General features: G+C 42.6%; 1 protein-coding gene across 1 annotated transcript; it reads right to left on the bottom strand.

Annotated features, from left to right (window-relative positions):
• Positions 1 to 51,457: 51,457 nt before the first annotated feature.
• fam20ca (FAM20C golgi associated secretory pathway kinase a) lies at positions 51,458 to 113,779 on the bottom strand. Its single transcript, XM_085351569.1, has 10 exons — positions 112,356 to 113,779; positions 111,727 to 111,911; positions 108,106 to 108,184; positions 65,862 to 65,954; positions 57,129 to 57,244; positions 55,562 to 55,742; positions 55,319 to 55,428; positions 55,155 to 55,236; positions 54,276 to 54,335; positions 51,458 to 53,686 (listed from the first exon to the last, which is right to left on the bottom strand). Exons 1-10 carry the CDS (start codon positions 112,904 to 112,906, stop codon positions 53,428 to 53,430), a joined length of 1,716 nt encoding a protein of 571 aa, XP_085207695.1. The 5' UTR covers positions 112,907 to 113,779; the 3' UTR covers positions 51,458 to 53,427.
• Between the last annotated feature and the right edge of the window lie 16,386 nt (positions 113,780 to 130,165).

Here is a 130,165-nt window from a genome sequence, read left to right as displayed (position 1 = left end):
ACTTTCACCTGGAGTCAAAGGAAAGTTCTCCCTTTCTATGAGAAACTAATGATGACAGTTTTTGTACTCCGGCTCACAAACATTCAGACACACAGACACAGGTACATGCACTGTTCACTCCTTAAATATATTCACTTCATCATCATAACATGATTACCAGTGTTGGGCAAGTTACTTTGAAAAAGTAAATAATTATAGTTACTAGTTACTTCTTCAAAAAAGTAACTGAGTTAGTAACTGAGTTACCAGATTCCAAAAGTAATTAATTCGTTGAAAAGTAACTATTGCGTTACTTGCCTCTGGGGTCCAGGGTATAATTGGCCATTTTAACCACTTTTGATTTTACCTCGACATTTAACCTTTAACAACTATTTACTTTGCCTTGTTTGGTATCATTCTTTTTAGCACAACCTCACGTGTCTGAATTTACAGTTATGTTTTCATTTTGATATACTGTATTAACACAACTGATCTAAAATCAGACAAAAACATCAAATCCGATAAAAAAAGTGATATTTTCACTGAAACAACCACAAACATGTTCATTGAATCATATTTCATAACCTTAAATGCAAATATAAATTGTGAATTTTAAAATCATATGCACAAGTTTTGCACACAGCAAGTTATTTGCAGCCATTTACCTTTCACTCTTTTTTTATAACCATTTCAAACTATTTACAGAACAATCAGCTGTTCTGCATTTTATAAGATGCCAAATTATTTGTGCCACTCCAAAAAAAAAATAAAATTCTGTCCACTATAAAGGAGAACATCACAGCCTGATACCTGCAGGTCTGACAGCAGCAGGTGCATCACTCCTGTTTTCTACCTGGAGACAACAGTCACCTCATTGTTCTGACACACAACACAAAACTATCCACAACACTACACACTAACTACACAAGACAACACATGAACTACACACTCCAAACATGCTAAACGTCACAAATCTCTCACATCTCAAAACTTGCTCTCTCTCTTTTTCTGTTCTTTCTCGCTCTCTCTCTCTCTCTCTCTCTCTCTCTCTCTCTCTCTCACCGTCACTCCTAAAACTTCCCCCTCTTCCCTAAACAACCAAATGTCATGTCGCCATATCATTTTTTGATTGGTCGACATGGTGCATTTTTCCACCAACACGAACGTGTTAGGGTCCCTGGGTCGTTGACCCAGTGTTTTGTGTTTTTGGTTCTTTGATTTTGTTATTTCATTATATTCTAGCTTTGCTTTACGGGTTTTAGGATTATTCTTAGTTAAGGTTCTCTGGGTGGGGTTTGGTTAGAGTTTTAGTGTTCTGGTTTTCTGTCTGTGTAATCCTTAGTTGCTGTCTCCCCTGTCTGCCCTGGTCCCACGTCTCTGTTCCCTCTGTTGTAGTGACTGCATGTGAGTCTGTGTCTTTTTTTCAGTCTCTGTTTTACTTTGAAAGTCCATGTCTCATGTTAATGTGTCTGGTTTTGCTTCCTTTGTCTCGTTAGGCCTGATTTGCCCCAGCTGTGTTTCCCTCCTGTTACTCATTCCCTGATTGCTCCCTCTGTGTATTTAAGCCCTGTGTTTCTCTATGTCCGTGTCGCGATCTACTGTTTATGTTGCTGTGTGTTTTGTCAGGCCACCGGTGTTAGTTTATTTAGATTTTTTCCAGTTATGTTATATTTGAGTTCAGCATTAAAGCTGTTTCGGTTTAAGTTTGTCTCTGGAGTCTGCACCTTGGGTCCTATTCCTGTCTGCACACAGCCGTCACTTAACAGAACGGGCGTTTTTTTGTTTTGTTTTGTTTTGTTTTGTTTTATTTTTTGGTCATAAGCAGAGAGTGCTTGCTAGCGCTGTCCTTAGACAGCAAACATGATGACAATATTGAGGAAAAAACGCGCGTATATTGTTTATCATGACTCTGGTTTTACGTGGCCTATCAACACAATTTAAAAACTGATATATATCACCTTGTTGCTTTGTCATCTTGAAGTGGTCATGTTATTGGCTTACCACGACTACTATATTCGTCCTCAGTCAAACAGCAGCACTCATGCGATTGTTTCCCCCCTAGCCAAAAGTGGGGCCAAAAGTGATTTGTCTACCAGAAAGTGATTGGTCCGCGGGAGCGCGCGCAGCTGCTTAAAGCTGTACAGCTACTTCCGTGCATATATATATATATATATATATAAGGTGCGGTAAGCTGAACACAGCTTCAGCTGTCTGTTTGTTGAAAAATAGTAACGGACCGCATTTTCTTGTTAGTAACGGTAACGGCGTTGTAACGATAGGAATAGTAATTAGTTAAATTACTCATTACTGAAAAAAGAAACACCGTTAGTAACGCCGTTATTTGTAATGCCGTTATTCCCATCACTGATGATTACACAACAATAACTGTGTTGTAGATTTCTTAGAATACTACCAGCTGCTAACTGTTGTTCATACGTGAAGAAATGTGCATATATCTGTGTGTCTCCTGGATCTTTTTTTCAGTCTTTTCACGATGAAAGGTGTCGCACTGAACTTTTGAAATCAGCTATTTATTTATCATATAAATAAATAATGTTTGTACAGGTGTGGGTGAAGATGCAGGCGTGCATAAGCGAAGCCAGGCACATGTTCACAGACTGCAGGTAGGTGGGATAATAACAATGATGTGTGTTTAACGTTTTTAGGAGATTATTTGTAACCGTTTCAGGTCTCAAAACACGATCCACAAACTTCTTGTTCTCCTTATTTTCCTCAAGCTCTTCCAGAAACTACAGTTTCTTACATAAACAAGCATTGTGAAGCAATATTTTCTGGCTTGTTTTTGATGCAGCATTTCATGAAAGGTACATCCAAGCCCTCTTTTTCTCCCCGCCTCTCCTCTCCCTGCTTTCTCTTGCACAGATGCAAACTCCAGTTTTCTCCAAGGGGAAGCAGGAAGTGCTACACTCTGTGTTGGTGTGCATGCTCTCAGTACACCAGAAGGGGTTTTATAGTGTTTATGTATGGTATATCTGAGCGAATGAGGGGATGTTTGCCTGTAATGTGTGTATGTGTGCATGTGATGGAGAGGTGCAGGAGGGTGATTGTTTTGTGGTTTTGTTTTTTTTTGAGGAGGGGAGGTGCTTTCCTACATTCATATAAAAGAGGAAGGAGGGGTGGAAAGTGTTCTTGCTCTTGATCTAAAAAAGGAAAAGCGTCACCTGGAGACAGAACACTGAGCCTCTGTGAATGTGTGTGTATGTGTTTGAGTGTATATGTGTGTTTGTTGGGGAGCTTCAGCACAATATCCCTGCATTCTACCCACCCCGGGGACAGTGGTGCATCCCACCAGATGCACAGTAGCATTATTCATCACAGAAACACGGAGTGTGTGCGTGTGTGATAGGAGAAAGCTGTGTGCGAATGTTGCGTACATTCTTGCACGTTTGTGAGTGATTTTATTGGCGTAGGTTTGTGCTGTACAGTGTAGGTGTACAGATGTTGGTACTGCTTAATTATACACAAACACAAATGCACACAGATACAGATTCCCGTTGAGGTGGTGTGTATGTGTGTTTGTGTGTGAGTAGGACACTTGTTTACACAATGACCTATATAACATGCTTGTAGAGGACAAGGACCAAGCCTACCAAGCACAGTGAATAAGATGGCCTCAAACACACTGCATTTGAGTCTGTCTGTCTCTATTCGTCTCCTCAACAGTCCACTCTCAATAAGGATTAATTGGACTTTTAACCAAATGTGTGTATGTGTATGTCTCTCTCTCACACTAAGAAGCAAATAAACCAAAGGAATGCCTTCCCCAATCAATTTACTTCACCTCCATCAGTCTTTTCTCTTGTACCCAAATGCACTCGTGCATATGCCAGTGTCTACATTCCAGGCACGTCTCTCCTCCACCTCTGTGCTGCGCCTCCTCCTTTCATAGCCATCTTCCACAGAGAACCCTGGCACTGTGGAGTTGGCCGACTGCTGCATTTATGGTTGCGCTATGCCACAGCCTCGGTAGGGGTCAGAGAGGAGAGCGAATGAAGGATGCATGCTGAGATCACCAAATCTTCCTGGTTTAGCTGTCTATCAGTCCACCTGCGTCTGTTTAGTGAGGTAGTGCTAACATTGATTTTGCTGGTGCTTGAGCGCAGAGAAAGGAGGATGAAGGTGAAGCAAACACACGTACTGCCCGCTGTCCTTCCTTCTTATTAAATAGACTGTCTTCTTGCGTTTCTCAACACAATGTTATCTGTGCTGGGAAGGTGCTCATCTCCTCCATTATTCCATCATCTCTCCCTTCTTTCTTCTCCTTTTCTCTCTTTCTCTCTCTTTGTTTTTCTCTCACGCGCATTGAATAGAGAGGAGAATGGCAGCAAGAGGGGAAAGACAACGAGACCGAGCAAAATCGGGGTGTGGGAGGGGGAATTGAGTGTGGGGGATGCAAAAGCAGGAAAAGAGTGATAGAATGATAAGTTTGAGGATGAGGAAGATGAGGATGCAGAGGACAGAGGAGGAGCGATGATTGACTGAGTGGGCTTTACAACCTGGGCTCCTGGGAAATATGAGCTCCAGCAAACATCACACCACACACACACACACACACACACACACACACACACACACACACACACACACACACACACACACACACACACACACACACACATAGATGCACATACACACCGGGGTCCAATGCATGCAAAATTGTAGATGTGTGGAAACTTACTATGCAGGTCCATAATTAGCCAAATGCTTCAGCTTCACACACAAACATGAGCTGCTACAAGTGATTGATTACCGCGGAGCACTTCTCCACTTCTTATCGAGAAAGCTTCCCTCAAGGCCTTCTCTTTTTTTTTGGTGTGTTACTGTAGATTTGTAAACCATGAAGTCACCTTGTGTATGACTTTCCATATGCATTAAAAGGACGTACACAGCAGGAGTGTCCCATCTCGAGTATTAGAATGCGTCGGTCTCCAAATAAAACACATTCAGGATGGAAAGACAGAAGGGAAAGAGCGAGAGGGAGGGAGAGATGGCTGAATCGGATTTTTCCGCTGGATGGTTCATAATGTGCAGAGCTGTGACTGGTTACAGCCTTCATTCGTTTTTTATCCTCTCTCTCCCTCGCTTTCATCGCATCATCTTCAGAGGCAGCTTGAGATGGGATTTATCTCCTTTCTCTATTGCACGCACGCACACACATACACACTTACACACACACACAAACACACAAAGGGAGATACAGACAGCTCTCTCTCTCTCGTTCCATCAACTGTGACTCTGAAGCACTTCTGCTTCAAATCTTTTCCTTGCACTCTGTCTGTCTGACACAAACAAACACACACAGGCACACACACACACGCATACAAAAAAAATGGCGGCATAAAGAGTGGAGGGATGGGACGTCTCCCTGTGTGTTTACCTCCCCAGTCATCTCAGTTAATTATGCATGCAGAGGCAGTTTGCTCGGGAGGTGGAGCGGCCTGGGAGGAAATGCACACACACACACACACACACACACACACACACACACACACACACACACACACACACACACACACACACACACACACACACACACGCAGACAAACATATACACGCATCTCATCACAGATATTCACAAAAAATCACACTTCACCACCACCACCGGAATCATCACAACGCAACCTAGCACCACACACGCCAAAGCTCGGCTCACATGCTCCTCGACAACCTGACAACGCATTTGAAAATAACCCAAACATGCCATGCTCCCTGCACCCCCTTCCTCTCTTCACTGCACTATACACACACACACACACACACACACACACACACACACACACACACACACACACTCATGTCTAACACATCTGCCTTTAACACCCTGCTTAACACAGCACGCTCCAAAATAACACAGCAACCCACTCGGCTGCTGCTCCCAATCAGTACGCCAGAGCGTTCGGATGCCTCAAACTATCACTTGGCCTCTTCAGATTTCCTGTGCGTGCCCTCCCCCTCTCTCTGTGGATGCTCTGCCCTTTAACTCGATCACCTCAGGTTCAACACACTGGACAGGTGGTCAGTCTGAGTGACAGCTTCTCTGCCTCTCTCCTCCTCTCCTGCGCAGTGTCTGCCCAGACAGTGTGGGTGGGTTCCTTCCCAAAGGAGACGCTTAGAAGATGGAAGAAGCCAATATCTGCTCTGACATTTGTCTGTGGCCCACTGTCATGACACACAGCTGGAGGTCACAGGGGTTCACCCGCAGCCAGTCACATAGATTATTGGAGGAGACATAGAAGGGGGCGGAGACCTGCAACTGACACTTATAGACAGACGGGCAGACTGATGGATAGATAGTGGTTGAGGCCTGTTTGAGACTAACTTGAAGGGCCGATTAAGAGGAAATAAGGCAAAAGCTCCTAATTGACAGTGTAGAGTTTATGTTCACGTCAAACCCAAATTTAAGTTTCAGCCAGGAGGGGGAGCCAGAGATAACACAGCCAACAGAGGCAGATTTGTGGTTTTTTTTTTACAGATGTGGTTCTTTCATGTGTTATGGCATTTTTTTTTGGTCTTTATTGAAACTGGAGTATTCACTGTAGAAAAATCTAGTATTACATGTGCTGTAGGACGAATTGTGGCACAGTGGCACCTACTGAGAAGTCGTTGCACATGTTGGAGTCATCATTTCCCGCAAGTGTAACGCCACCCTATTGAAATTCATGTTTTACAAATGTATGAATGCAGCGTTCACCGTGTGCTACATGTAAGTGTTCGAAAGCAGCCAAATGTAGACATACGAGGTTACGCTTGCCTCTGCTACTATTGAAGAAGTTCAATGAAGTTCAATGATAATTAGAAGAAAATGAATGAATAGTTAATTTTTCTTGTGTATTTTTACAAAAACAACCTAAAATTGAATCACTTAAAAATTACAGTAAAATTTGCATGGAAATTTTACCAGGGATCTGGTTTGACCAAAACTTACGTGATTAAATTTGACGGTTGGTTCAGATCCAGATGTAGATCCAGAAATTTTGTGGCATTTTATGTCAAAAAAATGGAAATACAGATCATTTAAATAAAGAAAAACTGTTAGATGTCATCTAAGTGTTCTTGTGAAAACGTATCAGACTGATCAGGAACTGCTCTTCCCATCTTGGACTGCTCTGCCTAACTAGTCTGTCACCAAATTCCCTGTTTAACCAATTTCATATCCAGCAACATTTTAAGGCTGAAATGCCTCCATATCATCTAAATGTGAGTCTTGTTTAGGTTGATCTTGGAGATGACTTTGATTCCACGTAGGAATCCAGCTAATCTGAGGTCTACATTTGATGTAATTGGAGTTCATGCGTGTGCGAGATGTCGTCTTGTCTCTGGGGTTTGGGGATGACTCATCGGCATTCGCAGACATGACTCTAGACACAAATGTCTGCATGCACACGTGAACTCGTGAACAGCAAGCGCACGCACTCTTCACAGAAGTTACTTAAATGCCTGGAACTGGAAGAATCGAAGCAGAAACTCTTGACTGCAGAAACGCAGACACACACACACGCACACCGCTTCAGGTTCAGCGGGAAAGAATAAATAAAGGTCAGAGAGACAAAGCGAGGCAGATGTGTCTGTCTGCAAGCGAGAGAGAAATGCATCAGCCACCACAGCAATCTACTGGGAGGTTTAGGCTCAGAATCCCTATCTGGCTCTTAAGGCAGAGTGCAGAGGTTATCCCACCAGCCTATAAAATATCATTCTTTCTCTCTTCCTCTGTCTCTCTGTCTGTGGCATGAAAACAAAGACGTTCTACTCATTAGCAGTTGGACGGTGCCCAAATGTGCATCTGTGTCAATCTATTTCCCTTATTTGGCCGAAAAGCTGGTGATTGCCAATGACCTTTTCGACAGGAACAACTAAACAGTGGGACGTGTTAGGCCATAAACAACAACAATAGGGATTGCAGTCACCATAGTAACCACAGAGCCAATCAGAGAAGTGAAAACCTTGAGTGGCATGAGGCAATCACACAGGTAATCCTTGTGAGTGCGTACACAGCAGTGAAAATCAGGACACTCAGACACAGATTAGTCACATGTTAGTTTTGTGCATTTTTTTCAATAAAAACAATACAATATTATGTGATCAGATATTAAAGACTATGACGCCGACATTTCTCCTTATTCACGCGCCATAGGCACATGTGCACTGATATCTTTACAGGGTTTTCATTTATTTTCTATTTGCAGCCATAACCTGACGGCCTTTCGCTTTTAATCGCATCCTGGAAAAGTAGAGGGCTCCCAGTTTGTACGTGATACTTTGACAAGTTGTGCAGAGATTTCCTTGTTCTGCACTGAATCTTTGATAACTACATATTGATTGTTTTATCCCTCACAGAGAGGAAAAACAATTCGACACGATTCAGACTCAAATCAGCAGCATTTAGTCAGCTCTGTGAGCTCTTTCGCAAATCAACTCCGATTTGACTTTGCTACTTCTTCTTATATCACTTTGTTCATTATTAATAAACTGCTTCACTTCCCTGCTGAACAATAGGCTGAAAATGAGCATGCAGGCTGTGAAAGGATAAGTCCTGGACACCTATTTCTTTTAATATCTTCTTCTTTTTTTTATAGCCTTGACCCAAAAATCATCGAACCCTCCCTTTTCCTGCTCCTCTGCACAACTCTCCTTTATCTCTTTTTCCTATCATCTATCTTTTCTTTCGCTCTGTCTTTCAGCGCGGTCACCTCCGTTGGGCAGCTGCCGTGCGTTGCCCTTTGAAGGACTAAACCTGGCTTTGTTGACATGGTAACGGAGTGATGAGACGAGTCCGAGTGGAGAAGGAGAGAGGGATGAGCGAAAGAGGGCGACATTCACACACATGCCATCAAGCACGCATTTGTAGGCTGTGCGTTTTTGGTGCAAAGGTTGTCTTGGATACGAGGCCCTGTGACAAGAATCAGGACAAATAAACCTGATTGCTCGTTACCCGTGTCCTGGTGTTTTTATGCTCTTGTGTGAGCGAGTCATTGTCAGTGTGTAGGTGGGCGACAACAAACGAAAGTCAATGTTGGCTTGCGGAACTCTTTACTAATATGTGCAAGCGCTTAGCATGAATATATTCGTGTGTAAAAGAGGGATAGAGCTTAATGATCAGGCTTGATTGACTGCAATATTCCTGCAGTGTGTGTGTGTGTGTGTGTGTGTGTATGTGCACATATGCGTCTGTGTCTGGTGGACTCTAAATGACCTTGCTGGGTGCAGATTGAGTGAGAGATATAGCCACAGAATAAAAGGAATAAAGAGAAAGAAGCACTATGTGGATTCATGCTCCCACAGTGCAGGTAACCTCACCCATGCCCACACACTTCTCTGCTTTTCTGTCTCCAGGTTTCTCTTTCTCCATCTCCCTTTCCCTCTCACGCACTCACAACACACACAAGGGAGTTAGGGTCCTGTAAAGTGGGCCGCAGAGCTACTTGGTATTCCATCAGAATCCTCCAGCAAGGGAGGATTGTGGAGCAGGGGAAAGAAACGATGCAGGAGAAAGATGATACACGGGAGAAGAGGACAAAAGCAAAGCAATCAAGAACGAGCGCGTCGGGTAAGTTCTCATATGCGAGAGCTGAAATCCACTTCGGCTCGCCCAAAAAGCAGGCGCAGGGAGGTAACGTACCTTCGCTTCAAGTGAATGTGCTGCTTTCTGAGGTTGAAAAACAGATGTGAAATGGCTCATATTTTGCAGTGACCCATTTTGGTTTGGCCCATCAAAGCACATCTTTCTGCCACAGACACACATACACTTACACACACACGTACGCACACACACACATCCGTCCTTTCCAGGTAATGGGGTGGAGTGCTCCACTGAAGCAGAGGGAACTGAGTTGGAGCAGGTCTGGTGTGACATCCCGGTTGGGGCTCGTGATGCGTTCCACTCCCATGTCTTTGGTCCCTCCGCTCATTTACACATGCGCTCACTCACACATGTGTAAATGTACGCAAATTCACTTGGTCTCACACATGCAGACACACACACTGATTTGCACCTGCTCCCTCTTTGTGCCACTTCGGTTCATCTAATTGATGATGCTGTGTCACTCCTGCTGTCTCTCTAGCACACACACACATGCAAACACACACACACGCACACGCTTCCTCTCTGTTCTCCTTGTCTCTGTAACCTCCAAGTTGTACCCTGTCCTCCATTGTCCTCTATCTGTCCCTGCTCTCGCCCTTTAGCTACAGTGCAGCTGCTGGTGGTGCTTTTCGTGTCTGTGCGCATTTGCCTGCCTGTGTTGTGTGTGTGTGTGTGTGAGTGTGTGTGCGTGACCTTGTCTGAGGTTAGACTTGGGCAGACTGCTCTTTGGGTTACTGAGTGCAGAGGAGTGAGTGTCTTTTTGTGTGCAGTCGCCTCGATTGTATACAAAGTATTAAGCAGTAACTCGTTTTTATTTTTGAGTGATGTGGGGATGATATTTGAGAGCTTTCAGTGGTGAGCCAATTCTTTGACTTGTTCCTGCATTCATAATTTCAGAAGAAATGCCATACAAGCAGGCTTAAAATCAGGATTTAATCCTCATAATGACTTGGGGGATGTGAACCACCAATATTATGCTGTGCAAGCCAGTCTACCTTCCTGTTTAGCTTCAGGTTATGCATCTGTTTGTATCTCATTTTGGCAAATTGTGCTTAAAATGAGCCTAATTAGGTACGTGCAATTTTCATTTGTAATATCTGTTTCTGTGCTTGTACTGACAAATACTACCAGATTAGTTTGTTACTGAAGAAAGGTTGAAAAAGAAGAGGTTCTCATTTTGCTCCAATTAAAAAATGTCAGTGAATTTATGTGACACTGAGGGCTTTGAACTGCCTTAATATGATCAATAAGCTGCGTTATTGCTTTGCAAGCTTAATTTATCGGTGAGGTTTGTCACATCTACTGCTCCATCTTCACCTAATACAGTGCTGGTGACAGGGGACAAACCACCTCATATGAACCAGGTTTTGTTGCTTTCAGAGAGTATCTTTGTCTCACATCTCTCCCTCTGCCTGCTCAATAGGAAATTAAAGGCTGACACAGGCTTTCTAGGGGTTCTAGATGTGCGTGCATGCATGTGACTGTGTGTTTGTCTATATCTATCTATATCTACTCTCATCTTCAAGTTTCCCGGCTCTCCTTTTCCTTCTGCTTTCCCCTTCTCTCAGCTGTTACCTGAGAGCCAGACTGGGGAATACTTCCCTCCATCTGCAGACACAGACAGCCCGACACTAAAAGCAGGATAGCCACCGATAAAGCGATTGCAGATACGTGAAATGAGAGGAGGATACAAAGCAGAGAGCAAGGAGAAGAGTTTGATCCAATAGGGCAGAGAAAAGAAGAAGCATTGAGGTAGAGGAGAAGGGATCGTTAGAGAGAGAGAGAGAGAGAGTGAGATGAGGGAAGCACTGCAGCCCAAATATATGGGAGAGCAAAGCACAAATGAGGAGATATTGGAAGAAATGGAAGAGCAGCAGGGGGAAAGGTGAGGAAAATGAGAGCAAGGCAGTGAAAGAAGGGGGAATATGATACGAGAGTATAAGAGGGGGAAGTAAAAAGACAGCTGTGTGGCGTGAAGGGGGTAAAGTGGGGTGATGTGAATGGAGGCGCAGAGTTGAGGAGAAGCGACACAGTGTGAAAGTGGGAGAGAGGAAAAGGTGCGCATGGCGAAGAATCAGAAGGAGCGATGTAAAGAAGGAAGTGGAGTGGTGAGGGAAGAGGATGTGAGACTGAGGGCATAGAGACAAGGGAGAGGAAGAGTGGGAGGGAGAGATAGATTGAAGCTGCAAGATCAAGACAGATGTGAGGGAGGATGTGAGGGAGGAGGGCACGGGTGGAGTGACGAGGGGGATGGAGAGACGCAGGGAGGAGAGATTGTTATCGCGGGGCCGTGCTGCCTATTGATTTGCGTTAGGATAGTGGAATAACAGCGGTACAAGGAGGCAGACTCCTGCGTCATTAGCAAAGAGAGCTCTTAAGACACCCGAGTGTGCGGCGCGCACGTGCATCCATGTTAGTCTGTGACCATATGGCATCTTCGCTGCCCATATGATTAGGGCCAGGAATAGTAAAGAGCAAAACAGAGAGACAGATGACAAAGTTTAAGCACTTTGTGGGGGAGAGAGACAGACAAAAACAGATTGCAGGATGGGAAAACATATTGAGGGAGAGACCAGCAGCAGACTATGGCAGACTGAATGATGGGAAAAGAGAGAGAGGCTGGAAAAGAAAAGAAAAGAAGTGATCTGGCCACGACGTCTCAGGTGATACGCCTCTCACTCCAGGTGACAGATCTATCGGTCATTTCTCGGAGATAGATGGAGAGAGACAAAGTTGGGCCCTCGTCTTTCTCGTTCCCTTCCTTGGCGCAGTGTGATGGTGGCAGTAGAGGTGATGTGTGTGCGAGAGTGTCTCGCCAGGGACCAGGGAAGTGTGAATATGGCTGTGGAACTCTGCCAACTGAGCATGGGAGTGGGGAGGGAGGAAAAGAGAGAGAGAAAGAGAGAGAAAGGAAGACGAGGAGGAGGAAGAGGAGATGAAGAGAAGAGGGGAAGACTCCTTCCTTTGTTCTTCGTTGATGAAAGGAGGAATTGGATCCTCTACTCCCACTCACGCTTTCTCTCTTGGTGATGAGCCTTGAAGTGTTAGGGTGAGCGAATGAGGAGGGACACACAGACACACACACACATGCGCGCGCACACACTGCTGTCTTATTCCACTCAAGTTAGACCCAAATGACTCCTCGCTCACTAATTAAACTTTAATCTCCAATAGCGCACAAATTACCTGCCACGCAACTGAGCGCTGAATTACGGGGCTACGTGGAGAGAGGGAGGGATGGACAGATGAAGGCAAGGAGAGTTGGAGTGAAGGTCACACTACCTGTAGGAGAAAAAAACTCTTACACTCCCCCTGATTCTGTCTCCTGTATCGCCTCTGTCATCAGATTTTGTGTATTTATATGAGCACACATCTATGCCTGTGCTGTTTATGTGTGTATGTGTGTGTGTGTGCGTGACACCAGGGCTGTAAATGGAGCAGTCAGCTGGGACCTCTCTCTCTGAGCTAGTTAATGTTCCCTCTCACACCTGAATGTTATCTCACACACACACACACTCACACAGCCACACAAAGTTGTTGCGAGCCAAGTCTTCGCATTCTCCTCTGCCTGGCCTCATTCCCATCTCTCTCTTACAGACGCAGCCTCTGCTAGGACACACACACACACCGCCATTTTGTGCCACACAGCAGAGGGCAGCACAGCAGTGCGTGCGTGTGTATGTGTGTGTCACTTGGTTAATCACAAAGAACTAACGATAATTACCACCATTTTCCTACCTGCCTCTTTTCCAAGCCTGACTCTCAGCTTGTGTTTGTATGCATGCACAAGAGTCTGTGTGTGCATATATATGTGCGCGCCCGTCTTTCTGTGGATGGCATCACTGATCCGCTGGCAAGCAAAAAATACTGACATGAAATCCTAAAACAGCTCCAACGTGCCACATTTACAGTTCACATACGCTTATCAGCAGCAGCAGCTATACAGCCTGCCTGGACAGCGGCAGCAACAGTTGAGGTCACAGAGGACAGAGAAATGAAGACATGACTCACTAATGACTGGCGAGGTTGACGTCTCGCGTGCTTTCTAATTTGCTCTGTAGATGCATTTCCAAGAATGCCTCATAAGCTAAGAACCATGACGGTCAGGTAGAACATGTGCTAAAAAATATGCAACGCTAACCAATTTAGAATGCTAAAGCGATAAGACTAGGGTTGCCAACTCCCTGAAAAATAAATAAGGGACACCTCGTGGCCAGGGCCGGGCAACCCAGTTGTCTTCACCCTTCCCAGCAAGGCTGGACTGGGACAAAAAATCGGCCCGGGCATTTTGACTAGAGACCGGCCAACCAGGATAAAGATTGAAATGTGACGTCATTCAGGGATAAAACCGCAAAGGATTCTGGGAACTTGTGGCAAGAGGTACTAGCGCACGCAGGCTTTCAATTGAACTCAGTTACACAGCGATAAAAAGAAACCCAAAAAATGGCAAGAAGCTGTTGTATTATTAACTGCAATAGCCGGTCGCATGACAGCCACGGGAAGCCGATGGGTAAAGAGATCGTTTTTTTTTTTTATCGGATTACGTCGTTGAAGTGAAAATTTTTAAGCCATGTTTCCGAAGTAAGAGCCGACGGATGGTCTGGATATACCAAATATAACATCTCAGAACACTCCAGCTCACATGTTAGTCTGCTCCAAGCATTCCCACAAAGGTCAGAGTTTTGTAGTAGTTAATGCGTCATTTTTCTTAACATAATTGGTGATATAGGTTACAAGCAAGTCTGGCGCTGAACAGAAATTGTCGCGCTATGCTCCTTTGTTTATTGTGCATAAATAGTGAATTGTCCTGACACAATATTGCGTTTCGCTTCTGTTATAACCATGGTACACTGACAAAACCATATACTTTTATTCACAAGATAAAACAGTTGTTTTGTATCACTAATTGTCCATTGCGATTACAACATACAATATTATTGTCACTGCTACATTTCTGTAATGCTACTGTAACCGGTTTCTGCTTCATCCCGCTGCAACAGTTCGGCCCAAACAGACTCCTCGACTCTGCGTTGTGTAGTGTTTTTAAAAAGACAAGGAGTCTCTGATCGATCGTTGCCACGGTGTATTATCAGTGCACAGGCTCGCCACACACCACTCCGCACAGCACACTACGGCAGAACATCTCATTAGCATTCCGCTTTAGCATGCAGTTTCACACATTAATAAACAAATGAAAAGTACATAAAACTGGTGTTGGACATGTGTCCACTAAGCACTTATTACACTCGGTGCTCGTCAGCTAATCAAACATGTTTTATGTGTCTGTACTACTTAGCTATATTGTGTGCGGAACAATACAACTCACCTCTCGTATGGCTATGGCAGACTGGCAGCGATTACTGCAGCCAGCCACACCGAGAGGGGGGGCGCTGTTTCCCCATTACACTGATATTTGTGGCAAGTGGAATAATACCACATAAACACTGTTACACTACCAGAAATTATTTCCACTACTAATTAATTACCGTTGAGCTCAAAGGTCCTATTAATAAACTGTTAATGAATGTGTATTTATGAAGACGATTTGTGAGACTGGTAAACTTATGATATGTACAATAGTCTTTCGTTCTACACGGTGCGTTTCAAGGTCCTGTCCGTCGGTAAACTGTACCTGGGCTTGTTGCAGTGACCTGAAGTTACTAAACTTCATGAGTGTATGCACTCACTCCAAGAAGCGTATAATTATAAATCTGAGCGTGGTGAAAGTTGGGCAGCACGCTGACGTCTTTTGTCCACTCTTTCACTCCTTTGATTTTTTCCTCGTATCTTTTCTTTGTCTTTTCGTCGAGTCTGTCTTTGTACGGACCGGCATTGTTCTCCTTTTGTTTTGTACATTCCTTTTTTGTGCGGCAAAGAAAAAAAAGAAGGTATTGGAACCGGAGAATGAACGTTTTGCGGTGCTGCAAATGTTTGCATTTGATGCGGTACTTGGATTGTTTTGCCACGAGTTCCCGGCATGCAATGCGCGAAAATCACGTGATTGCTAAACAAGGGGGAGGGTGCATCCAGCCTCCTCGGCTGTAATTGGTCCAGCCCAGAGTCGATCATGACCAATTGGCCAATCCAACACCTTTCATTATATATACCCTTCCTAAAAAAAAAAAAAAAAAAAAAAAAAAAATCCATCGGCCCATAAAAACAAAAAATCGCCAGCGGCCCACCGGGCAAATGCCCGGTATGCCCGATGGCCAGTCCAGCTATGCTTCCCAGTGTGGTAGCTCTTTTTTGTGTGTGAAATTATTTTTTTAACCATTTGACTTGAAGTTGATTTAAGCAGATGCATATTCTTTGTGATATGAACACATGGGAAACAAATGATCATTTAGCCATTTATTTTTAGCTCAAAATGACAACATTAACACAGTAAAACAGGTCTCCTTCTTAAACAGAAGCCTGTCATGCTTAACTTTTGAGAATATAAGTAAATCTTTCTTTAAAAGAACTCTGTCCTGCTTAACTTAAAATTATATAAATTAATAGAAAACAATAGAAAGAAAAATATTCTTGTAACTGTGCACATATAGTGCATTTAGTACAATTGGCTTCAGTTGAGGTATTATTTCAGCTTTTCTAATGCTAATCAGCTGCTCCTGTTTGTAAACCCGCTTGTTCCCATGATTACGCATCATAACTCATCATCATTATTCATCTATGTATTACTTTTATGTATTAGTCATCTATTTGTTGTAATCATCTATCCTTACAGATGTTTATTACACAAAATAAGTTATATTATCACACTTCTGGCCACATAGCGCTGATATTCACTGCACATGCCCATATTAACTTTTTCCAGCCAGGTGTTTTCCTTTTCCCATTCCTCCCTGTGCTTTTGCAGCCTATTTTTCTTTCTCTGAGCGAACAAACATTGCTGCTCTAATGCTGGGCTCACACTGTGCGATTTTTGGCCCATTTTGAGACGATTTCTGAGTCGTGCGACGGATTTGGTGATCAGACCGATTTTGGCCTTCATCGTGCGTCGTGTAGTATACGTGGGGTAACGAGAAGCGATTAACACCTCACGACCAGCTCCCGATCATCAATCGCTCGTGAGGGTGTCACCGCAGCCGCTCACACTGCGCACGCGCAAACACGTAAACGTCGGTGAAAAAGACGGAGCAGCACAGCTGTGCAGCGTGTGATCTGGACACAAGCGATGGAGGCACAACTTGTAGAACTTTAGAAAGCTCATCCGAGCCTTTTCGATGTGGCATCACAAAATTATCACGACCACAACAACCGTGAAAACAGTTGGATTTACACTGCTGCTTAATCACAGCTGCCTGATCATGTTTTTCATTAGCAATTTAGCAAAGTTGATGGTGGTGGTGTGTGTGTCTGTGTGAGTGAAAGACAGAGAGAGCGAGCGACAGATTGTCTGTTATAACCTTCATTTTATGGAGGCACAGTGTGAGCTCTCAGGTCGCATCAGAGCATCGGGCGGTATAGTGTGAGACCTGCATCGTGACCTACCAACTTCTAACCCCTGCGAGTCAATCGTGCAGTTTGAAAATCGCACAGTGTTTGCCCAGCTTTAGGTGTACTGTCATCAGGTGTACTGTCATCCGAGACTTGCACCGCAGTGTCGGCGTTTGTTTCCCTGTTGGCCATGCTTGTTGTTGTGGTCATCTGTTGTCTTCCGGTATTTTCTCTGTAAGCGACCTTTCCTCGACCAATGAGATAATCTGAATTGTCATACTCGAATTGTCATAAGTGTGCTGTCAGCTCATTGGTCACAAAGCAGGAGAGGGGCTGGGAATTATGTTTTCAAACAAAGCGTTAATGCCATAAACATTTATAGACTACTTTTGATTCTCACTATATTACGGGACAAAGTGCGTCCCTTATTAGCTCAATACGGGACGTGTACTTTTGTTTCGAAATACGGGACGATTCCGTATTTTAAGGGACGGTTGGCAACCCTAGATAAGACAGAACATGCAGAAAGAGCTTCATTTTCATTGAAAACAGTAAAGAGCGCGGCCATGCATGAAACATCAAACTGTGACAGCGCCATTGATCATTCTTAGTGCTGTTACGGTGTTTTAAGGCCGATCTTTTCCTTTAATCCACACGCAGGTGGTGAGTGGGGCTGACTTCAACCAAATTAGCCATCATAGAGGCCCCATTTTGTAGATTAACTGCTGCTACTGCTGCTGCAATATCCCAGGATGAAATTATTAAGTAAATACTGCAGCGCTAATGCAGGACCAGGGAACTGAGCATACGCTACGCGGTGAACGCTTTTATCTTAACTACCTAACGATGCCAGAGAGTGCATATATTCCTCAGCCTAGCTCTCGCCAGCGGGAATTAAAACCCTTAAACTCGGAGCTTGTTGGTGTCATCTGTGCAGTTAAGTCCGGCCTGGAACAAAAGCGAGAGTAACTACACGTGTCACAGTTTATGTCAGGTCTCGGAGCACTACGCTGAAGGGTGTCTTCACTGTGCGTATTACCCACAGCTGGTGGCGAGGTTCGCAGTGGGGAACATCGGGGGACAATCAAGGATATGCCCGTCATGCAAGGATGGTGGTGTGTGTGTTTTTTGTGCGCAAGCAGGTGTGTCTGTCCTCTCTGCAAGTGTGTGTGTGCAGTGCCCACCATGCGTGACTAGACAGAGTCAGGTGTTCTGGGAGGGGCATTGGCACAACAATGTGCCCATATGCTTTTTGACTGAGTGGCAGGCATGGGGAGGGCACAGCGAGCGAGGAGGGATCTGCACTATGCCTGCGGTGCATGACTTCATCCCTCCTGCAGAAAGAAGGGGGATTTGGGACTAAGTGTAGCTGACTGACTTAGAGGGTGTGAAGGGATGCTGCTCTGTGGAAAGGAGGAAGAGCGTGGAAAAAAAGAGAGCCGCAGACACAGAATGAATGAAGCCTGAGGTGGAAAACATTGAAAGCAAGTGAATGACAGAAATTAATCTCTGCAGACTTCAGTGTTGCTCATCTTAGTTTCCTCGACCTGCATGTATCCACACTCTATGCTCATTTTGCCTGCTTGCTTTGCACTACATCCTTTCCCAGAGCCTCTGTTTGACTCATGGACTCCAAATATGAACTTTAGTAATGATCCATCAAAATGCATATGTTAAGTAGCTTAAATCTTTTTGCATTAAGCTCACAAGACAGTAGTATGAGTGTGTTAGTGGTATGTGTGTGTGTTTGGGAGCTGAGCTGACACTCTGCCACAAAGCAGTTTGGTGAGTGGATACAGCGGCAGCTATGCGCACTGCTTTGGAAACACTTGAACACACACACGCTGAGCATCAGCCTCTCGCTCTCTGTCAGTTATAAACACGCACATTTTGAAACCTTTAGGAACCTGCATTTGGCTCGTGAGGATTCACAGACAGCGAATGCGCAAACTTGCAAATTCGAGTGAACCTACGCAGACTCACCACGCCAGTAAAGCGTGAAAAGCAAATGAGGCCATTGCATCTTCCCAAGTCCCTCAGCAGAAGGCCCCCCCATGCACATCTGCACAGAGGGTGGTGTCTGGTTGCTTTATCACCTCTGAATGTAGGCAATTTGATAGGTGGTGGTTTGACATTGAGACAAAGTGAATCTGTTTACGTGGATTTGGTCAAAGTTTCCATTTGCATCTCCTGTGTTTTCTTGTCTGTGCCTCTTTGTTTGTGTTTACGATTGTTGTTTTAGCAATTTCCTATTTTATTTTTGTTAATTCCACCCTGCCACTTCCTGTCTTTGTCTTTTTCCCCTCCTTTGGGATTGTCTTCCCCGCTCACATTGGTTTCACCTGGGCCCTATTCCAGGAAGCAGGTTGAGCTAACAACTATGAGTTTGTTGAACACGCTTCTTGGAATAGGGCCCTGCTCCTTGTTTACCTTTTAGGTCCTCACGAGTATTTAGCCACCCATTTGTCTATTTGTCTTGTGTCTCCACCTGTTCGCTTCTCCAGCCATGTCCTCACTCATTGCCCAGTTGATTTCATTCGCTCACTGTTATTTCCTTGACTTTCAGTTTTCCTTTTTGTTGGACTTTTATTGGGCTTTCCAGACATTTCCCTTCAACACCTTCTGTTCACACCTTTATGCACATTCAAAGCTTTCTCCTCAACCTACCGGCTCCAGATTCTGGTCCAAATGTCAACATCAATAAATCCATATCATCTGCTCCACCCAGCAACTAATCTACAGCCAGTAAGTGCCAAGTTTTCCTTCCTTGCAACACAGATCTGGTTGCCTTAACGTAGACCCATGAAAACACCCAAGACAAAACTGCTTCTGCCATCTAGTATCAGTGTGTTTTGACAGTCAGGCGTCTCACTCTGTGCAGCATTTCAACATCAATAAACCGTTAACAAATGTTAATTCTGGGACATTAGTGTACCGCTGATAAACAAACTGCTGAGAAGATTGGCTGCATTTTCCAATGTGTGCAACGGGGTTGAATTTCACAGAAAATGTGCTGGCCCACTTTACTCCAAGAAAGAGTTGCTCCTCTTCCAGCAAAAAAAAAAAAAAGAAGCGGAGAACTGAAGCATTCTGAGTTTCTCGCAATGGCAGATGGTGGAAAGAGAGACGAGCTGATGGAAAAATCCCTTCCAAGATGTTTATTCTTTTCAGTAAAACGAAAGAGAAAACAAATGCATATGGAGGGAGGAGGAGGAGGTGGAAAGGAGGAGGAGGTATAAGCAGCCACATCTTATTTGTCAGCAGAATAAGCGGGGCTTGTGGAAAACGTGGGGACATATCTTTTTTAAAAGCAGTGCATCTAACAACAAGGCTGCTTGAGGTTTTGTGATGTTTTAAAGACTTGATCATAAATGCATCAATTACATTTTAAGCCTCAAAGTTATGCTGTAAACAATGTAAGAACTTTAAGCTGTTAGAGATCCTCTGCATTCAATCTACGAACCTGTAAAGTGCGGAAATGTTTGTCCTCGTGTGTTAAAGCCAGATTTATCAGTGCCTGATTGGAGCATGCCAGCAGCGATCGCTTCCTCTTTTCGCCCCTTCTCTGTCCTTCACTGCTTCCTCTTTTCATCCCCTGCCCATTTCTTTCCCCTCTTTGCTGCCCATCCCTACCTGTCTCATTTGCATAGGATGCCTTATTTGCATACATATGAGCTAAAGAGAAAGGGGATTTGTGCGCGAGAGAAAAAAGAGGAGGAGAGGTGAGATATGCAGGCAGGCCGCCGCTGATTAAAAGAAATGAAAAAGAGCCCTTTCAGTGGGAAACTGCAAGCGCAACCTCTCCCTCTCTCTCTCTCTCTCTCGTTACCTCATTTTTTTTTACCCTCTTTCTTTCAATTCTGTTCTCGCCCTTTAGGTCACACCTTAGAGAGCTCCCGCAAAGACCCCATTAACGTGAAATATCAGGCCGAGAGAGAAAGACTCAAGATGGTAAAACAGAGCAGATAACTGGTAAAAGATTGGATGAAACGTGGGCTAAGCAAGACGAAAAAGAAGGAGAAAAAAAACAAAGCAACCAAGCGATAACTGATAGATAAATATAGCAGAGGAGCTTGTACACATCGCCCATCCATCCCCTGCAGCAGCCTGGCTTGGTGTTGTTGTTGCTGTGGTGGCAATGGCTGGTTCCCTCAGCAGAGATAAACTGATTGGCTGTGAAGTAAAGCCCCCCTTTTTGTACGCCCTGCGGGGCCAGCTCTTTCCCTCTAGGAAGGACATACCATGACAGGCCACTCCCCTTCAAATGTGCACACACATACACGTTAAATATGTACAGGGACACTAAAAATACAGCAGGACGTCCTCGTGTCTTTAATAAAGATAAACTGAGAGATAAACTGAGAGAAAAGTGTACAGAATTCTTTATAATCAGACGTTAAAAACAGATAAACAAGTACGACTCGGGACGACAGAAAACTGTTCAAACAGGCGCAAAACGTGCACACACACAGACACCCAGCAGCCACTATCATATTAACAACCTCCATCCCTCCCCCTCCTTGTCTCCACATCAGGCCAACCCAGATGCATCCCATACAATCTGTCCCTGATTGCACACAAACACTCCAGCTGCCCTCTAAACGTGCGCACACACACACACACACACACTTCCGAACACACCCACACACACAAACAGGCGTATTTATCCTGATCGAGCTCGCTAATTGCATGCGTCTAATAACCTGGTGGAGATAGAAAGCAGAACAGTGCTCTCTCTTGTCTCTCGTCTCTCTGTAGACAGAGTCCAGACGTGAGGCAACTGCAGAAGCCGGGGATATGAAAAGGCAGCAGGAGATAGGAGGGGTACAGGCGTAGATGTGTATGTATGTTTGTGTGTATTTGTGTGTATCTATGTTAGTGTGCGTTCGTCCTCTGCTCTTTGTTTGATCTTTCCACCCAGGCCTGAAATGCTGCAGCACACCAGGAATAATAACTTTCCTACGACACAAGTGCACATTATCAGACCGAATACATGCGCACATACAAAATACAGCACCCATCCCGCTGCATACACAAACCTTGCCTTGCTGATAACGGTCTTTAAATGTTTGTGTTTGTGCGGTGCACGCACCCCAATGCGATCATTCATGCGTGAGCCATCTCCTGTGTATTATCAGGACCGGGTGGTTAGGACAGAGGTGGGGAGGGGGCGAGAGAAAGTGATGAAAGGTGGCAGGGGGTAAAGAGTGGAGATGAAAGCAGGGTGTGTGTGTGTGAGGAGGGGGTGGGCTTGAGGCAAAAGGGCAAAGAAGGCATATGAGATAGAGGATGAGGGAGAAACAAAGGGGAGAGGATGTGCCGAATTGGGTTGAGGAAAAGCGGGAAGGACAGATGTGCTGACTGCTGATTGGATGGAGAACAGGAGGAAAGCGAGAGAGAGAGAGGGTGAGAGAGAGACCGGAGGAAAAGTGAGGCAGAAGGCGAGAGAGAGCCTGTCACCTTTAGTCAGTGGCTATTAGCGGCAGCAGCAGCTCTGAGACACCATCCCTCATTCTGCTCTGCAAGCGGTGGCACAATTAGACACACACACACATACACACACCTTCATGCACACGCTCATCCATCCATCTTTTTCCTCCGTGTGTAAATGTGTGTGTGTGTAAATGTGTGTGTGTGTGTGTGTGTGTGTGTGTGTGTGTGTGTGTGTGTGTGTGTGTGGCTGAGACTAATTGAGTGCATGTGTGCATCAGGCTGTGTCTGAGCTCAGTGTTTTTCTCTGTGTCTCTGTCTGCTGTGAGCGCGCGTGTGTGTGTGTATAATGAAGAGACTCAGGAAAACGCGAACGTCCTTGTGTTTGATCTGCTTGTGCGTGTACATCTATGCGTGCGTGTCTGTGTGTGTTTGTGTGTGTTTGTGTGTGTGTGTTTGTGCCACTGAGGGCCCCGTGCCCAGGCCTGAGACTGAGTGATAGAGTCCATGCCAACTTGAGCTGCATGCCACAGTCTCCACGCCTGCACCCGTGTCCTCCTACTGCCAGCGTCTCCGTCCCTCCTCTCTCTGTATCAGTCTCTTGGCCTCCCCTTCCTCCTCCTCCTCCTCCTCTTTCATCCTTTCTCAGTTTTTTATCTCTCCGCTCACGCTCTTTCCCCCATCTCTCGTTTTCTCTGTTTTGGATAAATTGCTTCGTCTTTAGCTCTGTCTCCCCAGCGTGCAGCCCTTTTTTTTTCTTTTTCCCTCTCATTTAATGCCTGTGACCACTCTGCCCAGCCCTCTCATCCTCACATCTTTTTAATAGCTGAGCCTCTACCTGCCTTCCTCCTCTAATTTCTCATATCCCTTTTGTCTCATGTGGTCCATTTGTCTTATTGAGACCACATTTTATCACAGTCTGTCTCTTTTATTATTTTACCTACCTGCTCCTTTTTTCCCTTCCACCTCAGACCAAACCGCTTTTCTGTCTGTTGTTCACTTTCATATCCTCCTTTCATCTCCTCCCTCCTTTTTACTCCCCCCCTCCTACATCAATTATATACTTCCACAATCCACCACTAGTGGCAGCTGTTTCACATTTTCCTGTCCATTCATAACCCCTGCATCCTTTCGCTCCCTCTCTCGCGCTCCCATTTTTAAAAAAAACTTCTCTCCATCACTGAGACATCTCTATTCAGGGCTCTCCTTCCCTCTCATCAGAGTCCTCATTATCCGACCCCCTTGCACCACTCTCCTCTTCTTCCTTCCTTTCACTCCCTCATCCCTGTCCTCCCCCTCCCTCCTCCGTCACCTGCTTCGCAGCAGTGTATCTCCTAATTTCCATACAGCCCTGCAGCCTGCAGACTGCCTCATATCTGCATCTACACACACAAACACAGGTTAGGAAGCATACACACCTTCAAACACAGGCATTCACATACATTCCCCAATCTAGTAACATACAGGTCAAGGAAGACAGGCGCATGAAGAATTTATACGCTTGCTTTCTCGCATACTCACGCTGCAACAGACACACATTCATCTGGGGTATAATGAGATTTTGCCCCTGCTGTATTTTTTCCCCCGCCATCTTCTGTGGAATATCTCCACAAATGTGTTTATAATCATTATTTAAATGCAATAAAAACACATTTTAGTGGCAAATTAGACACTGCTAAGTCCTTAAAACCATTTGCCGCTTTTTTTATCTACTCTTTCCAGTTTTGGCACTGCATGCATTTCAGCTTCATTTCATACACACAGAGCGCTATTAATTGAGTGAACGAGGCCTATTCTGTCCCAGCCTATCCCGCACAGCTAGTGAGACAGAGCCGAGGGCTCAGCCACTCAAGTGCAGAGTCTGATAAAAAATTAGAGCAAGCTGGATAGATTTGGGCAGCTGACCGCTGCTTCTTCTTGGCCAGTTAGCCGGGGGAGAGCTCATTAAGCGTAGCTGGAGGTGAAGGTGGTCTGCCTTGTTAGGATATGTGTGTGTGTGTGTGTGTATCTCTTATCTTAAAAACAGTGCACCTTCTGCATTAGGGGTGCAACGATACACAAAATTCATGGTTCGGTTCGATACTTTGGTGTCACGGTTCGATATTTTTTCGATAAAAAAATGTTCATGCCTTTTTAATTTGTCATTTATTAAAATTATAAATATATATTTTAACCCAAAAATACAGTTTTTAAATTTAATGTTGCTGAAACAACAAAGGGATAAAATAATAAATCTATCTGATGGAGGAATCCCTCATCTTTGGAAAAGAGAGTTTATTACAGAGAAATGGCTCTTTCCAAAATAAAAGCTATACTATACGCTTCTTCTGGGCTATATTCTCAGCAGCATATTAAACATATCAGGTCCCCATAAGGAGAATCATGTGCTAACGGCTGTCTAAATGACTCGGGTAAAGTTTGTAGCATGCATGCTTGTTGTTTTTGTCTGCTTCCACTTGTCTTTGCACTAGGATGATGTCGGAGTAAATGTGCAGTCATATTCGTTGTGTTCCCACTAGTGCTGTCAGCGTTAGTCTGAAATGACGTTAATGCCACAACACGGCAAATCTCCGTTAACGAGCTACCGCGGATCGCCCCGTGCGTGGGGCTGGACGGTGTCAACACGTTAACGAGCTAACTGCGCTAACACACTAGCTCCCACCCATGTAATTGAGCATTGCGTGGCACATCCAACATACTGTTTTACTTTAGTCCATGACGCGCTTACCTTCAGGGTCATACGTCACATGAAGACCAAAATAGTTCCAAAGGCCAGATCTGAATGAGGGTGTGGGAGGTTCAATTTGCCGTGTTGCAACGAGCTTAGCTTCTGCGCTCGACAGTGCAGCCTAGGCGGAGTAGTCGAGCGCAGATCCACTGAGCGCTCAACACAGACAGCATCGTCAGAAGGAAAGTTGATAAAATAAATAAAAAATTTTGTATTGTTTGATACATATGCGTACCGAACCGAAAGCACTGTATCGAACGGTTCAATATCGATACGAGTATCGTTGCACCCCTATTCTGCATGTTTGATAATTTCAGCCAGAGTTGTGGGTTACACCGGCCGTACTTTTATGTGTTTGTTCCACTCACAACGTTGCACAAGGCGAGAGAAAGACAGAAAAGTCACCAAGAGAAACTCAGCTTATGAGGCCATCACTGACTATGTGTGGGTGATTCATGGACAGTGAGACAAAGGGAGAAGGGGGAGAGAGGCAGGAAGAGAAAGCCGGAGATGGCTTGAGCAGTGAACTAGGGCGGCTCGGGATCAGGCAGCTTGCATGGATGGCTGTCTGCTGTCCTAAGGGAAAGGGGTAGCTTGTTATTTTAAGGAGGGTGACTCTGGCACTCACCTCACAAAGAATAAATAGGGACACAGTCACACCTACACAAGTATTTTTTATACCTCTGTGCAAATTAAGCTGCCAGCACATGGCATACCAGCTAACACAGTGCCTTATAAGTCTATCTGTCGCAGGTAATGGGGGCAAGCTCAACACACTGTGCGTGTTCACGACATCACATCAACCTCCAGATGACACAAATAGTGTCACAGAGCCCATGAGAACATTATGTGCAAATGCATGTGACCCTGTGTGCAGCTATGCCTATTCACAGTCTGCAGCTTTTACCTCTGTGTGATGACCTTAGATTTCACAAATATTTAAGCAGTCTCCATATCTCTGTGGGGGAATCTGCATACGACGATGTTTGTGCATTTGTGTGTGTGTGTGTATGCGTGTAAAACCAGTGGTCATGCAGCCTTGCAGCTTAATGTCTGGTCTGTGACATTTGACGTACTATGACGCCTGCAGTGTCTGCCCCATGGGACTGGGGCTGCTCTCTGCTAGCATGGAAGCATGCCCCCGCTTGCACACGTCGCATTGAATCTCATCACATCATAAGACGTCTCATCACGTCACATTTACTCTCTCTCATTCTCATAATCACTTCTCATTTGTCTTCCCTCATTATCTTCATTGTTTCCATTTATCTGAAAACTCCCAAACCTCTTTTTTATACTCCTTCAGTTTTGCTCTGTGTCTTACGCATCTGCTGTTTTCCTCTTCTTTTTTTGCCCACTCCATTACATCCTCTCATCCTTTTTTTTTGTTTTGTCTCTCATTTTCTTTCCTTCTCTGTCTATCACCCTGTGTATTATACCCTCAGTCTGTTTCTGTCCCTCCTCTTATCTGCAGTCTCGACTCACACCAGGCCAATTAGCTTCTATCAGCCCACTCCTGTTGGCTCAATAATACCGAGCTGGTAAGGTGGGCTTCTATTAAGTGAGGCTGTGTTTGTGTGTTTGTCCGTGCAGGTTTGTTTACAAAGAAAGCTGTGGAAGGGTCAGTTTATGGGTCTTGGAGTCTGTCTGCACGTGAGCGTCCTCACCCACATGCTGATAAACACATGCACACACAAACGCGCGCGCACACACATCTGCTCGGTTAGAGGGCCCGCCGTGCACGCTCGCCCGGCCCACAGATAAACAAGCGTGCTCACATCTTTCAGCAAGTCACCATGGCAACCGTGTCCCCCCCCTGCTCTCCCAACTCTCCCTCATTCTCACTGTGATCACTCTCTTTCTCTTACTGAGTTGCCTGGTTGTCTGTCCTGGAGGCAAGACCATAGCAGGTTTCAAGGCCAATGTCACACCCCCCACCTCCTCACCTTGCCAAAAAACGGCAAACCTAAAAAAACCTCCTGTATTGCTATATGTGATGTCACAGGTGGGGGTGGCAGCCATGCTGAGTGGCACTGTGGAAAGACTGGAGATGTGAAAAACAGCAAAGTATTCAGAAAGCTTTTTTTTGCCCCCCCCCCCCCCCCTTTCATCTCCCTCCTCAATCCCCACACACGCCTCCCTCGCCTTCTCTTTTTGTATAATGTGGCCAATTGCCTTCTTCCCTTTGTAGGGCGCGAGAGGAAAAGGGGATTTCATGCAGGCTAACTAAGCCCCTAATCCTCTGTTTCATGCCTCTCCTCTGTCTCTCTTTTTTGGTTTATTTATATATTTCTCTCTCTCTCTTGCGCACGCTCTCTTTCTCTCTCTCTTGCTCACTCTACCTTTCTTTTGCTGAAACTTGCTTTCACAGTGAGGCTGCGATGGCTCAGAAGAGTATTCAGAGGCTACATTTTTACATAAGTGAAAATATCAGTTACTCTTATCATTTATTCATTTGTAATTTTATGAACTGGGTGTACTTAAATGATCCAAAGCAAAAGTTTACCATTACATGTCTTTTTTTTCTTTAAAATGTAGCAAATTATAAGGACAAAGAAAAGAAACACAATTTCGAGACAGGAAACTGATCTTAATGCCGTCACACATCAGCTGATGGCACAGCAGACACCCTTCTCCACATGTAACGTTTACGTTACGTTGCTTTAGCCAGCCTAGAGTTGGTCTGTAGGCTGGCTGACTAAGTCATACTGTGTCTGACTTAATCAGTGCCATGTCTGTGGTCATTGATGCCCGCTGTGTTTGGGGATTCTTGCTATGGCTCTTCCCACTTCTGGCCAAACAGAACCGTTCCTAATAAATTTTTGGCAGCTAGAACGATGGAAGTGACATAAACAGTAAAGTCAAGGCTCTAAAACTACGGTGATAAGCTTTCAAACATAAAGCTGAAGGTGAACTTGTGGGTTGACAACCGTTTTCTTTCACAAGGAAGTAGTCATGTCGTCACTGGCTGGTATTTAATGTTCATTATGATAGCTTTAAATACAATGACCTATATGAGGAAAAGTACTCCAGCAGCGGGGAGGTGGAGTAGCGACTGAGATGCAAATACTCCCTCAGTATCTGTCTGTCTCATGTCTTTCTTGCCAGCTCTGAAAGACTGCAAAAACCTCAGACAATAATTCTGTCCTGAATGTGTGCGAGAAGCCAAGAGAGAATGGGAGGGAGGGAGAGAGCTGTCAGCCACTCTGGCTAACCATCTAATAGGTTGCCATACTGAACTGACATTTGAAGGCTAGGGGAGCATTAGTCCTGAAATGAAAAAGAGAGATGAGAGAGAGAGAGACAGGGCGAGAGAGCTTGGATATGCAGCAAGTGCGCTGTGGAGTCGGCAGCCCTTATCAATGCATCTGTCTATCCATCCGCTCCACACGGCCTCATCGCCTCTATGATCTCCACCCACCCCAGTCCTCCGCCTCCATGCTCCATCCCTTACTTGCTCTCTGTTTCGCTCTCTCTCTCTCTATCTTGCCCAGAGAGAAGAGCAGGGAAGGACAGAGATGAAAGGAAGGAGAAGAAATACAGTCGGGGGCGAGCCAGGGAGGGCCGATTGAGCGCACAAGACAGGGGAGGAGGGTGAGAGGAACAGAGCAAAGGGATAACAGCCAAGGACAGAGAGAGAGAAAATCTTAGATGTTTAATTTACAGTCTTTCCTGCTGCAGACAGATTTGTGAGTTTGGAGAAAGACAAGTATACGGAGAGAAGCACACAGAAGGACGGACGTAGAGACAAACATGCACATGGACAGCCGAACACACAGACAGACAAACTGAAAATAGAAAGGCTGTCTAACATCTCTTTCTCTTTGACAGCAGCTATTGAGCCACTTTTTTTTTTTTTACCAAGTGGAGTGAGACCAAAGACTTGAACCTCTCAGAGTCCCTTACCCTCAATTTATCTTTTGTCATTTGTGAGTACTTTTTTCCCCTTAACCCTCTTTCACACTTCCCATTTCAATCTTTTGTGAACTATCAAAGGTAATTCATTGTAAATTGCTGCACCTCTGTGAACTGAAGCAAAATGGCATTGGTTTGTACAAGTTACCATTACTGAATAGCTTTTGGAGCTGAATGAAAAACAACCCCCAGTCAACAGATATAGTTGCACATAATCCGCCAAAGCACTAAAATCACTCAGGTGACAGAGAAGGAGGACACTGTGTAATGTTTAATGCTACTAGCTTTGCAAGTCCTCGCGTTATCTTGGCAATGCTACATGAATTATAGCGCATACCCAGTTTAGAGCGGCACGACATTTAATCTGAGAGATAATAACTTCAGCTGCTAGTGCACTCTCAGCAGTAGTTTTTGCATTGCACCAGAAATGACTTCAAACGCACCATAATGCATCACCTAAAGCCACGCAGCGGTGTTCACTCTTAGGGACTGGGGGGGAGGGAAGAGGAATAAACACACAAATAAGGTCTAACATATGGAGGAAGCAGCGTACTTCATTGCTTGTCCAGGTCAGACCTCAATTCATTCTCCAGCTTGCTGCTGGCAGCTGTTAATTTTGCTAATCTATTTCTCGGTGTGCAAAATACGCTTGACTAGAAGAGCTCCAAGCATGCAGATTACATCATAAAATGAACCGGTGCAGATTTCATATGTAACAAGATCAAGACCCTCATCTTATTGCTGTGTTCAACCATCCATTTTCTTCCACTTACTCAATTCATTGAGATCCCACAACAGTTAGGAGCCTATCCTAACTGTCATAGGGTGAGAGGAAGGCTATAGCCTGGACAGGCCACCAATCTATCAGAGGTCTAGCACACAGTGACGGACAACTGTTCAAACCTATGACCATTTTAAAACCACATATTAACCGACATGCATGTTTCTGGACTGTAGGAGGAAGCCATATTAGCAGGAGGGAACAAACTCTGCACAGAGAGCCTGGATTTGAACCCAGCACCTTCTTGCTGTGAGACAAAAGTGCTAACCAAGCTGGATTATGCTGTGTTCAGATCTAAAAATTAATCAAACCAACAAGACTCTGACTCAGATCGAATGATACTGTTTAGCAAAGGGCCTTTCTAAATGTGTAAACGAGTCTTTATGTCTACAGCTGCTCTTGAAGTTCATTCAAGAGCAGAAAGAGTGAGGCTTATTGAACAAACTATATAGAAACGTGAAATGCAAAGCACACACTGACTCATATGATGCTCGGGATTTAAGCTTGGGCACAACATGATGATCAAAATGACCAAAACCAAGCAGTTTACTACTGAACTGCAACCGTTGACTAGAGAGGGACTAAAACAGTCAAAACACAATCTGTTTCTATGACAAAAAATATTTGAAAGGTAATTATCAGATAATGCTATCAACAGACATGCAAAGAAATCTAAAAAGCCATTCCTTTGAAAAAGAAAAAAAAAAGAAAAAATCTATTGTAAAATGCCAACCGCCACGTGTGCAGTAATAAATTGTCAATTATTGTCTTAGGAAGTGCATGCAGACCTTCACACAAACTCTAATTTCCCCTTTCCCACCTGCCCTGGGCTATAATTATTGCTCTCTCTTGCACAGAATCCTGCAGATGTGTGTGTGTGTGTGTGTGTGTGTGTGTGTGTGTGTGTGTGTGTGATGTGTTGCTAGCACTGGGTGGTCAGACACACAGACGGTATGGTGCAGCACTCTCGCAAGAGATTTCGATAATTAACTTTGTAATAAAGTAGAAGAGACAGAGTGCATGTAAGTACATACATGTGTGTATCACCCAGGTGAGCACTTGTCCATGTCTCTGGTTTCATGCGTCTGTCCATGTATCTGTATGTGCGCGTGTGTCTATAGAGACGGCTGTAAAAGGTAGCTGTACGCACATCTCTGTGTGTATGCGCACGCGTCCGAATCCGTGCACGAGCGTGTGCGCATGTGCGCGTCAGTGTGCGGGGAGGTGATAAGCACCTGAGCCCTAAGGCAGCCTTCAGATTTCCCCTCACGTCCTCAGTGAAATCAGCCCAATCACTGCACTGTCATCTGCCTGCCACCAGAGAGAGGCCTGCGCCGCATACTGACAAGCTCATTTGCCTAGCAGTGTGCACACACATGCATACGCACACATGTACATGCCTGAGAACACACGAGCAAGTCCTCACTCATTTATGCCCACTAGGTCTTCCACTTTCCACCAAAATTGAGTTCAAACAAAACCACTGTGGGAGACATTTGTTGGATTTGTATTTTTTTTTTCGGGAGTAAGAAAATGCTTCCCTCTTGATTCATTGCCAAATTGAAGTGTCATTGTTCATGACAAGGATGCGGCTCAACTGCCAGCTGAACACTTTAACCCCGACCACATCATCAAATGCCTTATTATTGCTCGGATAAATGCCCTTGCTTGGGTGACTTGCATTAATAATTTATCTGTAGGAAGCGTTGCAGTGATGAATTGAACAGCTGCCTTCATTCTGTTATACTAATTTGGAAGGAAGAAAAAAACACACTTCAAACCTACAGAAAAAAACAACCAAAAAAACAAAACACAAGTTTTGTTTTTCCTTTTTTTGCCAGCTTAAAGTGGGCTTAACTAATCTAGAAAAAGGTGATGTCACATACTTTAGTGCAGCAGCCACAGAAGTGTTTGAAGTGTATTGTTTGCTCAGCTTTGGCTGCACTGCTGGTTAAATCTGAATGTTTCATTCTGTGTCAAACAAAAACTTGTGGGTGTTTTTCAGGGGCTTTAAAATTAATTCCTCCCATGTCTTGCATGCACAAAATCACAGACATATGCCTCAAACACAGAATAACCAATGCAAAGATATATTGCAATGATCACAGACTGCCCCTGAATCTCCCTGACCCCCCTCACACACAGACACATAAAAAAAAAACCCCACTGAGAGATTGGCGTGGCATCCCCGTGACCCAAAAACGTCCCAAAAGCTACCACACGGGAGCAGGAAGCAGCACAGAGGGAGAGGAGCACGTTAATGACACACGAGACTAAACGAGAGGCTGTGAGTGATGCGCACCGCGGCTGTTCGTGTCTGGAAGTTTTCGGTGGCGTGCATGAGCTAGAAAGAGAAAACACGGAGGATGTATTAATTCTGCATGTGTTTATGCTCCCTGTGTGTGTTTCAGTGCATGCATGGTGGCAGAAGCCACACAGAGCGCTGTTCTCCTGTCAGTGCGATTAGAGGGCTGCACTAACATGGTGGGAGGGGGGGGGGGAGCGAGCAAGAGAGAGGGAGATAGGGCAGGGAATTTAAAGGGAGGTGAAGGAGATGATGGTGGGTGTGTGTATGTGTGTGTGTGTGTGTGGGGGGGTGGTCTTAAAAAGCGCAAGGCTACAGATACATCCATGATTCCTACCAACACACACACACACACACACACACACACACACACACACACACACACACACACACACACACACACAAGCAAGGGTGCGGTGAGGTCATTTCAGCCTCTGTCAAAGTTTCGGTTTCACAGGAGCACAGCGCGCGCACACGCTCATTTCACCTTGTCTCTCCTTCCTAACCCCCGAAGGAAGCCGTTGTGCGTGCGGGAGTGCGCACGTGTCTTTCATGCGCGTTTGATGAGAGGTTTCCATGACAACAACAGCACCAGCAACCCCCATGGGCTCATTTACATATTCAAGTGCAACAGTGTAGTTGAATTACGGCCGGAAATTGAATGGCTCGATCAATAGAGTAGGAGTGGTGGTGGTGGGGGGTGCGCATAATGGATGGGAGGAAGGACAGACTGAGGAGAAGGAGCAGGACGTGGAGGAGGAGGAGGGAGTGTTAGCCGACAGGAAGACGAGATGCAGATGATGCAACGGGCCATCATCTTGTGTATATGTGTGAGTGTGTGCATGTCCCCCTCTTTTAGGACGACCCATTTTTATTGTCCTCTAGTGGTTAAAGGGAACCGAAAATGGATTCCGTGTGTGTGTGTGTGTGTGTGAATGCTCGAAAATGGATTCCGTGTGTGTGTGTGTATGTGAGACACACACACGGAATCCATGTGTGTGTATGTGAGACACACACACACACGGAATCCATTTTCGAGCATTCACACACACACACACACACACACACACACACACACACACACACACACACACACACACACACACACACACAGTGGCATAGCAGAAACATGGTAGTACAAATTCATTTATAATGATCATAGGCCAAAAAAGAAGTGCCTTGATTGTCTTCAGTCAGAAAAGGACGATCCAATCTGGTTTGAGATTATTCTTTTTTTTACTGATGCATGATATTTTTGATGTGATGCTGTAAATCTTTTTATATGTGTGCTCTACCTGGCTATATTTACTTGGTTGGAACTTTCATATTGCATTGACTATTATTAGCAACCTGAGCAAATAGATCTAGCTTTATCTGTAACTGACTTCAAGTTAGAAAGATAGGAAGTAGTGATATAAGCCTCATGAGTCAGCTGCATTATGTGTTATAGTGTCATGTAATGTCTATTCTAGACAAACGCACTTCTTCTTTAACCCCAGCCCTACTTTGGTGATCCAGGAATCGAAGCTACTGGGATTCTGCACTAATTTCTAGCCACTTGGAAAAGAAGATGAAATAGTAATCATCATCCGCATCACGAGTGACTTGGGCCAGCCCTCTTCTGCTGACCGCACAGATCCACCGGGGACGCGATATCCGTGGCCCACTTTCTCAAAGACAACCTGCTCTCTCTCGCTCCCTCTGTTCCGCTGTGCGTTCGAAGGCCAGACTCTCTAAGCATCAGCAAGCCACCAGGAAAGTAGATTAATCACGTTTTTATTATGATGAGTGAGTTAGGGTGGGTGTAGAAAAGTAAATGGCACTATGCAGTGTAATAACTTTTCATAACGGGAAACAACCGCAAGAGGCTAGCAGCACAACAAGATGTTTACATAAAGGGGAAGGTGCTGACTGGGTAGATTTGTTGTTGTATGCGGGTGTGTGAATGTTGCAACAGCCATGCATGTATAAAAATAATGCGTGCGTTTGCTGGTGCAGACGTTTATTGTATGTTTTTCCTGTTACAAGCACACATTCATATGTATCTTGTGGATGTTTACAGATGAGGATGAGTGCAGACATCTGATATTTTGGTGCAGTGGCATAACAGAACGCTGGGCCAAACACGAGGCTGTTATCAGCAGTTGCTTTGACAATGGAGCCCCAGTGGTCATGGGGACAGAGGAGTGCGAAAGGAAGAGGAGGAGGAGGAGAAAGGAAGAGAGAGAGTGAGATGGAGGGGGGGCAGGAGGAGGGTGAGGTCTGCTGGAGGAATCGGTGATGGGGAAAATGGATGGAGGGGGGGGGGGGGCACTAATGGCCTGAAAACACAGCTGGCTGCAGACACCCAAGGACAGAGAGGCTGAAAGAGTGAGAGTCAGACAGCAAAAGAGCGAGCGCGAGAGACGGAGAGACCGTGCAAAGATGATAAAAATAGAGGGGCGTGGGGTGTGGGGTGGCGTGGTGAGAGCGCAATAGAGGCGTCTCGTCAATACGAGAGACGAAGGAGGGAAGGTTATTTTCTTGTCATGCCTTTTGCATCTGGTCGCCCGCCCGGTGAATGTACACACACACGCACACACAAACAAACACGGGGACGCTGCCGCCATGCATGTCAATGAATTATCCATGGAACAATGGCAGTCCTTCATATTAATGAACATAAATGAGGGGATGGAGGATGGAGGCTGAGGCTAAAACAGCATGAAATTCTCTGATTGCCTTCAGTTCCAAACATTTATGACAATAATTACCATTTGATTAGAGGATCTTCAATTATCCTTCAATGCATTCCTTGATGATGTATATGAAAGGTCGTTGGATTACATAATTTCTACCCTAAAATACTTAGATGTTGCTGATTATTGAGCTGTGAAACTCATTAATCAGTAAGAGTACCCCATAACAACAATGTGGCTCTTACATTGCCAGTAACCCTTGGCTCCTCTTACCACTGCACCTCAGCTGTTAACCTTGACGATGACATTATACACACTGAATATATTAACGAGGATGAAGGTGCGTGCATCTATGTGTGAGCATGTGGCTGCTTGAATGAGGCAGGAATATGCAATCACACGTCATAACCCGAAAGTGAGATAGAGGGGTGGAGAAGGGAAGAGTGTAATGGGTGTGAGGATAGCATGCTGAAAAGGGAGACGATTGGTGTTAGACTAGCAGATGTGTGCTGAAGATGGAAAAAGGCGGAAGGAGGAAAGAGAAAGAGGCAGGAGTGAGAGGGGAGGAGGTGTGGTGTATAGGATGTTGATGGCGCGGGGGGGTTGGAGGGGTGGTGATGGAAAGACTGAAACAGGGAGCTGACACACACGCTGCGAGAGAAAGAGAGTGAAAAGAGGTGGAGAGGAGTAAGAGGAGAGCATAAAAGGTTAAAGAAAGGGGAGCCGGGGAGAGAAAGATGGCTAGCGGAAGAGGCAGGGGGAAACAGTGAAAGATGGAGGCTCTGAGAGAAGATAAAGAGAGTGAGATGGGGATAACTCAAAGGAGGGAGGAAGCTGCAAAGCAGAATGCTTTATTGAAAGATGGAGCAGTTACGGAGAAGAGATGGAGGTACAAAGAGGGATGGAGAGAAATTTCAAAGGAGGAAGAGAGAGAGGAAAAACATGGAAAAAGAGAGAATAACTTACTGCCACTTCTGAATTACTAACTTGTCCTAAAGGATAAGAAAGGGCAGCACTTTTTTTTCAGCTAATGTAAATTTTTGAAGCTGCTCACAATTATAATGTTTTATTCTTTAAGAAAAGCAAAGATAATTTCCTGAAACTGCCGGGCAGTGTAGCTTTTCGACAATATCTCCCAGTTGGAAGTAAAGATTGCATTCATGACGGGTCTATTTTCCGCTGCGGATTAATACGCATTAATATTCATTGCAGCAGGACAGTATATGAAAGACTCGCTCAAAATAAACTAGCCTGGAGTTTGTCATAATGAAGTAAAGTGTCACCCGATGCAACACAGTGGCTCATTTATGCGCTTTTAATAGTTTCTTACCACCGTAGCTCTCTGGTGTTGGGTGCACAGAAAACGCTCGCCTTTTGGACCAAGTTATGCTCTGTGTCGGCCTTTTATGCAGGATTTGTTGACAGTGAGAAAAATGTCTAATACTGCCGTCTTTCTCCTACATAAATCTGATGCATTTGCTTATTTTTGCTCTAGTTTGTACCCAAGCTCAGCATGTGCCTTCATTTTGTGTGCGTTTTTATGTGTGCGTGCGTGCATGTGCATGTTCATGGGTGTCACACCGCATGAATAAATATGGCCACGGAGATAGCCCAGGGTTTGTTGACTGCTCTGATGTTTAAATTTGTGCTGTGGCTTCTCCCAGCAAAGCTTATGACTCACACTCTGATACAAGCTAACGCGCTAAAAGCAACAGTGGGTCAACGCTAAGCTATTCTAATTTAATGCTGAGGGGAAAACTGCTTAGGTAGCTGTGAATTGTTGCCAGCCTTAGCTGAATCCACCGCCCGGATGCCTGTGCTCGTTGTTTTTTTTGTTTTTTTTTAGAAAAAAGAAGAAGATCAATGCTTTTGAGAGTGATTCCGTGGATGTTACTTCATTCTAATGCCATTGACACAGATTTTGCTATTAGCCAGCTAGGCTAATGCTTTCTAATGCATTCCCGCTTTGGCTTTGTTGGTTATCCAGTCAGAATAAGAGTTTAGCATCCTGTCTGACTCACCGAGATCTCATTACAGATCTCCCCGGCTCTACAAACCCCCGTCACCAGCCTCCCCTCTTTTACCCATCCATCCTTCAGCCTCCCCACCCCTACTTGTCTCATCCATCTCTCTATTTGCACTTTGCCCCTCTTCTATCCTGGTCTTTTTAGTATGCATTGCTATGTAGCCTATGGCTGCAGGTGAAAGTCAGTGCTTCCGCATGAGTCTCTGTGTGAAGGTGTGTGTGTGTGGGGTGTCTGCATATATTAGTGAGCATGCATGTTAATCCCGGCTTGTGCAAGTCTGTTTCTCCATCGTAAAGACAGACATGGTTGAGCGAATAGGAAGCTGATCTAGATTTTTCCCGCATGCACACGTATACATGCACACAGAGACACAGACAGTACGTACACACTGAGTGTTACATTGTGGTAATACAGATGGCTTTTTTGCAGCCCAGCTGTGCTCTGTACATGTTTGCCTCTGCATGTGCATGTGCGTGATTGATTACTATTCTTATCCTGTACCAGGTGCGTCGGCTTTTCAGCAGCCTTCACTCTCACACTCTCCTTCCCTTCTTCTCTCTCTTTATATCCTTTTTTGGGCTCAATAAACAGGTTTTTTTTAATCTCCAGAATGGTAGGAATAATAAAAAGCAATATCAATGTGCAGTACAGCGAAGTCGCTCCATTCTCAGCACTCATTATGTTTAGCTCGACGTAGCAGTAAGACATCCTAACAAGTCAGATAATTGATGATATCAAATTATAATTTAATTTCAAAAATTTGGCTTACACTTATCCCTCATCTGAGCCTCAGGTAATTTTGCGTTTTGTGTGTGTATATGTGTATGTGTTCTGGCTGGCTACCATGGCTACGCCTGGGCCAGTCGATACACATCTGAGTGAGAGGTCATTAGCATCTCCCTCATGTTTTCTCTGCATGAGAACATCAGCAATTAGCCAGGTCCCAACTATGCCCCTGCTCACCCTCATCCTGTCCTGGTGGTTGAACAGCGCACCTTGGGACGTGGTTACCATTTAGATCAGAAGCGAGCATAAAGCGTATGTGTGACGTGTGTGCCATGATTGTTTTGTTTATACTTAGATCTTTGTCTAGAACAGTTTGGTCAATTTAGCACAGCTTGCCATGTGAGTTGTGTACTGTTGGGCTCGCTTCTGAGCTTGACTGTCAGTTATTAGCATCTGACGTATGTTTGACGTCTAAGATGTGTGTGTGTGTGTGTGTGTGTGTGTGTTCACGTGTCTGTATTTGTGGGCGCATATATGTGTGTGTGTGTATCCAAGGTGATGGGACGGCTCTGACAATAACATACTGATAAAAAAACAAAACCAAACAAAAAACTCTCCTGTGCCCCCGCTCAACACCCACCTCCGCAATGCCGCAACCTCTTTCTCATAGAGACACAGACAGAAGAGAAAGAAGAGAGGAGGAAAGCAAACAGGGAGAGATCAGGGGATGAAAGGTAGGTAGATGCTGAGCAACAAACAAAAAATAGCGGTGGACAAAAAGAGAAACAGCAGGTAAACAAACAAAGTGGCTGAAAGTTGCTGTTGACATTGTTTGTCATCCACATACCAATGCTCATTGTTACCCGACCAGCCCTTCCCATCACCACAGCAACGGCCCATTGTCTCTGCACATCAGCATACCGACGTGCCCGCTTTACCCAGATCTGGCAACAGGCCTGTACCCATTTTCTGATCGCAGAATGGCGTTCATTCACTGCACCGCCTGGCTGGCTGGATGGCTGGCTGACTGTGTGGCACTGGTTGCTATGGAGGCTAATTCACAGGCAGAGAACTCACTTTGTGTTCATAGTACAGAGGCAGTCAAGCAAAACATACAGGCACATGCAGCCACGCACACTTGCGTGTAAGCAAACAAGCATGCAACCTGGCAACAGCACTGAATGCGGGGCATGGCTGATGTACTCAACGGGCGCTGGAGAGGAGCCGCAGCATTATTTTTTACCTGCGTTTGCAATTTGCTGTGCTGTAATCCGTCAGACAGGCCCAACATCGCTGAAACATACGTATATGTACTATATGTGTGGGAAGCATGCTTTTGCACCTAAGTGATGTAGCCCGCTGAACCTAACCCTGTTGAGTAGATGAATGCAGGCACTTCAGCTTGCATTCCTCAGCCACACATGGTTATTTGTTTGATGGCATGTGGTGAACTGAAGAGGTTTAGCAATAAAATACAAGTGTGAATCGCTATGACTATGAGTACTCTACAAAAGTAGCTCGGCAGGATTCACAACTCAAAATAATTCTTATTCACCTTTTAATGGGCGAATCGGTGCAATTTAAGCCATTTTCACTCATCTCTCTTTAGGACCAACCCATATTTAAGCTAGCTTTCCTCTGATTGGCTGCCTCACATAAACAAAAGGATTGGAGCAGCAGGTGGGTTGGGCCACTGTGCACACACAGGTGAGATGACCATATAATGCATTATCATTATCATCATATAGAGGCAGGAATTGCAAGAAAAAATTATCTGTTTGGTTTATTTTCACTTTGAGACACTTTAAATGTGCTGCTTTTATTTCTGTTCTTTAAGATAACGAAGAATTTTACTCATGTTACCCATCTCACAGCTATCCAGGAATATGTCTCCAAAGTAATGTTTTAGGTTCTGTGTCTGCATGTGTTCATATTCCTGCTGTCTGTAATACTGAATGTTGGGAAATGAAGTTCCGTCAGACTGATGCACTGTATCTTAAGTTCTCACCCCAGAGAATCTTCTATGTTCTAACCCACATTTACCAACAACAACAGGCATCACTGATACATTCAACTTAACCTAAATACACTCTGTTCATATAGTCAAGTTGCAGCATGCTCACAGACACATCCACCTCTCTCCTATACCTTTTCTTTCTCTATCCTTGTCTTTCTTAATTGTCATTGTCACAAATTTAGCAAAGATACTTCAGAAACATCACTGTCAAAACAGTAAAGGGAAAAGAATTGTGTTCATGTGACAAATAAATCCTAATTCAGGCTATGTGTGAGTTTTGCGTTGTAAGTCATTTCTTCCCTTTTCTCTCTCTCACGCTTCTCGTTCTTTCTCACCTCACTGTTATGTAACTCCAGCAGCTGTTTGAAGACGCAGGAAGGGGGTAGGTGGGTAGAAAACTTTTCAAAGTGTGTCTCTTGCTCCTTGATCAGAACACAGGACAGTTTCTGGTTCCGCTACAATGCTTGACAATCGCCGGGTCCCATCTCATGCGCTTTCTTCCTCCTTCTCGCATAACACACGCGACCGATCTCCCCGCCTGACTTGTAGCCGTTTCTCCATTTTGCTCAAGTGTTCCATATTGCGTTCTGGTTATCATTTCATTTTACCGTTCCCTAATCTGTCTTTCTCTGTTCCTACGTCTCCCTGATCTCTGCTTTAGCATCACTCTTCAATTGTTTCCCTCTTTTCTTGTTTTCTCAATCTGCCTCTTTCACTTTTTTTTAAACTCTTTCCAGTATTATTGTCATCTTTTATTTGCCTGATTTGGTTCCTCTATTTTTCATTTCGCGTCCTAACTGAACAGCAGCAGCACTCGTTTACCTGCACGCACACACAGACACACACAATATGCATTCCAGCCAAAACGGAGGCCTTGCGTGCTGGACACACAGGGCTGAACAGCTGTGCAGGCAAAGAAAACTTAGTCCCACAATTGCAAACTCACCCAAAAACTTTAATAATAACAAGCATATATATTATTCTCCATATGCTTGCAGAAAGGAAGGCGTGAGTGAAGTCATTGTATTCGCGAGCAGAATCACCCCTACCCTCACTGATGCTGAGAGAAAGCCCTGATTATGCATTTCTTTACCATTAGTGGGGCACATACAGAAGGCGGCGCCGGTCTGTGGTGTTCACCAACGCACAAGAGTGTTTTATTTCTCACTGCAGCAGACGGCTGATTCTATCTTGAATGTGAATTTGAATGTTTAGCAGTCGCCCCACGGGTGTATTGTGCTAACAAGCTGTCGGTCTCACCTTTGTTACGAAACGCTTTTTCCTACATTTATATATGTTTCTCACGCTATATGTGTAAATATCTTCATTTCTGATGCTCCACCGACACTTTTATTCATCTCTAATGAGGCACAAACATCCATCAGTGATGAAAGACACCCCCCCCCCCACCAGGCTATCAGCACCATTGCAAAGCAGCGTTTTGTTGCAGTAATCCTGGAAGAGAAGGATGAAGTGCAGAGAAGGGAGAGGAAGAAAGCTAAAGGGGCAAGAGAAGAGCAGGAAAGAAATGGATAGAGAAGGAAGGAGAGGAAAGGAGAGAAAGGGGAGGAGGAGGATGAGAGACATGAAGGACAGTTGATAAACTGCGCGGAGCTGGACAGCAGCCAGATCCTTTTAATGAGCAAAGTGCTGCACCCAACACCTCACACGTAATTACACGCTCTCTCTCTCTCGCTCTCTCTCTCTCGCTCTCTCTCTTCCTCTCTCTCTCTCTCAATTGCTCTCTCATGCACACACACACACACACACGCATTTGCAGGAACCTTATTTTTGCCTTCCCTACTCTGCAGCATCCCACCATCCAGCACTAAGTACTCCCTCCAGATCAAACAAGCAGCTCACAGTAAGCAGCATACAGATGAGCCTTTCCTTTCCCCCTCCTCCTTGCCATCTCTCTCCCTCTCTCTCATCACAACCCCTGTCTTCTCTTCCTGCAGTAACCTCTTGCTACCCCCCCCCCCCCACACACACGCACACACACCTCCACCACCACCCCCACCCCCAACTTCCTCCCTCTCCATCTCCATCTCTTGATGCTCCTCACTCTCGTGGAGAGAAATACATCAGCCATCGCTCGCTCGACAAACACACTACACCGACACTGTCCTAGCTGCTGCTCCAATAAAAACATATTACCTGCAAACTCCATTAGGCCCAAGTGTAAGTAACACATACATACATACAGACACACACACACACACATTTGTGAATATAGCGAGCTTCTGTGTGTAATCAGATCTAGGTTAGCAGCCGTCGTATAATGTTCACTGGAACAGCATGTACCCACCCCATCACACTGAGCTCCTGGAAATACACAGTGTGTGTTTGTGTGTTTGTGTAAGGTCTAATGATGTCCACGCAGGCAGAGTTTTTCAGGCTAGTGTGTAAGTGCAGAAGCAGACGTGATGAGAGGAAGCGTACGCCTGGGTTTGAACTTGTATTAGGATTTCAGAGCGGCGTCGTGTTGCACGCTGTGTGTCTACACTTTCATGAGCACATGTGTGTTTCTGCGTGTGTGCTTCACGTGTTAGAGAGCCCGTACAAATCAGGTGTACAAAAGGACAAGCATGATTTCCTGCTATGAAGTTTCAGATTAAAAAATAGCAAACAACTCGCCACCAGGTAGTGTATTAATTTTCATAAACATGCGATTTGTGGTGCGGTTATTTAATGTGCGACTACATTATAAGTAAACCTGGTCTGAAACCTGAATGTTGAACAGTGAACCCTGCGGTTCTTGCAGTGTGGTGAATAGCTTGTGACACAGTGGCAAAGTAGGGGAACATGCATATGAGAGATAGAGTGGGTAGGGACCTGCAGCTCATTTTTTGTGCCCTTTAGTAATTTCATCCCTGCGCATAACATCTGTGTGCAGTGTGCTCACGCCAAGCTGCCAAGGTGCTGCACACAGTTACTGCAGACCTTGACAGAGGACATCGTGTTTGAGAAATCATTGACGATAATTGACAGAAATCATGACAGCAATGGGAAGGTTAAGGGAAGATTTACGGCTGTTTCAGACAAGAAAACAGAAATTGTCACTCAGTATGAATACAAATGACATGCTATGAATCATAGGTGGAGTGTCCACATTCGTTAGCTGATGATGGTGCTGTGGTCTGGCTGCTTGCTACAGCCCTGCTTGTGTTTGTGCCTCTTCTCTTTAATGAGGGACAAACACTCTCTCTCTCCCCGACTCTCTCTTTCTCTGTGTCTGCCTAATAACCCCTCACAGTAAATAACCATGAGCCTCCGGGGCAATTAGACGGGCACTTGGGGCTTATAGTGTGTTGCTTGGAAACTCACAGAGACACACGTGCACACCGAAACAGCCTAGTTAAAAATGGTGTTATGGAGTAATTGAGACATCCGATGTAAACAAAGCGGCGGATCAATGCCGAGATAGAAAGATTAAAAGTTAAGGAGAAGAAACTTTGAGAAGAGAAAGACAACCGCTGGGTATTTTAAGTCTTTAACAAGGATGGTGTCTTGTCGTCCTTGGTATGTACCTTTAATCTGTGCTTCTGTTACCCATTCTGTCTCCTCTCCTCTCTTTGACCTCACATATTTGTGTTGGTCTGAGACTGAGAGACAGGCAGGGGGGTGGAGGGCTGAGGAGGAGAAAGCAAGAGGGACACAGAACAGAGGGAAGCTTTCACCTTTCATTTCACCACAACAATGAGTTGCCAATTTCAGTATGCCCTTTACAGGCCATCATGCACACACCTACGCACACGCGCAAACACACAAACACACACAGAAACCTGCTCTCCACATGACTCCCAATCTCCATGATAATCAGCTTCCTTTCATTGTGTTGCATCATGCAGGAAAGCCAGTGTATAGTCTGTGTGTGAAGGAGAAAGAGTCACAGGAGAAGGAGAGCAGACGATTTGTGTGCTTTCGCGTGTGTTTCTGCATATTGCGTGCAACAGCCTGCCGTCTCTTTAGCAGCGATTGTGTGTTTGAGGGAAAGTGCCTTGCCATGTTTTGGCAAAGCAGTGGGGCAGTTCTTGACTCAAGTTTTTCTTTACACATTCAGAATCCTATGGACGTATTGCTGGAAAACAGATTTGTAACTGTAGATATGTGGTGCATTCATTGCTGTTGTACTCTTTTTACATGGAAAAAATTCATTTCTGCACACGCACACTGTTTACGCGCTTGACGACAATCAAGCCGCTGCATCGCTATAGGGGATCGGCCTCATCTTCCATTCATATATTTTACTTCTTCTCTTATCACTTCCCCTCTCCCGCTCTATCATTCTCTTATTCTTCCTCTTGTGTGCATATTGTCACTATATTTCCTGACACACACAAACACACACGCCACTGCTGTTTTCCATCTCACCTCTGTTTTCTCTCCCTGACACCTCTCTACACCCTCTCTGCGTTATCGCGTCGTTACCCCTCCTCCCCCGCTGTGCGCACTCTCTCCCTCCCTCTCGTCCTATCCCAGCACATAAACACAAACGGACCTACACACACACACACACACACACACACACACACACACACACACACACACACACACACACACACACATTGCCGTATCTTTCTCCACCTCCCCCCTCGCTTTATTTACTCTCCCTCTCTCTCTCTCTCTCTGTCACACCTTCTCCCTCAGCCCTCTTCCCTCCCTCCCTCCCTCGCACACTCTCTGTCCACCTCATCCCATCTCTCCCTCTCCTCGGGGTGAACGAAGCTGTCGGTAGCATCACTTTCAGTCGGCAGTGACACTGCAGTCTCGGTGCATCTTTTAATGACACGCTGTAGTAAAGGCACCTCAGAAATGAGCTATGCAGCATGTTGGACGTGCGGCACTCACATATAGATCAGTGTGCATATGTACCGTACAGCATGCATCCAGAGCCAGGAAATAGGCAATGCCATACTAAAAATAGCATATGAGCTTTAACACGCTGTGCCTAAACTCCATGCAGACACACAAACAAAATACAAAGATCTAGAAAAATTTATCTGTATCCCAAACTAAACACATTTTACAATCTGACCTCATCACTGGTTTCATAAGATTAATATTGATGTGTGTATTTCAGATTTGTCCTTATGCAATAGGCAGAGTAAACAGCGTGCTATGACACATCGCTGCTCTGACATAGCGTCCTGTTAGAAGACTACGTAACACATCCTAAGGCGCAGGATGCTGAGCGGAGCTTGGAAGGGAGGAAAAAAAACAAACAAACCCCAGACAAACAGAAAGAGAGGTTGCAGCTCATGCCTCCGCTGCTTGTTATCCATGTGTTTTGCAGGCAGATATGGCTTTAATTTTAATCTTTTTTTTGGTGCCTGTTGTTTGGACAGATGCTGATGGAAAACAGGGTTGAAGCAGGTGTTGGGAGTGTGTGTTTATGTGGGAGGCAAATGTTCTTCCTCTCTGAACCCCCCCCCCCCAAAAAAAAAACACCCAGCAAATGAAAATAGAACGCAGTCCCACGAGAGACCCTGCTGTCCTCTATTCAGCATGCACAGGCACACACACGCACACACAGATGTACACATCGACAAAACAGACGCAAAGAGACACAAACACACCCCCTTGGCCAATACACCTTGCTCACACTTCCATCTGCACTGTTCTGCGCTCCAACTTGTGTCCTGCCTTAGAAGAGATGCAAATGTCAGGGAGAAGCGTGGTACCTGTGTTAGGGGTCAGCCGTTCTTTCCTTCTTTTGTTGGCCCTTCCAGTCCCCCTCTTGTTCAGCTGGTCTGAGCTGAGGTGAGCTGAGCTGAGCCGAGCCAAGCGTACAGCGGCGAGGCTCAATCCTTTTAGCCTGCGATGCTGAAAATGGCACCAGTATTCCCTGATAGCAGCAGCCTGCCTGCCTCTCTCTCTCTCTCTCTCTCTCCTGCTCTCCCTCTCTCCTGCTCTCTAGCTCGCCTCCCTCCTCTGCTTGTCTGCTGCCATGTCGAGTGCACGTAGGGCGAGGGGCGGGCCGAGAAGAGGGGGGGGGGTGGTGGTGGTGGAGGATAGAGTGAAGGGGACTCAGGGGGATAAGAAAGCAATTAGAAGACGGCCCTCTTCCTACCAGTCGGGAATGTATAATGGAATTAGCTTTTTTTTTGGGGGGGGGGGGTCAATGGTGAGCATTGGAGGGAGGTTGGAGGGACACTGGGGTGCGTGGTCCTGCAGCCTCTGCTGGGGAGTCCAGGAGCTTGTCTGACAGTCACCACTCAGAAATGTGTGTGCAAGGGAGAGCAGATGGGTGTGTGTGTGTGTGCGTGTGTGTGTGTGTGTGTGTGTGTGTGTGTGAGTGTGAGTGTGGGGTGATTGCTATCGCCCTGTGTGTGTGTTTGTGTGTTAGGACTAGCGAAAGAGAGAGGGAGAGAGAGATTGCTGATGTGCTGATGGGAGGAAGGAGAGGAGTGGTTGAGCTGTGGGACCACCTGCTTCTCTCTCTCTCTTGCACTCTGAGGTACTCGGCAGGAGAGAGAAAGGGTGAGCGGCAGCTTCAAAGCCTTCTCTCTCAGGTTCGCTCACCCTCCTCCTCTCCTCTCCTCCCTCCCTCCCTTCGCTCCCACCCTTCCTCACTTTTCTCTCTCTCTGAGTGGGTGGCGAGGAAGCTGCATGTGTGTCTGGAAAGACAACCGTGCGTGTATGGGTGTATGTGTGCGTGTGTGTGTGCAGAAGGGAAGGAGAGAATTTAATATGCAATTTTCAGTGTGCAGTTGCCCGTGTCTGTGTTTGTTTTGTTGTGTCCTTCTTTTTTTGTTTATCCTGTTTGGGTTGGATGTGTTTGTTGTCGTTTGTTATTATCTGGAATATGTGTGTGTGTGTGTGTGTGCGTGTGTGTGTAAGAGAGAGCGAGAGAGAATGGGGGACAGAGACATACTCTCTGTGTTTACTCACGTATGAAAAGAGATGACCAAAATCCCAGTGTGAAAGACTGTGATAGGAAGAGATGAGGGAGGGGGGGGGGGGGCTGCAGTGTGTTTTGGTGTTTATGAGAAAATTAGATAACAAATGAAAAAAAAAAGGGGAGGGGTGTTTTCTCCTATGCTAAGGTGTGTGCGGTGTGCGTGTGTGTGCTTGTGTGTAAAGGGGAGAGACAGAGCGGTCTTTTGACGGAGAGAGAGCGAGCCAGGCACTGCATGGGGGAGATATGTGTAGGCATGTGTCACTGATTGTGCCATGAATGAAAATAAGGAGGAAGGGAGGGGAGGGGGAGGAGGGACTGTGACTCTCCTCCCATTCAGCCATCTCCTCCTCTCTTTCCTTTCCTCTCCCTCTTGAGTGACAGACGAGGCGCTGCCGGCAGCGTGCCCGGGCGCGCGTCAGTAATCAGCGTCTTCTCCTCTTCTTTCCGCTTTGCTCGAGCTTCGCCTATTTCGGTCATTCTTGAATTTCTCCCGTGCAGCCAAGGGCGCTTCATCGGGTTCAGAATGCCCCCTCCTCCTGCTCCTCCCACCCTTCTCTTCCGTATATCGCTCGCTGTGCAATTACGGCAATGGCCCGTGATCTGCTCCTGGCACGCACGCGCCAGGATGGACAGATGAGCAGAAGAGCAGAGAAGAGCCACGCTCGGCTGCTTTTTCTTTCTTTTTTTCACACGTTCACAAAACAAACGAGACTCAGTGGCACGCGGGCGTATCCGCGTGCTCGCCTTCGGCTCAAGGGCGATTGATTTGGAGTTTAATTTCTCCCCACCGGGTTCTTGACGCAAAAGGATGCGCCTCCGTCTGACCTTGACGGCAGACGGGGTGCGGGGGTGGGGGAAGTTTCGGGACACGCGCTTACATTACCTCCCCAACGCAGACCCCCTCTACTCTCTCTCTCTCTCTTTCTCTCTCTCTCTCTCTCTCACTCACTCACTCACTCACACACACACACACACACACACACACACACACACACACACACACACACACACACACACACACACACACGGGGCATGGTCACCTGAAAACGTCTAAACCGTCCTATGCGCTTTTATAAATGAACGCTTTCCATCTGCTTTCTAATTATAGCTAAGGCAGGGCTAACTCCCAATTTTAGCTGCAGCCGCGAAATAGCCGTCTTTTAATCATTCATGAGCTCAGACACAGAGCGTCCTCCTGCTGCTGGCACAAGCGCGTAAGCTACCGCCAGGCTGTTGTTCAGCCGAGTGAAAAACAACGTGGACAGGCCCCGCTGCTCACAGAGCAACAATGCCCCCTTCCTTCCCTCCCATAAGGTGAAATGGGACACAAAGATGTCAATCTGACAGGCAGGTGACATTTCGGCCTCGTCCACCTTTAAGGCGATGCCACTGAACGCGCAGAGCCAAACCAAACCACGCAGGGCCCTGAATCATTTCGGTGCAGCTTATCCTCCTGGGGACGCATTTGTTTTCTTTTCTTTTTTCTTTCTTTTTTTGATCAGTGCGGATCTGAGTGGAGCGTGATTTTGCCTACAGCGCTGACATCAGTGGAGATGGACCGGGGTTAGAAACGAGTGCCTCTGAAGCCGCGTTTGAAAGCGCCTCTCATCTCAGCTCGCCATACGCTCTGACGCACACTTGCGAGCTGGGTTGTGTGAACAGTTTGAAGGGAGAGCGGTGTGTTTGTTTACCAGTCAAATATATCTGGGAAAAAGCAGCTCTCTTTGCTTATAATAATAAGTCAGTCTGCGGCACTGAGCCGTGGATCTCAGGGGTGGATATCGGCGTTTTTAAATGGTGTTTATCATCGTTTTGTTTAGTTTTGTGATTGTTTTTTGCCTCCTTTCAGAAGTTCAAAAGTTTGGATTTCAAGAAATGCCAACTCGGCCATACTTCAAGTTCACTGATGGGGGAAAAGCACGGGTGATGCAAGGGTCACGGTCATTCAGGACTCAACCACACACACATAGACACACACGCACACACCTTGGCTCAACTTGGAACAATGGGAAGGAGGACAGGAAAGGGGTGGCTCTCTGTTGCCATAGAGACGGGAGGACAGTGGTGTTGGATACTGTTACTAGGCAGGAGAGGCCGCCATTCTGAAAGCGGGGTGACCTGCTGTGGAGGGGGAAACAACATCAGGGCCGAGAGTGAGGGAACATTAAATATTTCTGTTTAGGTCATTTCCCTCTGGTCAAGTAAACTGCAAATGGTAATCTGGTGAAGTGTGTGTGTGTGCCATGTTTCATTAAATAAATACGTACATCCATGAATAAATAAACAAATCCCAGAATTTGACCTTTTCAAACACAGACTCGATATTCTTTCTTTTTTAATTTTTTTTTACAGACAGCTATTTACAGTTACACGAGTCAGTCTAAAGTCTAATCCCAGCCTAGTGGCAGTGCTATTAATTGCAACAACATGGCTAAAATAGCTTTTTCACCCCCCCCCCCCCCCCCCCCAACACACACACACACATCATCATCATCATCACCCAAATTGCATCTGTCTTCTTTTGATGTTTATTTTATTATTTAATTATTTATATAGTTCACTCGTGCAGTGCTTTTTTTTTTTTAAAGCATGTGCTTCCGACCCTCCTCAAATGTAATTTTGACACTTGTAGCATCACGTGATTTTGTTCAAGAAAGGGCAGAGAAACTGGGCTGCTGCCATCAATCCAGTCTAGATGGTTAAACAGGACTACAGGACAGAGTGAGGGAAAACGGATATATTTAATTTTGGGGGGAGCTGTTCCTTTAACCCTTTTCACAAACAAACGAGTGGCGTCATGCCGACACCGTGTGTGTGTGTGTGGGTGTCATTATACCTTCAAACCGACTGACGCTGTCCCATGCTGGTAGCCTCTGTGTCTTTGAGGGACAGCGAAGGTCACGAAAGCTATAATCAAACCAAGCTCATCAAGCGCAGCGAGCACGCATGCACGCGTGTACGCATCACCGTCTGCGTGCACAACCCAGGACAACAAATAACGTCACCTCCACGACACAGATGTAAACAACTCAAACGTGAACGCGAGGTTCGAGCGCCACCTATTGAAATGTGTCCGGGAAGAGCTGATTAGATAAACTACCCACTGGCGCCATCTGCTGGGGAGTAATCGGTGTACTTTTATTTAATGAGAAGCAGGAAAGCGGCGCACAAAAGTAGCCATCGAAAAAAACGGGCACGGAAGCCATCATCTGCCTTTGACTGCGACTTTTAAAAACACCAACAGCTAAAAGAAAAGTCCAGAGATAAAGCTCACAGCCACTAGAAGGCTCCAGTCGTCACACCTCCTAAAAGTGTGGCTGCACATCCGCTGCCCCACAAACACCAGGCGCTGTCCGCGGTGCTGTTCGCCGCACTGCTGAGATTACACCGGCAGTAATTTTAGCACCACGGACAGCGCCTCGGTCGCCATTATTAAGCACACCATTAATTTAGTACCTTTTAACACCATCAGCGCTCTGGGATATGTGCATGTATGTGTGTGTATGCTCGGACGACTAATGCAAAGCTCGATATTCTCGCCTTTAAGGACTAAAAGCGTTCTCTAACTGAAGGTTTAAGTGAAAGGCCGAGAATCAGGCTCTATGGAATGAAAGACTGAGCCGAGATTTACACGTGACATCAAATTATGTGATGTTCAGGGTTTGTCTGACTTAAATAAACGGAAGTTGTTGTTTTTTTATTACATCAGAGTTATATACAGCTATATACATTTTGGTTAACAAGTTAGGATGCTGTGAAAAACAATGATTTGCAGATTAATTGAAGCTTACATAAAAAAAGAGAGGCAAAGCATAATTTGAATTTAGCGCCAGATAGACTTTTTTAATGCTGCTGGAGGAACAACACTATTAATCTGGTTAACTGGCATAACATATACCAACATGATCTGTGCCAAGTCTCGTTTAAGACTTACTGAGATAAAATGGAAATCTGGACAGTTTATAAGTCAGCATTTGTAAACCTAGTGCCCGTAACATGTGAAGTCCCCATTATTGGTGAACATTATTTTCAGGTTTGGGACATATATTGTATTATTTCAGCACCAAACCTTTACACATACTCTGGCCGCATGAACCTGTAAGTAAGAGAGGGGTTATCTAGATTCGAGTTCAGTCCTGTGACCCATTAAAAACATTTGGTGCGTTATTCAATGTAAAAAGAAATACAACAAACATGCCCCGAACAACAGATCCCGAACACTTGGGCACTTATTTTTTGGATTGTGTTGCCACTTGTATCAGAAAAGATAACAGGAAATTGTAGGTGAAATGCTGCCGTCAAAAATGCAAATTGAATTGTTTGTAGTTGTGTGTATAGCCTGGACTCTGCTCACCCTTAAAGCTGCCAGCCTATATTATGGAAATGACCAAGTGGGGTCATTTATGATTCCACTTTATGAGCTATTAATATTTTTTAATGGTTCTATTTGTGTTTGTCAATCTGTTTTCTTCATGTGACAGATATTCTATAATGTGCTAATGGTTCTAATTATAGTTTTCAATCATTTTTATGATTAGTTAGAGCTTGCCTCAAGCCTTCTGCAGCAGTAAATATTGGTATTTGAGGTCTGTTAGCTGTGGTTCACTGCGAACATTAAAATGTCATTATTAGAAATGATGAATTACATTTAAATCAAAGAATATAATGACAAAGAAAACAAACAAACAAAGACTCATAGATGAGCCAGCACAGCTTTTTGTTATCTATGCCACACCAATTTCTGTAAAAGTAAAAATGACAATTTGTAGACGTACATAAAAATGTAAGTTGTTGTTTTTTTTTAATATTTAAATATCACAATAGCCAGTTATTTATATGGCAATATCCTTATAGCTCGAGTCCTAAATGACACCACTTGGTAACTTGAAGGCTAAGTGATCAAACAGCCATGATGAATGTGCAGTTTTTTCATTTAATATTCAGAGGTTGAAGAGTGTTTTGACTGGAAACTCTTGAGTAATCCCAGCCTCGTTTCTATGAGGATGTTAGTCCTCACGGGCAAACACATTTACATCCACCCATGCGTAAAATAAAGAACAGTATAAATCACACATCTGCAGAAACATGCAAACACATGCGCACGCTTTCATGATCCTGGTATCCGGTTGGTTTGGATCTTTCAGTCTTTTGGTTACTTTCTGTTTTGTTATTTGCATGTGCCTCTTTTGTGATTGGTCCGTCCTCACTGTTTATACCTGTTTTAAGTGTCCCCACCTGTGTCTGTGTATAGTCTGGTCTTTTCCTCTGTTAGGATTTCTGCTTAGGCTACCTGAGTTAGTTAGCGGCTCACTCCATGTTGCTGTTTTACTTCTGCATGTTTCCTTGTGAGTTTAGTTTAGTTTTACTAATAGTTGTTGCTGTTGGCCAATAAGGGCTCATTCCACTTTGTCCTCCTGCACTTCATGGTGCACTCTTCACCATTGCTACTCTTGACACACAGGGATTTGTCCTCACTTTTTGCTTTTATTGCACACTTAAATCATTTAGTAAACAGGTCTTCACAGTAACAATGCAAGAGCAGAAAACAGAAGCAAACCACTGTGCAGTGCAGCTTGATAGATCTTCAAAGTATTTATCGGTATTTACAATGAAAATACAAAAAAAGGACTTCGATGTCCCCGTGTCTATCCCTGGCATTTTAACGTCGCTATCCCTGCCAAGTGTTTTCCAAACTTGACATCAGCCACTCAGACTTTTGTTGCTCTGTGAATCCGGTCTGTACTGCCAACCCCAAAACATTCAAGTACTGTATTTCTGTCATTGCACAGGTACTGGGTTAGCCAATACAGAGGACTCTTAGAAGGAAAGAGAAAATTCTACTGGTCCCATGTCAGCAACTTGATTGGTTTTTCCTATCATTTCAAACATAAAAAATATACACAATGGCAACTTAAATAGGATCCAAATTCAAAAGTATCCTCCTGTCCAACTGAATGCAACAGGAAGCAAAACCAGGATGGAAAAAACAGGCTTTTGTGATGCTCTGGGAGCTATTTGGACACAAAATCTGTAACAAGTCTGCATCACAGAAACTGTGATGTTACATCAGGTTGCCCTAATGAATGGCTCATTTGATGTACGTGACCATCATGTCAGTGTGGTGCCGAGTCTTAACATTTGAAGTTTTTTGGTAAATATCGTGGTGTTGTAGTGATGTGCTGTACGTAGTGCAAGCTTAACTTTCGTGGGAGGAAGGGGGTGACAAAAAATACACAAAGCTGAAATAAGGCAATGTGAAGGTACTGTTTGAACTACAGTGTGAAATACTTGCACTTATGTTGTCGAGCTTGTGCCAAGACAAAAACCTTATAAATATAGATTATTGGAAAACTTGATATTCTCCTGGTCGTCGTTTGAGCCAGGAATGACTTAAAACTTGAAAACATTCAATGCAAAACACTGAATTCTGACACATTTTGCAAAAATGAAACGTTTTCATACATCGTCATAACTCATAAAGCTTATTGTCTGACCATATATTCCCTAGTCAGTGTAGGTTCTCATTTGGTTATGTTCTAATATAATAAAACACACAAAGCAAACCGATGCCCTCCATACTCAGGCCAAACAGGACAAAGTCAGAACACAGCAGTGGTTCCTTGATGTCTCATACAACATCTGGTAGAACAAAAATACATGTGTATCTAACAAATACAAAGTGCTGCGTGTGGACAGTCTTTTGTGGTATTTGTAGACAGTTTCTTCCATATAAACACACTTAAAAGCAGTTTCCATATAGGCAAAGATGGCAAGTCTTGGAATTCACTGAATTCAGCTTGATATCAGAAGTAGAATTTATTTATTTATTTTTGTGTGTGTGTCTAATCCCATTAGTTGAACAGCCACGGTCCATTGGTGTCAGCTCTTCACACTCACTACCTGTGGCCAGGGCCCCTGTGGGTGGCTGTGTCCCCAACTAAATCTTCCTCCACAACATTAACATATCCTTCTTTCTCTATGCAGCCAGCCACGACCTGCAGCACCAGCCGGAGCCTGCGGTCCATGGCCTGAAGGTGAGGCTGAATTAGAATAGGGGATAGGCGGTCACGCAGCAGCGACTCCTCCATCATGGAGCTCAGCTGGTACTCCTCTTTGGCCAGCAGCTGGAGACGCAGGTAAGTTGACTTCCTCATCCTTGAAATGGTGGAAAATAAAAAGGGTTATTGTCCATCTCTTAAGAAAATAGAAACTTTTTGTGTTTAACACGATGATCATAAAACACATGAATCTAGTAAACCCACCAACTAGTACTTTTTTTTCAATTTAATTAAAATGAATTTTATTTATATAGCACAAAATCACAACAGCACTCTCCTCATGGTGCTTAATACTCTAAGGTAAAGACCCTACAGTAATACAGAGAAACCCCAACAATGAGCTGACCCCCTGTGAGCAACAACTTTGGCGACAGTGGGAAGGAAAAACTCCCTTTTAACAGGAAGAAGCCCAAAAACATGCTGTGGAAAAATAAAAGTGAAAAGTTTATTTCATACTAACAAACCTATTTGTTTCAGCGTACCACTAGACCAAATCATATGGTGTGTCCAAAACTGAACTTTTATTCCACGGGGACTGTTGATCTCTGGATTTGACCTTAATACTTGTTTGTTTTTATCCACAATATGACTGTTTGATGGGGCGATCAGCCTCCTTTAGTCCTAAAGCTAAGAGGAGAAGGAACCTATCAAAATAACTGTCATTCACTAACTAACTAAAATCTTACCTGCAGCACTGACTCAGAGGTACCAGGATGGAGAGCTCATCGTGAGAATGCTTTCCAAACCTGCAAGTGTGGGGATAAAGAAAAAAGAATGAATTATCACAAGGATTAAGTTTGTTAGACAAATTTCGAGTTTATTTCCTTATTAATTGTGAAAATGTCCTCTTGAAATGGTTTTTAAAATACTCTATAATGAGAAGAACGATTATGAGGTAAGGTCACAAAGTTCTGCAGCTAGTAGCATAACAATAAAAACAAAACATACTTGATTTAAATCTTATAGGCTTTTCTACTCTACTGGAGCACTCAAAGCAATTTATACAACATGCCTCATTCACACAAGCACTATTTTCTATTCCCAAGTTCTTTCTATCTAACAGTCACACTCTGATGAATCCGCCGGAGAGCAACGAGGGTTCAGTATCTTGCTCAACAATAGTTTGGTATGCAGACCGGTGCCTTCCAATTACTGGATGACCTGCTCTACCTCTGCAGACACCCTAGGTAGTCACAGAGGGTGGAGCTGTATTGCTTCCACTGCTTCCAGTTTTTAGATGACTCCCTTGTGCACTTGTGCTGTATCTCCTTCAGCGTGTCTTCTATTCACTGCTCATGATCCAGTGAATCCAGAAAAAATTATTGGAATCCTCCTCTTTAGGCTCCTGACCTGATACACAACTGTCGGGTTTGGAAGCTGTAAACTCGTGTGTTTGGTCACACTTTTTGGGCAAAGTTACATATACCGCAAATGTATCTTAATTACTGATTATAATCTGCTACTAACAGCAAAACAATGACGTTTTCATCCATTTGGTGCCGAAGTAGATCAAACCTAAACTGGTTACCAAGACAGACCCTTTTAAATTAGTTGAATATCTTTACCCTCTTCCATTGTCAAGGTGAATGATGAAGGTGTCGTTTCCAAACTTCTCAAAAGTTTCATAATGATGGCGATCCATGTTACCTGTACAGGGGGAAATGGCACATTAGAAGACTCACAAACACACCTTTTTATCATTTTAATGTTTACTTGGTTTTCCTCTTACCCATTAAGAAGTCAAAGATGGTCATGTCCATGATGTCCAGCAGTCGAGTGCCTCGGTCATACGGGGGTGTTTGCTTCACCTCGTCACAGTAATCTGGATCCACCTCCCACCTGTGAATATGCAGAAAATCACTTAATACTTAATGAGTAATTGTTTTTAATGACTCATATGTTTGGACTGGCTAAAGGCATGACTGTGATCACAAACATATATGAATGTTGTGTCTCAGTATCGTTTTCTTACTCTGCTTTCTTGCGTTTGTGGTAGGAGCGCCTCCAGGGGTTTCTCCAGGTCTTGCGTTTGGCTAGGTTCAGATCTGGGAGGAAGGCTGCGAGTGAGCCTTCAATTTGGTCCGGTTTGCCACACAGAGCGTGCTCGGTGGAACAGTAGTAAGAGCATTCACCATAGAAGCAGACATTATTGGCTGACAAAAGAAAAGGTGAAGGCACGGATTTAGAAATGCTGATTTAGTTCACACGGAGACACAGAGGAGAAAATGATTAATGGCGGCGATGAGGAACCGCTGACCCCGGTACAATCAAAGACAACATGCGAAAACTTTATTCACGCCCTCATGCTGAGAGGATGTAAACAAGCATAAGCATTAGACCACAGGCTGCCACATTGCTTTCACTGTATCCGTGTGTGCTGTTCAGTGAACACAACGGGAGAAATAAATCATTCTACATTTCAAAAGAAAGCCTTTTTGCAGTTTAACAGAAAATGACTTCTTACACTACATCAGATTAATCCATCTTAAACACGTTACACACAATGCATCACAACTTCTGATTTCAGCCACTTAAGTGTGATGTTTTTGGTTTTTTTTTTTACCTTACATGCAGTTTTCTGAAAAGAAGTTACTAAAGAAAGGTTTCTAATCTAAACCATTTACTTTTAAAGTACTTAACATTAACTATAACCAAAATACAGGGGACTGACAAATTAAAGGAAAAAACAGAACCGAAAAACACTTACTTTTGCTGGGTGACCAAACATCTGAAGTACACATGTGTTGGTTCTTTAATTTGCCTCATAAGACCTGAACAAGCTCCAAAAACTTATAATAGGTATTTAAAACCTAGACCGTATGAAGTACATGTAGTTTCCTCTTATTTCTTATTTCTGTTTTACACAAAGGTCTCTATGTTTACACTGTAAGTTTCATTATGATAGCTCCTTTCTGGAAGGCATCTGTGAATTGGTGGCTCTTGATCCACTGACAGCATCTCAGTCTTCCTTGTGAAATTTCTTGAATTGACTTTAAAGGCTGCATTCGTTTCTGTTGCTTGTGCACGTTTACAACCACGTACTCCAAACCTAGCTTACTATCTCAGAAAAGTGGTGTAATACTTGTCTTACATGTGATGAACACAGAAAATGTGAAAGTTTATCTTTTTAAATGAAGTCAGAAAAACTGACTTTTTCAAGATCTTATTATTATTAGAACCTGGAGTGTTTCTATAAAAAACAAACAAATCCCAAAACATCCTAATTCCTGCACTGATGAGGTTTGTGTGTTGTCTTGCAGTGCCACCATGTGGAGAGTTCTGGCTATAGCTTTATATGACAATTTTTTTCCACACTTGGCATTTTTATTACTTTAAAGAGGAGACCAGGACACAGTGACTGACACTACCCTAAGCTACAAGTCCATACTCCACTTTGCAAATTACAGTTTACAGTTTAACTGAAGTCTTACTAGATAAGTCAGTGAGTTGGGGTTGCTCTGTGCTGTTTCCAAGTTGGATTTATGATGCAGTCAAGTAGCTGCATCTCTCTGCTAAGCTGCAGAGACCTAAGTCTCTACCTGGTGAGATGAAGAAGGTCCTCCACAGCTTCTTATCACGTGTCAGGTCTCTGATTTCTCTCGTCATGTTCACCAGTCGTCCTGCTACTGGGGGAACTCTCCGGAAGTCAAGAATCCTATAAAGCAAAAGAAAGAAGTGCAGAAAAAGCGAATCATTCAGTATTTAAACACAAGTGATGATGCACAGAAGCAGATTTTGCTATAGTGGCAAATTGGAAGACTAGGTCCACATTTTACTGCCTTTAAACCATCGGACAAAATTTACTTTGTACTGAACAGATGATGCTACATAGCAACTTCAGCCTGCAGCTCATTCTCCTGTGGTGCTCCAGGCAGGGCTGAGTATTTCCAGCAAAGCAAGAGAGCTCTGAACGTTGAGCACCTGCTTTGTTTTAACAAACAGCTTTGAACTTCCTCTTTTATCCTGCTTGCACTTTATCTTTGATACACGCACGCCAACAGAGGCTTAAAAGGAAATATTTTCATGTAAGAAGGCGTCATTCTGCAGATTAATACTATGTGCTCGATCAAGTAAAAAGGTGGAAACATTTATAAACTGCTGCCATAAAACACATAAAAAAACTATAATTTAATAAAACTCATCCAGTCTGGATCAACTTGTGTGCATAAACGTGTGACTCTTTCTCTTTCTCCATGGCAAATTGCTGAAGGCTCACTCACACGTATTGTTTGCTTACGTAGGTATGTCTCGTAGAAGCAGACTCATATATATTAATATATAATAATAAGAAACACTTCATGACAGTTGTTTTTAAACACAATTGAGATGGGTGGTTAAAATGTGTTATACATGCTGTAAAAACCATTGTAAAAAAAGTTCAGCTAGAAAGTTGTTACTAGATGTAACTCTGGTTCTAAGAATATACACAAGGTCCCTAATGGGCCTGTGGTTGTGTGGGGCTGACCAGAGGGTTGTGAGAGACACTCCATGGCTCTGCCCCTTCACACAAGTCCATCTGTGAATGAATACAGACTGGCAAAGTGAGACATGAGGAGTTTTTCTGTATTTTGATATTATATTTAGTGACTTCTAGTTAAATTTTACACTACATGACATCATTTTTATGACTTCAGCATTCAAGATGTAGCAATAAATTAATCATCTTTACTGGACAATCTGTTTCCCTCTGTGAATGGCACCAAAACAAAATCAATTTATTTGAACCTGTTGACACCTTTTTTGTCTTTATTTAACTTCCAATACAAGATATACACAGACCATTCACATGATCACGTTCGTTTCTCACCACCAGTATTCAGATCAGGGTAGTTCTATGTTCCTTGGCCCAATTCTTCCTTTCTGTCTCCGCCTTTCAATCTCTTCTTTTCTTATATTATGTCACATAAGGCACCTATTCAACCCCTGTTTAGCCTCTCCCATTATATGTTTGCCGTCTAATAGATCTTGATCTATTTGAAACTAAAGCTAAGCCTCCTGGGAGCAGACAGACACACACAGACAGGCTCAGTGGAACAGAGTTGGCGAAACTTAAGCCCACAGAGGAGAGCATTCAGGAGCGACAAAATGCACCGTCATTTTGGGCCGTGACGACAAAAGAGCACCTGTTCTTCTACATGCATGTGTGTGCCAGTGTGTAGTCTCTGTGAGAGCACACTCAGGCTTTTATTCGTGTGCACTGTGATGTAGCATAACTTAAGCAGCAAGGAAGGTGATAAGTAAATAGCATTAGCAGACAATTGAAGTTCTTTTTAAGCATACTTTATTGCTAGCATCTCCCTTTTACCATAAAACAATCAATCAGGCATGCAAAAATCCCACTGGCTTTATACAAGACTTTGCCCACACCTGACCTCGTTAGTCCCTACCATTGAACAAAATAGGTCAAACCAAATAATACAATTCTAAACAAAGAACAGGAATAAAGTCATGCATGAAACTGACAAACTCATTTACTCAACTAAATGGTTTGTAAAGTAAAACACTGCATACAATATAACTCAAAAGGCTACTTTAAAGAAAACAAACAATACTATACAAAATGAAAAACCCTCCATTTGGTTACACCCAGTGATCCAATCATTGACCTCATGACCCTATATAAACAGGAAGTAGTGGGCGGCCCTTCCCATACACCCGTCTCACATACAGGACCTGAATGCACAACATGGACACCATGGTAAGTATAACCAAAGCAACATAAAGAAACATAATTTACTAGACATGTGCCTGTAAACAGAAGAAAATTCAGATGATCTGATGGTTAGTAGTGTTTGCTTTAAAACACATGCATGGATGTAAAGAATGTAACTACTGCTACCACAAACAAAACCCGGGATATTGTGTGTTAAGAGAAGTTACACCAGCACTGTCTAAATTAAAGCATTATGGCTGACTGTAAAATAACAGAAGACAGAATAACAATATACGCAAGTGACAAATGGCAAATGAATTCTGTCCTAGCCACTTTGTCACATTCCCCCCCCCTTAAGTCCGTTACTCTTCATAGGAACGGGAAAGAAAGTCTGCCACAACATTCTTTTTCCCTGCCTTATATCGAATCTTAAAACAATATGGCTGCAATGAAAGATACCACCTCGTGATCCTTGCGTTGGTGTCTCTCATTCTGCTCATCCACTGTAAAGCTCGATGATCGGTTTCAAGCACAAATTCACCTCCCAGTAGATAGTATCTCAGAGTGTCCAAAGCCCATTTTATTGCCAAAGCTTCTTTTTCAATTGTGGAATACTTCATTTCTCTGGGGAAGAGCTTACGGCTTATGTACTGCATAGGTCTTTGGTCCTCTCCATCACCTTGCAGCAACACAGCTCCCAGCCCAACTCCTGAAGCATCAGTCTGTACAATAAACGGGCACGTAAAGTCTGGACACTGCAACACAGGCTCATTACACAAACAGTTTTTCAAATCCATGAATGCAGCCTCACACTCTGGAGTCCATTTAATTTTGTTGGGGCATGATTTACGAGTTAAATCACTAAGAATAGCTGATCTGGTAGAGAAATTAGGGATGAAACGACGATACCAGCCAGCTAAACCCAGGAAGGATCTCAACTTTTTCTTTGTAGTCGGAGGAGGACAAGAGGCAAGGTTCTCGACCTTACTCACCTGAGGGCGGATGACCCCACCCCCAATGACGTATCCCAGGTACTCCACCTCGGTCTGTGCAATGTGGCATTTCCCAGGGTTGATGACTAGTCCAGCTGTTCTGATGCGTTGCAGGACATCAGCCAGATGTTTCACATGGTCCTCCCATGTCTCGCTGAACACCACAATGTCGTCAATATACGCTGCTGCATAGCCATCAGCTCCTTTCAGAACCAAGTCCACCAGCCTCTGGAACGTGGCTGGAGCTCCATGTAGTCCGAAAGGCATAGTTCTGAAACGATAAAGTCCGCTGGGAACCCTGAATGTAGTTAAATCCCTTGAGGACTCTGTTAGGGGGACTTGCCAATAACCTTTACAAAGGTCGAGTGTTGTGAGGTACTTGGCATTACCCAAGCGCTCAATCAATTCATCCACTCTTGGCATAGGATATGCATCAAAAGCAGAGACAGCATTAAGTTTTGAGAAGTCAACACAAAATCTCTGTCTTGCATCATTTTTCTTGGGGACGAGTACCACAGGGCTACACCACTCACCTCTAGATGGCTCTATAATCCCTGTTGCAAGCATTTCTTCCACCTCCTGTTTCAATGCTGGCATTAGCTTTGCTGGAACTCTGGAGGTGGTATCCCTGATGGGTGGTTGATTCGAACAACGCAGGTGTATGTCATGCTGAATAAGATGGGTGTAGCCTGGCTTTGTGCTGAAAAGCTCCTGTGGCATTATGGCCGCGAGCTCCTCCTGCTGTTCTGGTGATAGATGGCTCAAATCCGGAAATAGCTTTTCTTCAGTACTGGTGGGAAAGAATTGCTCTTGAGGCTCTTCTTCCTGCAGTACAACACGAGCCCACAACTGAAGTGATTGCTCTGGCTTCTCAATCCACTCCCTCAACATGTTGACATGAAACACCTGTTGCTTTTTCCGACGATTCGGCATGTTGAGCTCATAAGTGACAGGACCTGCTTTCCTGTTTATCACAAATGGCCCCTGCCATTTGGCTAAGAGACTGCTTTCAGTGGTTGGCAAAAGGAGCAACACTTTTTGTCCTTCTTTAAAGGTCCTCCTGCGAGCTGTCTTATCATAGTTCTGTTTTTGACGTCGCTGGGCACTTACTAGGTGACAATGAGCCAGTTCCTGAAACTGTTCAAGCTTGTCCCTCATTTTCAACACATAAGAGAGGGAAGAGCACTGTTTTTCAGGGCTAGCTTCCTCCCAAGCTTCCCGAAGTACATCCAGTGGACCTCTGACATTATGGCCGTACAAGAGCTGAAACGGAGAAAATCCAGTTGATGCTTGTGGTACCTCTCTATAGGCGAAAAGCAAAAATGGAAGCCATTGGTCCCAGTCTTTTCCCGATTCTCTTACGAACCTCCTCAGCATTGATTTCAGGGTTTTATTAAACCTCTCAACAAGTCCATCAGTTTGTGGATGATAAGGGCTCGTTTTGATTCCGGTAATTCCCAGAAGTTTGTAGACTTCTTTCAACAGGTTGGAAGTGAAGTTTGAGCCTTGGTCTGTCAAGATTTCTTTGGGAATACCCACCCTTGAAAACATCTGTATCAGACAATTAGCTATTTGGCGGGCTTTGACCCTTCTCAATGGGAAAGCTTCAGGATACCTTGTTGCATAGTCACAAATCACTAGAATGTACCTATGCCCTGAACCACTTCTCTCCAATGGGCCGACAATATCCATGGCAACACGAGAAAAGGGGACGTCTATTACAGGCATAGGAATGAGTGGGGCTCTGTCTCCTTTCCTACTTGGGGCTGTCAACTGACACTGTGGACATGATTTGCAAAACTGGGCAGTGTCTGAAAATTGCTGTGGCCAAAAAAAGCGAGTTACCATTCTGGAAAAGGTTTTAAGATGTCCTAAGTGGCCTGCCCAAGGAACTGAATGAGCCAACTGCAAGACTACAGGCCTTAAGCTTTTGGGAACAACCAACTGGTCACCAACTTTGCTACGACGATATAGTCGTTCATTCTTAACAATGAATACTTCCCGTACTCTGTCTGTAATCTGTGCTGATTCTTGGGTGCTCTTAGCAAACAGAGGTGCTAAAGAGGGGTCCTCCCTTTGGAGTTGGACAATATTGCTTGGGACAACCAGGAGCTCATCGATCTCTGGTTCAGGAAGTGACTCAGCAATTTCTGTCCCCCTCACTTTTTCCTGTCTTCTCTGCATTTTACTTTTCTTTATATGCGGCCTACTTGGTCTGTCAATATCTGGAATTTCACTGTCTGCATAGGGCAACTCACTCAAACCTGGCTCTGACTGAGAAGCTTTATTACCAGACCTAGTGACTACTAGCAGACCTTCACATGCAACATGCAGATTCTTCTCTTCTCTGTCCTTCTCCCCAAGAATTGGCATGTCCCGGCCCAACACAATCTGGTAGGGAAGTTTATCCATTACTCCAACTGTAAGTACGTACTCCTTTTCATTAACTTGAAGGCAAACATTGGCAATAGGATAATCAACATTATCACCATGAACACACCAGACTTTAACTTTACCACAAAATGTGGTGTCGCTAGGGAGGCAATCTTGCCTGACAAGTGTGCGGCTACTGCCTGAATCCAAGAGGGCAACACACTGTTTTCCCTCAATGAAAACACAGATGGTGTGCTCCTGATCACTGGAGGGTACTAGAGACTCTGTTTCTTCCTCTAGCAAGTCAAAACACTGTGGTGAAAGACACATGTAAGTCTTACTGACTTGCTGACCTGGGCAATCTGCCTTAAAGTGACCTGCTTGACCACAGGCATGACACACCAACGGGCCTCTCTGCTTTACTTCTCTAGCGCGGCTACTGCTAGTGATTGGGGAACTTTGTTTAGGGCTTTTAGCTTTGTACCCATTCCCACCCCCTGACCTACCCACAAAAACATTGGCTGAACTGGGTTTTCCTACCATGTACCCTTTTTGTGGGCGTCGGGCTGCAAGAAAAGCCTCTGCCATCTCTGCAGCTTCTTTTGAAGTGGTGGGGTTGCACTCTTTCACCCAGGTCCTCAGCTCTGGGTTAAGAACTCTGAGAAACTGTTCCATCACTATGACATCTCCTATTTGGTCCTTTGTCTTCTCCTTTGGAAGCATCCACTTTTCATATAGGTCTTTAAGGCGGGTTCGCAGCTCTTTGGGTGTCTCATCGTCCTTCACCGTCATGTTGCGAAATCTGGTTCGGTAAGTCTCAGCACTTATTTCAAATTTTTCAAGAACGGCGGTTTTTACCTTATCATAGTCCATTGTTTCTTCAGTGTCCCTAGCAACATATGCCGCACGTGCTTTACCACTAAGAAGTGGAGCCAGATGCAGTGCCCATTCTTCTTGTGGCCACTGACATCCTGTTGCAATCCTCTCAAAAGTGGTTAAATAATGTTCAATATCTTCATCCTCACCATAGGGCTGCATCTTCGGGCCTTTCCAACCGCTTACTCTGCCCAGATTGGATGAATGTGGTGCTGCGGAAGATTCAGGGGGGTTTCCTCGCTGTTGAACAGGTTGCTGCACCTTTTGCCGCACTGAGGAACTCAGAGGCACTCCGGAATCAGCTACTGCACCTTCCCACAGCATCTGATGCTCCCGGCGCTCTGACTGGACCTCCTGCTGCAGTTGGCTGAACTGGTGTTGCATTCTATGCCACCGTTCATCCTGGCGTTGTCTGTCCTGCTCCCATTTTGCCTCACGGTCAGCCTGCTGTTGCATCAGGCCTTTTAATAAAGTTGAGAGCTCTGAGAGACTTTGTGCTTCCGTGCTGTGCTCACCCGTAGCTTCTGGCAGGTTGCCATCATCTTGGGCCTCCTCTGGGGGAAAATCTGTTGGCCCTTGAGGTTTCCTTGACTTGGCTGATTTCTGCATTGCTATAACCCATTGGCCTGGAGCCACTGCTGCCACCATTTGTGATGTAGCATAACTTAAGCAGCAAGGAAGGTGATAAGTAAATAGCATTAGCAGACAATTGAAGTTCTTTTTAAGCATACTTTATTGCTAGCATCTCCCTTTTACCATAAAACAATCAATCAGGCATGCAAAAATCCCACTGGCTTTATACAAGACTTTGCCCACACCTGACCTCGTTAGTCCCTACCATTGAACAAAATAGGTCAAACCAAATAATACAATTCTAAACAAAGAACAGGAATAAAGTCATGCATGAAACTGACAAACTCATTTACTCAACTAAATGGTTTGTAAAGTAAAACACTGCATACAATATAACTCAAAAGGCTACTTTAAAGAAAACAAACAATACTATACAAAATGAAAAACCCTCCATTTGGTTACACCCAGTGATCCAATCATTGACCTCATGACCCTATATAAACAGGAAGTAGTGGGCGGCCCTTCCCATACACCCATCTCACATACAGGACCTGAATGCACAACATGGACACCATGGTAAGTATAACCAAAGCAACATAAAGAAACATAATTTACTAGACATGTGCCTGTAAACAGAAGAAAATTCAGATGATCTGATGGTTAGTAGTGTTTGCTTTAAAACACATGCATGGATGTAAAGAATGTAACTACTGCTACCACAAACAAAACCCGGGATATTGTGTGTTAAGAGAAGTTACACCAGCACTGTCTAAATTAAAGCATTATGGCTGACTGTAAAATAACAGAAGACAGAATAACAATATACGCAAGTGACAAATGGCAAATGAATTCTGTCCTAGCCACTTTGTCACATGCACTCCACCTTTTACACGCCCTTGAGTCATGCATTGTTCAAAACAGATGGCACGACAGTAGGCAAAGAACAAGCGGGTTTGAAAGTAATCACTGGAAAGCGGTTACTTTTCCTAGTATCATCAAGACAGGGTGGTACAATTTGTAAGAAGTGTCTAGTTTTAGCAGGGCCAAACAACCTCCTACTCTGCATCAATATGAAGTAATATAACAGTAGTAGCTCAGTCTGGTATCCAGAGGCTGCAGTGGTCGGGCAGCTGCACTATAACTCACAGGCACCCCCACATGGTGAATGTGACCTAAAAACAAACAGCTCTTTAGGGGTAACACAGGCACCACCTCCCTGCAGCAAATAACCATGTTCTGGGTGTAATGGCATGTTTGAGATTTTCCTATTTGGCTCTATCTGCCTACCCACATGAACATGTGTTGGCGATCTCATCTAAAAGAGAGCGAGATTGCGTGTTTGTGAGCATGTGTCAGATAATTACCGCACCCTCAAGAAATCCTAAGATGCCCAGTAGTCCATTTATCATCCTGTCTCAGAATCCCAAATGATCAAATCTGAGTGCTCTTCTGTTGATATATTTTTCTACCTTGTCAGCTTAAGTCCTCAGAGCCAAGGGATCATGCTGAAATCAATATACTCAGCACCAACTAGAGGAGATGATCCCTGCTTTTGGCGTGTTATCTAATCCCTCGTGTACTTAATCCCTTTCAGATTTTCACAGTTTAAGTCCATTATGGCACACCTCCGGTTTATAATGGGGTAAAAGTCGCGGTCGGTGTGACCTGTCATTCTTTCTGGAACAGACTGTGAGGGATGATTAGAAAATGGGCGAAGTAGGGAAGCACATGGGTCACATTCTGGCACCACATGTATGTTTCCTTTTCTTTTTTTATAGTTGAGTGGTAAAAGATGGAAAACTCACCGATCCAAATGAAAAGCAGCGATCTCAGCATTGTGCCTCTCGAAGTCGGAGAAATAGAAGAAATCTGGAGGCGTTTCCTGCTCCCGCGTCTGCCTGAAAGATAAAACACAGCATAAAGCACCGCATCATCAGGAGAAATCAAAGCAGTTGCTTTTTTAATGTGATTTCCTTGCATATACATATATGTCTACACACACACATATACTTTATATATATAATTACTTTTTGCTTAGGAACATGACGATGTGCATTAAAAATTCTGAACGACAAAAAATCAACCCCTGCTTTCATTTCTTTTCAAGATAATTCATCAGGAGGGTGATCTTATAAACAAGTCATTTTATGAATCAGATGTGTTTTAATTTGAATTATGCAGCCTTTTGATTCGTGACATTCTCTTCCCGTCTATGCAAATCTTTTCAACTTTCATCAGATTTTTGCTTCCTGCAGGGCCAAACTCATCTAAGCCTCTGCATCCTTTTCTAGGCCAGAATCTGACTCATACGACTGTAAAGCCTGTGTGGACAAGGCTGCTGAAGGGAAGCTGCACGAGATTCTCCCTCGCATCCTTCAGTTCCTCTCAGCAAACACAAGAAACTCGGAATCTCTGCCAAGTAAGGAAATGCTAGAAGCCTCTTTGTGCCGGTCTTTGTCTTTGGCTCTCACTGTCTGCTCACCCGTCTGGGAGAAGAATATTATCTCTCCACTTTCACTCACTTTCTTTGTTTTTCTCCCAAACCGCACATATATTGACGCACCTGACAACAGCCTGTGCTATAACTCCTCTGCTTGCACAATCCACACATGCACATACTTGTGAATGCTAACACTTTCTGCTCTGCCCTGCCTTGTTGTTTTTTTCCCCCGTCTCGTCTCCTCAGACTTAAGGGCAGAGTGTCACATTATCCCCACTCCACCCTTTCTATTTTCTTGAAAATCTAAAGCGGTGACAACAGAAAATGACCTGTCCTCCTTCTCTTTTACATTTCAGGGAAGCAGCCATTTACCCATAAATCAATTGCTGCCATTGTAATCCTTTCTTTCCAACCCAGAGGAGGGAGGGGAGTAATGGTGTTTTCATTTTCAGGGTGCAGGGTGGGGGATAAAAGATACCGTGTAAGTGGAGAGGGAGCTGAATAAACAGCAGCAAGAGTCTTGGATTTTAAAGGTGACCCCGTGAGTCATCGCACTGCAAGCCGCTGTGATTTCAATGTGACATCAATTAAATAGTTTGCAATTGAGGCGGACTTAAATGACTTGAATGCACTTATAATTACCAAAGGGAATAATATTATTACCTTTTTTTCTGGCATTAGACAATTGCTTTTCCAAAAGTATTCATTTTTAATTATACTTAAGTGTATATTCTGGTTGTTTCTGTGTTCGGATGGGTATCCATACACTTACACTACTGTAAAAGAGATTTTTAATCTCAACAGTTTTACTTTTTTCCTGGCTAAATATGGATTAAATAAAATCATAGATAATCAGGTTTGTGGACACAGCTTGGGAATCCAGAAAACTGCGCTTCCGAGATGTAAATGATAAGTTTTACTACAGTAAGTTGCTCTGCTCTATCGGCAGTCAGCGAGGGAGCCTTTTGTCTTCTGTCAGTAGCCGTGCAGATATATTTTGCTCCAAGCTTTTTAAGCATGCATAATATTTCTGCTTCTGGTTTCATTTTCCGCCATGTGTAAAAAAAACGATTGTGATATAAACCCGACTGTTGGGTATTACTTCATCGCCGAGTTGCAAAACCATTTCTGATAAAAGGCTATGGTAGGTGTGTGATGGAAAACCTATAACACAGGGCACAAATACACCGATACAGATCTGCATACGCAAACAGTATTCAAAATCTCAAACAAATTTCCTCTCACACTTGTGTAGACCCTTTATCAGTGAGTGTCCTTGATAATAAAAAAGGCTTTTTATCTGAAGCCTTGTGTGATTAGGCTACAGCAGACCTACTGTATGCAGTTCAGCAGAATGTGTGAGCATGATGAAGCTGAACTGCTTGCCTATGTGGACTCAGTTTGTGCTGACTCAACCGTTTTAATGCTCTTTCATGAGCTTAGGCCTGCACAGTGGAGGGTTATATTAGAGGAAGATGGGAGAGGGAGGGGTGAGAAGAACAGCTGTGTCCCAGACTCTTTTTACACACACACACACACACACACACACACACACACACACACACACACACACACACACACACACACACACAGCCAGGCTGATGATGCATGTTTGTGACAGACAGAGGGCAGTAGAGACAAACCCACAGACAGAAACTCAATCACCTGGAGCTCCATTAAACTGATGAGGGAATAAACAGCTCTGTTCATATTCTCCTGCGAAATAAAGATTAAAGAGTTTTTAGCTTGTTTTTACAAGCCAGGTGTAGGCAAAGTGAAAAGGATGTTTAGGGATGATTCATCTTCATCACCTACCTACAGATAGAAATAGAAAAAACCCCACATGCAGCCACAATCAAAATTATTCAAACTTGCATGTGTAAGGCTTTACAGATAGAGTGTTTTCTAAGAACATTAATAAATGGGCATAAACCTAAGTTTGCAAAATGGCTATGTCATGATTTAAATCATATTTATTACAGCTGGGGTTTTTTTGATAACTTATGGTTATGTGAAGCTACCGCAATGTTCTAAAATCAAGTTAATCTTTCACGATCTGAATTGTTTGAAAGGTATCTTGAAGCTGAAATAAGAACGCAAGATGATTCACATTTATATATAAAAGATGATATGCAAGTGTAGGACTCTTGGCATGAAAGAATGAGAAATTTATCAAAGGGGAATCAGATGTTTGAAAAGAACAAGTGAGAAAAAATAGAAGGTTTCATTGAAGGCATGAACAAAAAGTACAGAATCATTAAGAGACTTCAGATTGCAGAAAGAGTGCGTAAAAGTTGATGAAAACATAAAAAACTGGGATAGATTTAAGATCTTTTTGAGTGATGAATGTTTCTGTGAAACTATTTATATCCTCCTGAGGTCTGCACTCTTCACTGTGATGCATTTTTAATTTCTCCTAGCTATTTGGGATTAACTGGACCTGATAAAATTTAAAACCTAGGCATGACCTTTTTCTAGAAAGTAGAGCACAACATAATAATGCCAGCACCATATAAAGGATAAAACACTTTTCTGAGCCCAAATCTCAGTTCAGAAACTGTTACCTGAACAGCTGAATCACACTTTCTTTAAAGCAGTGAAATTCAAAGAAAGTAGCACATAAATCACAGAATATTTAATAAGCTCAAATATTTTGCACATAAGCTGTAAAATGGCAAAGTGTGTGAGAGGCTGTGAGACACCTGTGAGAAAATCACTTAATCTAGGTATTAAGGATATGTATGCTTTCATTACACAAACATGAGTTAACTTCACAATAATAACTTGCCTGTATTTACAACTGCAACTGTTACATATACCCCCACTAATCTGGTTTTGTAATGTTAGCTGGATTCTGATTGAAAATAGAGAATAGGAGAAGGAGCAGGAGAGACAGAGAGATCTGTCATCTATTCGTAACCCACAGCAGATTTCAGCCCTCCTCTGACAGGCTTGTTTGTCTGTCTGTCTGGCCCTTTGTCCTGTGGGTAGGTGGCTAATAAGACATGGACGGGGCTTTGCCATTGAGACACAATGTATAATATGACGCTGGGATTAATGCTACAGTGCACACATATTACACTGAATGTAATGTATGTATGTATGTATGAGTCAGATGCAAGCATTTGACAGCATCAGACTACAAACATTCATAGTAGTTGGATTATATTTGAATCAAAGGTTTCACTGGGTGTTAAAGTTACCATTTTACATCATATCTGATCCCAGTGAAACGTGATCATGGCATTAAAACATACAAGTACACAAAATAGAGATGCAATGTTAAAAAATGTCATAATACTCCAATATTAATGTTTAATAAAACAGAAATTTATGTGGCTGTCAATTATATTACACACTGGATGTCTTGCAGAGCCCAAAGTAAACATTATACTGAGGCAGAATAAACCTCTTCACCTGTGCAACGGGCCGACCAGTAGTCCACCTGGAAGGCCGAAGAAAGAAGAGCAGCCTAGGAGGAGATCGCCGCGCCTACAGAAAGGAGTGGTAACAAATTGAGAGTTTGAAAAGGGGTGGTTTAAATAAAAAGAGTAAAAAAGGGAAAGTGGAAGGGGCTTGCTCTGTCAATTATGTTGTCTCTATCTGTATTGGTGGGTATTTTGGTGACCTGTGGTTGTTGTCTCATTCCTTGTGCCCGAAGGTTGGTAGAGAAGGTGATTGTAAAGGCAGTGGACCCTGGGGCGGTGGCCCCTATGTCCATGATGCCGATGATGGTTCTGGAGGTAGTCGAGTGGACTGAGGAGGATTGGGGGGATGAACAAAAAAGTATTTGACCAGCATAATATAATCTGCAGTATGATCATTGCTTTAACCATGTAACAGATAGCTTTAAGATGGCCTTAAGATGTTATGCATACAGTTATTATGTTGACCTTGTATTTCAGGTGCAGTTATGACTATTTTATACACAATGCATATCTGTGCTTATTAAAGAGTTGGAGCTCGGTCAATTAATTGGGGGTTGGAAGCTTTGTTCGGCGCGATGTTCGGACAATCTATTGTGCAAGTGACTTGGAGCCATAGAAGGAATTGCAATACATGCTTACAAAACACTTATATATCAGATCATTTTATATTAAGGTTTTAGTAGAGGTTCTTGGTTAAAACATTTATTTAGTAGAAGACATACACATAGTCTCAGTGAGCTTCTGGTCTAGTGAAAGGTCAGAAGTGCAACAGGTGAATTGAGAAAGAGCATTTGAGGACGAGACACAGACAGTAGGTGAAGAGGTGACACAAAGAGCATGTGAGGTCAACATACACACACACATTAGTTAGATTTATTTAGAGGAGAGATTAGTTATGTCTCGACAAGAAAGAGGAACAATTCACTTTAAGATAAGAACGGAAAGTACCAGCCATGAAAATAGAAGATGATCTTCTGGGTGAAAAGTCATTGTGGTGTTGATCTGATCTATGTATAAAATGTACCGGTGACGCATGAAGGGGCGTCAGTAAACAAACCCTGATGTTATAAAATAATTGTTTGTGCTTTAGTAAGTCGGAGATCACTTGCTGTCGGCGTACAGAGTGTTCTTCCCACACGTGTGTATTCATTAAAATCATTGTTTGACCAAGAGCTTCTGGACCAAGGGTGGTTTGTACTCTCCCTCCTCAATTGTGAACCTTAACAGAGACATAAGCACACTCTTAGGGGGTGTAAGCTTCTGTTCTCCTACTGCTCTTTCAAGCCGGGTTAAATACGTCAGGAATGACATCCAGCGTTTCATCTCTGCCAAACCAAATATGCGGACCTCTTGGGAAATAGGGGAGCAGCCAAAACTACATTTCTAATTTTGTGGTTATGGTAAGTAGTGGTGGTGGTGATACTGATTATTATTAGATTTAATTTATACTTCTTTTAAGGGTTTTAAGACCTGTATTTTCACATTTTTGCTGGTCTGTTATTGGTTTTGATTATTAACTCATTAGATTCCTATTTGTTCCATGGATTTAACTTATTGCTGCTTTTTGCTTGTTTTGTGTGCTTTTGTACTTACTATGAAATCCTCCAAGTCAGATGTGAATGTGCAGTAGTTTAGTGGATATACTAAGAAGACTAAAAAAACCCGAACAATCACTTCACCTAAGAATGATCTCAAGTGCTTCAAAGAAGAAAAGTAGAAAGAAGACCCTGCTAAGTGTTTTCTAACCTGCTTTCATTTACCAATTGTTTGGTTACCATGCAGCCAAATCCAATTCGCTCTCGCTATCCTGACCCTACTTAACTCCAATTATCAAGGATCCTGCAGCTTTTCTCCTTTTTCCTAACATGTTTTTTCCACATACACTTCTATGGTTTCATCTCATCTCTGCTATTTGTCTTATTTTCTCCTCCTATTTTGATGTTTCACAAACAAATTTGAACAAATCACATTTATTTTTCATCCCTCTTTGGATTATGTTTTCAAAAAGTGCTGCATTACAAAATGCCTAATTCACTATGAATGTTCTTCCCACACGTGTGTATTCATTAAAATCATTGTTTGACCAAGAGCTTCTGGACCAAGGGTGGTTTGTACTCTCCCTCCTCAATTGTGAACCTTAACATTTGGGGGCTTCGTCCGGTGGTTGAGGAGGGGTAGATGGAGAAATTTGGTCTTAGGTGGTCTGACGGGCAGACATGAATTCCAGTGGTCGAAGTGAGTGGGCATAAGCCGGCTTATCCAAAAGGTAAGGCACTACCTGTTGAATTATTTCCAAAGTGTGCCAAATTGGATATGATAAAATTTAAGTCTACTCACTGAAGTTACTGGTGGATGTCTGTTTTGATTTTGATGAAAATTTTATGAGTTGAAGCAGTTAAGAGTTTGATAAGAAAAGTTTAAATACTGGGTTGAAGTCCCAAAGAAATTGAGTTAGAGTCTCAAGTAGTTTGGTAGGGAATTGGTTATTGTGTTGGTTAGAGTCCAAATTTGGTCATAAGAGTGGACCTGAGCGGTCATTTTGTGAGTTGGAGTCTCCATTGACCACTAGGTTGCACCTGCCTCAGTTATACACTTGTTTCGGGTGTTGATTGTTGTTTCAAAGTATTATAAATTATTTTAGAACGGAACCGTGGGGGTTCTAGGAAGCGCAGTTCTCGGAGGTAACGCTCCCTCCCGGCCAAGGACGCTTGGCCCTGACCTATCGGCGAATAGGGTTAGTACGGTTGGCAACCGGGGAGAACTTGGGAACCTCCAAAATAGCTAGGAGTTAGAGTCTCCTTACCGTTTGGAACGGTATCTGCGCTTTTTTGGCCAGCAGAAGTGGACTTCGGGCGTGTAACTTTAACTTAAAACTTTGGGGTAAGCCTTGGCTGTGAAACGCCAAAAATAGAGCTTCAGGCAAAGTTTGGGTTGGTTGACGCTTTTAAATTGAGTTAGGGATTTTAGAGATGAGGCCAGAAACAGTAGAGTCTGATACTGGTTAATTGGTCGCAAAAACTCAGGGAGTTTATCCGCTGGGCGGTTATTTTAAATTTGTCGAAATTGTGTAGGCGCTAAAGCTGACAGATCTGACAGTGGTTGTAAATATAAGACGTCGTTGTAATATAGAATAAGAAAATTTGGTGTGAGAGGAGGCTGTGTGTCGAGTCAGCAATGCACTGACTGCCTGCTGCCATTTTTAGATGGAGAGTGTGTGTGCATGCAAATGAGGCAGCTGATGCAGAGCGCATGAGAGGACTATGCTTTCGGTTTTGTGTGTTATTCAGCTCTATAACTACTGTTTGCAAATGTGGATAAATGTCTGTGATTAAAATGCTGGCTTAGTATATAATAACATTGTAAATATATGAATGGTGACAGCGTTTCAAAGTAGAATATAAGAATTGTTTGTGTTTAAAACCAATGTTTAGGTAAGAAGATTTAAGGTGGATTTGAAGGTATAAACAAGAAATAAAAGGGTAATGTTAATAAAAAGGGTTACAGTCTGCAAGTGTTGTTAATTCATGAGCTGACTGGATGCAGAGTAAGTGGAGTGGTCATCCTGAGAGGATTGAATGATGCTCTAACTCTGTGGTCAAGTCAGACATAGGCTTTAAGCAACCATGAGCCACTAATAAGCGTGACAGATTAATGAGTATGTGTAAATTGAACTTGTTAAATAGCCTTAATAGAAGTAACTCAATGAACACGCAATAAAGTGGACTTTTTAGGGGTAGTTTACCACTGATACCATAAAAAGCAACTTAATTAGTAGTTCAATAACAAATTTTAAAGATAACCTTTGTTATTTGATAAGAGAGAGAAAAATTCAGGTTACATAGTAAATAAATAAGGGAATGTTAATCTCTGCGTCATTCCACACTGAAATTTCAATTGTAGGGGATCATTTGGAGGTGAATTGTGTAGGACACGGGGAGACAGAAGAATCTCCCCATGAGTTTTCGGTGTGCATAGAAATTGAGGAGGCTGAACTGGAAGCCTGCCTGGGTCGTTGTTTTTGTTTATTTGAGGGTCTGCTGGAAATTTGTGAGAACGACCACCTTGATATGTGGGAGCCCTCTCGGGCAGCGATTTTTTTTGTTAAACATGTGGCAGGCTGTGCAAAATGGAGAACGCTTTGACATAATGACATGAAGGTGATTTCTTGGTTTTAGATTTATTAGTACGGGACAAGTTGAGGGACGCTTGAGGGTGTGTTGCTGTAAAGTATATAAGGGACGCGCAGCGCCGTTAATGGGTTTAAAATAAATGAAAAAACGAAAAAACACTAATCCGAGGAACTGTTGGAGAGGGGAAGAGGAGCCAGTGGTTGCGAGAACAGCGAGACGAAGACTGAAACCGAAAGTTAAGCGTGTCTGGGTGACCTAGACCTAGAAGGTGGAGTCGACCAACGCCATTGGAAGAGGTAAGTCTGTGTTTCAGAGAATGGCTGACAGCTCGGGTGCGACACCTAGTGGGAAAAGGGGATGCAAACCTCTGAAGGATCAGCTTGAACAGCTTAAGAAGGCTATTCGTTTGGCTTCCCCTGGAGTATTAAAACCAGCAGAGAAGGAGTGCCAAGCGATGGAGGTTGAGGTAAGCAAACTTATTACATCCCAACAGAAAGGGCTGGGTGATAAAATAGCTCTGAGCTTGGTGTTAAAAACTGAAGGAGAAGTGTATGGACAAATGCATGAGGCCCTACGTGCGTCAATAGAGGCATTAACGGCATTGGAGGTTATAAAGCAGAGAGTAATGCAGGGAGGGCCAGAAGAGGAGAATGAAGACCGTGCGACGTCATCAGAAGAAGAGGACGATGAGGAGGACGAAGATGGAGGAGCTGAACCCCAACCAAGTACAAGCCTAATTTTGAGGAAAAGAAGTGTGAAGAGAGACCAAGCACAGAGACGGCCCATATTTAAGAGCTCAAAGGGAAAAGGAAAGTTGAGGAAGAGTAGAAGAGTGAGTTTTGAACAAGGAGCTCCTGACCCTGGTTTAAATCTGCCTCTAATAGCAGGTCCAAAGAACGAACCAGTTTATCGCGCCTATAAGGTGAGAGATTTGGAAGCATTGGTTAAACAACTTCCACCAATAACCAAGGGAGAACATTGGGAAGGAGAAGAATTAGCGCTGGGCGATTTTCGCGCTTTGGCCGGACGTTGTATGCTGGGTGGTGGGTTAGCAGATGTAGAGCAGATAGCTCAAACAACCAGATATGCAAATGACCTGCAATACCATGAGGTGCAGAGTGACTTAGCAGATGCAGTTCGGGAGAAGTACCCAACTCCTAACTCTGGAGCCATTCCAAAAATTATTTGGGATCCCAAAAACACACCCAGAGAGTGTTTAGCTAAAGCAAAGGAACAATGGTTGTTAGAAACAGGAATACATCCGGGGAAGGAGGGTGAAAGTAGAGCGTGGTTTCGTTCGGCAGTGCTGGCAGGGCTGCCCAACCAGGTTGCAGTTGACTTGGAAAAGAACCCAGATTTTGCCGTTGCAGACTCGGTGCAGTGGGATAGACATGTGACCCACAGACTTCAGCAGGAACAGGATTTGGCAAACAAACAAAAGAAAGAGTTGGAGGAAGCCCAGGCGTGGCTGGTTAAGTTGCAGCTGGCAGAAGCAAAAAACAAAGCAGGAGACAGAAAGAAAGAGGATAAAGAGAGCGCAAGGAAAATAATGGTGGCAAGGTCTCAGCCCGATCCTGTGCCTGACTTGCCAGATCAGGATCCGGGTCTCTACCCTGATGACCGTTGGCCCGCCAATGCACCAAGGCAGCGTCAACCAGTAGGGAATTGGGGGACCGGTGGACCGCAGAGAGGGCGTGGTGGATCCGTGAGGGGGAGGACAAAGGGCTCGGAATCCAGGGAATCCTAACAATGTGTCTTGGACTGGCTGTTACAGCTGTGGAGCAGAAGGACACTGGTCCCGAGAATGCCCTGAATCGCTGCGAAATTATCAGAGGCGAGGCTATCAACCCCAGGCACGAGGAGGCCCAAGACAAAGAGCTGCTTACAGGGGAGCACATCAAGCTCCAAACCCGAATGCAGCACCAGTCGCCCAGTACCCAGTAGCTGACTGGGGCTGGGAGGGGGAGCAATACTGACGGAGCCCGGAGAAACTGAACAGCGTGGGGACGGTAGAACCCATGCTGTCAATGACCGTGGAAGGCACTGAATTGCCCTTCCTGGTGGATACTGGAGCAACATACTCAACGCTGAAAGACACACCAGACAGTGCGACACTCTCCTGTCACACAGTTAATGTGGTAGGCCTTTCCGGGATTCCAATGACACTGCCATTGACAGATCCAGCATTGACAAAGCTGGGAAAATAGACTTTGAAACACCAATATGTGGTGTCCTCACAGGTGCCTGCAAATCTCATGGGCAGGGACCTGCTTGTGAAACTGGGAGCCACAATCATGTGCTCACCAGATGGACTGATGGTTACTCTGCCTGGAGGAAAAGAATTCCCGTGCCTGGGATCACCTTCAAAGACTCAATATCTAGTCCAGAACTCTGAACAATCCACTGCCGAAATCTACTGGGGGAGGCTGGTGGAAGAAGGCATTTTGAGACATTATCAGCTGTGGAAACCCTGGATAATGAGTCTGGCCGTCTATTCCCCCGCGAGATCCTTTCCACGTTACACTCTTTTATGATAGGGAAGATAACGATATCTATCGGGAACAGTTCCAGTCTGATCTTGAGGGACAGACGTGGAATGTGCGAACACATAACATTTATGTTGGACCAGAAGGTGTGGCCGCGGCTGTGAAATTTACTGATGAACAACTGCCTTGGTACAGTGTGGGAGAGGATTCAGCCCCTCACATTACATTGGCGGTCCACGAGGGTCATGGGCCAAGAGATCTGGGACCGATGGTCAAGCGGGCGCTGGACAATGCCAGCTGGCAAAGCACCCAAATTCCAAATGTCTGGTATGCACCAAAATGTAAAATATATCGCATAACTTGTTTGTCCAACGATGCAGTGATCTTAGAACATAAAGAAATCTCCAGAATACATGGCAGGGAAAGAATGGATCATCCTGATGCAGTAGCTGAGCTCTCAAAATTGCCTGATACTTTGTGGTCCGCAGGGCCCACAGATGTAGGTTTAGCTAACTGTTCGCCTGTCCTGTTCCAGCTGAAGTCTGACACACCAATTAACAGACCACAATATAAGCATAAAACTGAAGCAGAAGAAGGTATAGCTGAAACCATTGAAGGACTGTGGAAGGCAGGAGTGCTTGAGCCCTCATGGTCATTTTGGAACACACCTATTTTGCCAGTGGAAAAACATGGGACAGGGAAGTACCGTATGGCACATGATTTGAGAGCAATAAATGCCATACTGAGGACTGACACTGTGCCTGTACCAAATCCCTACACAGCTCTGACCGAAATTACTGGGGACCAAAAGTGGTTCACATGTATTGACCTAGCGAATGCATTCTTTTGTCTCCCACTGCACGAGTCACTCAGAGACATTTTCTCTTTCACATACAGAGGCCGGAAATTTAGGTACACACGCCTACCACAAGGCTTTGCACTCTCACCAGGAATTTTCAATCAGGTATTGAAAGAGGCATTGTCCCCATGTCAACTGCCAGAGGGCTGTACATTAATACAGTATGTTGATGATCTTCTTATTGCAGCCCCGTCAGCAGCGGCCTGTACGGCAGCATCGCTCGTGGTGTTGAACAGATTGGCGGAGTGTGGCTTCAAAGTGAGTAAAGAAAAACTGCAGTTGGTCCGGCCAGAGGTAACATTCCTGGGCCGGGTGATCGCACACAGATCAGTGGGGTTAATGAACACACACAGAGACCAAATTCTGACACATCCAAAACCAAGAACTGTGAAGGAGTTGCTTTCCTTTCTTGGCTTGACAGGTTACAGCAGGCAGTTCATTCCGAACTATGCGGGTAAAACTGCCCCTTTAAGGGACCTGATCAAGAAAGTTGGTGTTCGAAATCTGAAGGCTGAATTGCCTTGGACGCCGGACACAGAGACAGCGTTCATTTCGCTAAAACAGGATTTGTCAAGAGCCACAGATCTGGCCACACCTAACTATGATGAGGCATTTTATCTTGATGTTTCAGAAACAAAGGGAGTTGTGAATGGTGTGTTGTTTCAGAAAAAAGGGGGAGGTAGGGATGTACTTATGTATGTCAGCATAAGATTAAATTCAACAGAAGCAAGGCATCCCACATGCACACAACACGCAGCAGGAGTAGCAAAGATAATTCAGAAAACAGCACACATAGTGAGGGAACACCCACTGAAAGTGCTTACCACACACAGTGTAGTGGCCTATGTGAACTCACAGGTATTCACAATGACTCCACTGACGCAACAAAGGTTGAGCAAAATTTTAGAGGCGCCAAATTTGATATTCACACATGAAGGAATAAATATGGCAGACCTAATGGGGTCAGGAGAACCACATGACTGTATTAAGAAAGCCCAAGTTGAAGGAAAAATCAGGGAAGACCTGAAGGCAGAACCCATATATGGAGCTGAGGATTGGTTCACAGATGGATGCTGCCACAGAGATGAAGAAGGATTGAAAGCGGGCTATGCAGTAGTCTGTAGAGTAGGAACTGAGTTTCAGGTGAAAGAAGCAGGAAAAATTGAGGGACAACAGTCGGCCCAGAGAGCTGAAGTGATAGCCCTAACTCGAGCCCTGAGGTTGGCTAAAAACATGAGAGTGAACATCTACACTGACTCAGCATATGCGTTTGGAGCAGCTCATGTGGAACTGGCTCAGTGGAAGAGAGCCGGGTTCAGAACGGCCACTAATGCACCCATCTGTCACAAAAAGGAAATGGAGGAACTGGAAAAGGCCCTGGAGGACCCAGACGAGGTAAGTATTATAAAATGCAAAGGCCACTCACTTGCAGACAGTATGGTGGCAAAAGGAAATCAGAAAGCTGATGAAGCCGCAAAGGAAGCAGCGGGCTACAAAGGACAGAGACAAATGGTGCAGGTAACCCCAGAAGAGGAGGTTAGCACTAACAGCATGGAAGAAGTTAGACAGGCTCAGGAGGAGACATCCCCAGAGGAAAAGGGGGTGTGGGAAAACAAAGGAGCCTGGCAAGATGGCGGTTTGTGGAGGGGGCCAGATGGGCGTCCCGCTTTAACGGCCAAAATGGCGGAACAAAAGGTGAATGAGGCTCACGGGCTTGGTCACGTGGGAGTGAAACAGATGGAGAGAAATTTGTGCCGATGGTGGCATCCTGATTTGAGAAGGATGATACTAGAAAAGGCCAGAACGTGCCTAATTTGTGGGGCACACAACCCAAAGCCAGCAGTAAAACCTGAAGCTGGTAAGTTTCTCATGCCAGAAAGGCCAGGAGAAGAGGTCGTGATTGATTATACCGACATGATTGATACAGGCCCAGGTGGGGTGAGGTATTTGTTGGTGTGTGTGGATGTTCTGACTGGATGGCCCGTAGCATGGGCGACCAAACGTGAAGACGCGAAAAGCGTGATTAAGTGCTTAATCAATCATTACATTCCAAGGCATGGGTTTCCCAAGAGAATTAGATCAGACAATGGCACTCACTTCAAGAACAAAGATTTGCAAGAGGTAGAGAGGATGTTGGGAGTGCAACATAAGTTCGGGACGGTCTATCATCCTCAATCTCAAGGAAAGGTAGAGAGGATGAACCTAAATTTGAAAAACAAGTTGGCTAAAATCTGTGCGCAGACAGGGCTAAATTGGGTCGCAGCCCTGCCCATTGCTTTGATGACCATAAGATGTTCTGTTAACCAATCCACAGGTTTCACCCCTTATGAGCTGCTGACTGGGAGACAGTTTCCAGCACCCTGGACAGTGGTCCCGGTGGAGCAGCCCAGGACAAGCAACAGGTCTAATGCAGAATATTTTAATGAGTTGAAAGCTCTTGTGTCCAGCTTTACAAAACAGGTCACTTGTGAGAGACCCACGGGGAACGGAGAGGTACCGAACGCAAAGGCAGTATGGCTAAAGGTCATTAAGCGAAAGTGGAAGGAGCCCCGCTGGACTGGTCCGTATGAGGTGACCGTCCGGACGGCTACAGCAGTCCAGCTGAAAGGGAAAGGCGACACCTGGTACCACTGGTCGCAGTGTGCACCCGCACACGAGAGCTTGGTGGAGGAAAATTCGTCTTCAAAGAACGCAGGTGTCAAGGAACAGAGGCAGAATAAACCTCTTCACCTGTGCAACGGGCCGACCAGTAGTCCACCTGGAAGGCCGAAGAAAGAAGAGCAGCCTAGGAGGAGATCGCCGCGCCTACAGAAAGGAGTGGTAACAAATTGAGAGTTTGAAAAGGGGTGGTTTAAATAAAAAGAGTAAAAAAGGGAAAGTGGAAGGGGCTTGCTCTGTCAATTATGTTGTCTCTATCTGTATTGGTGGGTATTTTGGTGACCTGTGGTTGTTGTCTCATTCCTTGTGCCCGAAGGTTGGTAGAGAAGGTGATTGTAAAGGCAGTGGACCCTGGGGCGGTGGCCCCTATGTCCATGATGCCGATGATGGTTCTGGAGGTAGTCGAGTGGACTGAGGAGGATTGGGGGGATGAACAAAAAAGTATTTGACCAGCATAATATAATCTGCAGTATGATCATTGCTTTAACCATGTAACAGATAGCTTTAAGATGGCCTTAAGATGTTATGCATACAGTTATTATGTTGACCTTGTATTTCAGGTGCAGTTATGACTATTTTATACACAATGCATATCTGTGCTTATTAAAGAGTTGGAGCTCGGTCAATTAATTGGGGGTTGGAAGCTTTGTTCGGCGCGATGTTCGGACAATCTATTGTGCAAGTGACTTGGAGCCATAGAAGGAATTGCAATACATGCTTACAAAACACTTATATATCAGATCATTTTATATTAAGGTTTTAGTAGAGGTTCTTGGTTAAAACATTTATTTAGTAGAAGACATACACATAGTCTCAGTGAGCTTCTGGTCTAGTGAAAGGTCAGAAGTGCAACAGGTGAATTGAGAAAGAGCATTTGAGGACGAGACACAGACAGTAGGTGAAGAGGTGACACAAAGAGCATGTGAGGTCAACATACACACACACATTAGTTAGATTTATTTAGAGGAGAGATTAGTTATGTCTCGACAAGAAAGAGGAACAATTCACTTTAAGATAAGAACGGAAAGTACCAGCCATGAAAATAGAAGATGATCTTCTGGGTGAAAAGTCATTGTGGTGTTGATCTGATCTATGTATAAAATGTACCGGTGACGCATGAAGGGGCGTCAGTAAACAAACCCTGATGTTATAAAATAATTGTTTGTGCTTTAGTAAGTCGGAGATCACTTGCTGTCGGCGTACAGAGTGTTCTTCCCACACGTGTGTATTCATTAAAATCATTGTTTGACCAAGAGCTTCTGGACCAAGGGTGGTTTGTACTCTCCCTCCTCAATTGTGAACCTTAACAGAGACATAAGCACACTCTTAGGGGGTGTAAGCTTCTGTTCTCCTACTGCTCTTTCAAGCCGGGTTAAATACGTCAGGAATGACATCCAGCGTTTCATCTCTGCCAAACCAAATATGCGGACCTCTTGGGAAATAGGGGAGCAGCCAAAACTACATTTCTAATTTTGTGGTTATGGTAAGTAGTGGTGGTGGTGATACTGATTATTATTAGATTTAATTTATACTTCTTTTAAGGGTTTTAAGACCTGTATTTTCACATTTTTGCTGGTCTGTTATTGGTTTTGATTATTAACTCATTAGATTCCTATTTGTTCCATGGATTTAACTTATTGCTGCTTTTTGCTTGTTTTGTGTGCTTTTGTACTTACTATGAAATCCTCCAAGTCAGATGTGAATGTGCAGTAGTTTAGTGGATATACTAAGAAGACTAAAAAAACCCGAACAATCACTTCACCTAAGAATGATCTCAAGTGCTTCAAAGAAGAAAAGTAGAAAGAAGACCCTGCTAAGTGTTTTCTAACCTGCTTTCATTTACCAATTGTTTGGTTACCATGCAGCCAAATCCAATTCGCTCTCGCTATCCTGACCCTACTTAACTCCAATTATCAAGGATCCTGCAGCTTTTCTCCTTTTTCCTAACATGTTTTTTCCACATACACTTCTATGGTTTCATCTCATCTCTGCTATTTGTCTTATTTTCTCCTCCTATTTTGATGTTTCACAAACAAATTTGAACAAATCACATTTATTTTTCATCCCTCTTTGGATTATGTTTTCAAAAAGTGCTGCATTACAAAATGCCTAATTCACTATGAAAATAGTCCACATAGAGTATTTTTAGTATGCGAGGCTTTTCGAGGTATACAAGTGATTAGCGTGACGTATTCAGGACACACCTGGGTAAATGGCACCTTGAAGAGTACTCACAACACATCTCAAGGTGACAGACAGGTGGAAGAATGTAGGACCAGAATGAAAGATTGGGAGATAAAACCTCTTCAGCCTGGTGATTTGTGTCAGAGTGTGCTCGTCTGTCAGCAGCACTGCACACAGAAGACAGAACACTGTCGAGGCTCTGTTTGTGTGTGTGTTCTTTACATCTGCAAACAGCAGCTTACTCTATGGATATATATACATTTTCTGAGCATTCCTGACTCAGTGTCTGCATTTTTCTCTTTATTTTCCTCCACCACTGCTATCGGCGAGAGATCTAAAGAATCGGCCCAGGGCGCCAAGGTAGCTGTCTAGATTGAATTTCAAATCAATGTTACACAAGTTGTGTTCCAGCCTCAGCTATTTTCAACACACAGGGTGAGACACTGCCAGGAGGGAAAGGCAAGTCATCTGCATGTGTGGGAAGTGGTATGTGCGGTATTATCATAAGAATGCTGGGGAAAAGACTTGACTTGAAGAAGATGGATGTTAGCCTGAAAGCAGTGCTTCATTTTCAAAGTTATTAGATACTCGCAAGGTGGGACTGTCACGGTCCTGGGTCTTATGACCCAGTGTTTTGAGTTTTAGTTCATTTTGATGTTTATAGTTTATGTTAAGCCCTTCAGGTTTTCTAAGTTCATTTGTTACCATGCCTAGGTGATTTTAGTTCTTATTAATTCCCCCTTGTGTTTCCAACCCATGTTAAGTCTCCCCTGCTCTTCATGTGTTTCATGTCTGTGTCTTACGTTGTCAAGTTCTGGTTGTCATGTCTGCGTTTCATTATGTTTCCTGTTTTATTTTGGAAGGAGTCGTGTGTTCTTGGTTCTTTGTATTTAGCTTCACTGCTCCTGTCATTAGGTTCATGTTAGTCAGCTGTTTCCTCATGTGTCTCCACTTCCCCTGATCACCTCATGTGTGTATTTAAGTCCTCTGTTTTTGCATGTCATTTGTCAGGTCGTCTGCTCATCCATGCCCTCACGTCAGCATTCTATGTCAGTTCACCACGTTTAAGGTTTTTCATGTTTAGCTTTAGTTCACCCAGTTTAGGCTATGGTTTAGTGTTCACCTGTGTCCTGCTGTTTGTACTCCCCTTTTGCTGGCCTCAATAAACGGCTTATTTTCTGTTAAATCTACGCCACGTTCAGTTTATGGAGTTGCGTTTGGGTCCTTTTGCCAACACCTACAGTCTGCCCTCGCCAGACTGTGACAGGGACAGCGTGGAATTAACACAAAGACTGAAATTCTCAGTGATCAGGTTTCTGGAGCCCAAAGTTTTGATGCAGGGTTAGAGGTTATTCAAATAGTGCACATTTTATTAAACATCCACTGAACTACCAAAAGGAAAGATGCATATTATTTGTCAAGTTGTCCAAACTGGCATATGCCGTTCACCGGGAGGAAACCTAAAGATTAACAGTTACATGTTTGCTTCTTAAAAAGTTCTTTAAATATATTACAGGCATGTTAAATTGACTTGTTTGCATGCACAGCATACTTTCGCCGCCTTTATGCTACCTTTAACGGTCTTTTATTGAACTCAAATATGCATCACCATCTACTGCAGTCTGTAAAATGTTTACCATGGGACATGTATTGCTATGTGGGCTGAGAGAACAGTGTTAAAAACTGGTCAAAAGCTCCTCAGCCTGTGGTTTACTAGACAGAGTTTAAACCTATCAGCTGTAAAAAAAAAAAAAAAAAAAGGTCATTTATTAAGATTTGTTTTTTTATTTATACATTTATCAAAAATTCTTGCAAGGAAGTCATATGAATACTACCCTATTACCCTAGCTCTGTATCAGCAGTGATGATTGATAAAACTCAATATTTTTGCTTCCAAGTCATTGTGATTTCAAGCTGTGTATGTGTTTGTCTTTTTTTTCCTTCTGTTTTTAAATGTAGGGAGTGTAAAGTTGATCAAGCAGCAGGCCCGAGGGCAGAAAAATGAAGCCAGTGCATAGGTGCCAAAAAGTGCAGTTCCTCTAATGGCCACTTAAAGCTGGCTCTATTCCCTGTAGACTCAAGTGTTAACATGCTCAAATGCACAGCATTTACAGGTGGTTTACAGCTGGTGGAAAAAAATGGTTTGGCCTCTATGCATAGCTTCCCTCTTTATAACCACTGTTTGTGGGGTGAACTCACCTGTTTGGATACTTGTGAGGGTTGAAAACAGTCGTGTGACAGGTGGACAGAGAGCTGTACCCTTACTTCTGCTAACTGGATTATGCAACAAATAATACTGCTTGGTTATGGCGTTATTTTTGTGCTTTCAGTGATTGCTATTATCCACACACACACACAATAGCAGCCCCTCTTGCTCAGTTTTTGCATTTGCACTCGCTGGCAATGTGTTGCTCGCGCTCCCACCATTTCTGCCCATGCACGCTCAACTCTTTCTCTACACTGTTATAGTTGTGCCACAAAACCAGCCAATCACAGACTTGGATGCAAAGAAATCTGATTGGCTGTTCTGGTCTCCAATCAGCTCGAAATGACGAAATGCAATATCCCAAAATCCATTTCGTCCAAAACTCAATCGAGGCAGTGGCGGAGGAACACAGAGTGGCAGAGTTTGAAATATTACTCTTTCTGGGTCACAAAATAAACTTTTAAGATATTTTCATGCGAGAATGGTGCTGTGTAAACTTCAAATATATTTGCATAAGTGCTCTAACGTTTTCGGAGATGCCTGTTACCCACCAGCTGACCGGGTGGTCACTCGGGTTAAACATAATATATAAAGCTGAACTGACAAAAAAAATCACCAACTACACCACCAGGTATTATAGGAAAAATCATAAAGCCTTTGAACTAAAACAAACGCTGCTGTGACAGTGACGTACACTGTCTTGTTGGTATATATGTATGATTTGTATCATCTTCATTTCCAAACCGATATCATGAGCAGCGGCTTTTACAGCTGTGGCTCCAGCAAACATCAGCTGATACTAGAAATTAATTTTAAATAAATTATAACAACAGCTTATCAAGTTTGAACGTGCTGCTGTTGTTGTTTAGCGCAACATCCGCTGGTTTCCTGTTTCTGGCGCAAAGTGGGAGATAAACAAACAAGAGAGACGATCAGCTGATCATTGATCAGTTTCATGATTGAAATAGCAACAGGAGAGGGAGGGGGGGGGGAGAAGAGGCAGCTGTGCAACGTAAAGACAGAATAACTCCAGCTTTGTCTTTTTTTCATTCTAGCTAAAGTGCAGGACTAATCGCGTTCCTTTGTATTGTAATTGGTCCAGTCCAGAGTTGATCATGACGAATTGGCTAATCCACCACCTTTCATTGTTTATACCGTTACAAAAACAAACATAAAAATGAAAAATTATCATCGGCCCACCAGGCAAATGTCCGGTATGCCCAATGGCCAGTCCAGCTGTGTGGTCAGCTGGTGGGTAACAGGCATCTTCGAAAACATCAGAACACTTATGCAAATATGTGATGTCTTGATGAATCGAGCAGATATTTGAAGTTTACACAGCACCATTCTCGCATGAAAATATCTTAAAAGTTTATTTTGTGACCCAGAAAGAGTAATATTTCAAACTCTGCCACTCTGTGTTCCTCCGCCACTGCCTCGTTTAAGTTTTGGACGAAATGGATTTTGGGATATTGCATTTCGTCATTTCGAGCTGATTGGAGACCAGAACAGCCAATCAGATTTCTTTGCATCCAAGTCTGTGATTGGCTGGTTTTGTGGCACAACTATAACGGTGTAGAGAAATAGTTGAGCGCGCACGGGTTAAAATGTTGAGAGCGCGAGCAACAAATTGTTACTTAGCAGGCATACATGTCTGCCGTAGTTCAGAATACTTATAAGTGCTCAAACGACATGCTTAAAACATTTCTTAAAAAACACTGAGGTGACTGAGGTGATTTGAAAAGTAAACAATTTCTTATCTAAAAGTATGTTGTTAAAGTATGTTACTGAGCGTCTAATTAAGTATTAAGTTTTAAAATGTTAGCATGACATCTTAATGCAACCTTTTAAAGTTATAGAGTGTGTATTATTCTGTGTCTTCACTTTATCTCGTGTCTCCTTCCTCATTCTTTCATCGATGTCTGACCTTCTGTCTACATTAAAAGCTGCAAGCATGAAGTCAGCCCTTGAAATTAGACTCTAAATGTGGGGCTTTGAGGGAAGCTGCATAGCTCTGGGCTAGGTCACTATCTGTGACCACCAGAGCTCACTGGCAACCCTTGAGATAGATGACAGAACCCCTCAGAACCAGTGTAAATCGTGTCTGTGAGTTAGAGGGAGCGCGTGTGTCTGCACGAGTGTGCGGTTGAGTCACGACCAAGAGTCAGGGAGTGAATGCGTCTGTCCGACTATCTCATCTGACCAGATGACTGCAAATCTCTGTCTGTGCAGCCCTTTGCAGACAGAGGATGTGTAACATCGCTGGCTTCATCACTTTATTAAAGTGACAGCATTCGATCAGTCGGACGTAGGTCACTGTCACGTTAATGTTCTTGACATTTTCATTCAGACATTTCCGCAAGATTGAAAGAGAGAGCCACTGTACGCAACGCAATATGTGACAAATGTGCTACAGACAAGTACACCACATTTAGTAATCTGCACATTGCCACTAAGAACTGGGTCATTCTGTATGTTCCACACAACGGCTAATGTCTATTGCAAAATAAAAAGAGATTAGTTTTAAGGGCATTCTGCAAACAATCATGTTGTGGATGCAGTTCAGACATCAGTGTTGATCACTGTAGAAGAAAACACCCATGTGTAAATCTTTATTCCCGTGTAGGATAATTTACTGACCTAACAAGCTATCTCAGATATCATGCTGATTAAAAAGTTTGACCATATTGTTCAAACCTAATTGCTGATTACTGTGACCTTTATGGAAAAGGCTGCTCATTTAGACATTAAGCAGACACATTCAGTTGCTGCCAGATTAATAGAAAGGAGTGCATCTCTGATAGGGGCTTATGTGTCAGGGATCGCACCATGGCTTATAGGTCTGCTAAGTCCTGCTGCTTTCTAACTACTTTCTGGCTATTCATTTCAACAAGACAGGCCAAACATAGTACAGATGCGTGTAAATAAAGCACACAAACTATTGTGTGAAAGACTCAGAATCAGGGTTAACCACAGGAGTACAACTTTAATATCTATCAAAAGCTCTTAACAAAATTTGACAGTCAATGATTGAAAAGCTTTTAATGCCCCGAGGAGGATTAGTACACATACAATAAGGGCACATTAAGCACATTAACAGCAACGTACTTCATCAATTTAAAATGAGTTTTATCATAATCCCTTCCTACAGTTTCTCTTCTCAAAGACTTTTTTTTTTTACAGTGAAAGAGAGAAATGGTGTACATTTCTCTCTTTCACTGTAATATGTCAAATGGAAACTTCTTTGCATTGAGGTTTTAGAAAGGAAAATGTTCCGGAAACATCAGGGCATCAGCTTAAAGTAACTTAACAAACAAGCTAAGCAATTGTCCTGCTATGGGTCACATACCTATATTACTTTTGCATCTGATATGTATTTCCCCCCCAAATTTCTACTCCATCATCATCTTTGACCAGGTCAGGTCTATGGCTAAGTATTCTTCATTTCAAATGTACAACTGTTATTCCACTGTGAAGGCCAATGCATCATGCTTCACAGTCACGTCAGTAGTGATGTGTCGGTCGCGAACGAAACGGCTCTTAGAGCCGGGTCTTTGAAGTGAACGACGCGAGCCGGCTCCTTATTGGGAGCCATGTTTTTTTTTCTTTCTCTCACCCTCTCTCTCTCGCACTTTTTTTCCGCTTCACTCCGCAGGCGAGCCTTGTGCTTTGTGCTGGGAAGAGGGGGGAGGGGCGGTAGTTACACTCGCAGTAGCACGGGAACAGAGCAGGATGGAGAGACAGAGAAAAAGAGCCAGGAACAACAAAGTCACATTAGAAAGGTATAGTAATGATCCACAACTATTTTCAGTTGCGGATGATAAAGGATTCAGAAAGTGTATTCCTGCAGGCCTATATGACTAGTGATGGTAAATTTGATTCTTTTTACTGAATCAAGTTTTAATGAGTCACTCACCAAAGTGAATCGGATTTTCGAGTCATTTGATTCACTGAGTCAGTTGACCAGAGAGTGCAAAAAATTTACATTTTCACTCAAACTTAATTTGTTTCTCTTTTCATGTAAATCCTACTGCTAAGATGAATGATTCTAAAAAAAAACCCAACTATTTTATAGAGCAAAAATGAGCAAAAACATTTCTAAAATTAAGCAATTTCCTATCAAAATTGCTTAATAAACATTTATTTTGTTTCTTTTTATTTTATTAGTATTTTCCTTAAATGTGTTAAATATACATTTTCTCATCTAAATGTCCACTGAGCTGTGAGCCAGGGGGCGGTGATGCGCCTTAACATTGGTTGCCAACCAAGAAGAAGAAGAAGCTGTGAGCCAGGAGGGAGAGGGTGAGTGAGTGAGTGATTCGTTCATCTATGATTCAGCACAGGAGGGAGGGGGTGAGCGAGTCCTGAGTGATTCGCTTACGCTTATGATTCAGCACAAGAGGGAGGGGGTTAGTGTGTCCTGAGTGATTCGTTCGCTCTATGATTCAGCACAGCAGGGAGGGGGTGAGTAGCTCAAATGTGCTGTTAGCATGTTAGCAGAGCGATGCTACTGTGAACCGAGGAGCTATATTCTTGATGTGAGCTTCTACTCAGGGTTTTTTCTTCTAGTTCAGAGCAGAAATTATTTTGGTAAGATACTGGATGTTGTGTTTTTCTCCACAATTTTAATTATAAGCTAGATACATTACTGCTAACAGCAACAGGGATGAGTCAGTGAGTCAGTTGGGCTTGTGAATCATGATTCATGAGTCAGTAAAGTGATTCTCGAGTATTGAACGATTCGTTCATGATTCGCGCATCACTATATATGACAGAGAATGTGCATCTTCTTTTTGTTTTCACATTTTAATTTATATTTAATTGTGTTGTGGTTTGCAGTGTTTTGTGTTGTTTCACCTTAAATTTGTTTAAAAGGACAAAGCTGAAAATGTAAATGGTTAAAAGTTGAAATGTGAATAGTTGGTTTTTGTATTATATGACTTATTTATTACATTTTATGTAGAGTGAATAAATAAAAGTATATTTACGGTGGCCCCTAGAGACAAAGCCGTACGAACTCCAAAACACGTACAAACTCCAAAACACGTAAAAACTCTGAAGCATGTACAAACTCCACAACACGTAAAAACTCCAAAACAGATAAAAACCCTGAAGCATGTACAAACTCCAAATCACGTACAAAAGACAACAGAAATGCTCCAGAATGCTAGGCGCAGTGTTGAGCTTTTGTTACCTAGTGGCTACACAAGCCAGGACCGGATTTGGTGCGTGGTAGTAACAGGTAAATGAACATTTTTTTTTGATTATTTGAATATATATGAGTGCTTGTGTATAAATACACAAACAATACACATATGCTTTCAACTGTGTAATTTAAGTGATCTAGGTAGCTCTGTTTTGGAAGTTCAGTTAACACTAGAAATGTGTTTTGGAGTTTGTACGTGCTATTTGGAGTTTGTACGTGCTTTGTCTATGGGGGCCACCGCATATATTTATATATAAACATATATAAATAAAACCACTTTTTTTAACATTAGTAATTCCTTTTGTGCATAATTTTATATTATGGTTAATAATAAATTAATTAAAGCAACAAAACAACCTGAAGAGCTGGTTCGGAGCCAAAAGAGCCGGCTCTTTTTAGTGAGTCGAGCCGAAAGAGCTGGTTCTCTAAAAAGAGCCAGAAATCCCATCACTACACAATGGCTGCCCCTCCCTGCTGGAGGTTTTTTCTTGTTAAAGGGAGTTTTTCCTTCTCACTCTCGCCAAGTGTTTTCTTGAAGGCGGTTATCTGATTATTGGTGTTTTCTGTATTATTGCAGGGTCTTTACGTTACAATATGAAGTGCATCAAGGGGACTTTTCTTGTGATTTAGTGCTATTTAAAAAAATGAATTAAAGTGAACTTCGAGTGTTCATATTCGTAGGGAGCTAAATTCGACTCCAATAATAATTGTACAAAATCACTGTTATGTTTTAATGGACCAGATAGATGGAATGAAATCTTCATCTTAATCGATGTAAGTGGCATAGATTGCACAGAGAAAACATGTCTGATCTGCAATGCTGTTACATTTGAAAAAGTCAGCTTTCCAACTTCCTTATTTTTTTTCCCTTTCTCTACCAGCGTTTGGTCTGTGCATTTCCTGTAAAAACACACATTGCTTTCTAACCGGTTGATTTGTAGTAAATTTGTGAGTATTGGAAGCAATGTGAAGTCAGTTTGGTTGATATTCTTCAGCTGGTCTTGCACTCTAATCCCAATTGGGATATAGCATCACATCAAAAACTGAACTGCAAATGGGCAGATGTTGACACTGTTTCCACATATAAGTCAGGCACAACAACAAATACCAATCAGGTTATTACTATGAACAAGTTAAAGGCATGTCTGTTTTTTGTGATACAATCATATTTGCTTGACAGCGAATCTGGCTGCTAAATGGTTGGAAAAAGATAGCCACACATTGTTTTCTCCACATACTAGTATTACCAGAGCCTATTTTTCTTAAATACAAGCAACATTTCTTAGCCATTTATGCTTATTTATGTAAGTGTTTTAATATATAATATGTGAAACTGTCAAAAAACTGCACCTTGCTTGCTTCTTTTTCTATCAAGTACAGTATTTTATTTTATTTTTTCTTCAAATCAATAAAAGGACAATATGAAACAAGTCTTGAACACAAAGTTTTTTCCCCAAAAGTCAACAAGGACACCAATAACGATGTTCAAAAAGGTTGCTGTAGTAGTCTTTGTTTTGTTAGTCTATAGTAGATTTTCTGTGTTGATGGTGTTTGAGAGACCAGCCTGCTGCTCTTTGCCACAAAGATGGCCTTTCTCAAAGTTTAACCAATCAGTAATCTTACATGCCTTTAACATTTTCAAGGGTTTATTTCCCTCTAGGGCTGCTTTCTCTAGAGTATCGCAACCTTGGGCTGGTTAGAGGGCACGTATGCCTTGATGAACCTGAGCGCTATACTGGTGGGAGCCTAGTGCTCCTGGTAGGGTCACCCATGTTGGACAGGTCCGGGGGGAGAGGCCACAGATAACAACCGTGTGTGGTTAAAAAACACCTTGGTAACAGAAACGGGATCAGAAAAAAACTTGTTGCTGTACTAAGGTCCAGTGGGTACGATAGGGGTACCAAAACTACTTCTGAAGTTTGTAGTGTTGAAAAAGGTCCTGAAAAAATTCATACCAAGACAGAGGTTTGGATTATTGTGAAACAGCCAAATAGTGTCTGGTGTGGAAAATGGCCTATAGAGGATAACAAGGCTTTCCTCATGTTCTTAGTCTCTGAGTCTCAGTGTCTACTCTGCTCCACATTACTTTTAGAGCTATTTTTGAATTGGGCATGAGTTATTTTTTTTAACTGCCAACCTTAATTGACTGGCACGACACATTCAGCCTTGTTCCCCTGAGCTTACTGCTTCATAGTGCTTCAAGTGTGTAAAGAGCTGAAATCACTGAAGAACCGACGCAAAGCTGCCGAATTAAATCTGAGCATTTTGGGATCTCTTCCCTACTATCATCTTAACGGGCTCCCCTGAGTTGTAAGCAGACTTGGAACATATATGGAAAAAAAAAGTAAATCTTATTAGTATCACTTTGTTATTTTGGTTTTCATAAATCCGTTTTAAGGGAACGCTTCTCTGTGTCAAAATGAAACTGTTGTACTTGTTAATGGATAAGTATATTCACTGGTGCTTTTCAATAAGAAACACCACCAAATAGCAGCTTCGTGATATCAGTGGAATAAATGTTTGATGACTCAAATGCTTCAGTTGCATTTCATTTGCTCAGAATAATTTACGTACAGTTTTTTTTTCATATTAACACAGCTCAACATCAAGAAGATTTTGTTTTTGTTTTTTCAGTGACAGATATCGGAGATAAAAGAATATTTTTGTCACTCTCATAAAGCAATAATTGGCACCGTTTTCTTTCGTTATATCACTTTACATGATGAATATTAAACACCAGTTAGGAATTTTTGCTTAACAGATTTTTACAGCTTTTCAGAGATTTCTTAGAATCTAGTCAAAGACATGTATTTGAACACATGCCATTTTCCCTTTGTATCTTTGGTAGTATCTGAAGGATTCCTTCTTTTCTTCTACGCTTGAAAAAACTGATTGAAATATGTATGAATGTGTTTCTCTGCTTACATGTCAGAAGTGCTTCATGAGTATTAGTTAGATGTAGCAAAACAGCTCATTAGTGCCCCTTAAAAACCTTAAAGTTGAACTTATAACCAAATATACCAGTTTCTACAGGAACATGAATCATATCAGACTTACAAAAAGACTATTGAAGTCATACTTTAACCCCCACAGAAGTTTTTGCACATTAACAGATTTATCCCAAAAAATTAACCAGAGTAAATTCAAATATATCATTCATGGAAATTTGACCTTTTCAAAACTGTTAATATTTTTACTTTTCATTGTGGAGATAGTGAATTTCGAACTTTTGCTTTGAAAAAAGAAAAAGAAAAAAAGGGCAGGTGGCATCATCAGATTTACGTAAAATTTGCATGTTGTGTTGTAGGCATGATGCACGGCATCATGACCTATAATTAGGAGGTGAACACAGTGAGAGATATGTGGTGTCTTTTTAAAACATAAATCTATGAAATACTATGGCCTGTTTGTTCTCCTGTTTGAGATGAGAACAAGAGATGTCACAGTGCTAGAAATTGAGTAGTCATTACGATTACCAGCAAAATTACAGTACAAAACAAAAATAGTACAAAAATGTTAATGTTATATTTTGTTGACAGGAAACAGATCTAAACCTTAGAGTGGTTACTGAGTAGCCGACTAATGTTACTTCAAGGTATAATGATATTTGCATTACATCAGTATTAATATTTATATGAAAGTACTTCCGCCCTTGCTCTGAAAAGCATGAAAGCATTGTTTGCATATTGCCTTTTTTAATCCTGCCTCAAACACAAAGTACTTTCCTGCCTGACTTTCTGTTGTTATCAATGAGTCTTGGATGAGCTGTTGCAGTAGCAGAATTAGTCCCCATTTTCCACAAGTAGCTTTTCCTGCTCTTGTGGACATCTTTCTTTTTTTTTTTCTTCAGTATGCAAGCATAGACTAGAGATATATGTGTTTGTTTGACTACATTTTTAAACGCTGCTCCTTTGCTAGCTAGCACCAGAAATACCCAGTTAAACAATGCTATATTAGTAATATACGATGGCAGTTACCAGTTTAAAGGTGTTACACCAACCCTCTCTTACGCACTGTCTGTGAATGGAAGTTATAACTAAGTCAGGAAAAAAGCAAACAGATGACAGCTGTGTTAACCAGCGCTGTTCTACAATTCTTTAAAGAATTACCACCTGTATGTCTGCTTTGTTAGAATAAATTGGAATGTAACCAAGCAGATGCGTGACCATGTTCTGTACAGGCCTGTGGACTTCAACGTGAAAGAAACCAAAGCTACTGCTGCTAGCAGTTAGCTAGCGTTTTGCAATTCTGCATAATTCTAAAAAGTTTAAATTTGTTCAGAAGCTTATTGAACAACAGAAATGAGGCTTTCTTTTCGGAAGTAAGTATAAGAAAAAAAACAGTGGCCGACAGCGCTGTAAACAACGATAGACTTGAGCGTAACAAGCAACTGAATAAGGTAGAAAACAGATTTTTAGACGGGAAACTGTTCTTGAAGTACAGAGAGAGAGAGAGAGAGAGCTGTGCATGAAGTGTGATTTTTATCAAAACAGCAAAAGTCAGAAGGAATTCATGACGATGTTTATGTGAAGCGTAGTTTGGATCTTCTTTTGCTGCTGGTTCAGTCAAATAGTTTGGAGAGAGATAAAACCTGCAGCTTTAGAATCGGCGCAAAAAGGGCGTACCTGCTGAAACATCAGAATTAGCAAGCTGTCGGCTTTCAGCCCCGACCGTGTCCGTGCCGTCGGGTGAGAAAGGCGACATCTCACTGATTCTGATCTGTCAGCGGGTCGCGCTTTGTGTTTATGTCTTTGTGCAGAATCCGTGTACCTGCTCTCATTTTCTGTTTTAGCTGTTTGGTGGTTGTTGAAATTTTGTGAGGTTTAACCTGAGATGCTGGTGTTTGGGCAAAATAAATTTATATTAAAAAAATCGATACAGGATTTTAATGAATCGATATCACGTTATCCAAGCTAGAATCGATTTTAATCAATAAATTGATAATCAAAACCCACCCCTACTTTACACTGTGTATACTTTAGTAACATTTAAAACATGATTGAATTTACTAGAAACCTAATCAGTTTCATATAGCTCCAATTTCTTTAGCTAACATTGTTTTTTTTTTTATCCATTTAAAGTAAGTGTGTGTGCTTTATATGTGTTCTGAGAGTTGATTAGTCAAATCATTTTTTTCTCTAGTTTGCATGACTGTCAAATTAGTCACCAGAAGAAGAATGGCAGCCTCTGTATATATGCTGCTGACCTATTAAAAACAAGGACTGTTGCATTTTCAGAATTTTGGTGTCAAAAAAGAAAGTTCTAGTGATAGTCAGTGGTATCTGAAAGAAAATCAAAGAGAAGCTGTAACCTAAAAGACAGATAAAGATCATTTCTTCAAACCTTTTGCTGTCAGGAATGAGCATTAAGCTTGCAATAGTACAAGCAGTGCACAACACACAACTGGTCGATGATGACTGACAGTAAACAACCCACAAATCCCACAAGAAAGGCAGTTTTATCAATACAAATATAACTTGTAACAGACAACTTGCATTGTTTACATGAGGTGTAGTTTGGACTGAAAAGGCCAAAAACTGAGGGAAACGACTTTAAAATTTAGGTGAGACACTCAATAAAGGGCAACACAGACTTTATGGCCCACAGAGGAAATTTGAGTATAAAACGTGCTTCTGATCAGTTGTCACATTCAAATTATATTCAGAATTTGCTCAACAGTTGTAATGTTTGCATCCTGTAACCATGTCCAAGTTTTGTTATGGTTGAGACACCCTTCCCCTCGTTTCTTGGAAGTTTATTTCCATAGTTGTTTTAATGGAATAACTGACTAAAAGGACCAAAAACTACCTAAATACAACTATCACCTGTGCATATGTCTTTAAAAACAATATAAAGATTATAAAGAGAAAATCTAATGGCGTAACATGACATTTACTCTGCTCTTACTGTAGATTCATATACTGGAGTAAGACTGTTTTTGTTCATGTACACTATGTATGTTGGCTGCGTATTAGCTATGTGGATTATTTACTCAAAGGACAGGTCTTTATGCTTATAGTTACATTTCGTTTTGTCCCTCTCTTCCTCTCTCTCCCACACCATCACCCACAACAATTCTCAACAATCAGCAGTGTTCCCACAGCACAGGGCCACACTTCGCTATATTTACATATCCATCTACAGTGGATTAGCTCTTTTCAATAGCACAAGTCTGAGGCAATCCTTCACGGGGTGTGCGATTTATGACAGGCTTTGCACAGAATATGAAGTATGAATTATGCAGAACATACACAAACACCAAGGGTATTCTTGGGTCAACAGTGATTAGATGTCAAAAGCATGAGCGTGGGAAGGTTTAGAACAATAAGCTTCATAATATGCCAGAGTATTTTGATATTGCATACTGACAGTCTGCTTTTCACCTTCCTCTGTATGTTTTTTACATAAATAGGCTTGCTGAATATTGAACGGCAGCTCCAAAACCACCTGTTTCAAAAACATTTTCAAGACACTGACAGTTATACCTAACTGCATGTGTATCCACCATGACATGATTTATGTAAAGACTGACTAGGAACAGTAAGAACAGTCCCTTCACACCACTGCAAATATCACGCACACCCACACTCTAAAAAGTCACAAAGAGCATTCTTACAGACCCTTCACAGTCTTTCAGCAGAAAATTCCCGCTCAAGCCTCTACCAGTTGTCTCTATCCCTCAGAGCTTCAGAAATTGTGAAGAAAGAGGAGATGAGAATAGGGAGGGACTGAAGCTTCAAAGAACTCTGTGATGTGGTAAAGTCTTGACACTCTGGTCTTACTAAGGAAAAAAAAGGTCAGCTAACAGCAAAGCCCAACATTACTTCTATAATCAAAACAAACTGGATAGCCTGGTGGGATCGATGAGGATTTTATGAGCTTTGCTTGTATGCATGTGTGCGCAAGATTTTGTTTATGCTGGCAACTAAAAAAGAAAAAAAAAATCAATGGGTATTACCAAGTCTTCATCTCACAGGGAGTGAGTAACAAGCCTCAGTATTCAGCATGACATACGAGCTGAAGCTCTGAAGTCTGAGAGTGACAGTAAGGTGCAGAAACTGCAGAGTTAGCAAAAAGAAAGAGTGAGAAAGATACAGGGAGCAGTAACAATTCACCATGTGAATTATCTCCTATTTACTTTGCCTGATGCTGCGTCTTACTGGAAAGGTCTTGATGACTGCATGTCAGCATTCATAAAAACAAATTGAGGTTATTTAAGGGGAAAGAAAACGTCTCTGACAGAATAGAAACAGACAAAATTCAAGGCAGACTCCCTGACTGCAAATTGGCTTGTGACGGAGTCAGAAAAAGTGCAGTGAAAGGAATACATTCCAAAACCATATAAATCATCCACTTAGAGGCAAGCTGGTCCATCCTCCTGAGTAGCCTGCGGTACAAACCATTAAGAACTTATTTGATTATTGCTAAGTAGTTGCTCAACAGCAAATGGCAATTAGAGAAAATTATGTTAAATCTTGGGAAGCATTAATTTTGAAGCCACACAACCCCATCACATTTGTACAACCCCCCCCAACAACACACACACAAACACACATCCACGCACGCACTCGCTCATCTAGGACATGCCTGTGTGGCTTGGCCAAGAGAAGTTAATTGGATTGTCTAAGCATTTTGGATGTCCACTATCTTATCATCTGTAGGGGTGAATATCTAGAGATGTCCCATCCAAAGCAATCGCATTATCTTGACCCAAAGATAAGAATACACACTCATACTCACTCTTTGTATAAAATTATATTTGATATCACCTGCTACAGTTGCAGATCTTCCTTCAACTGCCCCAAAATGATCTTCCTCTCTACTGGTTATCAGTCAAAGTGCAAAATTGATGACCTTAAAAGGTAATGAGTTTACTTCAACTTGGCATGACCCACAAGATATTATGGCTCTGTGGGCTAAATTTGGACACACTAGCTATGCTGGCTCATTAGCCACATGCTGGTAGTGGGAAATACACTTGGGTTTGAAATAAAATGTAATTATCCTCTAAGGTGCTCTAGCTATAACCCAAATATCCATGAATCCACAAACACATCTCCATCATCCTCTTCTTTTTCTCTTCATCCTCCGTCTTCTGATTTTATCCTGAAGGACACTGTGGCTGCCGGCCAGTCACTCCCTTTCCCATCTGTGTTTACTTAAACTGAATGTGAACACACCGCAAAGATTGTTGGATGATAACATATATACACACACTAAAGCAGCCACAAACATGCATGCACACAGCAGCAGACCGACAGAGAAACTTGGCATCGGTTTATTTTTGATAATCTCTGAAGACTTTGGTCTATAATAGCTTGAAGGATTTGGTACTATTTCTCCTAATTAGTCCAATGTGAGGTTTGTTAGTGATGGATGACCGTGAATGTGATTTGATTAAGTAGTCCCATGGTTTTTTCCCATGTTTTTTTTGTGTTTTTTTCAGTTCCCCAATGAATGTGACTGTTAATTACTCGAGAAGCTTTGGGGGATTCACAACAACCTGTTCTGTTCAGAGCTAAAAGTTACAAGCCCCAACAGTTCATCCATCACAAACAGCTCAGTTTTTAAGGGTCCTATCAGTCATTTTCAGTGCTTTTTCCACCACAGAGTGAAACCTAACTACATAAAGCTAAAAACTTTGATACCTACGCCGAAAAAAGCAATCAAAAAAGTCTATCCGGAAAGCTATTTTGTGGGCGAGGCCCCCGATTCGAGCCAACAGTGTGCGTGCTTTGTTTTTCCCACAGCTGAACTTTTCTATTTAGACCTGTCAACAGTCTTGTTGTGCTTAGTGGTTTGTGGTCAGATGTCGTTTCCTAAATAGAAACCATCTATCAGAGGCTAAGTGGTGGCTGAGAGATGTCATTGTGGTCATGAGTGGGTGACAGCGCAAAAGAGGAAGTGGGGAAAGGACTGGAAAAACAGTTCCAAGGGCTGCATTTTATCCTTGTGTACGAGCTAAGTGGGATGGCCCAAATCCAAAACACTTGAGGATAAAAAGAGTTAATTTATATGTGAAAGGAGTGAGGCGGAGATGTCACACTAAAACCAAGGACGCGTTTCGGGTAGACCCCTGTATATTCAGTTTCTAGTGAAAACATTGCTCAAAGGATACACAACAAAATATTTAAGTGCACCAATGAGACATCGATGGGTTTATGAGACTAATGAAAATGAGAAGAAAAGAAGTGGAGGACTTGGTCAAACATAAAAATGAAAGAATTACAGCAAGATATTCTAAAACTTTCTTTTTATTTATTACTGCTCATGCATCATATTGCAAGTTGTGTTCAAATGCAACATTTAGTGATAATGATGTGTTCTCTGAGCATTAATTGGTCTTTCTTGTCTATATAGCTTAGAAGAAGGTACAAAAGATCAGAACAGATCAAAAGTTGGTGCTGGCTTCATACACTCAGTTCAAAACTCATGGGGATTGGGCTTTACTCATTAAAGACTCCACTGACTCTTATAAAAAGCATCTGAAGAAATGTTTTATACAGAAAACCTTTTCATTTGTTGTTTTATGTTGTATTCTGGTGCTTTACATTGTTAGGATATGTTATATCTTTATTTCATAATTTTTATTGTGAAGCACGTTGTGATTTTCATCCATGAAAAATCCTATATAAATACATTTTCCTTACTAACTTAATAACACAACCACCAAGCACCAAACCCCAAAACACAGCCTTTACTAAGTTCAATAAAGAACCCTGCTTTACTGCTTTACCTCTCTCCCAGGCTGAAAAAGTACTTTTGCACAGAATGCAGAGAATAAATTGCAAAATTTATGGCCAAACAGACAGCAAAGTCAATCAACTCCTCCATAATCAGGGTTTTTTTCTTTTCTTTATTTTTCTTTTTTTTACATTTTTGTTATTTAAGAACTACTCAATACTATTCCATGAAGGATAATAGGGAAACCCAGCAGAAGGTGCCTAAAGGAGGAATCCTAATCACTTTATCCCTGGATTCTTCCTCAACTACATCCATTATAAGCGGAATGTCCACATAATTCCACAGAATTCATAGTGATTACTACATCCTCCGGGTGGACTCAGTTTCCTTTAGCGCCATTTTAAGGCAAAATATGACCTTCATCAGCCACTGCTGTATTTTTTGTTTTGTGCTGGTTACATAGTGTCTTTATTCAAGCTCCATGCCATACTTGCCAATTATCAGCAGCTTATGTCAGCATCTTATGATGTCAATATGAACTTGTTAGGATGCTGACATGGCTCAAAGCACCACTAGCTGATGGGTCCACTTGGAGGTCAGCTGTCATGTGAAATTGTAAGTCTGCCCCCGTTTGTGGATACATCCAGTCTCTGTCTATATTTACTGATGCTCTGTTCCCCAAAAAGTTGTATAACATGAGGAGATTAAACAGATGTGAATGTTATTTTCTCAAAAGTAAAATAAAAAAAAGTTTTACACATACACAAACATCAGAGTGACTGATCTCAGATATCTAAGGTTGCAGTCATTGTGTGAATAATCTTTCTAGCAGCAGCAGCAGCAGCACTGCCTCAGTCTCCCTACTCCTTTAGCACAGAGACTCCTCTGTTTGCATCACCGCTGCCAGAGCTGCAAAAAGGAAGGTAAGAGGGTGAGAAGGGAGGAGGAAGCCCAGGAAACCCCTGGATCAAATTCCTGCCTCTTGGTGAAACCAGACCTGGTTGCAGCCCCTCCCACTTCCTGCTCTGACAATGGGCAAAGGCAGGGAGAACCCTCCTTCCCTCCTCTAGTATAATTGATAAACAATGATTGTGTTCTCCTCTTCTCCTGACCTCTGTCAGTAGAACAGAGGAGTCACACATGGTCTATTTGCCACCTTGGATGGCAGAGGCCCAGACAAGCACAGGCCTTACCCACTATGGATGCATTACCTCTGTGTGTGCTATTACAAAAGGCCCAAGTTACAGAGCTACAGTGCTTTCTCTCTGTCTCTCTGTTGAAGAACTGTTTCATTCATTGAGTTCGGAGAGGCATTCAGTTGGACTGTGATAGATCTATCTGGGAAAGGTCGTTATCTAAACACGGTGCTCGGTTGTAAGGGGTGGTGCGATGCATGTGGTCCCATTGTTAAAGGGCAACAGTTGAGTTAGTGACAAAGTAAGAATGAAGCAAGTGTTCTGTGTCATTCACCAACAGCTGTAACAAAAAAAAGAAAACAACAGAAGAAGAATAGTCCTCTTTCTATCTAAGCCTGAACGATTACTCCTATTAGAGCAAAACCAGAGATTAAAAATGTTAAGGCTTGGAAGATTTTATGTCACACAGCGAGTGGTTATCTTTTGTGTTAAGATAAATGCTGGGTCTTAGTCTCAGATTGTGGAGTCACCAAAGCATTTAGTTGACAATCAGCTCTTGCAAAGCTCCCTCAATCAAACACCATGCTCCTGCATACTCATTAAGATAAACAATGCAATTTTGTGTAATTTCAACAGCTATTCCTGCTCATAGCACAATAAGCACCCCAACAGGAACTCAGCACCTGGCCTGCTTTTCTTGCTTCACGAAGAAATGTTTATTTGGAATGTCTAGAAATCACCTCCTGAAGGGAAATGAATTTCCAGCGTTCAGGACAAATGCGGCAGCGACATTCCTAGCGGGAAGCTTAGGAATTCCCCCCATCTAGTATTTTGGACTATAATGATATGCTAGCACACATGATCAACATTGCCATGCACAGCAGTGGCAATGTCAGGAGCCACAACAAGAATACATAATTACAAAAATATGATATGCTTGTACGTGGTATAGCACATGCACTGGCTGAACCTAGAGGCAAGGATGCAAAAGTACTTGTAGTAGGTCTGAAATTCAAATATTTACTTTCTTTTTTTTTTTTTTTTTTAAATCTACACATTAAATTTAAAACCTATTTGTCAAAAATGAGGGTCTGTCTCATGAGGAAGTGTAACAGTGAGTAAAAGTGTTCACAGCGTGGCTTTGGATGATGGTAATGCATTGTAGTCACTGAGTTAACTGCTGACAGCTGAGAATGTGCTGTTGCTGCAATGTGGTTAAAAAAAACAACAACACATGACCATTTAAGCAATCAAACATCAGTCATCTCCTGCAACTCGGCTGGCCTGTAATCGCATTACGATTAGGCTACTCGCAGCTCTGCCTCATTACGCTGTGAGTGCCTAAACACTTGTTAAACAGAGAGAGGGAGAGAGAAAATGGAGAGAACCTAAAAATACAGAGCAGCGAGGCTCTAAACAGAGGCGAGTGACAAGCCGAGGATTAGTACTGCCTCAGCGAATCAAACAAACAAGTCCAAAAAGGAGCGCAGATGGAAGGTGGAGACAGAGAGAGGGATGGACAGGGAGGGAGGGAGAGATGGTGATGAAAACAAGACTTCCTCAGGAGTTGACCTAGTAAAACATTCATGAGAGAAGTCTTTATGTGAAGTTTGTGTGCGTGAGCAGGGAGGACGTGAAGGGGAGGGAGTTTAAGACTCGGGAGTCTAAAATAAGACGGTCCTCTGCGTTTTAGTGTCTGTGTTGGGAGCCTACAAGAGTGTGCCTGTCAAAACAAATAAATAAATAAATAAATAAGTTACTTGAGATTTGAGACGACATGCAGGCCCGCTTGGTGCCAGCTGCTACACTGCGGACCTCTCGAATCGAGAACAGACACCGGAGTGAGACAGAACCCAGAAGTAAGCGAGACACGAGAAGAAACGAGGGACATGAAAAGAAGTGGATTCTTTTGAGAACGTCCAGCAAACAAATGGAAGACTAAGTGACTCAGTGGTAATTATGCAGAAAAGCCGCAAGTGCACTTCCTTTATTGGTGGGACATAGTTAGATAATAAACAGAACACACAGAAATGATTGACACTTCAATCAAATCATTTCACAGTAAATGTTCTGCTAAGACCTCACTAAGCTATCTTACATTCCCAACTCAAACAGCGCTTATAGTGTGTGCTGATGACTAGGAAAATGTGATAAATTACTGAAGGCAGGTGGCTGTACAGCTGTTAAAGTACAGCACTAATTAACCAGCTCATCTCACAGCCTACAAAAGGTCAACCTATCAAAGAGCCCACACACTGATTACACAGCACACAGACACACATCGAGAGAGAGACTTTGAATTTGAACGTCTAAATATAAATAACCCACATTTTCTGCTTCAACACAGTGTGTAGCTGAGAAACTGAGAATTTCTTTAAGGGGTTTTGCTTTCATAGAAAAGAAAAATATGAATCAGAGCACATCTGAGTGCAAAAGAAAAATACTGGAAATGTATGTATGAGATAGAAATCCGTGTTTAGTATTAACTTTTATGATAGTATCAGCCTGAAGCTTGACTACACAAAGTTTTTGATACAACATCTAATGAAGAAAGGGGGGATAGGGGATAAAAGAGGTGCATAGAGAAAGGGAAAGCAGAAAAAGCCTCTGTAATATAAGCAATCCTGAGCCACATTAAAATGGCTTAAAGAACAAATTAATCTTAAAGACCTACAGAAGGAGTCAGACATGCTCAGAGCCTGAAGAAGAGTCGCTGGGTTCAGGCCCTTGCAGGCTGCCTGGCTGCGAGTACAAAGCTGCATGAAAAACAGATGTTGTGAATGCCTGACACGGTAATACTGAGCGTGTATATCTGTGTGTGTGTAGACAATGAAACATAAAAGACAGTTAGAACCCTCCAGATAACGTTTGATCGCAGATGTCGTTTGCAGAGTACAATATATTTCTCTGTGTTTGAGTTCCTCAGCTTATGACACAGAATAATGTAAAGTTTTATAGCAGGAGAAGAAATTACAAGTACATTTACTACTTCAGTGGTACTGCTACATTTAGACAACAGTCACTTAAAGGTAAAATAGGCTTAAAAAGTACATTTTATTCCAAGTACCGTTGCTTGTTGTGCAAAACCTGCAATCTTTTTCAATGTCCTATGCCACTGTTTCCTAAACGTCCATATATACACTCAATGGCCACTTTGTTAGGTACACCTTTTCAACTGATTGTTAGTACAAATGTCTAATAGGCCAATTACATGGCAGCAGCTAAATTTATTTAGCCATGCAGACATGGTTAAAATAGCCGGCTGATATTTAAAGTTAGATAAAAGATGATTTAGGTGACTTTGACATGGTTGGTTGTGCCAGGTGAGTTTGAGTCTTTCACAAACAACCATCTCTATGGTTTACAGAGAATGGTCAGGGTGGTATAGAAATATATCCAGTGAGCAGCGGTTCTCTGGTGAAAATGCCATGTTAATGTCAGAGGTCAAATACCCACTCATTATAACCAGGATATGCAGAAGCGCATCTCTAAATTAACCTTGATGGAGTTTTGCTACAGCAGCACAAGACCACACTTAGTGCCACTTCTACAGTAGATGGCTGCTTGCAGCTGGAGTGATACCTCTGATAATACCTCCAACCACTAGGTGGAGCTTTGCATTTTCCTTCCAATTTAGTGCTTGAAGTGGGAGAAAGTTGATCAGTTACTTGTGCTTTTAATTAGCGAAGAGCTAAGTGGTTTTGTGATCATGCAAATGTGCCAGAGGGCAACACTGTGATTGTTGTATTTTATTATGTTGTGTTGTGTTGTGCCTCTTTGTGGCCAATCAGCAAGAGGCAAGCTGATTTATTGCTAAATTAAATGGAACTTTGATCATACACAAATTGGGTAACATGCATCGTTAAATCTCACTACAGCAGATCCTAAGTGCTAAAATAGTTACTATTGTTTTTTCAATCTGTTTCAGAAGCTAGTTCTTGCCTAATACTTGCACAATAAACCAGAACAATGAGATTCAGTGCTTTTAATTTTTCACTTTAAAACCGAATCTGTACACTAATAGCACTCCAATGTGTCTTAAAAAAAACTAACCAATTTCACAACATTACAAAAAAAGCAATGGCGTCAACATGAATGTCAACACAACTAGGAAATGTTGTACAATAATGTTGCACAACATATAACCGTTTCTTTGGCTGGACACAATGCAATCAGCTTTTCCACATAAATCTTACATTATTTTTCATAGTGTTTCTTCTGACACACACACACACACACACACACACACACACACACACACACACACACACACACACACACACACGGTTTGAATATCAGTTTGTTCAATATTCTATAGATGCACAAATAATTCTGAATGAATGATAAATTCTTACATTAAAAACAATCCAATCACAGACACATACACACACTTAGCAAAGAAAGAAACCTCCAGAACAAACTACATAGTGGGCGTACGTCACACTTCACTTGAAATTTATAGCCTCCTCTATTTCTGTTCCCTTATGATCTAACCACAGTAGCTCTTTTCAGTTTCTCATTGATTGCAACATCCCAGTCAGACAAATTACTTGGCATCCCAAGGTGCTGCTCTGTCCCCTGGCACCTAAGACAGTGCTGCAGGGGCAGCTGAAAACCTGATGAATCCCTCCCCGCCAAGTGCCCTTCATATGAAAGGGCTGATAAAGCCACTAAATCATGCAGCTAAAGTTTACATAACCTATCAGCAAGTGAAAAGATAGATTTGACAACTCAGCTGAAGCTTTTCATAATATGCAAGATTGAGGTCAGAATCATCATAGAAAACTTCATCACGGACGAGACGACAGGGGTGTTAATGTGAAAAGATTTGACGTTTCATCACATTTAAAGTCTCTCTTTGCGCTTCAAGGCTTTTTGACTTGTCACAGTGAAAATCATTAGGGGAGTGCTAAATGGTGAGTGGTAGGAAGTGAATGAGCTAGTTTTCTTTTGTGTGTGCAGGCAGAGTGTGGCCTTGCAGTCATCACCTTCTCTGTAATATACCCACAGCTCTGAGTGAGTGGCTACAGCTGCAGCTTGGCTCACTGCTCGCGGATTTTCCAGTGCCAGCCGTCCCTGATGGCAGGAGCACGAACTCTATAACCCCCAAAGAGTCCTTCTCTTTGCAGCTTGTCTGTAAATATGCGTATGTGCGTGTGTGTGCGCTACAGCTATCTGAACATCTGTCTGTAGTAACATGCCTGATTTGTGTTTGTTCACAGAACCTTGAGCTCAGATGGCACCTCTCAATATCTGTCCATCTTATTAGAGCCAGCAGTATTCTCGAGCCCACAGTGGCTATGTTTACAAAGGAACAACCCAAGACCAAGAAAACTTGATAAGATCTCAAAAGTAGTTTTTGCCTTTTCCACCAAAATTGTTGAAAAGGCTTCAGTTAAGTCATGGTGTTGAATTGCAGAGGGTTTTTTGTGTTTATGCTCATAGTTACAGGTGTGCACTTTGAGTTCATGCTTGCAAGCATAAACAAATCTATTAACCTGCATTTGTTGAAAATACTTTACCTTTTCAGGAGCTGGACTGTAATGAAATCTTTTTGTGGGAAAAAACAAATTGTAGTTTGAAGACTAAATTAGCACCTTCTACTCCAATCTGGGATCATACTTTAAATCATCAAACATAATTATAAAGTCAGTTAGACAGATTAAAAAAAACCCCAAAAAACTGACAATTTTTCTGCACAGGAAAAAGAAAATCTTGTGGAGGTGTCTGGCAAGCTGTCAGCTTGTGCAAGCTCCTGGCCTATGGCAGTGTAGAAATTTGCATTTGGCTCAAAGGAGGCCTGAAACATCAAAGTCTCTCTGATGCACCACTTGATGCTGCACAAAGGGACAGGTGAAGAAAAACAAGTCGACACAAGAAAGCACTGAACTACTGTACCCAGAATGCACTGGTTCCTAAAATAAAAGTGGGACACATCAGTGCACTGACAGAAACAACAAAATGCCACACCGTGCTTGAACAAAAGCAGAGACAAAGGTTATGTTTCTACATTACGACTCTCAGTAAGCACTGATATTTTTGTATTTTCGCTCTGTGGAATTTTGTATAACATCTGTAAACAGTTGAGACAGTTTGTGACAGTCAAAGCAAGAGGCTTGAATAAAAAATATGACAGGCTAAATAAGGAGCCGTGGGAATCGGTAGCATGTGATTCCGAAACTGTCAAAACTGTTTCTGATGGCAACTGACTGCTTTACTTATCTACTTTAAGACATCACAGATTCTTTAGCATTTTAAAGTTTGGTGGATGGTGTAACATTTCAAATCCCTGCTGACAATATTTAAGCTTCCCCTTTCCTTTGACTTATTACTTCATTAAACCCATGCAAGCGCCCGTATTACCTAGCAGCAGCCCCTGAATGATTAGACCAGTAATATCAGATTTACCCAGCCAGACACATAGAAACCCAGGGTAATCACCAAACTTAGTTTACTTGACTATGACTAGATGATGCCTGCTGGGTGTTGGCTCCTGCTGTGTTTAAAATACATCCTCAGACCGCTGTGCTTTGAACCACATATTCTCTGACGCTAATTTTGCAAACAGTGCCACATGTTCTAAAATTCATCCACTAATTGACCTTGAAATAATTTGGCAAGCTGGGACACAATGACCAGTTGTTTGAGCACACAGAGTGCCACTACCCTAATGTAAAAAGAAGACAAATGAAGAGTTTGAACACCTGCACTCGCTGAATAAACTTTGAAAACATGTTGCAGGCTCTCTCACCATAAATCAGTCCAAGAAAACAGTTCCAAACTTTTCACAGTTCATTGTCAAGCCAGCACTGCATTCACACGTCTGCTTTCCTAATCCTTCACTGTTCCTCTTATTTATGTGACTTTGGCTTATGTGGTAAAGGGCTTGGTACAATTGAAATAAAGAACCATCCTGAACTACACCTGTACGATTTGTTGAATTATGACATTATGAACTTGTAAAGCTTTACCTCTCTCCCTTCCTCCCTCTGTCCCTCTCTCTCTCAAAATCTAATACTCTCCACTGAGGCTCTCATGTAGAAAACCATTCAGCGTTTCATAGCAATCAAACCTGGCTCGTGAGCAATTACTTCTGATCGCAGCCCAGTTGGCCTGGACGCTGTTTATCCATGTCGCCATGGGAATTCATTGGGCAAAACTCAGACAGCTGAGGGAGGGGGTGGGGGTGGGGGTATTTCTTTTTCAAATGCAATGTGCCATTGCCAGTATGTATGCCTCCCCAAAGACGCTTTCACGATGGCTCAATGCTCGTTTTAATTAACACATAAGCCTGCTGATGTTAATTAAAAAAGAAGACAGACAATTCCCCATCAGGAGAAGATCGCAAAAAAATGAGGGAGGAGGGGAGATGTGTAGGTGAACACGCAGTGAGATGCGATGACAGTGCTTGGCACTTATTCATCTGAGACTTCGTGTTGCCCTCTTTAAAACATATGCAACTGGTAAATCAAGCTGAGTGTATCAAACAGACTTTTTATAGAAAAACTTGTATAAGAGTATAATCTGCAGTTAGATGTTTAATAAGAAAGTTCCAGGAACAATTGTTACACCTAACGTATATAAAATGTAGTTTACCTGTGTTGTCATGCAGTCACTTCATGTGTTACTTACTTCATAGGCTTGAACAGTGCTTGTCCATAGTTCTGGAAAGTCATGATCAGCTTCAGCTGGGTGCCTCCAGATTTCATGGCTGGGAGGAAACAAAATGAGCTGTTAGATCAGCATCTAAACTAAACTGTCTGAGGCATAAGCATACATGCACAAACACATGGATGCACTCAAAAAAAACAAACAAAACAAAACATGCACAGCTGTTTTGTTATTTGCCATTATGGAAAAATGCAATTTTGCATGAATGCATAATAGAACTATCACATCTGCTGGCCAATTTCCTAGACACTGTAAATGCAATCGTGCCAGTCAGGAGCTGGGTGTGACCGAGAGCAAAAAGTGGCCTGAAGAGCATCTGCTAAAAACTCTGGCTAGTTCTGGATTTAACAGAGGGTTGAACATGAAACGGACAGTTTATCTGAATGGAAAAGAGCGACTGTGTGTTCTCGCAGCATGCATGCAACTTTAGAAGAACATGGTGCTCTGAGAATGACAAAATATCAGTGATTGAGGAAAAGAAGCCCCTTCAATTTTAGTACATAAAGTTCACACACGCTGCCTCAACAGGAGCACATTGCTGAGAATATTTTAGGCACATAGCACATTATTATGGTTTGACTCCAGGATGCCTGAACCTGTTGTTCCATTTCAATCGACCCCTCACTATCTGTCCGTTTGTCCAATAAAGTGACCTAAATGTAGACTTCCATCCATGCGTGTTTAGCTACAAGCTACATAATATAAGAAACATGAGTCTCACCAGATGTTTGTCTGTAAGCCTTCATGAATTGAACACATTGTCAGCAAGTTTCTTGTGCACACTGGATTCACTGTAGCGACTTCCTTTTTCATTCAGACAAATTAACCTCCTGTACTCAGGGAGATGAGCCAGGGCATATGTCACTGACTATCAGTCATGTCCATGGTGTCTCCCAGAGGGTGATGGAGGCTCACTGTGAGATTCCCGCTTTCCTTCGACTCAAACAAAGAGACCGCCAGGCCTGCCCAACTGCTTTGTGTTTCTGTCACAATGGACAAGCTTTCGGGTATTTGCCCATTTATTACAGCGCATTAACTTGATCATATTACACAACACAGCACTTCTGCCTAACCCCAATATCCACATAAGCCCCCTGTAGTGGACCCACTTACTGACTGGATTGCTGGCTGAGTAGCTGACTGCACTCTACCCCCTGCACCGAGCTGTCTTTTGTCTTCATTGACTCTCTTGTTGTTTCTCTCAGAGCTCTCACGGTGTGTTCCTCTGCTTTCCCCCCTCTCTTTTTAGTTGGATATGTCATCCTTGTATTCACATTCTCTCTGTTATGCTCTGTCTGTCTGAATTCATCATACTCAGTGCTGGCAAGCCTCTCCATTTACCGTGACTCATTTTCAAAAGCTTTTGGATTTTTACATACACTGTTGCACACAACAGTACAACCTACATAACCTCAGGTCAGTGCCTTTTCTTTATGACAGAGGATGAATGCTGAGTGAATGCAAAGCTAAAAAAAAATACACTGAGAGCATTTGGCCTTCACATATGACAGATTTGCTGAAGCCAGGTCAAGTGAATAGCACCCTAGAGTAATCCTCAAACTTGGTGCAGCTATACAACGGATCTAAAACCTTTAAGAGATTGCAAATGACTGAACTATGATTTAATGCCATGACCTTGAACACATAAGCCACAATTCTTGAATTCATTGCTCAGCGCAGGCCTTCATAAAAATCCACCTTCTAATCGAGAACTAGAAAAAGGTAATCCGCAGTGAAAAATCCCGCTAAAGCTTGGCTGATTGTTTCACTGGATTGCAATCACACATGACTTGAACAGCAACAAACCCACAACAAAACATTCTTAAGATTCTCCCATCTGTCTCAGCTGTGCCTGAGAGTATGCATTTGTGTTGATCTAACCATCTATCTTGCTCTGTTTCTCCAGGAGACCACAAGTGAATCGATGTCGCTGTCTTATTCTCTACACCTTCCTGCTCGCAGGTCTTTCAGATATGCTCCAGGCCTCGCCCAACGCTCTGAGATTCCCCCTCTCATGCAGCAATGATAAATCCATCTTGCTCTCACCTGTATCACCTCATGTTACTGTGCGTATGATTTATGAGTGCAGCTGAAGACTGAACAAAAGGCCACAGCCTGCCCCAACAGAGAGACAGACACAAAGGAGGGAAGAAAGGGGGGGTGGGGTGGGGTGGGGGGGGGGGGGGCACTAGTGAGGAGAAAATGCTGATGAAGAAAACTTTCTAATGCTGTGTCTGATTTGTCATTTTGTTGAGACAGCTAAGTGTTTGTGCTAATTATGGGGCACAAATGTTTTAATGCATGCCTCCAGGGCGTGCACACTAACACAAACACACACACACACACGGACATATAAACACACATAAAGCCACACAGACATAGAGCACTGCTTCACTGCAGACAAACAGTATCTTTGTAGGTATGTCTGGCCGTGAGCAATTATATTGTCTTTTGTTGAAAAACAGAAAAGAAGGGTTAAAGGTAGAGAGAGTGCTAAAGTGAAGGAGATGTGTAGAACGAGAAATTGTGAGTGTTCTTTGAGAGAACGAGGATGTAATAATATTGAGACACCAGACAAATACAACAAGTATTGGAGGCTAAATAGGCATAAGTAACTAACATTCCCCACAAGAACAACAACAAAAACATCAGAAACACCTCGACAAAAATTTTCATCCTAAAAGGGAACAAATGGTCTCAGTTTGGGATTGTGGTCATGATTATTACTCACATTTACTCAAAGTAAGTTTGGCCACAGTGGTAACAATGTAATGCACATCTGCCTTATAACATCTGATCTCATTACATAGAGAAAACAACAACTTTTTTAGCAGCTCTTACTGTTGCGCTCATTTATAATCTGCTTTAAAAGAAAAGCATTTCCAAAAGAGAGTAATGGATGTTTAGAAATGAAAACAATGTTGTGACATTCAGAGTTGATGGGGAGGAAGTTCTCCTCAAATGTTTCTTCCAGTTTTTCCCAGTTATTAAGCTTGTCTGATTTAAGATGAAAAAAAAAACCTACAACTTTTGTATTTATTATTTTTTCTCTGATAAAAAAATTCCTGGTGCTCCACTTTAATTTTTAGTGACACAATGCAGATCTCAGTGAAATACTGTGATTGAATGGAACAAAAAACAAAAGGGAATTTGAATACAGCACTATCCTTCCAGTGTAAGAGTGTCAAATGAATTTCTATCAAAAATCCTGATTATATAATTGTTACACTTCAAATAATTTAGGAGTCATTACAAAAACAAGCAGGTCCAGAGGCACTCCACTTTTTACAGTTTTCAAATTTTATGCCAAAGTTGTTTTTTTTTGTTCATACCAAGGTGAAAAAGCCTTCCCAAGTTGCATTTTTCACACATTAGTATAACATTGAACCTTGAGTATAATTAGGGAAAATATCTTTAAGTTAGTTGGGACATTGCTGCTGTAGGCCAAAATGACAGGACAGAATCTAACAGTTAGAAATTGATCAACACAGACCAGATAAAAGAGTTTAACTGCAGACCCCATCAAATCCTCAACTTCACACACCCACACATACACCTTTTCAGCATAGCTGACTGACTCACCTACGCTGGTGATCCTTTGTGTGACCAGGTCCTTCAGCAGGGCATCCAGCACAGGGCTGTGTCGGGAGTAGAGCTCATAGCGGTTGATCCCGATGTGGAATCGCAGCCAGTTGGGGTAGGATTCTGCTGTCACCTCTTCAGTTGGAGAGAACTCCTCTTCGTCTTCGTTTCCGTCCTCATTGTGCCTGACAAGCAAGTGAGGAGAAGAGTGGGAAGGTATAAGTGATGGTGAAGGAGTAGACAAAGAACAATACAAGCTTATAACAGATGGTTTTTAAAAAAACAAACTACAAAAAACAAAATGCTGCCTGGCTGGCTATGGATAATCCAAGACAATGAAAAGAAAACAAAATCCAGCATGATGGAAAGCAGAGGCCAAGTTGGGTGCTCAAACAAAGAAAGTAGATAGATAGAGAGAGAGGTGAAGACTGATAAGGAAATAAAATAGATTTGTTGTTCTGAATGGACATGATAGAATAGAACAGGAGTGATTTTAAACCTTATATAAAAGTAAAAGACCTGGGTGACAAAATGACTTCTTAATAGAGCAAACATGTTGAAGTCAGAGCACTAGCTGTTCATGGACTCGTTTAAATCACACAAGTTTAATTTAAATCTCGTCGGCTTACCATCCCTGGTTCCCTGTTGCTCTGGGATAAAACCTGATGTCGTTGTTGACGTTAAACAAAGTGTCATCGTCCGTGAGAGGCGGAAGCTCAACCTTGTATAAAGGATGCTCAAACAGGCGAGAAAGTCGTGAGACAGCACGGGAAGGGACGATCCGACCCCCGCTTGCGTCTCCCATCAGCGGCTTGTGGTCATCTGCCTTCCCCGCCGACGTTTTCATCCGCCGGAAAGAGTCCGCCCTGTCCCCGGCGGTGGTGATCTTTTCCAGGGAATGCGATGTGAGGTTGGAGCTCGGCTCGTTGCTGAAATCCTGCAGGATTCGCAGCGTGTGCTTATTAGGCCAGCCGGCTTCAGCCGCCGTCCTGGCTCGCTGCTTCCCCCAGCCTTGCGACTCCCCGCCCGTGTGGTGTGCGCACTGGCAGCCGCCGTCCCCGCTCTCCGCTCCCGTCGCCCGCTTCTCTAGTTTTGGTAACAAGTCTATCATGATGTGCATGGTGCACGCAACCAAAAACACCATAAGTATCAAGACTCTGAATTTGCGAAACAAGATCATGTTTAGCCTCTATAAATATATATTTTATAGCAAGCTTTAAGCGCACCTTAGCTACAGCACCGACATTGGTGTCTAACACTGTTTTCTGAGGACGAGACAACGATGTTACTTTGGGAATTCTCTATGATCGCTCCACACATAATGAGCGTCAGCCTATGTTTAAAAAGCCCATTTTATGTGCGGTGTTTAATATTTAAAACAGTCCCAACGATTCATTCCCAGACAGGTGGAAAGACCAAGACATTGTAAAAACCCGGACACTTTGCTGGCTCAGGAAGTGCTCTTCATTCATTGCCTTGTTGAGCAGGATAGCCTATAGTGTCAGGAGGACGAGTGACTAAATAAATCTCACTGAAGATGTATCTTAGGCTAAGAGAAGGGAGTGGGGTCCTGCTAAAAGCATCAATAGTCTTCTTCAAATCTGCTTCCCTGTGTCGCTGCCAGCACGGAGTGAGATGTCAACCGCGTCATAACTGTCTTCAGAGGAAAGTAACAGGATGACACTGATATAACGTAGTCCACAAAAGCACAGGTTTCCTAACATTTACGATCAATTTATAAACAGAAAGAGGAATAATAATAATAATAATAAAAAAACCAAAAAACAAATAACAGGTGATCCGCTGCAAGATGCCTGGATGCTGCCCCGCTTCTTCACAAAGCTGCTGCTGTCTGCAAACGTCGCTGAAGTCAAATCAGAGACTGGCTTGGCAGGCTGGCCGGCAGGTGTGTGGGATCCTGGTTGTGATTTCTCCTCTCAGCACTGCTTTGTCTTCCTTCCAAGTGTCCATCCAGAGTGGGTGTGTTAAATATTATGATCGAAGCCCTCTGAGCCCAACCTCGGTGGCGTCATGAGGAAGAGATTGGCTGCGTCTGCACATACAAGTAGCACTAGTGACATGAAAGGCGAGCTTCGGGGATAAAAAGCTGTATGCTGAAACCCTGTAAGGCTGCAAGTCCCCCGCACACAGCCAGAGGGCGTTGGAACTACCTGAAACATTGTGCATCCTATATCACACGGAGGGCAATGGGTATGTATTCCTACTGGATGTGCTTGAAGTGTTCTTTTAGATCATTATCAAAATAAGGAATTGGGTAAATTAAACTGGGACATTCAATAGAGGGATGAAGGAACGAGTGTTTTAGACAAAAATTATTCGAACTGAAGAAATACAAGAAATTAATTTTAATTGTGAATTAGCCATGACTATTATTGTTGTTATTGTTGAGGTGGTAGCGGGTGAGTCCTTTCTATTTCTTATAAAATTTATAGAAACATGGAAAATTGTCATTTAGGTCAGAAGTCTTTCAGTGGCATTGTTACAGTCAAGAAAAGGTGCTTGTAAATCCCTGCTTTGACATCCAAGAGTCACAGGGTAATATGGAGCTGGAGCGGTGTCCATGGAAACCTTAATTGAAGCGTGAGCATAAAGTCGTCATTTACTGTAACTCTGTTTTTGGTTACTGGCATCAGAGGAAAAAAATAAATCCAACCCGAAATGTACTTCCCACATAATAAAAGTCACATAATGCCCAAATGTGTTGGCATATTTATCAAGCTATCATCTTGTTTATTTCTTTTTAAATGCGCTTGGACATTTGGAGTCTTTGACAGCATGTTGCTTTTGAAGCAAACAGCAAGTAGCAAGTAATAGCTTGTTTGTCAGGATTTGTACATTCTACTATATATAAATAAAATCACAAGAAAGAAATAATCGCTGCACAGAGCTGCAGACGTTTTAGGCTTTCAAATTACATGGATTGTTTGTTTGATTATCAGAAATCTATTTTAATGCATATTTAGCTACATGTAAGCCACACGAATCATGAATCAAAAGGAAATTAACTAGATTTCCACTTGGTTCATCACAGGTTCTGTACAGATCAGTGGAAGATCCCTGCTGGGTCACTCACAGATCCTCCCTTGATGACCAATGTAAATGTCATTCTGACTTGTAATGGGGTAATTTTGAGTTGTGATGTTAAAGGATTAACCAAGCCTGTTCTTATTCCATTATGTTCCCTTAAATTCTATTTTAGAGAGCAGCAATTTTCATCCCCTGATTAATTTGTTATGTTCAAAAAGGTTTTGGTTATTTATTGTCCAGAAGTAAAAACTCACAGCTGTGGAAATTGTGCAGTGAAAACACACCAGCTGGTCTTCTCAGAGGTGATTTTTTTTTCTATTTATAATTTCACAGGGACAAAAGATTTACAGCAATTTCTGCAGCTGGCACTTATATCTGGGACTAGACTTTCTCCCCAACTCCGAAGGTGCTATTGAGTTCAAATTGTAAAATCTATACTTTTTGACTGACAGAAAAAAGGGAAATATGTTCTATTTAACCTTGTTATATGATTTTAAAAAAGAAAAAAGTAAAGTCCTTAGCAGTAAAAAAAAATACACAAAGGAACAAATTAAACATATTTCTTTGGCTTGTGCTTGAATGGTGTAGAAGGCTCACCAAGTGGGCTCAATTGGAAGAGCTTCATTTGGCGTGTGCCCCTCTTCCCAGAGGCACTGAGCTGGAGTTCATGCCACTTCCAGATTTGTGCATCTAAATAAAACAAGATCTTAAAGCTAACAAGCAAACAAATTGTTCCCCCAAAGCAGGCCTGCTGTCCCAGTTCATCTCATGCTCCAAACAAAACAAATTGGCACGTGCACACATGATAAGAATCCACTGAAATTAGGAAGATATTCAAATTGCAAGCAGTTTTAAAACCTAACATTATGTGGAATTATAATATCAAGAAACTAATTAAAAAGATAAAATTTCCACCTTTTTTTGAAGAAACGGTAATTGATGCACACTGATGTGTTATACACTAATTGCCCAAAACATTATGACCACTGGCAGGTGAAGTAAATAACACTAATTATCTCTTCATTGTTCCACCTCTTATTGGGTGGGATATAATGGGGAGCAAGTGAACATTTTTGTCATTAGAAGCAGGAAAAATGGGGAAGCATATAGCTATGTATGATTTAGGGGCTAAGATGTGATGGCTAGACAACTCAGTCAGAGCATCTCTAAAACTGCAGATCTTGTGGGATGTTCCCCAATCTGCAGTGGTCAGCATCTATCAAAAGCGGTCCAAGGAAGGGACAGTGGTGAACCATGGATGGGTTCACGGGCGGGCCAAGGCTCATAGATGCATGTGGGTAGCGAAGGCTGACTCTTGTGGTCCGATCCAAAAGACTTTAGCTCAAATTGCCAAATAAAGTTATTGCTGGTTGTTGTTTTTTTTTGCTCTTTTGGAAGCAAAAGGGGAACCAGCACAACATTAGGCAGGTGATCATAATGTTATGCCTGATTGGTTCAGTATCTTAGTGTAATAAAGGAAATCCCTTTGGCTGTGTGTTTATTTGCTTTTGTGGCTGCAAAGTCCTTGTATATGATCAGAATTTGAAAACTTTGCACACAGGCACATCTTTGGTCCTTAAAGGTTCACATGTGCAGTGTATCAGCTATTTGAGACATTATCATCTTGCTTAGCAACCACCTAACAATGGGCGTTTATGTATATCTAGCTCCTAATGAAAGCACAGTATAATTTTTTACATGAACATCTAATTTCTATCCACAAAAGTTCAGTTATTCATGATATATCATGATGCCATCACGTTACCTGGCAACCATGAAGCAACAAGCTAATATTCTTTTCTTTTTTTTTTGCTTTTACGCACCTACAGCACCTACGAAAACATCTTATCATTTTACTTTCACAACAATAGCCTCTCATTTATATCCACAAAAGCCCAGTAATATGTGATACAGCTTATTATGACGTAAGTAGCAGTCAGCTACGAGCGCCCCTTGTTTTTTTGTTTTTTGCACCTAGAACATTTTATAAAAGCATTGCACCATTTTATTGTCATGGCCAACAGCAAACAATAGTCTGTGTACTGCTATATAAAACAATTCAGTTTCACAAGCACATCCAGGCTTTTGTGACATTAGTTTTCTCAAATAACTCCCAGTGATATAGTATTTATTAATATACTTATTACAACAATAATATCATGAGATATGAGAAGGAAAGGCAAGAGGGCTGAATGACCTATAATAAGAATTAGCAGCAATTTATTCAGGTTTTCACATGGCCTATTGTGTTAGGTTATAATAGTTACATTTTTTAAGGTTCTAATACTTCATTCCTAAAGCTACTAATGCTGCAGCAGTTTTTTCAGGTTACACATACGATATTTCTTGGTCCTGAGGCATCATTCCCAGTGCAGTTTCTCTGCATCTAATTTGTTTCTGGAAATAATGGTAACCTTTGACCCAAAGAAGGAAAAGTGACTGAAGATGGAGAAGTTCAGTTACATGGGGATCCGCAGTCATGCTGCATTTCATAGTGGAAGCTGGTCTTATAACATTTTGATTAGCTCTGGGAATTGAAGAATGAATCGCCTTATGTTTAAAATGAAGGGAAGGAGAGGGAGGGAACAGATGGAAAAAAAAATCAATGCATAGTCTGGTCTAGTGGGGTCCATTGGAATCCACTGATGAATATTTTTTTTCTCTGTCTGTGTGTCTGAATATTTGACCGTAGGGCTCGGCTGTTCCTCGGGTTGGAAGTAGACTTTCCAAAGTTCAACTTGAGCTTCCAGACTACACTAACATCAAATTAATCTGGTTATTTAACAACATAGGTTTTATAACTTTAGTACTGGATGAAGGCAAAACACATTTCTGATCCATTTATATAAATATACATCTTTTTTTTTTATTACTGCTATCCATAGAAGCACAGGTAGGTTCAGTCACATATAAACCTGGTAGGCAGTTATATGAGCCTGATGATTTGTTGCACAGCTAATATCAAGATGAGGGAGAAATGGCTGTGCAAATGTCACAAGTATAGATTATAATTAGAGAATAATGTGACCAAGTAAAAGCAATAAAAGCGCTGTTTTGACAAATGGCGTGTCAACACTGCTGCCAGGATAAAAGAAAGGAAGGCGTGGCTGAGGGAATCTGAACGCTACTGACAGAAATGGAAAGAGAGAAAATTATTGTGAGAGTGGGTGCTGAGTAATGGCACATTTATTCACATGACTGAAAACAGGTTGAACATGGTCTTCTTTGGGGACATATGAGGAAAGTTGTGTGAAAAGGGCCCATTAATGAGGCTAGGCGTCTGTACTTCAGGCTAAAATAATTCCACCTACTAACTCAATAAAACTTGTTTTTGGTCAGACCCATTTTTATTAAAATTCTTTTGCTCTAACTTAGCAGTAATATATTGTTGTAGGGTGTTTGTGTGTCTGTGTCTAAGTACGTGACCTTAAACTGAACCCTTTTACATGCTTTCAATTTCAGTTACTGCACAATAATGTCAAATGGAATACAATGAATGCATTCATGTTATGGTCGTTTTAATGTGCAGGATTTCTATATAAAACATTACTCTACCACATGGGTCACATTACATCTTTCATTTGGACCCTTTGCTAATCACAGCACGCTGCAGAATTAGAATAATGAGACCACTGGTGCCATGAGCAGCTCTACAGTGGTCCCGCTGTGTTGATCTCTTTATCTCAAAGACTCACAGGGTAAAACTGAGCTCAGGGATTTTCAATTTGAAAAACACAAGGGTGTGACCTTGAAAATGAGTCATAGAAAGGATATATGTTTTGTGTGAACTGGTAGGTGTACATGGATAGATTTCCTAAAATAGACTTGACAAGGTAACAACAGCCACTGGTCCATCTGCCAGCAGAGTGATTGACCAGTGAACTCTCAACTGTCCATCGTTCATCAAAAAGTATTGTTGTTACTTAAAGTCTCACTTCATTGCCAGCTGAAAGGTCTCCATTTTTTTCCACTTATACTTATTAATATCAAACATACTCAGTTTTAATGATAATAGTTATTTCACATGTTTTTAAATAATCTTTTTTTTAAAATGTTGATTTCTTTCATTAAGTAGAAAAAGCTACCCAAACCTACTTGTTTGAAAAAGTATTTGCCCCCTAAACATAATAACTGCCTGCACCACACTTTTTAACTGTTGGTATTATGTTCTTTTTATTAATAGCATATTAATAGCAATTTTATAGATATAACTGGATTTAAAATTCGAGAAGTTAAGTGTGACAAATATGCAAAAATGCAGAAATCTAGAACGGGGCAAATAATCAACATTTCTGGTTTTGACAGGTTCTATGCTCCACTGTTGGATGCTCGAATAAGGGAGAAGTAGATACTATATCATAAGCACACTTTTGCTTATCAACCTCACTTAGAGGTTCTTGAAGTGGGCACACTTCAAGGACACACTTTTTTGTAGTTTGACATCAAACATCAAGGTTAAAGTGCAGACTTTCAGTTTCAATTCAGTGTGATGAAAGGTGTGCGTGGATATCAAATGCTACGTTTCTTCCCTTGAGATGCTGTGCTAGGCCGTTACCACCGTCACCTTTGGCTGCTACTTATTCATTGGTCACTGCCTTCAGTTTTACATTTAATACTGAAAAACAAGCTCTATAGTGTTGAGATCAGGTGGGTGACTGATCAGGCTCTTGAAAAACTACTCTGTTTCTTTGCCTTGAAAAATTCTTGGGTTGGCCTTTCTTTTTTGTTATACTGTTGGGTCATCAGTAAAAACTGCTGTCCGATCAGTCTGGCTGACTCTGAGCAGAGAGTATAGCCCTGTTCTGTAGGCCAGAATTCATTCTGCTGCTTCTCGTAGTGATGTGGTAAGCTTCAGATCATGAGCTGTTTCTCTCTGTTTTCTTCTCCATACCTTTTCTGCCATTCTGATACAAACTAATTTTGGTGCTATCTATGCAGACGCTTTAAAAGCTTTTTTTTCAGGCAGCTATTCTGGCCTTCTTGTTCTTCAGTGTAAACAGTACTAACACTCAAGCTAGATGTTGTGAAGGGGTTTTTCTTAACCAGGAAAATAATTCTGTCATCATGCTCTTTAGTAGTCTTATGTGGTCTTTCAGGCCTTTTTGATGTTACAGTAATGTACAATTGTTGTTGGCATGCACAGAAGAAAAATAACAAAACCTGGGCCTAACTGTACAAGAAATAGAAAGCCTGCTGTATTCTTTTCTTTTCAGTGGCTTGCTTAAATATTTTGCTGATGATTCAACACATTCTCTAAGTGACCACAGAGCTTTTGTCGGCTAAACCTACATTTAGGATACGAATACCAACTCTGGTGTCCTGTACTTTGCATGCCTACTATCTATCCATGACCTTGCCTGGCACACATATCAAAGTGTGCAAATAAAACTGTTGAATTTGAAACTGAATTGCTCTTTCTTGTTGGTGTACAATACCTCTGCTCTCACTGTTTGATAACTTCAACCCTACTTATTTTCATAAATAATTTAATTGAAATATTTACAACAACCTTGGCAATTAAAGACCAATTGTTGGCTGGAGTTTTCTTGACTGAAGATTATTGCAATTCTCAATGTTGTGTCCAATACCTGATTAATTACCAGGTAGAGCAGGGGTGGGCAGTTCATTTTCCACGGAGCAACATGAGACAAAAAATCCATAGTAGCAAACATTTTACCACAATTTAATTAAGATTCCCCAAAACAATCATAAACAAAATGTCCATGGTTTTGCAAAATTTCAAATACTTAACTTTATATAAAGTGCAATTGCTGTTTTTCCTTGTAGTTTAGTTACCCAGTATTTTATTTTTGTTCATTGAGAGAATTCTTTTTGTTTTGGACCTGTGCTTGGACAGTCTCGGTCGTTGTGTTCTTGGGCAAGACACTTCACCCGTTGCCTACTGGTGGTGGTCAGAGGTCAGAGGGCTCGGTGGCGCCAGTGTCCGGCAGCCTCGCCTCTGTCAGTGCGCCTCAGGGTGGCTGTGGCTACAATGTAGCTTACCATCACCTGTGTGTGAATGTGTGTGTGAATGGGTGGATGACTGGATGTGTAAAGCACTTTGGGGTCCTTAGGGACTAGTAAAGCGTTATATAAATACAGGCCATTTACCATTCTTCTTAGAAAACTCAAATTTCTGCTCTCAGGATACACACTCTCTTTAGCACTTTGCCTAGGCTGAGCCACTGGACAGGTGTTTGGTAGCCTATGTAATCATGTTTAATCTCATGCTCCTCCAAAAGCGTAACAAGCTGTCTGTAATTCAGTGCTCTTTCCCTGCTAAAGTTAACTATTTTAATTTCAACATCAACAGCATGGTTTATCTTTTTTTATACATTTTTTTACTTACACAACACCTGCAGTTGTACATTATAATGCCCCCCCTCCCCCAAACAAAGCAAAGCAAAACAAAACAAAACAAAACAAAACAAAGACCAAGACATTTTTCCTTGTCAGATCTGGGAATCTATTGGTTGTAACCAGAGGTGTGGACTCGAGTCACATGACTTGGACTCGAGTCAGACTCGAGTCATTAATTTTATGACTTTAGACTTGACTTGAAAAAATGTTCTAAGACTTGTGACTTGACTTGGACTTTTACACCAATGACTTGGGACTTGAATTGGACTTGAACCTGTTTACTTGAAAAGACTTGATATTTTACCCCAAATATAAAATTTAACATGCATATTATATAGAGATTGAAAATGTGACGTCATTCTCGGGTAGAACCGCAAAGGATTCTGGGAACTCGTGGCAAGCGGTACTAGCGCACGCAGGCTTTCAATTAAAATCAGTTATACAGCAATAAAAAGAAACACAAAAATGTCAAGAAGCTGTTGTATTATTAACTGCAATAGCCGGTCGCATGACAGCCACGGGAAGCCGACGGGTAAAGAGATCGGTTGTTATCGGATTATGTCGTTGAAGAGAAATTGTTCAAGCCATGTTTCCGAAGTAACAAAGATGCGACGGATGGCCTGGATTGCAGCCATTCAAAGATCAAATATAACATCCCAGAACACTCCAGCTCACAGGTTAGTCTGCTCCAAGCATTTACACGAAGGTCAGTGTTTTTTAGTAGTTAATACCTCATTTTCATAACATAATTAGTGATATAGGTTACAAGCAAGTCTGGCGCTGAACAGAAATGGTCGCGCTATGCTCCTTTATTTATTGTGCATAAATAGTGAATTGTCCTGACACAATATTGCGTTTCGCTTCTGTTATTATGGTACATTGACAAAAACATACTTTTATTCACAGGATAAAACAGTTGTTTTTTGTATCACTAATTGCCCAGTACGATTACAGCATACAGTATTATTGTCACTGCTACATTTCTGTGATGGGTACCAGAAATTATTTCCACTACTAATTAATTACCGTTGAGCTCAAAGGTCCTATTAATAAACGGTTAAGGAATGTGTATTTATGATGACGATTTGTGAGACTGGTAAACTTATGATACGTACGATGGTCTTTCGTTCTACACGGTGCATTTCAAGGTCCTGCACCCATCCGTCGGTAAACTGTACCTGGGCTTGTTGCAGTGACCTGAAGTTACTAAACTTCATGAGTGTATGCACTCACTCCAAGAACCGTATGATTATAAATATGCATATAAATATGCTAAGATGAGATAGCTGACTTCATCTAACTAGCAAATGTTGTCCAGGCTACGTTGGTGATGCAGTTTTTTTTAATGTGTATGATATTTTTGTCATGCGATTTTAAAGCCGGTCCTACAACCGCATCCAAGAATAACATGCAGCTTATCTCAGAACTGTCGGTGAAAATTATTCTTGGAGCTAAGTTTAATTGAGCTGCATTTTAAAGAGGTGCAATTTCACAATTTGTGTATATTTTCTAAGTTCACTATTTTGTCATGTGTTGAGAAAAACACAGATTTTAAAATTACATGGTCTAATATTTACATTTAGCATAACTGCAACATTCTTTTTTCGTTTTTTTTTAAAGACTCGAAAGGACTTGAAATTCAAAGTTTCAGACTTGTGACTTTACTTGGACTTTTACACCAGTGACTTGAGACTCGACTCTGACTTGCCTGACATTACTTGAGACTTGACTTGAGACTTGAGGATAAAGACTTGAGACTTACTTGAGACTTGCAAAACAATGACTTGGTCCCACCTCTGGTTGTAACACCTTGTAGTTTGTTCCATTTCAGGCCCAGCCTTCACTGTCTGTTGTAGTCTCTCTTACTGAGAACATTGTTTCCAGCTCCTCCGTAATCCTCCGAAGACATCCCAGCTGTTGTCCATAGCCATGGAAAAAAATATTCAAAATTGTCTGCTTGTCCCCATCAGACCATCAGAGGATGGCTTACTGTTTTTTGTGATTCGGTGGGAAATCACCTAAGCTGGTCTCGAGTGCTCCATCCCTCAATGTGGAAAGCTTTGATAGGAAAGGTTCTTGTATTTTTCTGTTTGTTTATTCTCAGAATGACCATTCAAACTGTAATCCTGAAACACAGCAATCTGCTCTGCACAAACTAAGCACAGTTATTTACGCTTGTATCCTAATTTTTCATTGACCTAATGTGGGACGGGCAGGGACAAACAAAGGGGCGGATGTGGCCCAGAGTCTGTACAATGCCAAGATCTGAGATAGAAGATAATCTTTCCTCTATTGATGTCAAGTGTCTGAAGAGAAGCAGACTAATGACAATGAAGGCCACGTCTCATTATAACGTTTGACAGTGTTTGTTCTCTTGGTGTGCAGAGGTCAGATTTCACCCTTTTTGTCTCTTTGTGTGTGCATACTTTTGTTTATGAATCCTATTTCTCACCACAAAGAAATGAGAGCGTTATTAGAAGCTTTATTAAGCTTCTAATAAAAAAAAAATACGAACACATAGTAAAAAGATTTCCATTCAACTCACTGGTTATTATGCTTATCACAGAGACTAGTTTTGTGTCTTTGCACTTGAGGACATAGGAGAATGTGATTTATTGTTGTTGCAGCTGTGCCTTTTTTTATAATGCATATTGTTAAAATAAAAATAACAATCACTGAAAATCACATTCAGTGGCTTGGAAGGTTAAATTAACACCTTGTCCAAAGCTGTGACAACAATGTCCTAACAATGAAAGAGGACAGGCCTGTGACTGCTGACTGTAGCAAGCACAGGCTTATATTTCAGCGAGGTTATTGGTTAGCTATGTAGCAGTGGTAATATGCTGTCATATTAGCTCTCTGGACATTGGGATGTGATGCCTCAGAGGGATATCGCGGGGCTGTATCTCCTCCAGCAGGGCTGAAGCTGGATCGCTGCTCAACCAGACAAAAGTAACGCGCACAAGTGAATAATGATGATATTGTTAGTGAAGTGTCACTTCAAATAATATATTTTTGTTTATAGCTTTGGATATTGCCTTTAGTTTGCCAAACAAATGCCTTGGAGTCACACTACTTCAGCCTTGGTTTAGGATACAGTGGAGAGAGAATCAAGCGCATTGAAGAGAAAGATAAATTGCTCCCTGTGGCCAGCAAGAAAATTGTTGTCAGATCGATGTCAATGTAAGATACAGGTAATTAATGGATCAATGCATTATAGAGTGTGCAGCCCCAGATATTGGGGACATGGTCTAATCAAAGGCTACTGAGGTCCTATACTTAAGGTAGCGGTGCTAATTTCAAGGTACAGGACCACAAAGTACTATATTTGACTGCTGTTTCCCAACCTCCCAACCTTAACCAAATGTTTATCATTGCAAGAATAATGATGAAAATCCATAATAAAATGCCAGTTTTGCTTTCCTATGCAAATACCAATTTTACCCAAACATGGAGTCTTCTCCCACCCCCATTCTCTGCGGCCTGCTGGAGCGGGAGGGCTAGTAGGAGGAGTTGGCCGTCCGACTGCGGTCTGGGGTGTGGGGCCTCCCTGCTGCTGCGGAGTCGGGGTGGTCTGCCTCTCCCCACCGCAGGGAAAAGGGTAACACCACCTGGGTCTGGGTGCAATTCCCCCCTCCAGGGGCAAGGGTACCTAGACCCAGTTTGTAGAGTACGCTTGGGGAGTGTGATTGTGTGTACAGCGTCTCTTTATGTCTGTCTCCACGTTGGTTGAGTGTGGAGTGAGTGCATATGAGAGCATGAGGGTGGGAATGGATGTTTGTGTCTGTGTGTGCCTGTATGTCTGTGTCTATATGTCAGGTTGGGTATCAGACGCCACCTCTCTGGGGACACCTCAGGCCCTCCAAGGTTTGGACGCCTATCTCCACCCACCACCACTTCCCCTGCCGGTGGCGGACTCCCTCAGGTGTCGGTGTGTTGGTGGTTCTTTGTGTCTGGGGGTGGGCGTCCGGGTACACACCGGCTCACTCCTTGGCGGCCGCTTGTCGGGGCCTGGGGCCTGGGGCTCGCTCGGGCCCCTTTGGAGGTGGGGTGCCCCCGGCCTCTCGGCCTGGGGCTCGGTCACTCAGGCACAGCTGGGGGCCGGCGGAGCTCACGGGCGCGTCACTGCAACTCCCCCTGACTTCTGCTCCGCGGCTGCTGGGCGAGCCCTCATCTGGGACTCTCCTCAGCTCTTACTGGAACAGTGGCGCGGCTGCCCCTCTGTTGGTCTTCCATGGTCTCTTGTGTTCTGGGGGCCTCTGGATGTCTGGAGTTTTGATCTCCTCCATACCTGCTTCACACCCTGGAGGACGGGGCTGTGGCCCCCCCACACTCCCTAGCAGATCATTACATGGAGAAACCTTTGGAATGCAAGCATGCTGATCCACACAGGTATGCACACATGGGTATTCACAGATGCGGACTAAAGCTTTCTTGGCTGCTGCCTCAAAGCACACTGTGCGCTGTCTATCTTGCGTGCTGCACAATATCGTTTATTATTTAGTAAATATTGATATCTATGACTAGCTAGTTTATTGTGATGGTGCTTTGTTTTCTCTATTATTATGTTGCTCTTTGTTGTTTGCTGTCTCCTCTGTTTGTTTTTTTTGTTTGTTTTTTTTTTTTTTTCTCCATACAGGTGACCCAGGAGTTCTTTTCTTTTTTTTCTCTCTCTTCCCCCCCCTTCTCACCGTCTCTTCTCCCCTTTGGTTTTCTTTCTTTCTCTCCCCCTCTTTCTCTCATTCATTCCCCCTGTCCTATTTATTAAAAAAAAAAAAAAAAAAAAAAAAAAATGACAAAGGATGAACTGAAGCTCTGCCATCACGTAATGTCGCATACTGCTGTTTCTGATGTCATTTAAAAAAAAAAAAAAAAGAAAAAAAAAAAAAAAGAAAAAAAAAAAGAAGAGAAAGATAAATTGCTCCCTGTGGCCAGCAAGAAAATTGTTGTCAGATCGATGTCAATGTAAGATACAGGTAATTAATGGATCAATGCATTATAGAGTGTGCAGCCCCAGATATTGGGGACATGGTCTAATCAAAGGCTACTGAGGTCCTATACTTAAGGTAGCGGTGCTAATTTCAAGGTACAGGACCACAAAGTACTATATTTGACTGCTGTTTCCCAACCTCCCAACCTTAACCAAATGTTTATCATTGCAAGAATAATGATGAAAATCCATAATAAAATGCCAGTTTTGCTTTCCTATGCAAATACCAATTTTACCCAAACATATGATGTTTCCCCTCACATAAAAAAACAAAAACAAAAAACCTTTCATTATCTAAATCAGTGACAGTGTGATACATAAGTGTGCCATCATAAGATGAATGTATTTTCAGCTGTCATTTGTAATGCTCTATGTCACTCTAAGAGGAATTTAAGTAAATTAATTTCATGCAATATGAAGCTCTTGTTTAAATCCTTCTGTCACTATAGTTTTAGAGAAAATTGTATAATTTGTGTAATTTTTAAGCAAACAAGACCAGACACTGATTGTTTTGCCATTCTCACAACCAGCTGTGGAGATAGAACTAAAGACTTGGTCAGCCCACATTTGCCAGGCTGAAAGCAAGCGAGTAGAAATGACCCTGTCTGGTAGGCAGGGTAAACATGGACAAACTGTTGTATAGTATGATTTCCCCTTTGAAATGATCTTCAGAACAGGACAGTAATATCTGGTGTCACACCCCTGCACACCCATCCTATCGTTTATAATGACTCAATAGTAAATGTATACAGATTTTTACACTCCCAAGAGATTAGGAAGCAGGGTCTCACAATATTTCCAAACTATTGCTGAATTTTATTTCAAATTTGAAGATGACTCTAAAAATGGTGGCAAAAATCATTATAAATGTTTGCAATTTAAAATTTTGCTACATGGATCAACAAGATGACAAAGAGACAAACTTATATCATAATTTATCATAAGATCATTAAATTGATGCGGTGTGTTGTGCTTTATAAAACAGACTTGCTATGCTCTGCCTCTTATTGGGATGACTCAGCCTGAAGATTATTTTACCCACAGTGCAAGGTTAGCATGACATGTTACAGGTCACCAGGGCAACCAAGAGTAGTACGATGATGTGGCTCTGTTCACTGTTTTGTGTATGGTAGACACTGGGGCTCACTCTCTCCTCTTGGCTCTGGCTGTTTAACAGGCTGTTTGTTACACAAGTGTTTGGCATGGCTCTAATCCCTCATGGGCCACATCCTGTTACTGCTCTGCTCCCACTCGCATGTTCACACATGGGTCATTGTAGGGCGTTGGCTAGACCTCCAAAATTTAGATGTTAAAAGTCATGGCAGACATCCAAATATAAGAAAAACAGATACGTGTGTTTCATACAAAACTCGGCTTGTCAATTGAGAAGCAGGCAGACATTTCCCTTTTCATTACAGTGCCACCTTGTTTGTGATGATGGCTCTCCTGTTTGTGGAAAATGTTTTTTGGCCAAGACTTTTCATCCTGGAAGCCCATAATTAGACAGCACCGGATACTGTAGAGGAAGGATGAGGTTAAAGAGTGGGAGCGAGTGGCCTGTTTTGCTTGGTGGTTTTTGTGACGAGATGCTTAATTACAGGAATGACACCCCCGCTGGACCTTGACGACACATTTCCTGTGATTAGAGGAAATGATCGGTATCGATTACAAGAGCAGAGGAAGAGTCATGTTTAATTGCATTAGAGTAATTGCATATTGATGGCTCCACTTGGCCCTATCCTGACTGCAACATGTCAGGTGTGAAACTTGTTTACACCACAATGTTCAGAAAGTTGCTTAACATGCAAACATTGTTTCCTGTAAAAAAAAGAAAGAGCAATTTGTCTCTATGTTTAATGGGAGCCTGCTAAGAAGCTAAATACTCTTTTTATCTACAATTTGCAGCTGCCACAGAGAATCCTCCTTAAGATTTTCCAAGCACAACAAATTAGGTGCAAATTTGATTAAGGTCACATTGTTTACCGGTGACCTTTGGGTTACTTTGGACAACTGTCAGTACCTATTTAAAGTTGCAATGTCAGGGCTGATTTTGTGGTTCCCTTGTGTTATGAATTCATTGATCTCTAACTTCCTTCTTGAGAAATATTGACAAAATCCTTGTGCTAACTTGTACAATATAGCTGTTCTGCTGACTCTGTTCTGCTGATGATATTTATCATCCTGCACCTAATCAGTTTTGCACTGAACTACAAAAAGACATAATTATTAATAAAAAGAAAAACAACAGAAGACATGCTGATTAAAAACAAGCAACAACAAGCAATCACTTTTGGATGTTTCTTTGGAGCACTACTAAATAACAGTGTATTATTCATTAGAAACAATCGATTTTCACAAAGCAGGAGCACAGTTATAGACATGTTTTTGTGTATTTTAATTTCCCTGTCAACACAACTGCCTGTTTTGCTCTCTCCTTCCTACATAGTCTGGGTTCTCAGTGGCTGTGTTTTCAGCAAACCCAGACAGCCTTGATCTTTAGCCAGGGACAGTGGCTACGGGGCAGGCTAGGCTGCTGAAAGTTGCCCTGTTCCCAGGTCACTGTGGTCTGGAAGCCAGCATGGGATCACTGAGTAAACAAGTGGTTTTAGTTAGGGGGTGGCTCAGAGCAGCCAGCAGCAGGGCGTGTATTTGCATGGGCATACATGCGTGCGTCTGTGCCAAGAAGTTTTAAACATTTGGATATGTCCATTGTATTCTGTCTCCTGAAGGGTTTTTTTTTCAATTATTTTTATTCGTTTTATTTTTTAAAAACATGGACTGCTTCATATTTCAACTGGGGGCTATGTTTTGTGTTATATGTTACCATGAAATATTACTGGAGACAGTCTTCTGACCTCTATGTGCTGGGGGTGGGATGGCTGTTTCAGCACATCTCATCAATATCATTTTTCAGCACTTCCACTGGCACACATTAGAGAGCTATCAGAAGATATTACTGTATTAAACTGTTCTTCATGCATATTCATGCTCTTATTTTACAGTGGCAAAGGACGGAATGAGCTTTGTACCCCCAAATTAAAATGCAATTCAAATAGACAGAATGATTTTGATATAATCATCTTAAGTATGACACTGCCAACTTAGGGAATTACTACATGGTGGCTTATTTGCATAATGTGTGTCCCCATGTCAATCTGTTTGTTAAAACTTGATGAAAATCTTGACATGTGTCTTCCTCTTATATATGAAAATTCCACCCCAAGAAACATTTCATGAGGGTACATGCAATCAGGATGACAGGAAGTGATGAGTAAAAGTTTTCCAATCCAAACAGGCATCATTCCATGCAGCCTTATTCCTGACACAGCTGAGCTGGAATTGCCTCCTTGATTTTTGCTTTGTGTTATTTCCATTAAAATCTTTTAGACAGGCTGAATCAGTTTTTACATAGAAAAAGAAAAGAGGTGAATAAATAAAATAAGACAAATTAGTATAAAAAATGATTATAAATCAAATATAAAACTATAGTTAATTATTGGTTTAAAATTAACAAATGAACAATGGACGTTGTAAATTATTAAGATGGATTTTTAGATTCTATTATAAATCCAGCAGACAAATGGCTCCGATCCATTTAATCTTGGCATTTGGTCTTCTACAGTAAATATCAGGGCCTGGCTCCCTGTTTGACTTCCTCTCTCAGCCAAAATGTCCCATGCCAACTTTTGCCTGGCTTATCGTGTGTCTTCATTAGATCAGAGGTCTCATAGGACTACAGCAAAATGTTAAGCAAATGTACAATCTCCTCCCAAGCTAATCTATCCATCTGCTTTCAACTGCTTATGATGCTGTTGCAGAAAAGGAAATTGACAATTTTGATTCAAGCCTTAATCAGAGAAAATACTAATATTTACCTCTAATCCATTATGCCAAAGGCTTGGTTGTCTCCACAAAACAACCATGGTTCAAATACTTGAAGTTCCTTTCCTTCCATCTTGAATTATATATACATCAAATAAAATTAAAAATAATAAAAACAATAGAATACACTCGGTTTTGAGTGATAAGATTAAGATTTGA

Source organism: Diplotaxodon limnothrissa, linkage group LG4, assembly GCF_057381915.1.
Source record: "Diplotaxodon limnothrissa isolate DT_005_m linkage group LG4, D_limnothrissa_male_GT1.1, whole genome shotgun sequence".
Lineage (NCBI taxonomy): Eukaryota > Metazoa > Chordata > Actinopteri > Cichliformes > Cichlidae > Diplotaxodon > Diplotaxodon limnothrissa.
Note: the sequence above shows the minus strand (reverse complement) of the source record. Positions and strands in the feature narration are given on the sequence as shown.

Coding starts and splice junctions, on each gene's coding strand:
- fam20ca (XM_085351569.1), bottom strand. CDS start 112,906: ATGATCTTGTTTCGCAAATTCAGAGTCTTGATACTTATGGTGTTTTTG. Junction 55,237..55,318: donor CATCTTTGACTTCTTAATGG/GTAAGAGGAAAA, acceptor CCCCCTGTACAG/GTAACATGGATCGCCATCAT. Junction 53,687..54,275: donor CCTCTGAGTCAGTGCTGCAG/GTAAGATTTTAG, acceptor CACCATTTCAAG/GATGAGGAAGTCAACTTACC.